Source organism: Gouania willdenowi, chromosome 18 (genome assembly GCF_900634775.1).
Source record: "Gouania willdenowi chromosome 18, fGouWil2.1, whole genome shotgun sequence".
In the NCBI taxonomy this organism is placed as follows: Eukaryota; Metazoa; Chordata; class Actinopteri; order Blenniiformes; family Gobiesocidae; genus Gouania; species Gouania willdenowi.
In genome coordinates, this window is record NC_041061.1 from 24,907,556 (window position 1) to 25,030,233 (window position 122,678).

General features: G+C 39.5%; 2 protein-coding genes, 1 non-coding gene and 1 pseudogene across 13 annotated transcripts; 3 read left to right on the forward strand and 1 right to left on the reverse strand.

Annotated features, from left to right (window-relative positions):
* Positions 1–7,191: 7,191 nt before the first annotated feature.
* serpine1 (serpin peptidase inhibitor, clade E (nexin, plasminogen activator inhibitor type 1), member 1) lies at positions 7,192–14,475 on the reverse strand. The gene is made up of 9 exons (XM_028474704.1): positions 14,175–14,475; positions 10,895–11,133; positions 9,334–9,558; positions 9,028–9,222; positions 8,727–8,925; positions 8,537–8,637; positions 8,280–8,366; positions 7,628–7,711; positions 7,192–7,540 (listed from the first exon to the last, which is right to left on the reverse strand). Exons 2-9 carry the CDS (start codon positions 11,130–11,132, stop codon positions 7,494–7,496), a joined length of 1,176 nt encoding a protein of 391 aa, XP_028330505.1. The 5' UTR covers position 11,133; positions 14,175–14,475; the 3' UTR covers positions 7,192–7,493.
* A 14,769-nt stretch (positions 14,476–29,244) lies between these two features.
* trnat-agu (transfer RNA threonine (anticodon AGU)) lies at positions 29,245–29,318 on the forward strand. The gene has a single exon. It is a non-coding gene; the product is annotated as a tRNA-Thr (tRNA).
* Positions 29,319–45,324: 16,006 nt separating this feature from the next.
* Positions 45,325–45,442, forward strand: LOC114480918 (uncharacterized; annotated as a pseudogene).
* An 11,548-nt stretch (positions 45,443–56,990) lies between these two features.
* On the forward strand, positions 56,991–121,647 carry LOC114480673 (zonadhesin-like). Of its 11 annotated transcripts, none has more exons than XM_028475042.1 (54): positions 56,991–57,156; positions 59,109–59,131; positions 60,698–60,844; positions 60,951–61,216; positions 65,566–65,650; positions 65,721–65,873; positions 67,259–67,426; positions 67,508–67,605; positions 68,227–68,305; positions 68,386–69,018; positions 69,211–69,465; positions 69,723–69,916; positions 70,282–70,423; positions 71,448–71,692; positions 72,222–72,370; positions 72,645–72,773; positions 73,075–73,213; positions 73,725–73,866; positions 76,256–76,455; positions 76,575–76,713; positions 76,863–76,979; positions 78,265–78,389; positions 78,513–78,658; positions 78,939–79,082; positions 79,311–79,418; positions 81,865–82,034; positions 82,936–83,138; positions 83,277–83,421; positions 83,626–83,873; positions 83,948–84,125; positions 84,826–84,934; positions 91,120–91,214; positions 92,767–92,943; positions 94,021–94,229; positions 94,313–94,457; positions 94,535–94,632; positions 94,713–94,859; positions 94,946–95,110; positions 97,695–97,822; positions 101,440–101,711; positions 101,793–102,001; positions 104,110–104,254; positions 104,344–104,591; positions 104,679–104,808; positions 104,890–105,091; positions 106,383–106,544; positions 106,668–106,798; positions 112,410–112,612; positions 112,681–112,816; positions 114,627–114,764; positions 119,517–119,613; positions 119,775–119,819; positions 119,959–119,999; positions 121,015–121,647. In XM_028475042.1, the coding sequence occupies exons 1-54, from the start codon at positions 57,086–57,088 to the stop codon at positions 121,068–121,070; spliced, it is 8,529 nt and encodes a 2,842-aa protein (XP_028330843.1). In that variant the 5' UTR covers positions 56,991–57,085; the 3' UTR covers positions 121,071–121,647. The 11 variants fall into 11 exon arrangements, with proteins under 11 accessions (XP_028330843.1, XP_028330840.1, XP_028330846.1 ...); XM_028475039.1 differs by having other exon boundaries at positions 68,386–68,922; positions 68,977–69,465; XM_028475045.1 differs by having other exon boundaries at positions 68,386–68,880; positions 69,130–69,465.
* Positions 121,648–122,678: the final 1,031 nt, after the last annotated feature.

The following is a 122,678-nucleotide window of genomic DNA, read 5'->3' on the forward strand; positions in this document are numbered from 1 at the left end:
TTTTATGTGTAAGTATCAGTCTATACATTTTTTCTCATCAATTGTGACATTAAAATTGTTTCACGTGTGTGGATTTTTTATACACAAGCTCAAATCACATTCTACAAGCTCTCACATCACATTTTACAACTTCACATCGCATTCTACAAGCTCTCACATTTTGCAACATATCTACCTTCATAGAAATTGACTGATGTCCAGTTCATTTCAAACACCAGTTAACTGTTAATGTTAGCGCACGGGGAAATCACCACTTCAAACACAGGTGCCCAGCATGCCCACGGTGCCAGAGACAGCAGTGGATCTTTTTACATAATCCACATATCAAATATAAGAATAATCCATGTTCTTGTGCAGAAAAAGAATTGATTCAGTAGTAGATGCTTGTGCTTCAAGCAAACCTGTCTTAATTTATTCCCTCTCTGCTCCGATCAGAGGACAGCGCACTGACAGCTGCAGCGCAACACTTTTTTTTTTTTTTTGCAGCCAGCACTCAGTTACACAGTTTAATTTATTTAATGTTTAGGCATTAAATTAATTACATTTATATATTTAATCTTTATCTCCTATATAAGTGCAAACTTAAAGTTTGTGTCCCTGAAGGCAGTGTTGCTACTGGCTTTAGCATCAGCTAAGCGTGTCAGTGACATCCATGCACTGTCAGTGCACTTCATCGTGTGCTTATTCTTCTCCGGCGATGCAAGGATGATTTTGAGGCTCAACCCGGCTTTTGTGCCAAAGTTGTTGGGCATATTTTCTCCTATTGATGTCACGGCTTTCTCTGCCTCACCGGGTGAGCAGCGACCGCATTTATTGTGCCTGGTACACGCTGTGCGCGCATACGTGGACATGACAAGGGGTCTCAGGAAAAGCGATCAGCTCTTCGTCTCCAGGGCATAAAGGGGAGCCTGTTACTAAGCAACGCTTGTCACACGGGTTGGTGGAGGTGATCGCTTTAGCTTATACGAGTCAGGGTCTGTAGCCGCCTGCTGGCTTGCAGGCACAGTCGACTTTGGATTCAGCCACATCCTGGGCCTTGTTCACGGGACTGTCTGTCAGGATATTGGTGTGGTGGCGAGTTTGTCCTCGCCCCTCACTTTTGTCCGGTTTTATTGGCCGGATGTTTCTGCTCCATGTGTGGCACGGGCGGTTCTCCTGTCCAGATCGATGCAGTGCTTGCCCTGCGGGCTGGTGTAGCACGCGATAAACCTGAGCTACTTTATTTCATAGTGAGACATCGTAACAAATGTTATGAAGGAGTACTATAGGTTCTTTACATAACCCCGGTTCTCTGAGTAATATGAGTGAAATGTCCCACCAGACAGTCCTTCTTGCTCATTGAGTGAGAAGAGGATTACTTATTTGAATATTATAGTTAGGCAGGACTACCTGCGGCATTCACCAGCCAATCAAGATTGACTTAATGAGATAGGGCTTCTGAGAAATGACGCGGAGGCATATATCCCATAGCAAGACATCTCACACACATTACTCAGAAAACTGGGTTTATGTAAAAAACCTATAGTTCTTTGTGTACTTTTCTGTTACACTGACTCATCCATTTACATCAGAACATCACAGCAAATGATCCACTTCCTGTCAGAGTTTCATACTCGACTCTCCAGCATGATATGGTTAGGGTTACAGAAAACATGTTTAGAAAGCTCATTTCTGCCTCTCTAGTTCTTCACTGAAGGACGAGGACCAACAGGCTGCCATACTGCATGCTGGAGATGTCTTTGTGTATTAACCATGGTTGCTGTGGATTTAGTCAAGAAGTGAATTAAGGATTACAAATGACCAATGAGGGTTGATGGGTGGGGATTGGATATTGATGCTTCTGTGTCTCATGTGAATAAATGATGATCCACTCTAATAAACACCTCCTTGCCCCTCAAGCGTTCAGCTCCATCTTTTTCCAAACATCTCACTGTCCTACAAATAGTATGACACATGTTCTCTACATCAAGCCAGCTCCATTGGGATTCCATTCCGATGTGAAGATGGAGACAACGCTGACTTCATGGGAATGACTTTCAAGTCATATGGCAGTGTAAATGTTCCCAAGCATTTCATTCATTGGAGCATTGATGAGTTCTTACAGCTTCCAAGCTGTTCACTTCACATCAACACATTGATCACACATACCACTGTACTGTATGTTTTAATAATAAATAACATTCTAAATCACTCAGATTATGAAGCAAAATGTCCAAAGCAGCCGTTTGAAGGCACATTGTGCTTGAACCACAACTATATTTAGAGACTTCAGCCAATAGTGCCTTAGAGTGAAATGATCACTTTATGAAGGAGTGCAGGAGAACTACCTTTTTCTACAACATGTCAACAGAATGAAACATGATAAATAGGCCTTAACACATATTATGATGTCATAAAGTGAAGATAAACACTGTTTTAAGAGAAATTGTAACTAACTTGGCCTGCCTCCCATATACTGTATGCTCACATTGCTGTAAACTAATAACATAAAATGTCATTTTTTTGCCTTTAATCTCAGGTTTTGGAATAGACATACAAGCTCATTTTTATTTTGTCCAGAATAATAGCAGATATAGCAAATTACACTTGTATGCTGCACTGTAATTTTGAATGAGATGTGATTTTAAGAAGAGAGCCTTTACTGCAGACCCAATTACCATTATGTTTCTCTGCATTTGATTCAGACCTCTTCATCTCTTCTCTTAACTGAATAAATCCATAGCCATTGTAAATAGATAGGATGTTGAGTCATCAGTTAAATTTGTTTAATCCATATAAATCAATGACTAAAATGCTTATAACAAAATATACTTCCCCATTTTTTATTGAACATTTTAAACTACATTTGAATTAACAAATATTCCAACTTGAATAAACTCACCTCAGGGTTTCTTCTTTGTTCAACCACACACAACCCATTTAGATAAAACAAGCAAAATGGTCTGTTGCTTTTAAGACGTAGTAAAGATTTTTCTATTTTGTGTTTTTTTCCATTGTTGGATAGGAGCTGAAGAGAAAGCAAATGTTGCTTACATTATGCTAACTGCTGACTTAAATCTGTGCTTGATCAACAGCTTATTTTAGAGAGGTGTGGTGAGAATGTTGTTAATTGATATAGAACTGTCATTATTGTGACACAAATGAGTGACAGAGCATGAATTCTTTGGCTGCACTTCCACCAACCTAACGTTCTGAAACATAATGTAATCAAGGAGACAGTGATCCAGCAGGTCTCAGTTGGAGCTGGGTTGGCCATGTATAGATATCACCATGAAGCAATACAACTGAGCACATCCAGTCCCTGTCTCCTGCAGCAGGACATCATCCTGACCCTCTTGACTTCTCTCACTGCAGTAGATCACAGGAATCTGGTCTACTGGTAGATCAGACGACAGCAGCCACACCACCACAGTCCCTTATGACTTTCTGCAAACACAGTCACCACAGATAGATGAGTGGTCAGTTCTCTGATGGTATCAATGAGTCATATTAGTTAATGTAGTTAATGTACCACCTCAGTCCTCCGTAGACCTCTTCTCTTCCTCTGACCATACTGCTCATATCTCATCTCAGATATCATGTTTGCACTTTAACACCACTGTATGTGAACTATGATGCAGGATGTGAACTCACCTGTTGACACAATTTCACTGAATCAGAATCAGAAGAAAACTTTAATCATACCCGTAGGGCAATTAGAAGGCATAGAGCGGCATATACAGAAAGAAAATTGTGGAAAAATAATAATAGTAGAAATGAAAACAGCACTGGTAATAATAATAACAATAATAATTATTATTATTAGTAGTAGTAGTTTCCATGGGTGAAAATATGAAATAAGTTGACTGGCTCTCAAGGCCAACTTGTACAAAACATTTGAATGATTAAGTGAAGGTTTCCACCAACACTAAGATTATTTTTAGAAAAAAAGAGTGAGTGGTATAATTACAGAATGGACTTAAAGCTATCACCTGTGGACTTTAAAAGGTCGATAAACATCCTGGTTACAGCATGTGGTTAAACATCAAAGAGGTTGGTAAGACAACCAGCCATTGGAGCTATTTTCAAAGCTACTCTCCACTCTGCTATACAATGCAACCTCAAGAGTAACTAAATACCCAAAACAATTTTTTCCAGCTGAAAACAAATGTATTTTTGGTATGAAGTAGTGTTGTTAATTGATTAATTCTAGTTCCTCCCCCCTTCCTATAAAAACCAGCCAAGACTCATGTCAGCAAAACCTTAGGGTTTAGTTACTGTTCATGTTGAAATTCATTATTATTTCATCATGTCTTTGTTGTGGGTTCCTTCCACAATCCAAAACATGTATGATTGGTTGATCAAATTCTGTAGGAGAGCATTTGCTTGTTTATGGACACAAATCTATGATTTATTATCTTGTATTTTCTATGCTACTCATTAAAAAAGGAAAAGCAGAGAGTTTGTAAATGAGACCGGGGTACTGCTAAAAATTTTTTTACACTTCTCGTCCTTCATCAGTTGTACAACATTTACTGTTATGAACACTCAACAATGCATTGAGACAAATTGTCAGCTGCACTGATGGAAGAATGTGGCCTATGGTAAGCTTTGGCTTTGACTTCCTTCTGAAGTGGAATGAACAGTACGTATCTGGATGAAACACTCTTCAGAGAAAAGCTGACCGGTTGGTTGTGCGTGTTTGTCACAGTCCTGTGAGGAATGAATCACAGGAATGGGAGACAGGCCGAGAACAAAACTCTACAGTCTACATAGGTGTGAGGCACTTAGTTGCATTCAAGAAAAACTTGGTCATAACTTCATTTAGAAGGAAATTTGTATTCATAAAATACACACAAATAGAAAGAGCATTTGTGTGTCAATCTATTTATGGTGTAAAATTATGAAATGAACTTAATGTGGAAGTAAAACTAAGCTGAAATATAAACTATTTTAAAAGGAAATATAAGGAGGTTATGTTTACTAAGTACAGGTAGAGGGACGTGTAATAATCGACTAATAAGAAATTGTGTATATCTCAGATGTTGACATGTGGGTATGTATATTCTTTATTTTTCAATAGACATGATTTACATGTTGTAAGGATATAGTAAAAAGGACCAGGACATGATATGCATTAGCTTCTTCCTGCTCTATTTCAAATAAATGAAATTATTTTGTTTTCATTTTCATGAGGCAATTTATGTTGATACCTCTAATGCTATTTTCTTCATTTTTTTTCCCACTTTTTCTTGAACTGTTATATAAATACATATTTCTAATCATCACTCAAGTACAAACAGCATTTTGTAGAACAAACATACAAGTCTTGCTTTTATTAATGAATGAATGAATGAATGAATGAATTTTTTACAATTTTTCCTGTTGCCGTAATGTATCTTTATGCCAAGACCAGATATATTTTATTACTTCAGCCAACATGTTTATTCATACTGTATTACTAATATGAAACTTTCAAACAGCTAAATTGTAGGGCTGTCGAAGTCAAAAAAAAAAAAAAAAAAAAGTTTTTGCATATTACAAGGCCAATCAAATGTCAGATGGACTGTTGATAAATATCTGGTGGGGGGGGGGACTACTGGATTGTACATTTGTTTGTCTCTCTTACATTTACAGCATTAAATTGCAGATAATATTAAACTAAAAAATGATAGTGGTGTATGTTTTACAGTTTAACTTGGCCAGAAGCAAAAAGGTCACTTCAGTTAACCTGGAGGAAGGCAGAGCATTGTAACAATAAATATTTACCTTTTTTGACAACATCCATAATTTACTTTAGTTTTTACCGCATATAAACCCTATACTGTTCTGCCGTCTTGGCCTTGATGTCAGTGTGTGGGTACCGTTATTGCCCAGCAGTCTTCCACCACTTTGTTGACTGCAGGCTGGCTCCCTTTACAGGTGAGACCGAAGAAGCTCATCCGACCCAGCGGTTTCCCAACTCGCTTGCTTAGCTTTAAGCTTTGTTTTCTGTTCAAGCTGCGTGACATTATGTTTTATGTCGACAAACGTAATATCAACATAATACATAATGTCTAGCTTCAGCATTCTCCATGGCCACCAGGGTTTTAAATAGAGTGCATCGTGATAACAGCAATAATCTGGTGTTCTGTGCCAGCTCCTCCACTCAGCTTTTGACGTAGGCTATTCTCTCCTGCTTCTCTGCATTCTGAATGTGCAGCTCTTTCACCTCCTCCACCAGCCAAAGACATAAAGCATATTCACTTTGTTCACAGCTGTTAGCAACCAGTTGTTCACCCTGCTAGCTTAGTATAACATGTCTCCTGACCAGGTAAGATTTCAGACATAAGAACACATATGGGTTGCAGGTTTGCTATTCAGTAAGTTTAGCTTAGCACCACTGCTTCTCTGTAGGAGTGTTGCTAGCTGCTCCCAAGAAAATATAAAACAATAAACATGCATTGAATTACCCACAGAGTCCTTCCCTGAACCACCACCTACATCTCTCTCCTTGCTCACGCATGTACACACATTTTGAATTTAAAAAAACAGTTTGTTCCTGATTTGGGACAGATTCTAAGTTTAGGCTATACAGTCATTCCTAAAAGCTCTAGCCATTTCCACGGCACACCTCTTTACCAACTCCCCATTGGATAATGGCTTCATAGCTTCTCTAAAGAAACATCATAGGATGCTTCTAGAGCAGAATTCTGGGTATTTTCGATAAAAGACTCTGTTTTTATGTACTTTTCTGTGGAGTTCATTTACAACCCGGCTCGAGTGTACTAGTCTTATGTGTCTTTGTGCCTGGTGTAATAGTAACGACTCAAATTCAAATCTTTAATTGCTGACAAGTTGTTCAGGTGCACTAGACTCCTTTTTTTCTGAAAGAGTATATTATTCTCATCGTCAGATTTTCTTTTGTGGGTATTTATTGTGGATGTGGACTTAAACTGCACAGTTGCTCTCTGTCAGTTTACTGAAGAGATGCATCCTCTTCAGACAGACAATTCATTTCCAGGTGTTGTCGCGGTTGCATTATCTGCCTTTGCTCAAATTCCCTAATGCGTGATGATGTGGTAAGGATGCTTTCAATGATGGCAGTGCTTCAGCTGTCTCAGGAAGAACATCCTCCATTGGGATCATCCTCTCTTGTATTCACTTACATACAGTATCTGTGTATGCCTTTTGTTGGTACATCAAGGACACAAAAAACAAAGACACAGCAGCTTTGTAAAAACATTAATTTAATAAATAAGTATAGATAAAAGCTATAAAAAAAAATACTTTAGTATGAAACATCCTTTTGGTAAAAATTATGCTAGTCGTTCATGAGCAAACATTAGCTCTGTGCATTAATGTCTCATACAATTTTTACCGTTTTACTCCAAATACTTTGACAAATAAATAAATATAACACATTTCAAATACATGTACATGAATAAAGTGATCCAATTGTTCCTGTTAGTGTAAGATGTTCATGGGCAGCAGTAGTCTCACATAAAAGCATAAAAGGAAGTCCTTAGAGTTGGTTATTGGTGATGAGGGTCATTAAACTGTCCGATGAAGAGAATCACACCTGAACGAAAAATTAGATTACAGTCAACACTGAAATACATTAGCCAATTGATAAACAATGCCAAGACAGTTGTCTTGGGGCTGTTACCTGTGGGCTTGTGATAAATGAGGAAGAGGAAAGGTCGATCCAGAGTAATCTCCTCTACTGCCATACGAGAAAACATTATCGCAGCTAGAAAGAAGAAGACAAACAGAGAAGTGTAGGTTTATATGTGTTTTACACAGGAATGCCCATCCATCCATTTTACAACCCGCTTGCTCTTATTTTAGGGTCACGGGGGTCTGCTGGAAACAGGAATGGTCTTGAGTATTTGGAACTGGGTGACAACTGTACGTGTGTTATCACTGCACTGACGCTGTTTCATGTGTCAATAATCATCTTCTCTTCTGTCTGTCCCTGTAAATTACTTCTACGGTGGCCATGAAAGCCCACAACACAACACAAAAGCCACAATGGAAGTAAAAGTTCCCAAAGAAGTAAAGTTAACAGTGGTTAATAAGTCCATGAAGAAGAGTTTTACCAGAATCAAAAGAATACTTGCAGCAAATTGTAAGTATGTATGTTCGTTTCTTACTTCAGATTTTTTACTGACCTTTGTGTTGTGTTGTGGCTTTTGTGTTGTGTTTTGAGATTTCAGAACGAGTGTACTTTTCCTTCCTTGGACCTCTTTCTAAAATATACTGACTACAACAGACCAAGATCATCACAGTATGATCTTTGGTTTGACAAAGAAAGCTACCTGTTGCAGCTGCCGCTTTGGTTCCTTGTTCATTCACTTCAATCTGAACTTTTTGCAGAATCTTCGACACACAAAGCCTCTCATCAGCTGAGAAACAGACAACAAAATACAATAAACATCCTGTACAGCACAATGATGATGAATCAGGACGACAAAACATCTTTACGTTCTATCACATATCAGAGAAGCCAGTTGGCATTAAAAGAAGAGGAGGCAATTTGTATACTGACGACTAGAACAAAGGCTAATGGACTTACAAGTGATGCGTGTGAAATCAGCAGTCGCCAGGTTGAACATGTCTCCCAAACCCATCTTCACTAGGGTGCTCTTTAAATTAAGCTCAGCGTTTAGATTGAACCTGAAAACACACACAAGTTCCAAAGATTCATTGAACTCTTTCTGTTTGGCATCAGTATGATAGTAAACACACACACTGTGTATTTTTACCTGGGCAAGGCCAGCTGCTTTTTGACGCTCCTCAGCTCTGCTCTCCATTGCTGAATCCTCTGGCTGCTCAGATCTGAACTCAGGACGCTCAGTGGAACATCGGACTCAAATGGAGACACCAGCAGCATACTCAGAGAGTCTCCTTCATATGGAACCTCTATTACATCATAGTCCACCCCCTCAGCAGTCACAAACTCACCTGTGGGTTCAGACAAAAATACAATCAGGGTTTCACAAATACATGCAAAATGAACCATAGTAACGTAGCCTTTTATGAAGACGTATATTTAACGCTGCCTACCATAGTTGAAGCGGTTTTTCAATCTCATCATGTGCACAGGCACAGCACTACCATTAGCACAGTGAAACATCTTTTCCTGGGTCAATTTGGGGTCAAAGGGAACCTTCCACAGGCCCTGGAAATGCAGGGCATTAAGGAGGACCAGGCGTGTCTCAAGGGACAGAGATCCAGATGCTAAGAATTCTGGGATGGTTCCTTCAGTGGGACAGAGACAAATCCAAATGTTTGGTACAATGAAAGATTTGATTTGGGAACAGCAATGATGGCTGCAGGAGCCTTCTTTGTTGCTCTGATGAGTGTGAGTACCTGCTGTGTGGTCTGCGACCCAGGCATTGATAACGCTGACGGCTTGTTCTGGCCTTGAGAAGTCCACCTGATTAGGATGAGCTTGAAAGGCCTTGGCTAGAGCCCGACGGTAGCCTTTCTCCAGGCACATTTTCCTCTCCACCATCACCCCATTGGCCATCTCCACACCCTCCTCACTCGAAAGGTCACGCTGCAGAAGCCGCTGCTGCAGAGGCATTCCTCGCTCTAGGAGAAGCAACAAAACACTTTGGTCGGGGAAAAGTACAAATGGAAGTGCCTGCATATTTAGCCAAAAACATTCTATCATCCAAGAGCAAACAATTAACACAACCTTTGCAATGGATCAAAGACTTTTCATGATGAGTCTAGCGCTTTCAGTCCTTAACTCTCAACAGAAGGGCAATACATTTGAAGTGTTTTTTTCTTAGATTGAAAACCTAATTTCAATTCATTTCTATTTCTTTCAAGAAACTTTGTAAAATGTCTTAAAATTTGACATATGCAGTTCTGTGCATATGTTTTTCAAGTTAATCTTATAACAAAACAATCACTTCTTTAGTTACAACTGAAGGTGGGACGTCATATCGTGTGATAAGATTTGTAAATTGTCAGCTCCAAAAGGGTGAGTTGGATTTGTCAGGAGGAAACTCCCCCTCCTGACAATCCTGGCTCCTCCTAATCTACATAAGAATGTAGGACATAGCGACGGCAGGTTGATATCGCAATTAACATCTTTATGTTCAGTATATAGATAATCCAGTATACAGATAAACCGAAAAGCGCTCACATTCAGTTTCACTTTTAGTAGCCGTTATACCACCTTGTAGCACTTTTATGGGATGACATGACGTGTTTGTGAGCCAATGCAACGCAGCGGTTGGACAAAACAATGGTCAATTGTCTTAAATGGACTATTCCTGTGACCAGAAGAGTGCAGATGAAAAGAAAGCGATGTAGCGGCTCTTGTGAGTGTTTGAAACAGCTGACTCAGCTGATAGTTGAGAGTTTACTTCCCTGCGGCACTGAGCGAGCGGTCACAATCAGTTCCATTTTTAGTAGCCGTTATACCACCTTGTATCACTTTTATGGGATGACATGACGTGTTTGCGAGCCAATGCAACGCAGCGGTTGGACAAAACAATGGACTATCGTCTTAAATGGACTATTTCTGTGGTCAGTACAGGTGAGGAGGAGAAGGAAGACTGTTAATGCTGCTTAATACTGCTGCTGCTGCAATGATAAACACACGCAAAAATAGCCTGTTTTTAGGAGCGCTCTGAAAGTGACTTTTCAGAGGGCTAAAACTCCAGAAAACAGGAGAGTTTGGGAAAATAAACCTCAAATACTATGCTGTTGGGTTTCTTAGAACAAATGGAGATGGGTGAAAAATAACATAATACTGGACCTTTACACATGTGAACAGCTTAGTTACAAAATAATTGCCATGTTTATGTTTGTATTATTTTATACTATAGTACATCAGTGTGTATTGTCCCTTTCAGATACATGAAATAAACCGTGCTAGAATCATGATGTAGCCTACTTTACATCCTTATCTCACCTTGCAGCGAGAAGCCCATAGCTGTCGTCAGGGCCCTGCGGGTCTTTCCACTGGCACCGAGCTGAGCCATGGCCAGAACCGAGGCCAGTCCAAATGGTGAGAGGGCAACATTCCTGTCTTCAAACTCCTGGGCCAGCTGGGAGAAAACCTTCAGGCCAAAGTCAGTCTGCCTGTCCTGCAGAGAGCTCTGTCCTACTGTGGCCAGGCTCAGCATCAAGAAAATAGTATTGCAAAGCATTCTGGGAGGAAAAGAGAAGACCATGTGATAAGTGATGTACGGTTTGCTTTTCAAATTGAAGTGTGAGGCAAACAGTGACGAAAGAGAAAAATCTCTCAACAGGAAGCAACATTTTTCAATCGGAGGCTCATTAGTTCCATAATTGGACAGAAAAACCACAGGATCAGCACTAAATGGCAGGGTTAGGGTCAATTATAATTGTAATTGATAAATACAATATTAATGCCAATGTTTTCATGGATAAAGAAGCCTAACAAGCTAACCAACAGAGGATAAACAAAGTGGATGATAGATAATATTTTTTTAGTGTATTTTACAGCTGATTTAAGACATGGGTCAAAACTGACCTGGTTTAGCTTTAGATTATTGTTAGGTTCAGTAATTGTGATCAATTGTATTTGAGAATGTAATTGTAATTGACTGTCGGGGGGAAAATATTAATTATAATTTTAATTGTAATTGGAAAAAATGCCAGCCATTGTAATTGTAATTTAACATAGGTAATTGAAGACATAATTGTAATTGAAAAATGTAATTGACCCCAACCCTGCTAAATGGTCATTAACGTAAAAGTCAGTTACACAACAGTCACGTAACATAGTAGTTATTACATGGCAGTCAATAGGCTTTAAAACACAAAAAAATATTTTTTTATTTTACTACTTATTTTTAATGTAAGTGTCTATGAATCACAAGACTGAATGACAGCATTGAGTTTACGTATTACTCCTACTTTCGACAAATGATGTCAGTTTCATCCAAACACTGAAGGTACTCGCCTTTTCAACCTCAACGATTCCCCCCCAAAAGTGAAATGGGAACACATCACCCTTGTTTGGGGAAAGCAGTCTGTGTGTGTGAGTGTGTGTGTGTGTGTTCATGACACAGGCAGTGCATGTATTCACTGGTCTGTGTTGGATGATATTGGTTTTCCATTCCAAACACCAACAGTGGCCATATTGAGGAACATATTGCAGAGCATCTAGTGCACATGTATTTTATTCCAAGAACTTAGCATCAATTAAATTACCTTAGACCACACACTTCAAAGAGTATTTTCTAAGTTAGCATTATATATTTTAAAAATAAATAACGTATGGTCAATATTTCTAAAATAGCAAGACTGTTTTAAGTAAAAACAAAATGCAGGTTTCATATTGGCAATAAAAAAATAAATAAATCTCACACGTCACAATGCACTGTCATGTACTAAAAAAGAAGCAATGCTGAAAATGCATTTCATGCGTCATCTAAAACCATAGTTCTAAATTAAGATAGCCCTGCTTGACTTTAAAATTGGTTGTGAATCAAATTTGAATCTATGTCGCAGCATTTTTTAATGAGTTTATTTTAGAGTTAAAAATATGTAATGATGCTGGTGAGGGAAAATTAGCTTTTCTTCTTGGTGAAATGGTTTTCATTAACACTAATAATAATAAGACTTTCAACATGGCTGCTGCTTGGTTCCAGGTTGTGCAATGTCAGATTTGTTTGGACTGTAATGACACCGTTAATGAATTATTTCATAAAAATGTCCGCCGGGAGTGGACAGTTTTATGAAACTGATGACATCATCACTGTAATAAAGGATAACTGCGTAGAATCTACAGGAGTTATTGCACAAAGAGCTTTTAAAAATGACTAAAGTGGGTCTAATATCCTAAAAAAATGTAAATATTGACCAGCAGGTGTCCTCGGTGAGCAACGTTTGTAACTAAGGTGAGTAATAATAATAATAATAATGATAAATAATGAAAAATATTATTTTATAATTATTCATAATTATTACCTTCGCCAAGAGCAAAGCCCAGAGAAGCGACGAGCGGTAAGGTTTTTTTTTTTACCCTCTCTTTATCTGTCAGTCTGTCATTCTGTCTGTCTGTTAGCAAGATAACTTGAAAAGTTATGAACAAATTCGGATGAAAATTTCAGGAAAATTGATAAATGGGACAAGGAGCAGGTGATTCGATTAAAAAGACAATTCTGGGTTAAATTTGCTCATTCAAAATGCCACACAGACACAATATTTAACAAACAGCTACTGTATGTGCTACCTTAGTCTTTTTCTCCTATAAGGGACAGCATGTGTGAGTGAATTCTGAAGTGTGACTTGTTTAGATTAGATTTAGATAGACTCTATCAATCCCTTAGGAAGGCTCTGTCAGGGAAATTACATTTCCACTTCCAGCAGCATGACAGAAATAAATGAAAAGCAGCAAACAGGGATGAAATAATATATGAATACAGATTAAATAAAATAAGCTATATATATAGTTGTTTTTATGGGTATACTTGTACTTTTTTTTTAGTTTATTTCTAAATCAGTAATTTTACTTGTACTTAAGTACATTTTAGAAAAAGTAAAGTAGTTTTTGTTACAGTTCTATACCCAACCGTTATTGAGTGAATTATTTTTGTGATTATTTTTTTTATTTCCGTTTCATGGTCTCACTCATATGTTGTTAGTCGTGCCATTTCTGATCAACTCTTTCTATGGTTCAGGTTGGGGTTTTTACCTTTTATGTTAAATTATGGCACATTGGGAATGGAACTGTTATGGAGCTCATAAATTTAGCTATATTTAGACCCTGATCATTTTTAAATTTTGAATTCAATTCACCGGTGTTGTTTAATTTATTTTAATTTTAAATTGTACATTTTCACAACCCCTTTATTTCATACTGCCTTTGTGGAAAATAAAATTGTGCAAGATGTTGTCTCTTTTTGAATTATTTATATATATATATATATATATATATATATATATATATATATATATATATATATATATATATATATATATATATATATATATATCGCAAAAAAAGAGCACTTCTGATTTAAAACGTTCAAATGTGACCGTTCTAAAATGCACTACTGCTCAAACTTCTTGTTGTTGGTCTTAGTTTAGGTATAGTTAGATAATGTAAAAATATGTTAAATCAATGTGAGCAGAATAATAATATAATCGATCATATCTGTGGTCAAGCAGGAAAATAAAAGACAAGTATCAAACAGTCACTAACAGCGCGTGGCTCTTACCTCAGAGATGTCAAGAGTTCTTCTTCTCCTTCGCGTGTGTGTGCGTGTGTGTGTCTGTCCTCCTGCGCTCCGTCTGTTATACGGACAGTCACTGGCGCGCATATGGAGATAGTCAGTCGATGACGTCATTTGAAGCTGTCTGGACAGACTTCCTTCACTTCCTCTCACTTGTTGTCTCCTCGCTCCAAGCATGACGGAGCATAATGGAAAGTTACTTCACTGTTTTTCCGTCATTCACACACCCACAGGGAACCGCATGAAACATTCAACTCCCATTAAAGGCATTCGTTTTCATTTTGGAACACATGTTTGCAGAGGTGTAAAAAGTATTTTTGTATGTCCTACTCAAGTAGAAGTACTGTTACTTCAACTTGTACACAAGTACAAGTAAGTCATACATAAAATACTCAAGTACAAAAAACATACAAAAAGTAGCTCAATTAAAAAGTACAGAAGACAAGTTACTAGTGATTCACCCCTTACGTTTTTATTAGGTAATAAATCTTGCCACGGTTCCCTTGCATACAGTAAACAACAACTCAAAAAGAGACAAAGTCTTGCACACTTTTATTTTCCACAACGTCAGTATGAAATAAAGGGGTTGTCAAAATGTACAATTTAAAAATAAAAAAAAATTAAATTAAATAAATAACACCAGTGAATTCAATTCAAAATTTAAAAATGATCAGGGTCTAAAACAGTTCCATGCCAAATTTGCCATAATTTAACATAATAGGTAAAAACCCCAACCGGAACCATAGAAAGAGTTGATCAGAAATGGATGGATTTAATTTAAATCAACTCAAAAAAGTACAAGTATACCCCTAAAAACAACTCAATAACAGTGTGTGTACTTGTAATCCGTTACTTTCACCTCTGCATGTTGATGTGACGTTATGTTGTGAAGTGACTTTTTATACCAAGTAAATACACAATAAAGCAGTGTTTCTCATTTTAAAAACATTCTTTGATTATTATTAAGTTTAATAGTCACCCCATTGGATGAGTTAATGCCCCCCTTTCTGGGCTGTGACACATTGAAATATCCAAATTTGGCTTCTGCTCTTTACATTCCTCCTTTTAACACTCATCAGGCATCTGCTATAAGGAGGGAGAGTTAAGTAACTTTTTCCAAATCTGTCGGAAATGGAGTTTCTGGCTAACCCTTACAGCTTTCTAATAATAGCAACATTATTGTTGAAAAAACTAAAAAAAGCAGGAGCCATGGGCTTTAAAGAATGTCGTCCTGGAAACACTTCTGAATACAAAAAACCCACACAAAAAACAGGGAAATACTTCTGCTTTAAAGGAGTGATGACTCAAACTTCAAGTATAGATGGAACAAAAACGACAAAATCTTATTAGATATGTTAATGCAGGATAGATGTTTGTTTTTCAAACTAGTAAACAGTAAATTCCAGAAATAGTCATTATTTTGTGTGTGACATTTTTTCCAATTAATGTATGGTTGGTAAGAAAATACTTTTATGATTGTGTGATATTTGTCCACCAAACTAATGCCCACCCCAAAGTTTGATAAAGGAACAACTTCCCACCACTAAAATATATTACAATATAGAAAACAATATATGCTGTAGTTTTAGACAACATGTTAAGAACAAATATGGCACTTTTTCATGATTGAAGTTGAATATGTTTGCACAGATCATATTTATATGTGTAATACATCCAGTGGGGCAACACATTAAAAGTATTATTAACCTTTTAATTCCATTTAGATCAATGTCTCCTAAAATTGGGTTCGGGGGAGGGGCCCTATGTATATATCGGTTAATATCGGAAATTAATTGATAAACATTATCAACATTTCGGATATCGGCAAAAAAAGAAGAAGCTATTATCGAACATCTCTCGAACAAAATATTTACTAACCCTGACCCGTAGATTTACTTTACTTTTAAATTTACTGTACTTTGTACAATATCTTAGTCCCTTTTTGACTTTTTGTGTTGAACAAATGTACATATGGTAAATGTCCTGGCACCAACTTTTACTGGAGCTACACCTTAGTTTCTTCCGCCATAATATGTTTTATGCCCACTATATGGAATAAGGAAGCTTTCAAGCTACCACATATTAAAAATACATATCCAGAGCAGATGCCTGGTGCTGAGACTAATGTTAAAGGAGGATTATGTGATTATGTGCATAAGAATGAGTAATACAAATGATAAAGGCAGATGAACTGTAAAGTTTAGTTCATGATTCCCTGCATGTGGTTAGAGTGAGTAAGAGTAGGTAGGGCTGCAGTGGAATGGGACTACAGGAGACTGCTGTACTACATACATGAATCACCGTCCTGAGTCAAAAACGATAAGAAAACAAAAATTCCATACTCCCATAAATCCTGTCAAAATGTACCCAAATTCAACATCTGAATATTCTTTCCAAAGGTATTACTCAACACTTGCAAAAGCATTACAGCAGATGTGACTGGAGGATTATCCAAAAAAAAAGGCTTAACGTTCACTCTGTGGCAAATGAATGGAATATTTAGCTAATCGTAAATCAAGCAAATCCATTTGAAACTGTAGAAAAGTAAATTAAATCCTGGACAGAGCTAAAGTGACATTAGCTAGCAACAAGCTTTGTAAAAAGCATGCAAATGTAAAGTAATGTGCAACAGTACCAGCAGGAGGTGCTGATGAACAAACTCAAATCGCTGAACACATGGGCATTGGTCAATCATTTTGTATTGAAAATTTTTAGAAATTGTTTTTGGTAAAAATGTAATGTTCCCAGCTAACATTCATCCATCCATCCACCCTTCCATTTTCCTTCGCTTATTCGTTGCCGGGTCATGGGGGCAGCATCCTTAGTAGGGAGGCCCAGACTTCCCTCTCCCCAGCCACTTCATCCAGCTCTTCTGGGGAATCCCAAGATGTCCCAGCCGAGAGACATAGTCTCTCAAGCGTGTCCTGGTCTTCCCCAGGGTCTCCTTCCTTCCCCTGAAAACCTCACTCGGGAGGCGTCCAGGGGGCATCCTAATTAGGTACTCGAGCCACCTCATCTGAATCTTCTCAATGAGGAGGAGCATCGACTCTACTCTGAGCCCCTCCCGGATGGCTGAGCTTCTCACCCTATTTCTAAGGGAGAGTCCAGCCATCCTACGGAGGAAACTCATTTCGGCCGCTTGTACCTGCAATCTTGTTCTTTTGGTCATGACCCAAAGCTCAGGTGAGGGTAGGAAGGTAGGTCGACCTGTAAATCGAAAGCTTCGCTTTTCAACACAGCTTCCTTTTTACCATGACGGATCGTTGCAGACCTCGCATCACTGCAGATGCTGCACCAAGTTGCCTGGCGATCTCTTGCTCCATCCTTCCTTCACTTGTGAACAAGATCCCGAGGTACTTGAACTCCTCCACTTGGGGGAGGACCTCATCTCCAACCCGGAGAAGGCTCTCCACCTTTTTCAGGTGGAGAACCATGGACTCGGATTTGGAAGTGGTGATTTTGATCCCGGCCACTTCACACTCGACTGCGAACTGATCTAGTGAGAGTTGAAGGTCACGGCATGATGGCGCCAACAGGACCACATCATCTGCAAAAAGCAGTGATGCAATCCTGAGGCCCCCAAACCAGACCCCTCAACCCCCTGACTGCGTCTAGAAATTCTGTCCATAAAAGTTATGAACAGAATCGGTGACAAAGGGCTGCCCTGGTGGAGTCCAACCCTCACTAAAAACGAGTTTGACTTACTGCCAGCAATGCCCCTTCCATTCATCATTTATCTCCTCCTCCTTGGCAATAACTTCCGTAAACATGGTATTCACTTTCACTGTTACACGGATGACACCCAGCTCTACCTCACCAGAAAACAATCTTCTACCCTCCCACTCCCATACCAACTGCATCACAGAAGTTAAATTCTGGTTAAATCATAATCTCCTAAAACTAAGCAGTGACAAAACAGAGGTTCTCCTCAATGGTACAAAATCAAAACTCTCCAAAATCAGTAGTTTCTCCGTTTCTCCATCCAAATCGACAACTCCTTGCTCTCCCCTTCCCCACAGGTCAAGAGTCTGGGTGTCATCTTCAACAGTACTCTATCGTGCAAATCCCACATCAATAATATCACCAGGTCTGCATATTTCCACCTTCGTAACATCAATCGACTCCGCCCCTCCCTCACCTTTCACACTACTGCTATCCTTGTCCAGTTTTGTCACTTCCCGGCTTGATTACTGCAATTCCCTTCTCTTTGGTCTCCCCAGCAAGTCCCTCCATAAACTCCAGTTTGTCCAGAACTCAGATGCCTGCATCATCACCAAAACCACTCCAAACTCTCCAAGGACGGAATGTTGATACAACGCTCTGACCTTTCCCTCCCTTTTCATGTACACCTGGACCCGGCTCTGCCAACGAACTCTCGAGGTCATCTCTCTGTGAGAGTCAGCAGCAGAGTCTGAGTAAACAGGCTTATCTCAACTAACACTTTCACTCCTCCTACATCACTACATATCGTGTCTGTCACCCTTCTCCTTCTCAGCGGTTGGCAGTAGAAGGCGCGCCATAAGGGCAACGCCACATTGTGGCTGACCTGTGAGCTACCCATCTTAAAGACCCATCCCCTGTACTAACATGCTGTTGTATTGAATTGTATGTTATGTAAACTCTACCAAAACACACAACCGAGTGTGATTAAAAACACTGAGAACATTCAAATAGGTTAGCATAATATCAATTTCACACTGTATTTTTAAGGAAACATTTTTACTTACCACGCTTGAAGGACGACAGAAGGAAGCCGTGCACAACCAGCGCACATGGAGAGCAAGCTGAGTCCAGGTGCTTCCAGAGTAGGTACTGCGCATGTCTGAGAATGCCTCATTTTGCGTGCACGTGTTTGATTTAATCTCCTGTGTTTTGTAGCCTTGACATCTATTACTTTTAAATTAATCCAATGAAACCTGGTTATTTTTAGAGTAAAAACCTCAAAGTTAGTGTAATTTTAACACAACAAACGTACTGTATATATTATGAACATAATCACTGAATCATTTCTTAGAGTGTAACAACTAAAAGCAGCGTCACCATTTTTTGCTGTGAACTCTTGGCTCCACTATCTGACCTGTGTCCATCGATCTGAGAGACACGCTGGGTTCATACCTGACTATCATCTCACTGATGTATTCTGGACCAAACCCATTCACAGATTTATACGCAAGCAGCATAACTTTAAAACTTTATTCTGCGGCTGACTAGGAGCCAGTGTAAAGACTTTAAAAGTGGGGTAATGTGCTCTGACCTCTTCGTTCTGAACCAGCTGTAGCTGTTTCATCAAAACCATTACAATAGTCCAGCAGATCAGAGATAAAAGCATAGATCAGCTTCTCCTGATCTTTCTGAGCGATGAAACCTTTGACTCTGGAGATGTTCTTTAGGTGATAAAAGGCTGTTTTCGGAATTGACTTGATCTGACTGCGTAATATGAGATCTGAGACAATCAGAACACCAAGGTTTGGGAGTTGTCTTTAGCTTTTAGAGCTCGAGACTGAATGTACTCGCTGACAGCAGTCCTCTTTCTTTTTGGGTAATTTCTTCATAAAGGAAGCATATAAAGGCTTAACTGAATGGGTCCAAGAACAGAGCCCCGAGGTAACCCACAGGACTTTGTTAATCTGTCAGATACATTGTTTCCAATGCTTACAAAATTAACTTATCTCCTCCAAGTAGGACTTAAACCATTGCACTACTTTTCCATTTAGTCCAACCCATGTTTGCAATCTGTGCAAAAATAATTTTATTGTTCACCGTGTCAAATGCAGCACTTAGATCCAGTAGAATGAGAACAGAAGCTTTCCCTGAATTAGTTTTCAACCTTATGTCATTTAGCATTTTGATAAGAAGTATAGCACCAGAGCACAGCCCAACCGTGTTCAGCTAAAGAAAGAAGACAGTGGTGAGAAATCAGGATGTCCTTTTTAGCACAACAAGAGGCTAAAAGTCATGACCTATGAGAAGGAGCAATGAAATTATGACTGTTGGATGAAACACAAAGGAGCCTTGACATCCGCACTCAAGACTACTTACTCCTTGCATTTGGTCCTTGCCAGAATAGGCCAGGAGTTGATTTGAGCCCATGTCTTGTATTTCTCTATTGAATTGATGAGTTAGTAATTTTGTTGATTCTTCTTGATTGTTTGTTAAATCTCTGTTATTAAAAAGATTGATTGATTCATAAGATATGGCACTAAGAATTCCTCTGTCTTTCTTTCTTACTGATCTCAGGTTTAGTAATTCCAACTTCACTTACATTATGGTTTTATTTATTACTATGGACAACCTAAGAATGTGTATTGGAACTTCTTGAAGTTCTGACGTGTATGAAACTCTTATTGTGAGTTGTTGTGCATCGGAGCAGCCACTGCAGGCAATCAACTGCATTGCTTACATACGGGATATGATGGAGACCGCTCTGTGTGACAAATTGAGTAGGGGGGAGAGTGGACTTACTGGGGGACAGGCCTGGAAAGACATTGAAGTGATTTAGAAGAGGACAACCTATTAAAGAAGTACCTGTCGTGGAGCAACTGGCAGCATCAATTGAAATGGCATGATATCACTACAAGTGTCTGATGTGACCAAAATGGCCACCAGATTTTTTTGCCATCCCGCCTGCTCTACAAAGACTTTTAAAAAAGTTACCTGACTACACCTCTAGTGTTATGATATTTTGCAAGAGCTTGAAGCTAAAATTCACTGCAGGTAAATTTTGGCTTTTCAAAGTACCTTTATTTATAATATCCCATCGATTCATTTCAGACAGACGCACAAGCTAGCTTGGCAGTTACTCAGGTTTCAAGCAAGACGCTTGAAACATTGGAGTTTTCATAGTCAAGTTGTAGTTTCAATGGGTGAAAATGTTTGTGAAAAAAGTTGACTGGCTCCCAAGGCCAACTTGTACAAAACATTTGAATGATAGAGCAAAGGTTTCCACCAACACTAAGATTATTCTTAGAAAATAACTGAATGGTTGAAATACTAAATGGAACACTTAATGCTTTCAAATGTGGACTTTAAAGGGTCGATGAATCCCCCAAACTGTTTTTTCCTGCTGAAAAAAAAAAATGTAGTTTGGTATGAAGTAGTGTTGTTGATTGATTGATTTTAGTTCCTCCCACCTTTCTATGAAAACCAGCCAAGACTCATGTCAGCAAAACCTTGGAGTTTGGTTACTGTTCATGTTGAATTCATTATTATTTCATCATGTCTTTGTTGTGGGTTCCTTCCACAATCCAAAACATGTATGATTGGTTGATCAAATTCTGTAGGAGTGCATTTGCTTGTTCATGGACACAAATATATGATTTATTATCTTGTGTTTTCTATGCTACTCATTAAAAAAGGATGGGCGGAGAGTATGTAAATGAGACCGGGGTGTTGCTAAAAAATATTGAGTACCAGTGGTTTTACACTTCTCATCCTTAAACAGTTGTACAACATTTACTGTTATGAACACTAAGCAATTTATTGAGACAAATTGTCAGCTGCACTGATGGAAGAACGTGGCCTGTGGTGAGCTTGGGCTCTGACTTCCTTCTGAAGTGGAATGAACAGTACGTGCTCTGGAAGAAACACTCTTCAGAGAAAAGCTGACTGTGGTTGGTTGTGCGTGTTTGTCACAGTCCTGTGAGGAATGAATCACAGGAATGGGAGACAGGCCGAGAACAAAACTCTACAGCAGGGTTTCCCAATTCATTTTCACTGAGGGCCAAATTATGTCCAGGTTTCCAAGTCGAGAGCCGACTTGTCTGTTTTTTTTTTTTCTTCATTGGACAAGTAAACATTGTTTTATGTGCAGATATTGCTATTTTTCGAAGTAGTATTATTGTAATGATTAGTAGTACCAGTGGTAGTTGGTTGTAGTAGCAGTTATAGTAGGCAAAGATAACTGATAACTTTTCTACATAGATCTGGAATATATCTGCTTAAACAGTACCCCTCAGCAAAATGACCAAAAGGCTTTCAGCTTTCCACACAGACAGCTGTCAGCAGTATTTCTACAACCACATTCATCTAAAGAAGAGCCAAGTGAGACTGTGTAAAAACAGTCAGACTGGAGGACATCAGAACCAGTAAACACACACAGAGACTTAAAGAGACAGACAGGAAAACAAACAGACAGAGAGAGATATTATCAATTTGTCCCATTTAAAATTAATTAGACAACATAGGAACACAAAATAATATTAGTTAAGCATGTTTATAATATCAGGCAGTAAACAAAAGTAAAATTATTGAAATTATTTTGTTAATTTTAATGTTGTATGACATTTTAATAGTTTTGAAGTAATTTTGTTCTCATTTCATCATTTTACTCTTTTTGATTGATACAAATAGGCAAAAATTAATATATGTTTACTCACCAATCAGTGAGAGAAGTGAGAGCGACAGGATGAGGCAATCTTTCTGATGTTGGGCTTGTATTATGTTGTCACAATCCTGAGGCACTGTCCAAGATGTGTATTGGAGAGTCTGTTTCTGTCCTGACTCTTGATAGTGTGCATTGAAGAAAATGATGACTTGCATATGTATGTGGAGGGGAACATTGCGAGTAAGAGCATAGCAACAGCTCTGGTGTTTTTGAATTGAGCTTGTGGAACCATGTCGATCCAAAGCATCATACTGCTCACACTGCTTCACACCATTTACACTGATGTCCACCCCATATAGCAATACGTGCGACCAGTTCAAGACAAAACCTTGTCTGTAGTGGTAGCATTTCAGAGCACGGAGGAGGCCGCAATACGTTTAATGTTAACCCAACCACTAAGAACGAGTGTATCATAGTGTATCTTGTTTTTCCTGCAGTCTGTGCCTTCTCCTCGCCCTCCTGTTTCAGGTGTCTTGATGCTGGAGCTGGCGGTTCCTGATCGATAGCTCGTGACTCAACTAGTCTGGGACACTCGGATGGACTATCCTTCTACCCTGTTCTGTTTGCCCTACTGTTCACTAACCCAACCAGTCAAATCTGATGGCTGCCACCTCTGAACCTGGTTCTGCTGGAGAGTTCTTCCAATAAAAAGAGGGAGTTTTTTCTTCCCATTGTCGCTAAATGCTTGTTCATGTGGATCTTCTTGGGTTCTTTCTTTCTTACTATGGACTATTTTGTTAAGCGCTTTGAGATGACTGTTGTAATTTGCGCTATATAAATAAAGTTGAATTTAATTGAATTGAAATATTGGTTCATGATTGGGCTTACCTTGCTTATCTGTGAAACCGTGTATGAGTGATTACAGTTAGCTGCTGCTATAGTTAGCTGCTGTGTTAGTTAGCTGTTGTTATATTTAGCTGCTGAAATGGGTACAGGCCGCTCCCTGAGCCCCTAAATGTATTGGATCATTATACAATCAAGCAGGGCCGGTCCTATGAAATTCTGGGCCGGGGAGCAAAACCATTGCGTAGGGCCCCAACCTCCCTTTTATTTTTTTAATAAATAACTTTTCATTCGACACTGTCTTAATATTTTAGCTGTGGCTGCTGAGGTGAGTGAGTGGAAAAGGGGGGTTTGGTAAGCGTGTGTGTGTTGAGTTTCACAGAGGGACATCCACAGTGTCTTCTTGTTCTTCTGTTGCGGCCGCCCGAACGTTAAACCATGAACCGTGAACCTTTTTAGCATTTTTTGTTCTTTCTACTTTTCGTTTTACCTCTCTCCGTTTCTGGCAACCCAATTTTTAGCTTTTTACCGACATGTTGGCAAGTCACGGTCTGAATGTCTAGTGTTGACTCAAGTCTCTCTTGCGCATGCGGCATGGGCAATACTAACTAAAGGTGGAGGGAGGGGCGTGACGACACATTTTGGCACATGGTTGAAAATAACTTGTTACGGGGGGAAAAGAGTAACATAAAGGGCCTCTTGTACTGAGTGACAAAAAAATAAATGAATAATAATCAGAATTTAATTTTTTGGGAGGATTGGGGAAGAGGGCCCCCTGCAGGCCTGGGCCCGGTGCAATTGCTCTCGTTGCAATCCCCCGTAGAACCGGCCCTGCAATCAAGCAATAAAGATCATGGGCAAGAAGCCAATCCGCTACCATCACTGCAATATTCTTGAGAAGCATAAACTGCTAAACTTTTAAAACTTTGTCAAGTTGTGCCTTCTCAAACTAACTTTCAAATGTATCAATAATCTAGCACCTGAGCCACTCATTTCATTTATACAGAGACAAAACAATAACAGAGTCACCAGAGGCTCCATCAATCACAACTGTATGATTCCACTCTGCAAGACTCTATTTGGTCAGTCCGCCATTTCGTACTCAGGTCCGAAGCTGTGGAACTCATTTCCCACAGGTCAGGAACTGCCATTATTAGCTTCACAACACCTGAAACAGAGAAGAGAGAAAAGGGCGTGGAGAAGGCGCTGACTGCAGAAAACATGATACATTATTATCAAGTCAGCCTGCCTTGGCCTTGGGCCTCACTCCCAGTTGCCAAGTCAACACTAATTGTAAAGGTGACGAATCTCTTCCCATTTATTGATAAGCTAACAGCGACTCCAAGGTCTGTAAATGTTATGTTATGATTCAGTCCTGCTTTAACAAGTGGTAAGCTACGTGAAGAGTAAAAACATTCCTCTGGATAATCAGCACATGTCACATTCTTCCAAGTAAGGACAGAAAAAACAAGCCTAAAATCATTGTCAAGTTTACAAGTAGAAAGCACAAGGTGGAAATCTTGAACGAAGTTAAGAAACTTAAAGGCACCAGAGTTTATCTAAATGAACACTTGACAAAGAAAAATACGGAAATTGCTTGGACCAACCGGTCCCTCAAAAAGCAAAACAAAAATTCAAGCGACCTGGACCAGGAATGGAAAATGTTTTTATCTGGTCGAATGGAACACCAGAACAAGCCAAAGTGATTATGGCAAGAAAATTGAAGGACCTGGATCAGTACAAATGACAATAGTGAGTGCATCACCCCCCTTTTTATTTTTTTTTGCTTGATTAAAGATTCGCTTAATCAAGCAAACTCTTCTCTATTTCAAACAAGTCAAATTCTTTTGCTTTTGTTTTCATGAGATCATTTATGATGTGCCTATGTTGATACCTTCTTTATTTGTTCCCACTTTTTTTTGAACTGTTATATAAATACATATTTCTAATCTTCTCTCAAGTACAAACAACGCTTTCCAGAACAAAAACATACAAGTCAAATCATATGTCCGATGGAGTGTTGATAAATCTCTGGAGAAAAAAAAGGATATTTACAATGGTCCACCAGTTGAAGAGCATTTTAGTAAGTTGATTAAATATTCTAAATTGGGATATAAAAATCAATCTCTAAAAGGTGAACATTTTTGGATTGTACATTTGTTTGTCTCTCTTACATTAATGGCGGTTGTGACTCCCAACTTTAAATCATTTTCCTAACCATTCCTGCTTATGTAAGGACAAATAAATAGTACGAGATATGATTTAAACTGTACCAGTGGGTCAATAAAGAAAGAGAGACATGAATGAAAGTCTTTATAAAACCAGCAGGTTAGATTTCTGTGCTGCATTCTGCTTGGTATCTTACTCGCTCAACAAGCACACGGTTGCCCTCCTTTGACCAACAGGTGTAACTACACACCATTAAAAGTAATGAGCATTAAATTGCAGATAATACTATACAAAAAAAATACGTATGTTTTCAGTAAAACATTTTACAGTTTAACGTAGCCAGAAGCAAAAAACAACCCAGTACCAGGACGAGGGGATGAGGTCCCAGGTGGAAGGCACTTCAGTTAACCTGGATGGAGACAGAGCATTATAACAATAAATACTTACTTTATATGACAATATCCATAATTTACTTTCGTTTTTACCCCACATAAAACCAATACTGTACCGCCGTCTTGGTCTTGATGTCACCTCCTCCACCAGCCAAAGACATTAAGCCTATTAATAATAGCATTTAATACCATCCTTCCTCGACAGCTAGTGGAGAAGCTGTCACTGCTGGGTCTGGAGTCCGAAGTGTGCAGGTGGATTCTGGACTTTTTGACGGAGAGGAGACGGAGAGTCAGACTTGGCAACACTACATCTAAAACAGTAACAGTGAGCACAGGCTCACCTCAATGTGTGTTCTGAGCCCATTATTGTTCACACTGCTTACTCATGTACACTGTACTGCCACTCACAGATGACACCACTGTTGTCGGCCTCATTACTAATAACAATGAGTCGGCGTACAGGAAAGAGGTGGAGGTGCTCACAGCCTGGTGCAATCTAGCCCTTAACAACACCAAAACAAAGGACATGATCGTCGATTTCAGAAGATCTGGAAAACATCATCCTCCACTCACAATTAACAACTGTGAGGTGGAGAGGGTTGAGAGTGCCAAGTTCTTGGGGATACATCTGTCAGACAAACTGACCACCAGAGACAACACCATGGCTATCATTAAGAAGGCACACCTCTTTACCAACTCCTCATTGGATAATGGCTTCATAGCTTTATCTATTACCATAGAATCAGGATAGGATGCTTCCAGAGCAGAATTCTGGGTATTTTAGATCAAATGGCTGTGTTTTTTATGTACTTTTCTGGGGAGTTAATTCACTACCACAGTTCACTACCAGGCCCGAGACAGAATTATAACTCAGAACAAAAAAAACATTTCTTTTCTCTCTGGGGGAACCTCAAAGTGTTCTTTTTACATGGTGACTATATCATCTTATGTGTCTTTGTGCCTGGTGTAATAGTGACAACTCAATCTTTTAAATCTTTCATGGCTGACAAGTTGTCTAGGTGCACTAGACTCATTTTTTCTGAAAGTATGAGAGATGACTAGCATCCTCTTCAGACGGACAATGTAACTGCATGATATCATATGTCTAGTTTTAATGCTGGGCGATAAATCGATATTTTAATTTATATCGATATAGTTCATTTTGTGTTAAAATAAGAAATACAAATATTTCCATTGGCCACAAGTCCTCACCTATTTCTCACCTCTCCCGTGTCAATGATGAACTAATCCCCCCTCCTCTACTCACTCACCTCTGCAGCAACAACATGCTGACAGTCCGCCACTGAAGAGTTGGTTAGTAAAAAAAAAGAATAATGGTTTGATAATTTGGAAATGGTTTGGCTTCAGTGTCAGATGACCAGCAGCAAAGTGTGCTTTGTAAGGAATGTCGAAAACCAGTTTCAACTCTTGGTTCAAGCACAACAAATCTCTTTCATCACTTAAAAACCCACCATGAAGTGCAGTACGAGGAGTGCATCAGACAATGCTGAAACAAACCCTCCTGCTAGATTCACTGGCCCATGGTGTGCCCTACAAAAAAACAAGTAAAAGCTGTGGCTTCCCATATTGCTGAAGACATGGTCCCCATAATAACAAAGTCTATGACATGCATGATGCTCAGTGAAACAGTTTGTTACAGTCACATTGCACGTTTATGGTATTGTAATGTAGTCGTTTCAGATGGGATGGTAACAGAGAAGTAACATAAAACTCCGTCCATGCACTCAGTACAAATCAGGAGAAGGCAAGTCTGTCTCAACTTTGACCTTTTGTTACCTTGGCCCTTAAAGGGACAGTCCGCAGAAGGCCATCATTACAGCCGCCCGTGTGTGAGTGTGTGCATGTGTGCGTGTGTTAGTAGTGGTAGCTGTTTATATATTCGCTATGCCACTTTGGATAATAGTATCTGATAAATTCACATTTGTCAGAAATAATTAATACATAATTGATAGTTAATTCTAATAATAATAATAATAAAACTGTGTACAGCACTGTGGTCAGCTGAAGTTGTTTTTCAAATGTGCACAATTGCACATGATTTGTTTTCTAAATTTTGATATTGTTCTCTACACCTCTGTTAACAAAGGTCCCTGTGTGACATTTGGCATGTGGCTTTAACGGACTTACCTTATTTTAAGAGCAATTATGTAATAATAATAATAATAATAATAATAATAATAATAATAATAATAATAATAATAATAATAATAATAATAATAATAAAACAATGAATTAATAAAATTGCCGTGATTTTTATTCAAATTCCAGATAATAAAAGAGTGAAATTAAAAAGATATGATTATTGAATACAATCCAATTTTTATGATTAGCTTTCAAAACTGAACTACGTTTTTCAGAGGTGGAAAGAAAGGAGTCACTGCCAAGGGTTTGAGGGTTTGAGGGTGGTCGTTGTTGCTTTCTGTCTACAATCTACTGAAACCCAGAGGTTGAGAACCTCTGTTTTAATAGACATATACAGAGTAACAGGTAAGTAAGCAGCTATACACTGTAAGGTTTGAAGTTTATTTATTAATACAATAATAATAAAAAAAAAAGGAACTTAGAATGACTCCCGCTTTAAAAAAAACATGATGTTACTATTTTTTATTGTTTGTACAATATATTACAAATTATATCTGTGGCAGCGCTACGTTTCCGTACCAAGAATATTTTACTTAACAATTGCAATTTAATGTGGTGTTGCTGTTTGATTAAGTTACTGTAATTCAAACTCAGTGTACTTTTCAAAAACGTTTTTTTTTTTTAAATCAGTGCAAGTAATTCTCAACGTTATTTATTTTAATGAGTGCACATGCCCAACATTATTCGATATCTTTTTCAACAATATCAGAATCTACACTTATCAATGATAAGATTTGATAATAGTATAATCATTTTTTTGTCATGCCTCTCATGAAGATGGAAATTTAAAAAAATAATCATTATGGGGAAAATAAACCCTTGATCCCCGTGGGAAATGACAAATGGGTGTGCATATGATACTTGTAAGCTTTTGTGATCACTTGTTGCAATAGGGGGCGCTGTCTATGATAAGTGCTGTAAAAATGCGACCGTAGAAGAAGGACGCAGCCCTGTAGCTGGTGCTGGAGCCCTGAAGCTGGTGTCTCCGGCTTTGCGGTCATAACCGTCTCAGAGAAGGAGCAAATATACTGTTAGCAGTGACTCTGTTTAGTCACTGCTATGAGACATTTTATTTTATTTTATTTTTGTAAATTATATTTTTTTTGTTATGTAGTGTTGGACCTGACACACACTTTGTGCTAAGGTACGGATTACCCAACATGACGGCGCCGTGGCTTAGTTGGTTAAAGCGCCTGTCTAGTAAACAGGAGATCCTGGGTTCGAATCCCAGCGGGGCCTTTTTGTTTCAGTTTTGATTAAGGAATTCAGGCCCATAGCGCTTGATTAAAAAACCTTGAGAAATGTTCAAAGAAATCATCCTTGACCTTATTGACAGCAAAGTTGATGCCCTGCAGCTAACATATCAGACAGGAAAAGTAGTGGATCATGCCTTTTGGATAAAATATATGAACATTTAGAAAAACCCCAGTCCCATTTCAGAATTGTGTTTTGGACCACTTGTCTGCTCCATAGGTTTTTAGTTCTTTTGATTATTCTCATACCTACAGGTCCTTTCACATCTGCACCCTCTGCTATACCTGCCTTTTGTCTTTTGACCAAGTCAAAATACGCTAAGTTGTGGATGATGTTTGCATATTTAAAAATGTTTGCTCCCTTGGCAAATACAAAAAATGTAACTGCTGATTAACAGTGATTTTAATAGGGTCCTGAACCTACTCTCCTTCTTCTTCTGAGGAAACCCTCCACCTATCCTCAAAGAATCATCACATTTTGCACGTCCCATGCCAGATTGCCTCAGCTGCAAAACAGGCCAATTGTCCTAAAGGTGGCGCTACAGGAAGTCCTCTAAATTTCAAAAATTTGAAAATTCATAATAAGTCAACCATATGTGCAACACATTTTAATATTTTGTTTTATAAACCTATGCTAAACTTGGGATCTTAAGGAGATGGATTTAGTGATTAGGTGTCTCAAGGGGTTGTAGTTACTGTATGTGCTTAAGATTGGCAATCAACCAAAACTGAAGTGTTTTTGTAAGCAAGAATGACACATATGGTACCACTGAGTGCTCATTACATTTAAATTTTTATATTTTTTAGATATTTTTTTCTAAATAAAGACCAATATTTGACTATCAAATTGGCAATTTGATCCCAACGAATGCAAATTAATGTACATATACAACCTAAACAATTGACAAATTAACATGTTGAAAACAACTGTAGGTTTGCAGACAACCAGGTAAGCCAGAGAAAAAAGACCCCAGCAAACATAAGTAAAATCGTAGAGACAAAAGTGTTTTGATTCTAGACCTTTGTTTTCTACAATCGGGGGTGTTTAGCAGATTTCAATAACTTACTCTGAGTTTGATTTTCTTTTCAAGATTTATTGATTAAAAAACTGAAAGTACCGTAATTTCCGGACTATAAGCCGCTACTTTTTACTCAGGCTTTGAACCCTGCGGCTTAAACAATGACGCAGCTAAATTGTGGATTTTTCTCAGTTTTTTTTAGCTTCATGCTGTCACAAAATTGAGCTCCGTCACATTAGACTAGGTTGTTCTGATATCCGCTCCGTCTACAGTAAAAGTTGCCAAATCATCACGTTGGATTTGTTCAGAAGCAATTTCTTAGAAAATTGCTAAATTATTGTAATGCAATAACTCAGTACGCTTTATAGCCCGGAAATTATGGTAGTTAAAACTTTGACTTCTGTGTTCACATGAACAGATGCAGTTTTATTACATTCTTACTGTTCATTTACACTCCTTATCTTAGCCCAATTAAATTCACAACTTTTAGATTCATTTTAAAGTTAGATGCTTTTATGCTGGATATGCTGTGGTCTTGTAGCCTACACATGCATGCCAATCTATTATTATGTGTAGTTTGGTGGATCCAGTCTCCAATGAGGTGGATTTATAACAATAATAGGTGTGGTAGACGTAGTTTGTGGAGATAGATGGCCATTTCATCTAGGCCTCTACATGGGAACTGTATATAATTTAAACCTTAAAGCATTGTGCATTTTATGTTTTGTAGCATAGTCAGATGCACTTTATAATTATATTGTGTAAAAGTTTGTGTATTTATTAGTTTTAGCAATAGATTTTAGGTTCCCCCAGGGATTGAACCCAGGACCTTCTTGCTGCAAGGAAGATGTGCAAATCCCTACTCTACCCTCCCCTTGTGTTTACCTTGTGTTAAATAACATATGCTTGTTGTCTTTTTAATAATAACCACGATTAGCTGCCAAGTGCTGTAAACCTGCAGAGCGAAGGAAAGATGAACCCGATCATCTCAATTGTGTTTTTTTCCAGCAAATTTTTCCTGTTACTGTTGTAAATATAGTTTATATTCAGTTTTTGGGGAATGTATTATTTAATGGGGCAGGAGGTTTGTTTGAGGGGGCCTGTCCCCTCTGGCCCCAGCATAGAGCCGGCCCCGCTCCACCATGGGTCCCACTTGAAAATCTTTCATTTAAATCTCTTCTTATTTAGGGTGCACGTTCATGACTCTCACAGAACAAACCAAATATTTTACAGGCTTCTTACACATTTGGGAACGCACACATGAGAAGGAGCTTGACCTAGTTTGGAAGGCTTTTCGTTCAGCCAAGGATGAAGCTGAAGCTTTTCCACTCTCGATCGCTGTTTGGGATTGATGGTTAGGCACCAGTTGAAGAAGTCTTTGCCATCATGAGATGGTTAGGGTTTTGAATGTAGTCCATGAGCTTGAATATTTCTTCACATTAAAGGTTCCACAGGACTAGCCCTATTTGCCACACTGTAGCCTGCTTGGCCCATTACTGATTCTGAAGAAAGATCTCTGGTGGCACATAGGGTATAGTCTCCACAGCCAAAGCCTATGATCTTCACTGAGGAGGCTTCTCCATCCAGGGAAACCAGGATGTTTCCTCCCTTAATATTGCTGTGAAAGACGCTATTTTTTGCATTTGAATGGCTGCATCTATTAGTTGTTTAAAAATGATTTTTGTCTGGTGCTCGAGATCAGTTCCTGTTTAAATTAAAAAAAATCATCCATGTCCATCCCGTACCAGGATCGCTCCATAATAATCAACACCTCACTTTGAAGTTTGAACACGCCCACTTGGCTGGGGTTTGTCACACTGCCCTTTCAGAGGTGACTAGCCGCCTGGGCTATAAGGATCACTTCGGAAATCTCCAACAACTATTGATCCTGGAATTTTACTAACAAGCAGTTAGTTGACTTTGTCGCAAGGGTTACGTCCAAAGGCAGTTCTCTACGCTGCCTTTGGATGTAACCGTGCTATGCTAAATGCTATACGTATGTTCACAGTGCATTAGTGAATTGATCCCACGTGACCGCTGCTGCTATGTTCTCAAGCGAGTGGGCGGGATAACACTACAGGCAGGATGACAGTGCTAGAGATGATAGAGAACCTTTTTTTTTTTTTAGGAAAAACAACAGCTTTTAAAAGATGGGAGACCAACACCTGAGCTACCAGACCTTCAGCAAAGGTAAGGTCAGAAAATTGTTGGTATTTCTGTGTCTCCTAGCCTCCAGGCTAGCGTCACTGAGTTTTCTAGTTTCCAGACTAGCGTTCTTGAGTTTCCTAGTTCCAGGCTAGCGTCTCTGAGTTTCCTAGTTTCCAGACTAGCGTTCCTTTGTCCCCTAGCGTCCAGGCTAGCGTTCCTGTGTCTCCTAGCCTCCAGGCTTGCGTTGCTGAGTTTCCTATTTTCCAGACTAGCATTCCTGTGTCCCCTGTCTGTGGTTATACATGTAAAGAGTTAATACGTCACCTAAAATAGGTTTTTTCGTATGTCACCTTTTTACCGTAGCTAATCTTACTGTTCGGCTCCAGGTTGCTTAACAAAATGAACTGGTCCAGGAAGTTAATAATTAATAATGTTTACTATTAATCTGAGCTAAAATGGGAAAAACTGATGTTGACCGGTAGTCATGGTGGCTGAGCTGAAGTTAGAGTAGCGCTGTTGACAGGTATGTTGAATGGCACTATAAAAGCGTGCGAGAGCACAGCTGCTTCAGTGCTAAGAGATGACTGAACGAAGACGGTCATGGGATCAGATTGCCAGGAACACACGATTCATCGGCATGTAGGGACTGTTAAATCAACCTGATAGCACTGGTAATGAGTGTGATGAGTGTAATGTGACGAAGCATCTGTCCTGTTTCAGGTTTATAACATGTGGTCTACTGTGGTCTACTCCTACTGTGAACTGTGGTCAATAAGGCTTGAGTAAGAACCAACAAAGACAAACACGAGAACCCAGAACCGGAAGTAGCGTGCATGCTGTAATCTTAAAATTAACGTTTTGAACGTTTTGAAGGTTGGATATACAAAGAGGTGTACATACTCTGTACTGTGTTATAAAGGGGTATATTTGTGGGTGCAAAGTAAAATAGAGTGTGCAATTTCCCTGGTTTAATTCTATGGGAGATGTGCAAGATAAATGTGTTTATTTTTTACTCACTTATATTTTTGTTGTTGTTTGGTGCATTTTTCTGTAATGTATGTTTTTTGGAGTCATTATATGTATTCTTGTATGTTTTTTGGTGTAGTTTTGTGCATTGCTGTTGTCATTTTGTGTATTTTTTGTATAAATATTTAGTTTTGTGTATTTATTATATAAATATTTAGTTTTGTGTATTCTTAGTCATATTCATATTTTTGTTGTTTGGTGTATTTTTCTGTAATATATGTTTTTTGGAGTCATTTTGTGTGTTTTTGGAGCCTTTGTGTGTGTGTGTGTGTGTGTGTGTGTGTGTGTGTGTGTGTGTGTGTGTGTGTGTGTGTGTGTGTGTGACTCACATCAGGCCCAATCAGTGAGACTTGAGAGCTTTGCGAGTTTATCAGTGTGAGAGTGGCTGCTCAGACGCCCCCCCCCTCTCCGGTCTAAACTATCTTCCTCTCTCTCACTTGTGTGTTTGCAGTCCGTGTCTGCTTGGCTGTGTGCGCAGCGATTAGCTCTGGCCGGACATGTGACTCTAGCTCGGGTGAGGAGCTGTGCAGTGAAATAGATATAGATGGTGCGCTACTGCCCCCTCACACACTGAGGTCAAAAGCTGAGTAGGTTTCACTTCTGGGCAAACATGAATGTGTCGTTGGGGCAAAAAATAATTAAAATAAACGTTTTGAAATGACCAAATTACTCCAAATTAACTGATGCACACACTCGGGGTATTTGGAAGCCGTTGATAAAGTTTCAGGTCCAATAAACACCGCGTCGGGGAGATATTTGCTCCAAACACACAAACGCACTCACACACGCACACATGCACACACGAGACCTTCTTTGCTTTTATAGATAGATAGATAAACAGATGAACTTTTTATACCTCATGCACTTTCATATTGATGAACTTTATATACCTCATGCACTATGAACTTTTTATACCTCATGCACTTTCGTTTTGATTAACTTTTTATACCTCATGCACTTTGAACCTTTTATACCTCATGCACTTTTGTATTGATGAACTTTTTATACCTCATGCACTTTGGACTTTTTAAAGTTCATGCATTTTATATTGACTAGTACAGTGTTATAAAGGGGTATATTTGCGGCTACAAAGTAAAACAGCGTGTGCGATTTCCCTGGTTTAATCCTATGGGACATGTGCAGGATAAATGTGTTTGTTTTTTTTACTCATTTTTATATTTTTTTTGTTTGGTGTATTTTTCTGTAATGGAGTTTTTGTAGTCATTATGTGTATTTTTGTATCTTTCTGTTGTCTTTTTGTGCATTTTTTGTATAATTATTGTTTTTTGATTCTGGAGTCATTTAGTGTAGTTTTGTGCATTTTTGTTGTCATTTTGTGTATTTTTTTGTATAAATATTTAGGTTTGTATTGTGAGTCATTTTCATATTTTTGTGTGTGTCTGTGTGTGTGTGTGTGTGTGTGTGTGACTTGCTACTCTGTGGCCCACACACACGCATGTGCTTTAGCCGCGCACATGCACACACACCAGTGACTCACATCAGGCCCAATCAGTGAGACTTGGGAGCTTTGCTAGTTTATCAGTGTGAGCGCTGCTGCTCAGATGCCCCTCCCCCTTCGCCGGTCCAAACGATCTTCCTCTCTCTCACTCGTGTGTTTGCAGTCCGTGTCTGCTTGGCTGTGGGCGCAGCGATTGGCTCTGGCTGCACACGTGACTCTAGCAAGCCGCTGTGAGGAGCTGTGCAGTGAAATAGATATAGATGGTGCGCTAGCGCCCCCTCACACACTGAGGTCAAAAGCTGAATAGGTTTTACTTCTGGGCAAACATGAATGTGTCATTGGGGCAAAAAATAATTAAAATAAACGTTTTGAAATGACCAAATTACTCCAAAAAAAACGGATACACACACTCAGGGTATTTGGAAGCCGTTCATAAGGTTTCAGGTTGAACAAACACCGTGTCGGGGAGAAATTTGCTCCATACACACACACGGACGCACGTATAAAAGCAGACCTTCTTTGCTTTTATACTGTAGCTAGATTAACTTTTTATACCAATGCACTTTTATACTGCTGAACCTTTTACTCTGACAGACTTTTACCATACCTTATGTTGTTTTTTTTTTTTATAACTGTATCTGTCCTGGCTTGAATCTTTAAGTGTTCTTGAATGTTATGTGGGCCGCATTTGCAATTTTGTTGTACTTTGTACAATGACAATAAAAGGATTCTGATTCTGAGCTACAGTGAGGACACATACTGTATTTTAATAGCAGCCTCCTAAAAATGGGACCTAGGTTTCCTCAGTCCAGCTGTGTTCCACAGTGATGACAGTCTATGGTTATACATGTGAAGATTAAATAAGTCACCTGAATTAGTTTATTTCGTATGTCATACCTCTCCACCTTAGCTACAGTAAGGACACATATTTTGACAACTGTTACCTGCTCCATGTTAGGACAGCTAATCAGTTGTATTTATTGAAATACACAAATATGCTGCAATCAGTACATTGGTTTAATCAAACTTGACTAGCAGCAAACCAATCAAAATTTAGTTTATATTGCACTTTTCAAACAAATCAAATACAATTCAAAGTAGAACTGTCCATTTTGTGCACTTCCTTCTAATTTGTAAACTGAATTAAAATAATAGCTTAATAAAAATAACCATGGACCTGGTTAGTGCAGGTGTACCTCGTAAATTTACCTTTTCAAAGTGAGAACTCATACTGTCCTTTTCACACTCGAAAATCTTGCTTGTCCCGTCAATAATAATAATACATTTTATTTACAAGTGCTTTTCAAAAACACTAAAACACTTTACAGTTGTTAAAACAATTACACAAGTCAAAAAAAGAAACCAACAACAATAAAGTTAAATATAGAAAATACACAACAATAGAAAGTTAAAAGCTGGTAGAAGGAGTGTGGAAGCAGAGGATCGCTTTGATAATGTTTCTCACATCGGTTTTACTAAAGTGCTCAGATCAGTCCGAATATCTTAGTCAATCCGGGGTCGAGTCCGAGTCGGGGCTTGCCAAATTAGTACATCAACTCCAGGTCCAACACTTCGAACAATCCGCCATTTTTATTTCTCGCTTTTATTTTGTAGTCCAAGCTCAAGGATGCCGAAGTTACAAGAGGATAAGTCAAAATGTTTGGTTGTTGGATGTAGTAACCCACACGCTTCATTACACCGTCTCCCAGCATCAGAACCTTTTTGAAGTGCCTGGTTGAGTTTTATTTTTCAGGGAAATGTACCCACATCTGTGGGTAAGGTCATTTTTGTGTGCGCGAAGCACTTCAATAATGACTGCTTCAGCAACCTCCGCCAGAAGGATTTGCCGAAAGACTTTGTCTGATTGAGGGTTCAATTCCTTCTATCTTTGGAGACGACGAACAGAGCACTTCGGTAAGCTGTAAATAACGCTAAAAAGTGTGATGATAAGATGGCCCTGTCATTGTTTTGTTAGCATTAGCAGTTGCACCGTCTTCAGACTTCATATGTTAGCGCTGTGTGCTCGTTTTAGATCCTTGATGATATGGCCTACGTGATTTAATTTAAGTCTAAAGTTTTCATTAGTCATTTCATTTTGCCGTTTTTGTCTTTGAAAAGACAGTATTAAAATGCATTTCGTGACGTTAGCTTGGGGCTAGCGTTAGCTCGGTGCTTGTGTTAGCTCACTTGTTAGGGTTCTGCAGGTTCATCATCTTCATTTTCATCTCGCTCCGCTGGGTCCGACTCTGGTTGGAACATGTAAGGCTGGATGGACAAGTCTTCTGTTGTTGACATTTTGTAAATAATCTCTGAATAAAAAGTTTATGCGCCGCTACATGGCCGTATCTCTTCTATCAAACTACAAAAATGGCCGAGCAGGGTGGAGTTGAACCGAGTGTCACCTGAAGAGGGGGCGGGGTATGGAGTGTCTCATTTGCATATAAAGAGACCACACCAAAACGAGTTGCTCTCAGAAGCACATCAGAAAAGGGGTAGAAAAGGGGCCTGTGGAGCTATAATAATGAGGAATTCAGACCCAAGCATTGCAGTTCCGCTTTATAAAGACCACAACTGTATGATTTATATGTAAAAAGGAAGGATTTAAAACCATGATATGTCCACCTTAAAACACTAACCATCTCCGGATTAACATTAAAAACGCTGTTAGGTTGGAAATATCAACCTAACAGCTCGTGCTTGTTTACGTTTTTATCCCTCTCGACCTATGACCGCCACAGGTCGAGCATGCGCAGTGTGAAAAGGCTTAAACTGAAAGAGAGCTGTAGACTTAAAATTAAAATGAACGTTTTGCAACACCAAATTACTCCAAAATAATGGATGCACACACTTGGAGTATTTGGAAGCCGTGGACAAAGTTTCAGGTCGAACACAAATCACTTTTATATTTTTTTTGTTTGGTGTGTGTATTTGTGTATTTTTTTGTTGTGTTTTTGTGCATTTTTTTTTTAATAATTATTGTTTTTGTTGCCATTGTAGTGTGATTCTGGAGTCATTTTGTGTAAATATTTAGTTTTGTGTATTTTGAGCCATTTTCATATTTTTGTTGTATTTTTCTGTAAAGGTCTGATTTTTGGAGTCATCATTATGTGTATTTTTTTTCTTTCAGTTGTCTTTTTGTGCGTTTTTTGTATAATTGTGGAGTCATTTTGTGTACTTTTTGTAGAAATATTGTTTAGTTTTTTTGTTTTATTTTACTATATTTTTATTATAAATAAATACTGTGTGTTCCCATGAAATATTTGAGACGCTGATAACCAAACTCCATAGCCATTGTAGCGCCAATCAGAAAAACAACAAAACTGCGCAAAACAAAATGTAAAGCTCCAAACTACATGAGTGAGTAGGTAAATTAAATTATTATCTACAATTTGGCTGTCTTTTTTAAAAACAAAAATCATTGTTTACCTTCGAACCGAGTGGTCAGAGCTTAACTTCCATGGGCGGCACCACCTGCATCTGCAGTTTTCCAGATGGAGTATTGAATGAGTTGAGTTTAATACTGACCATTGTGAAACAGCGCGTTAGTGAGCAATTACACGGACAGTTATATAGTTTAAACAAGGGAAAACTTGTCGGTAAAAGACTCACCAGTGGCTGACGGGTTCAAATGACTTATTCAGAGAGCTCCCGTTTTTGAGACTCAACGACAGCATGGGAGGCACAGAGACGGAAAAGGAAGTGGACTTTTTTTTACATTTTTTTTTTTTAGAGGAAGTGGACTCCGTGACCCGGGACTTATAGGAAGTTAGGGGATAATTTTGAAATATTTACTTAAATAACTTATCAGTACAAAAACGTTTTTAATATTGACTTTTTTTTTAACCCAAACAAACTGCGACACAGTGACGTCATGAACCCGGAACCGGAAGTAGCACGCTCAATCATCATTGTGTAATCTTAAAATGAACGTTTTGAAAGTTTTGAAAGTTTTGCTACACCAAATTACTCCAAAATAACAGATGCACACACTCGGGGTATTTGGAAGCCATTGACAAAGTTTCAGGTTGGACAGGCACCACGTCGGGGAGATATTTGCTCCACACACATAACAAGCACGCACACAGACGTTCCTTGTATTTATAGATAACTAGTACAGTGCCCGGAGAGTTGTCAATTATGGTCAAATGAGTATGTATTTGAAGGTTGGATGTAGAAAGAGGTGTACATACTCTGTAGTGTTATAAAGGGGTATATTTGCGGGTGCAAAGTACAATAGCGTGTGTGATTTCTCTGGTTTAATTCTATGGGACATGAACATAATATATAGATAAAGGTTGCACAAATGTTTGCTGGACTTTGGTAAATGAACATAAATGTACCAGAGCATCTCGTCTTTAGACCCTACCTCACCAAGGAAAAACACAAAACCTAGTGGGAAAATTAATTACACACAAACATGTCATGTACATCCAACATACGACCATAGAGAAGAGACACAGAAAACTGGTGGGTGTTACACTAAAGGTGCCCCTCTCCATTTATCCAGGCTTGGGACTGGCACACAGGATCACACTGAGAGACTCCTTTAGCAGCCACCACACCATGTTAGAGGTTAGTTTGTTAGTTCTTAGTGTGTTAGTTCTTAGTAGTAATAGTACATAGTATCAGTGTGTGTGCCGCTCAGACGCTCCTCCCTCTCATGTCTCGTTTGGTCTAATTTCTGTTGATTTCAAAATCAAAAACGTTTTTAAACGTAATTACTAAAGAAGTTAAAAATAATGGAAGCACACCCTCAGATTCTGTGTAGTATGAGGGTTAAGAGAACTGTAAGCCGGGTCAGAAGTGGGAGCCTGTTTGGGCTTCACTACAACTGGGTCTGTTTGGACCTGTTCCAGCTCCCCCCAACTACTGAGTGAGCATGAGAGAGTGGTTTAGTGAGTCAGTACTTTTTTTTCATCTAGAGCAAGTATACAAAGTCTGTTTGATCTTCCAACTCTGCGGGCGGCAACATAAAATTGTCCATGGCTGAAGAAATCTCTTGTGCTGAAAACACCCACACACAGTCATGGCAAAGCATGGTCTCACTGGAAATTGTTTGCGTCTTAAGATGTTGTCAGATGGTATGAGTGTGATTCGTGGAATTAGGAGTGTGCGTCCGGCATTTACACCAATTACAGATTTTGTAACTAAGAGGCGCGGCAGGATTTCTTCGATAAGGTATCTTGAGCCATTACAATGTCCATTTTGTTGGTCAAAGTTTCGCAGTAGCATGATCACCATTCCAACTTTTAAAGAAATGCGATGAGGAGGAATTATGGAAGGGCAAAGTGTGTTTAAAACTCAGTTGGGTACATATGACAACGCTGTTGCAAACGTGTTCTTCTGGAAAAATCTTGGTCATGTGCTCATTTACTGTGTCGACTTCAGAGTTAGTTGGGCATAATATGACATGTTCAGATAGCCACGTTGGACAGGAAATGTTGGCCAGCATGTCTTTATACACCCAATTTACAATGTCTTTTAGTTTGTCACCAGAAATTGTCAGTGTGTTGTTGAGTTCAAGTTCAATCATCTTCCTCTGGAACTATTGGAATTTTTGCCTTGCAAAGGTCTAATGCTGCGTTCACACCAAACGCGGTTTCTGCGGCACAAGCGAACAAATTACATGCAAAGTCAATGGTTTAGACGCGCTGGGAGGCGAATTATTCGCCGGTGGGGCGGCGCGGACTGTTTTGCGCGTTGAACGCGAAGGCTGCGGTAAGCGCGCTCCCGATTTTCGCGTTATTCGCCGTTCGCTTGAGTTGAAAATATTGAACTCCAGCGGCTGTTTCGCGTGACGCGCAGGCGCGAAAGCCAATCAGAGTCCTTGTTGGCAATGACGTCAGGCAGGCAACACGGAAACCAGTATTTTCACCCGTTCAACCATTGAGGAGAAGCTAATCGTAGCGTTGTGTGACCACCGGGAACTGTATGACACGGCCTGTTATTTTAACCGGGACCAGGACAAGGAAGGATTTGGTGTGGAGGAGAATCAGCGAGGAGGTGGAGCAGCAGGTAAATGTTCTCTCTGTAGTTTTCATCTTTGAAAGTCGGCAGTGAGTGAGGATAGCATTAGCTAATGATAGCATTAGCCGCTAACACCAGCTATTTTCACTTATGGGTTATGAGAGGAAAAAAAAGTCAGGAGAAGCGTAGTGGGTCAGCTGCAGGAACATCCAAACTGTGGAAATACCCTGTGGTCATGTCCTTCATCGACCCCTTTGTTTCACCGCGAGAGACAAGCAGCAACATGGGGTAGAGGGTTGAGGAAGACAGGACCACAAGAGTATGGTCAACCATCAGAGACTGGAGGTTTGTTATCAGTGCAGACATGTAGAAATATATACCAGGTTAATATTCAGGTCTTTATACATCACAGGGCTTCTTCTAGTGGGGGATCTAAATCTAGTATAGTGATTTAAAATCTATAGTAATGTGTTTCATATATTGTGTTTGCTGTCACTCAGAGGTAAACAATCAGATGAGTGATGGAGAAGGACAGGGAGGGGGAACAGATAGTGCTCAGGGAGCAGGAGAAGATGCTGATAATGGTGATGGTGCTACAGCAGCATCTCCTGCAGAAACAAGTGCAGCCAAACCATCTGATATGAACATGACAGAAGTTGTTTTGCATTCTGTTATAAATAAAATGTATCTATAAATGCTTGGTATATCAGTGATGACAATGTTGATCATTACCTCATTTAATGTTTAATTAAAATATATCTATGATCTTATTTAAGTAACAGTGACTTGATAAGCTATTTTATATATATATATATATATAATGTTTGTTTATTTTTAAGGAAAAAGAGCAAAGAAGAGGTCCAGCCAAGGCTCTCCAAGAGAGGTGGAGCAGCTTATCCTACAGACCTTCAGCAGACCACCTCCTCACCACCAGCTCTGACTGAGGATGAGATGTTTTTCAGAGACCTGCTTCCTATCCTGCAAAAAGTGCCACCAGAATTTAGGGAACGTTAAATTTCAAAGTTTTAAACTTCTTGATTATCATCCGGTAACACTAAATTTGGAAAATTTTAATTAGCTTTTGGATTGGGCTGGATGGGCTGGGGTGGGCGGCACTCTTTGCATGGCAGGAACCACATTGTGAATAGTTGTTTATACTAGTTTGTTTATTATGTAAGTATTATAATATTGAAGTAAATAGTTTGTTTAAAATTGAGGTATTATGTTAATGTACATGGTGTTCTTTCAGAATTGTTGATTAAAAACACATTTTGAAGTGTACTTTTGCTTTCTTTTTAATTTCTATCAATGCATCTTAACAGCAATGTGTACACCACATCAAGGTTATATATTTTGTTCATACAAGAATATATAGTTTCCTCATATTGATTTTCTGTGAGACCTTTAATGCCTTAAATTACTTTCCGAGGTGAGGTTTCTTGGATTATTTCTTTCTGGTTAAAAATGAAGCTGACAGACGTTTCTCTCCCCATTCTTCCATATTTATTATACACATGTTAATACAATAGGAAGTTTGCTCTATAGAAGTATGTGGTTGGCTCTTAAAATAGTCGTTTTGGGTGTGCTGGTGCAATATGTCTAGCCATGGAACGGCTCCTGCAGAGAAGTACGATGTGAAGACCTCTCGTCCATATCTGTGAGCTGTGGTCCTGAAGGAGTCACCTGTGGCCAGATACCTGCACAGTGAACAACATAAAAAAGCTCAGATCATTGATAATCAGATATATATAATGTGGGTGTGTGTACGTGTGCATAAAAGGTGGAGAGATTAGAGAGAACAGGCCTTATTTCCCAGAATGTGTTGCCAGATGACAATAATTAACAGTGGTAAATAAATGATTTATTAATAAGAGTTAAAAACAATAAATATTAATGAAACAAGCCTCATCTTCCAGAATAGGTCTCCAGAGGACAAAAAATAACAATAGTAAATAATTTATTATAATGATTAACTTTTATTTTAGTTGTAATATATTTATGATAAAAACAATAATAAAGCAGGCCTTTTCTCCCAGAATAGGTATCTCCAGAAAATAATAATTTTAATAATTCTGCTTTTAAATTCCCTTGGGATTAATATAGTATCTATCTTTATTGTGTATTTGAGAGATGTGTCTGATGAATCATAACATCTTCGGTTGCTTATGAAACTTACCGGAGACAGACAGACAGTTGTTCGGCAGCAGAGATGGAGCTCCGGTAGTTGGTATCCTGCCGGGACATCCGTGGGCCAATCCGACCCAGCAGGTCGTTGAATCGGGCGCTGGTCATCCACAGGTACCGCTGGAAGCAGTCATCATCCAGGTGTAGCTTCTGAAGCAGTCAGTGAAGCTCACCGAGTTCGATGTGGCGCTGGTTAACCTGGTGAAGCCAGGAAAGCCGACGTTTCTTCCCCTTCCGAGATTAAGGAGCAGTGAATTGACGGAGGTCCTCCATAGTTGATGGTGGAAACAAACAGAGCCTAGTTGTCGCCGTTTGGGAGTCTGGTGGGCGGAGCTTCGCTTCAGACGCGAATGTGAAGCGAATAGGGAAACATTTTTTGATCCCGCGAATCCGGCGGAAGGTTTCGCGCGACAGACGCGAACGGTCCTGCAGAAACCGCGTTTGGTGTGAACGCAGCATAAGAGGAATTTGGCAAAGTTTTCTTCAGCTTGTTGATGTTCTGTAGCTTGAGAGATTCTCATGTTTATTGTTAACTGAGAGTTTCAACATTTTTCCATAGGTATGAGCCCTTGCAACATCGTCCTATGATCTCGGTTTGGCTACCGTGTGGCACATCGGTCAATATTTGCCTCCAGTCGCCACCAAAAACCATTGTGATGCCACCAAATGGTTTGTCTGATCTATGAAGCTACCGAAATGTACGGTCTGCTGCTTCTAATGCATGGTGATCCATCATCGTCACTTCATCCACAACCATGTGCCGTCCTAATGAGTGTGGCAGTGTTGTCATGTTCACTGACAGCGCAAGTGGATTCATCAGTGAGAATGAGAGGACATTTTGTTCTACTGCGAAAGGTGGTGCCTTTTGGCAGTAGGGTTGCTGTGATGCCACTCTCGGCTGTTGCAAGAGCCACTTTGCCTTTTGCACGGACTTTGTTCAGGATGCTTTTCCTGTCCCACCACTTGCATCTTTTCAAGTCCCTGTTCCACGCTCCCTTTCACGGTTTTGACAACACTTTGCTGCTCGTGATTAAGTGTGTTTTCTGTTTGAGTAATTTGAGCGTGAAGTTCTTCCATGTTGTGCTCTGTATCGTGCTGGATGATGCGGGGAGTCTGATTTTGATCATGAAGTAGATTAGGCTCAGGGAGTCCAAAGTTTCCACTCAGTGTGAAGCCATGTCTTTCAATGTGGTCCTTGAGGTCGAGTAGCACTTGATTCAGAATGTTCTCATTTGGCTCATTCATTGCAGCCCTGTGCATGAAGTCTTCACAAAGAACACGTTTGTGCCTTTCCCAAAACTGCAAGTGCTCTCCTCTAAGCACAAACATGAGCATGGTGGCAAATACTTCACGTAGTGCTGGGCCAAAGGTCACATTTGCTGCTTCCTCCATAACAGAATCCATTGTCAAAAATGCCATGTGCAATGCAGGCAGCCAGATAGGTGTCCAGGAGCACATCTCCAACTTTACGGAGGTCTCTGAAGGAAGACGGTCCTGGGATACGGTATAAAAGGATGCAGAGATAGAACAGTTCAGCAGTGTGTGGGTTGAAGGCAATCATTGGAATGTCGGTGTCGGCCATGTGATAATCGTGGGAACTTAGTCTTTTTTTTTGCAATTGAAATGTCTTACCTGTGCATGTGAAGTGTTGAAATACATCTGGGTACACAATGTGTCACATGTGTGGATGTAGAGACTGCTTTAAATAAAGCAGTCAGTGTAGATGCAGGTGGTCCTGCATCCAGTAAGTTGTGGACAGTGCCGTCATCATTGAACGTGATAACCTGTTCATTTTCTAAATGAATTGCCAGCATTTCAAGGATGTTTTTTTTTGTTGAATGGGGAATTCATAGATTCCCCAGTAGGCCTCAGATGCAGTGATGTACCGACCTAACTCATAGCGCGTCACCTCATCATATCGCAGTTGTTCACGGTCAGCCACATCCAACCTCACAAGACATTGATCTGGACCCTTCCCCAAGTATTTGTACAAATACTTGACACTGGAGACAGCACAGACAATTTCAAGGTTGATATGTGCATTGTATCGGAGCAGGAGGTATAGATTGTATGGCACAACCCACTCATTATTGACGGACACATTTATGCCCCCTCTGATTGTCTTTAATAATAATAATAATACATTTTATTTGTATTGCACTTTACATAAAATAAATCTCAAAGTGCTACAAATAAGCCATACCAGCCTGTCATTGCCCGATCCCGTTAGATCTCGGAAGCTAAGCAGGTCTGGGCCTGGTTAGTACTTGGATGGGAGACCATTGAGAATTCCAGGTGCCACAGTGGAGTGGCAGTCACGCCAGTGGTGTCTGTCATTGTGTCCTTGGGCAAGGCACTTCACCCACATTGCCTAGTATGAATGTAGTGTGTGAGTGAATGTTGGTGGTGGTCGGAGTGGCAGATGGCTCACTTTGGCAGACTCTGTCCCAGGGCAGCTGTGGCTACAGTTGTACTTTACCACCACTAAGTGTGGAGTGAAAGAATAATGCCTTAATTTTGTAAAGCGACTTTGAGTGCCTATGAGAAAGCGCTATATAAAATTGATGCATTATTAAATAAAGCCTAAGACCTACCATAAATATGACTACTTAAAGGCCGTTGTAAAAAGGTAAGTCTTTAGGCTGCGTTTAAAAGAATCCACAGTCTGTGGAGCTCTCAGATGGTCAGGGAGAGCATTTGACAGTCTGGGAGCAGTTGAGCAGACGGCTCGATCACCCATGCTGCACACCTTGGTTCTGGGGATCTTCAGGAGGGGAGCTTTGCCGGAACGGAGGGTGTGTGAGGGGGTCTGGGGGATGAGGGCGATATGATCATATTTGCGCAACCCAATCAGGATCCTAGCAGCACTGTTTTGGATGTATTGAAGCTTGCAAATGCTCTTGCTTGGGATCCCGATGAGGAGAGCATTACAATAGTCTATCCTGGAGGAGACAAAGGCGTGTACCAGTTTTTCAGCATCGGGCAGAAAAAGTGTGGGGTGGCGTTTAGCGAGGTTCCTCAGGTGGTAGAAGGAGTTTTGGCATATAAAACAACCATAAATGATGTGCATATAAAGCACAAAACAGCTGCTCCAAAATTAAAACAGTAATTTTTCAGCCTTAGCACAGTAATGTATAGTAAGCTGTGCATATTCCAGGTGCACATTCTGCTGTTGAAAATGCTTATAAATGTGGAAAAACTAATTCACAGCATTTTTCTCAGCTACACAATGCTAAACATATCAGGTTAATGAGCTGCTGTTAGCAGTGACTCAGCAGCAGCAACAGGCTACATATTTACAACAACATACCGTGCAATGGTTTGGCTGATCTGTCCCTGGATAACAGTCACAGTCCGTTAAAATCCAGCCGCAGTGTTAGCTTAGCTTCACTGATGCATCTTTTGGAGACAAAAATAATGCGCCTATTTCCACTCTGAGAAGCTTGTCCTGCTCTCGCATTGACTCGCCATGATTGGCGCACGTGATGTAAACAGAAACACGCTGACAATGCTTCTTCTTCTACTGTTTTACCGTGTTTGGCACGGGGTCCCGCAAAAATATGTAGCACCACTGTACACAGGAAGTACACTGCTGCTAGCAAAGTAATGGACAAATGCACCATATTGTAACGCAACGGCGTTATTTCTTTAGAAGAATATTGCGATACAGTACTAGTTACTGTCAAAAGTGATGACACTGATTATGGGGGATGTTTGAACCTGATGTGGAGTGCCGACCAGCATGGCTTCAGTTTTGGAACTATTGAGTTGTAGGAAGTTGAGATTCATCCACACCTTAGTCTCCTCCACACAGGTTGTCAGTGTGGCTAATGATGAAGATGATGAAAGTGCTGTAGGGGGTGACGGCTCCACTCTGATGTAGAGCTGCGTGTCATCAGCATAGCAATGGAATGACACGTCATGCTTGCTGATTACAGGGCCAAGGGGGAGCATGTATAAAGTGAATAAAAGTGGGCCAAGGACAGATCCCTGACGGACACCACAAGTGGCCGGCTGGGTAGAGGATTTAACGCCACCAAGGTCGGCACACTCAGTCCGACCTGCCAGATAGGCCATGTCGAGAAGACCAACGGTGGATTGCAGACGATCCAGGAGGATGGCATGATCTACTGTATCAAATGCTGCTGATAGGTCAGGAGGACAAGAAGAGATGGACAGCCAACATCCGCTGCCATCAGCAGGTTGTTGGTGACCCTTACTAGGGCTGTCTCGGTGCTGTGAGCTGACCGAAACCCAGACTGGAATTTCTCAAAAATGTTGCTGTCTTTAAGATGGGTTTACCTTCTCTAGCACCTTGGAGAGAAATGGGAAGTTGGAGATGGGCCTGTAGTGCCCCCTGGAGTGTGTAGGGACGTCCACATGTTGTATTAAGTTGACACTGCAGTTGTAGTAAGTCGGATGCAGGATGACAGGAGGGAGTGTCCACATGAATGTTCAGGTCTCCAAGAGTAACCAAGTTGGTGGATGTTGAGCAGAGCGTGGTAAGGAGGTCATGTAACTCAGGGATGTAACGCTGGGTTTGTTTGGGAGGTCTGTAAATAACCAGTATTGTCATGGGGTAGGGTGGTTTGCACTTTGTGGCAAGGCACTCGAACGAGGAGAATTTTGACAGGGGGAGAGGGGTCAGTTCCAGTTCGCCATGGTGTAAAATGGCCAGACCACCACCACAGCCAGTGCTGCATGCTTTCTCATAATAGATGTAGCCAGGTCGACAGGCTTCATTCAAAGCTGAGTAGACCTCAGTTCGATGCCAGGTCTCACTGAGACACATGATGTCAATCTCTTTATCCAGAATGTGAATAAGGCCGGCTTTATTTGTGAGGGATTGTGCATTAAAAAGTTCAATTTTAACAGTGGTTGGTGTTATATGTCTCAGTAGAGGCCGGAGCACTTTGAAATCCGCTTTATTCTGTTGCCGGGTGTCACGAGCTCTAGCAATGTTCCCAGCGCTATTTGGTCTCAGAGAGCGAGCGCTCTGATGACGCGGAAGTAGTGCGATGGTGGGGATTGCACGACCAGGCTGTGGGACCTCATGCTCCGTGTAAACAGCTTTTCTCCGGGAGCTCCTGTGAATATACCGGGGCCGGGGTATGAGGTTTAGTTGTTTGATGGTTGAGAGAAACGCTGGAGTGCTGGAGCAGTTAAGTCTCAACAGCTGCAAGGAGGAATATTGCCGCATTTCGGTGGAGGGAGGTCTGATCCCGATGCTAGCCTTAGCTGAGCGGATGGTAGCTGGCTCGCTCCTGCCCTGGAAGGCTAACGGGGACACACGGGGGATGATCTTCGATGATGGATTGCCGTTGGACGAGCCAATGATCCTCGGCACCGGCCGGTGTACGGAGGACACGAAGGTAGGTAGGTAAAACAGCCATCTGTCAGTGTCCAAACAAGCAGTACAGCAGACCAAGCTTAAGGCTAACACAAAATAAATGTAGCTTGATATAATCAAAATAATCAAAAAAAAAAGAAGGTGAGCAAGCCTAATTGAGCGGCATCAGTCGGAGCGGCGTCAGTCTCGCCAGCGTCCCTGACATGTGTTAAGATGGGAGAGGCAGGTGCATCTTCAGCTCATCTTCTGTACAGTGGGTAAGAGTTGTCTGAGAAGCTTGTGGTATGTCTCAACTGTTTGGGGTAGTCCTTTGAACACTTTCTGTCAACCATGCATGGACTGTTACGATTCCATTGTCCACATGTGACAATGTGATGTAGATGTGGATTTGTGTCTTTGTTTGGAATCTCTGCAGATACGATGCGATCAATATCAGTGGAGGTCCTGGGTTTGTCACATTGCACCATGGTGATGAGCATATGAATATGAGGAAGATGTCTTTTTTGAGTTTATTTCACCATCACAAATGCATCCACATGTCCCAGTATGTCAAGTTTCAGAAGGTCTGTGAGAAGAGCTTCCACCTTCATGTGGAATATTCTGGCAATGATGTCTGGTCTTTGATGGGTCTGCTGACCTTCAAAAAGCGATTTTTAATCTCAGCTCAGTAGGGGTTGCAAGTGAAAGTGAGGAAGAAGTCTGGTTTGCCTTTGACTCTGATCAAGGCCATGGCGTCTCAGATCATCAGCAGTGTCATTTTGGTTCATGTACTCAATTGCTGACTTGAACTGTTGTACATATGGGTTGCACCTGTGAATGGCCTTTTGTGCTCTCAGCAAGAATTCTTCATTCAGATCACTTCATGGGAAGGATCATGAAAGTAGATCTGAGCAAAGTTGGGCATTTTACCCTGTTCAGGAAGGGGGCGGGCAATGAAATGAAAAACTTTTCCTTGTATTTGTATGCCTGGGTTGAAACCAGGATTAGCGATCTCTTTGTTGTATTGTTTAGCTTGTTTAACAAAGTTTTGATTCATGAAAAGTTCCTTGATAGCATTTTGGAAGCTGTGGTGGGATTGAGCCAGGTTTAGGATTAGTGGGATTGTATGTGAGGTCTATTTTTCCAGACACGCAACAGAAACCTTTCCTCTCCTCTTTCCATACATAGGCATTGCAGTGTACGCATGTAGGACACTCAAACAGTGAGGTGAAACAGTGAGTGTGTGTGTGAAATCACCATAAAGCTCCTCTTTAAAAAAAGTCTATGTCATCACACCGAGCAAGGTTGCAATTGTTTTTGCGTGCCTGTTCTACACGTGCACGATGCATTTCTTGATGGCACAGGGCATCTCTTGCTTGTCGGCCCTCCTGCTGCTGAGGTGTTTCTGCTGCACAGCGTGTCTACTCGCCAAGCGATGAAATCACAGGGTTTGGGGTAGATGATATAATAAAAAGCTACAGGAAAAAATTATGAAATCGCAGGAGTGCCAAAATGAAAAGGAAATTAATGTGGAAATATGAAGAGAATCAAAAATAAAAAATATACAAATGTAGTCACATCATTCTTTTTCCATTTTGTCATTGCTTTTTCTGTTTTGTCTTTGTCTTTTCCATTTGCGTTTTGACATTGCTTTTATTTGATGGCTCAAGCTGTCAAGTAAAAGCTATGTCAAAGCAATGACCCACAGCCTTTTCTGTCTTTCTGTCCAGGGTGACTAGTCGATACCTGATCACACGGTTCCTGCTTGCAGTGGCTATGTACTGTATTAGCTTTGTTCAGAGTTGGGAGGGTTAATTTAAAAAAGTAATCCGGTACAGTTACCTGTTAATCTAACAGGTAACTAAAAGCATTTATTGATCCAGAAATTGAACTGATCTTACCTTAACTTATAGGCTCAGTTTCCTTCTTTGTTTTCAAATCCCTTTGAACCTCCATCCATGGTGGTTTTTTATCAACCAAGAGTCTTCATTTTCAATTAAATCCACCGTTGTTTGGTCTCTTTTAATTTCTCTTTCTTTCTCACTCAAACTTTGGTTCTCTCTCTTTTCCTCGTGTTGATTTCAACAAAACAAATTTACCGACACTGGCTGTAAAGAGCGACTTCTCATCTTTAATAAACTGATGTTATTTCTCCGATAGAGCAAATATGAGCAGAGTTCGGTCATTTGCATTACCATGTTGCGTTCAGGGGCCCTGGGAAACCCAGTCCATTTGTATAATCCAGCCGCGAAAAGAGCACGCGTCTGGGTAAATCTGGATGTATAGTTACACTACACAACAGAAAATATGAAATTAACAGCATTTACTGTCAACAACAAACCCAGAGTTGCTTAATGGTGTCGTAAATGAACGTGATGACGTGTTTGTCTGTGGGAACCGAGTTGAGCTGGTGATCACGTCTGTTCTGCCAGAAAAGGGACAGGGAGGGGGGATTCCTGCTGTGAGCTTGAAATGGCCCGAGCTGGCAGTATGAGTAGACCCTTAGTTAGAGAAGACAAACACATACAGTGCTTCCTCAAACGTCTCTCAGTGTTTAACACTCGGAACTGATAGTTTTACAGGACAGGCAGACATCTACACTGAGCCTCTGACAGACAGTCGCTAACACAGCTGACTGTGTGTCCGTGCACTGGGGGGAGGGGGTGTTAGTTTAGTTTAGATGAGTAAATTAACACTATAACACACACACACACACAGCAATATAAACAGTGAACAAAATTGGGTAGTTACATACCATCTCAGATGGCGTCTGACTTCTAGAAACACTTTCTTTCTGTCGACGAGTCAGTGCGTGCTGTGTCGAGAGATGGCTCGTCAAGACCCGCCTTACGTTGCTTCTGATTGGTTCATTATTGTGTGGTGCCTGCTTTGGTTGGTTAGATTTAGGCACAAGGAGACATGGATTGGTCTGGGATTGGTTATCTCGGTCAGTCAATCAGAGTTACTCAAGCTACGGCAGGCCGCAAGGATCAAAGTTCATTATCATGAATAAATGGGGAATGGGGAAATATAAGCGTGAGAAATGTCAAGTGTGGCGTGTGATGTGAGAATGCGTCAAATTGCGTGATTGTCACATTCAAAGCGTGAGGCTTGGCAGCTCTGGGGATATGCTCTGTAGGTTGTTGAATTTCTACAAACTACATAGGCTAGATATGTGAAACTCTAATACACAAAGAGGAAAAATAAAAATAAAATAAAATGTACAAGTCAAGTGTCGGACTGGTTCAATAATTATGGAAAACTTTGAATTAACATTATTGTACATAGTGAACCTGGAACTACCACAACTTATTTGTCATTACTTTTAATACACCAATGCTGTAAAAGTTTTAATTAAACACATTTGGATACTAAAATGATCTCAAAACCTCTGTTCTTTTTGGTGCCTTTTGTTTCTCCTGCATCTCCTCTGTTTAATAATCACTGCAGCCACCACTGAGTGTAAAGTTTTAACAGTTGATACCTACATATTAGACATGCTTACCTTATGCACAAAAACAGGCACCACAAACAGTTCCATGTTTGATACAATTGCTAGCACATGCATGAAATTACGTATTCACATTGCACATATTCATCAAATTTAAACACACTTAAAGTATTGTGCGTGGAATGTCGGGTGCTTGACAGACAAAATGATCTCAAGTCATTGTTCCTGACACCACAGGGACTTGTTCCCTGGCAGGAGAATGTAATGACACAGGCGCAGACCTTTGGTCGATCAAATAAATGATAGTCTTTGATTTGATTGAGTTATCTGGTTTTTCATAGGTGTGGGACGATACACTGAGTTCACAATATGATACGATGTGCTCACAATCACGATACCAAACAGTTTGTTAAGAAAGAGAAACAGAAAGCAAAATGAAAAAAAATGCAGTTGGAAGAATAACCATGCTTTACATTGACTTTAACTTACAGACGTACTCTGAGTATGACCTTTATAACTCTATAGGAATATAATAAATAAAAACAAACCATAGCACATCTGTGTGTGGTTGATAGTGTGGAATTTATTTAAATCAAACCCCAATCGATGATAGATCTTGAAATGTTTTAATATCGCAATATTTTGTGGCACGGTATACCTTCCCACCGTCAGGTTATTGTGGTTTCTTGATTGGTTCAGTGACTGTTGGTTAAAACCAAAAAAAGTCCCTCCACCTTTTCTTTCTTTTCCTGGAATTTTGTCCCAAGTACAGCTCTCCACCAGGAAGTCGTCAATAAATTATTTATAATATAAACAATGCACAATCACAGGGATAGCCCTTATTTCTCCAATAACACTCAGCAGTGTGTGTGTCATTGCTGGATGACAGATCAGAGATTAAACACTGCGCAAAAAACCCAAGAATCGAAGCCCGAATATTCCAAGATGAGTCAAATACGGTGATATCCACATGGGATGGATACTCTGCCATATCCCGGAGTTCATTTATTCACGGATACTCTCCCCAACCATGATTGAAGTCCGAACATCATTAGTATTTTTATTCTGAATACTGCATTGATACTCTACCCGACCATATTAGATGTCCTACAAATGATTTCAGCAGTCTGCATATTTCAGTATACAATTCATGGCCCATAGGGTGACTCACCATACCCAGGACAGTTAAATGCAGTGTCCCTAACTTTATACTAGGTCTCTGTAAACCTTTTTCCCCTCTACACCAATTGTCTCATTAAAAATGGCAAATATACTTTGAAGATAGACTCTCAAGATAAATATTAAAAACAAAAATCACTTAGTGCACATAACTTTTATTATATCACAATAAAATTAGAACGAGGTAGGAAAAGAAACACACACAAAATTTTAAACATCTCTATCTGAGTCTTCTTCCACCTCACTCACATGCAGATAGATAGATGTTGTATCTGAAGTAGGGTGGAGTCTTTTTGAAAAGTGTCCAGAGTCCAGAGTCTGTGCGTAAGTGAGATGATCTTGGCTCGACACCTTTTTATCTATTATTACCCAGTACTTTCTGGCAGGTTTCCATCATCTCTTCTCACCACTTTGGAGAGGCAAACTTGTAAACAGTTTTGTCCTCGTCACTCACAAAGTTGGCATCGACCCCACAGAGATACACCAAGTCCTCTGGAGAGAGGACCCTCTGTCCCACTGTGACCTGTTTCTTGAAAAGCTGTGTGACAAAAAGAAAGAGAGGTCAGTATCCTGACCCTTTTTATTTCAGCTGTCCTAACATGCACGCATGATTAATTATTTATTATTTAATCTGATACGGTTCTAGGCTAACACAATGTAACAAAACAATTATAGGTCATTAAATTATGACAGTAAATGATAACAGAAACAAATCCATTGCTGTTATTAATTATTGCTTCAATTGGTTACTGATGCTCAGCTCAACAACTTGTCACAGGCAATTAAAAAGTCTTAACATTTCAAAGTGTCACTTTAGAAATAGCCTGTATACACTTTGTTTGCAGGTAATTGATAAATACCATTATCAATAAATGCAAAAGTATTGAGCACAGCTTCTCGCTGGCCTTGTAGGATTCAAAAGCCCTGTTGCAGGCTCCTAGTGAATGAAAATGACAACACAAATACCATGTTATGAACTCTAAATGTATTATTTTAAGGCATCTGAAAAGGCAAGTGATCACTAAAATACATTAGCAGACAATTACCAATTAGGTCTCCAGATTGACGCGATCAGACTTAGTTCTAACTTGGATTGTGCCCCAGTGTGGCTCAGCATCTTAAATGGCCCCCATCACAGCCAGGGTCACTTTTTTGTTGTGATCAGAATGGAATCTGTGGTGGTGGTGGTGGTAATTTTCACAAACAGTGACAATTCAGAAGGAAAGAGACAAAAAAACATACTTGTCCTCTGGCTAGAACTGTCACTGCAGCTCTGTCCATATGTATGACGGACCAAGCCCTGTAGGGATATACAGTAAATACAGTGGTGACCAAATGTGTGCAATGGATAGGAGTGACATAAATACATGCTTGGACATACAATCTAGTCATTATACATGAATACTTGGACATATTATACACCAGCGGTTCTCAACCTGTGGGTTGGGACCCTTCCACGCTATTACAGTTTTTTTCGATCGCTAACAAGCATTGGTCAAAACTGAAGTCACATGTTGAAAAACTCTAAACACAGCCTGCATATCCATCAGTCATCTCAGCTCAACAGTTACTCTCATCCCCAAAAGTGTTTCTCACCAACAAAACACTTTATACGCATCTCAAATGAAGCTCATTCAACCACAACACTAACAAATAATCTCACTTTGGAAACACATCTTGTCACTCTGAGCACACTGAATTACTAAATACTAACAACAAAGAGCAATACATGAAATACATCTTATCTTTAAGGTTTCAATGATTTTTGTCAGGTAAATCAGTACTTTATTACAAAATAAGATCCTTGCACAGAAATATAAAGATTACTGTAAACAAAAAAAATTTAATCTCAGAATTCCTCTGCATCCTAATTATAGAGTACAGTTATACAAAATACAATAATCAATATATTTAAAAAAAACTAGCTGATGTAAAAACTGTTGTTTTGCTGGAAAATTCTTCTAATTGATACTACTACACCCAGTTGTTTTAGGAATTGCATTGTTTTATTTATTCTTATTTTGTGAATATTTTAATATTAATATTTTATCTTGATGCTGGAGCTGGCAGTTCCTGGTCGATGGTTCATGGTTCAACTAGTCTGGCACACTCTGATGGTCTGCCCTCTATCCTGTTCTGATTGTCCTTCTGTTCACTACAGGCTGGGATACACTGTGCGATTTTTTTTAATCATTGCACTCAGCTCCAGCTCAAACTGTGCGACTCAGAGGCAGAGCCCGAATGTGCGCAGCTCACGATGCATGTTCTCACACTGTACGGTCCGACACTCTGACACAATCTGACTGCTCACACTGTACGTTCATACACGACACGTCGGGGTCTTGTTTCCGGAAATGAAAAAACATGTTTGAAATCCTTACGACCTACGATTGCTGATCGGGAGGCAGTCGTGAGGTGTTAATTGCTTCTCGTGACCCCATGTATATTACACGATGCACCACACACGATCTAGCAGAGACTCGCAAGATCCCACAAAATAGTCGCACGAGTCAAAAGTCGGCTCAAAATGGGCCAAAAATTGCACAGTGTATGCCTGCCTTAACTCCAACCAGTTGAGGAAGATGACTGCCACCTCTAAACCTGGTTGTGCCGGAGATTTCTTCCTGATAAAAAAAGGAGTTTTTTATTTCCCACTGTCACTAAATGCTTGTTCAATGTGAATGTTGTTGGGTTCTTTTTTTCTTGCTATGCATTTTATATTGTTATGCGCTTTGAGATGAAAGTTGAACTGAATTGAATATTTGACCAGATATGGTGCATATCAACAAAACTTGGGATATGCATCAGAAAGGTCCGTATTCTAGACAGAATCCAAAAATGGATATTTATGGATTCTGGGTATTTTCACCCTGAGGACATTGACGAAACACATACATGACAAAATCTAGATATTGTATATTGGGTTCATATTTGATCAGATATAGTGCATATAAAAAAAATTTGACAGCCAATCTGAAGTAGGAGGGCCATATCGGCATTCATCAAGACCAAGCGGGAAGGTCGAGGGCCAGACAGAGCCATGAGCACACGATCCATTGGTAAAGTAGGAACTGTTAAATGAATCTGTCGAAGCACTGGTAATAAGTGTGATGAGTGTTATATGATGAAGCATTTATCCTGTTTCCGGTTTATAACCTGTGGTCTACCACATACCGTGGTCAATAAAGTTCAAGTAAGAACCAACAAAGACAAACACAAGTTGTGCCCTCTTAACCTTTTCAGAGGGCTGAAACCAAAGATCCGAACATCCAACCTGAGGACATTTCCGGAACACATACATGACAAAATGTAAATATTGTTTGTATCCTAATACAATATATTGGGTCCGTATTTGACCAGATATAATCCATATAAAATAAACTCTGGATGTGCATCAGAAAAGTCTGTATTCTAAACAGAATCAGGATATTCTCGATTCTTGCTCTTTTCGCGCCGTACAGGGAAGTTGATGGCAACAGCTGAGTTTACTGTACATGATTAAAAAATTAATGTAAAAATGATTTCAAGTTAAGACCGAGACATGTCATTTATAATGAATACAGATATGTGTTAATGTTCAAAAGATTGACAGCAATGTTACACATATATATATATAGCTTTTTGTCCTAATGTTATTATAGCGTGTATGCTGAATGGGTGTGTCATGTAATCAAACTGGTGTATTACACTGTATTACAAGCTTTATTATTGCTTACAGTTCTCATTTGTACAGTATTTGATGGGCATCTCCACCCAAGCCATGAACAGCAGAGGGGTCAACAACCACTCATCCACACCTGTGAGCTCACACCCAATGAAGACACACCCTGTTCCTATCACACAGTTACTTATTTACACACATTACAACACCAAGTTGTAGTAGTAGTAGCAATTCAGCATCTAGGACCCCTAACGCCCTCACACCCATCCTTGTCCTGTATAAAAGCTCAGGTTTCCCCAACCCCAGTCTAAGGATAACTAAGTCTTAGTTATGGAGAGAATAAAGTTCATGATTTTGCTTCTGTGGATGTGCTGCTACAAGGAGGCAAAGGCAGAGCTAAGGTGAGCAGCAGACTTAAAAACTGGTTACTGTATTTCATAGTGTACAAATATGGTACACAAAACAGGGCTCTTTCATATATGTCTTCTGATCAAAATCCTTTTTTACCAAATTGTCAAATAAATTAAAAAAATTTAGTTGGACACATTTTTGAATTCAGTTGAACTTTTTTTTAACTGCTTCTGTCTTAAGTTACAATACAGAGATTACTTCTTACTGGTTCTATTTATTATTATTATTATTATTATTATTATTATTATTATTATTATTATTGTGCATTTTATTCAGTTTTCATCCTATCTTTGTTTGCATTTAGTCTTGTTTTCATCAATGAATAGTTAATAACACAGATAAGGTCAAACAAATATTCTAATATCAGATTTACCAACACAATAAGTAGCTGATTTCAAAGTTGAAGGGGAAATATTTTATTCAAATAAAGTAAGTTTCTTCATCCCATATTGGAAAGATTTATATAAATTCAGTGTATCCTATGAACTTGATCAGCAGTAGCTGTTCCCGTACAGTGATCAAAATGAGTTACCCAAATGAGCAATGTGTGAAAGATAAACTGAATATGGAGGACCAATAGTCTTTTCAAAGGTTAGATCTGCCCAAGGAAGTGAAGTTTCGTACATCTCTATTTAAGACTTAGTCTGAACCGTCAGTCCAAATGTACATGTTTATACAATTAATTTTTTTTTGTTTTTCTGTGATAAACTCCATGTTACTTTAGAATTTGTTTAAAGATGTTACTGTTTGTAGTTGAGCCTTTTCAATAAAACTAAATCAAAATCTAAGGGTAAGGGGGATTTTTAACCTCTTTTTAAAACTGTTATTTCCCTGGCTATCAACTTTTATCTATTCTGCTTTTTTCCTCTCTTTTTGATCTTAATCTCTGTTTGATTGTTAATTTAGTCTGTGTAGCACTTTTTTACCTCTTGTTTGCAGAATGTGCTATGTAAATAAAAAAGGTTCTGACTGGACATAGGAAATGCTTATTTGGTCGTATATTTAAACAACAGTACTCAGAGTGTAAACCAAGCCCAGCACCAAATATCTTCTTTGTCAGATTTTATGCTACCATGATCATTCAAACTTTAAAGGCTTGGAAGACATTTCTATCGCCATTAATAATCATACAGTAGGTCCAAATGTATAAATGTTTCCCCCCTCTCCCCCTTTGTTTTTTGTTTATTTTAATTGTGAGGAAATGCACAATAATAACACATGTCATAGACTCTTCTATGGTAAGGTCTATCTTTAAGTACTTTAACCGTAATCCTGCTAACAGTAAAACAAATAAATAAATAAATAAACGTCGGTGAAAATATAACCTCCTTGGCGGCGGTAATATTCATCTTGTGTTCATCAATAAAGGTACCGTATATTATGCAACAATATATTGTAATATTAAAATGTAAGAAGGTCTATCTCCGATGGTAAGAGTGGTATTGTGATATTGTGAGGTGGGGCGGGGCGCTGTGTAGACTGTTCCAGTTTGACGTTTTAGAAAAATTGTTTTTCTTTTCTCTTTTTTAATATTGTCTTTATGGCTGTCACAGATTGTTTTTGCATTCTATTTGCAGAGTGGCACTTTTTCACTTAAAATTGGTCTAATTTATGTTATTGTTTATTTGATTCTATTTATATTCCTATTGAGTTGAAAGGTTTATACCATGAGTAAGTATTACAGAATGACCAGTGTTAAAGTTTAATAAAAACATGACTTTTTATCCAACTATAATTTATTTTCTCTCCTTTCAAAATATTATTATATTGTGAGTGAGCCCATTATCATCTATCGTGTCCCACCCCTATTTTGTGTTTTACACCTGTGTTAATCCATTGTTAGGTTGAGTCTGTTTTTCTTGATCATCTTAAGTTTCTTCTTTGGAAATGCTTTAGATGCAATAGTTAACCTTTGTTCCCATTTGTTTTTGTTTTTTTGTAGCCAGTGGAAAGTTCAGCGTGAAGGTAAGCGTGGTGTACTTACGCTCACACAAAGCTGGGACAGCCTCAGCACGTGATTCACTACTAGCACTCTGTCCTTCTTACATGGCACATTGCCTGTAATCATTTAACTATAGGATCATAAGCTCTCAATCACATGCTTCGTGCATTGCATTTCTGCCTTGTTGTCGATTATGTTTTTTTCAAAGTCAAGTTTATGGAAGAAGATTAGGGCCACTGAGAAAAAAAACAGCAACCGGAAGAACAACAACAAAAATGTAATCATATGGTTATCTTTTTTTTTTTTTTCTTTCAATTTTATGTCTTAACCTTTTTTTTTTCTAGTCCTGTTTTTTTATTTATTTATTTATTTTAATTTTTTATCTGTTCATGTTTCAGGACGCCTGCAAGTGTGTGTAAGAGGAGCTTGCAGGCGTCCTGAAATAGTAATGAATGACAATGACAAAAAATAAAATAAAAAAAAACAGGACAGGAGAAAAACAAGATTTAAAAATGAAAATGAAGACAAAAAAAAAAAACAAGATTAAGACAAAAAAAAGACCATAACCATATTTTTCAGTGACCTTAACCTTCTTCTGTACAAAATTCAGAAATGTTACATTAAAGTACCAATAGTGTGCACGAGTGTTTTTAAATTGTTACACATTCCTTCATGTTCCCATTTTTGAATTTTTCTGCTGATCTGAATGCAGATGTTAATGAATGTCTCAGATGAATTGATGAACTAATTAATAGAAATGTAAAGTTTAGTGCTAGGTGTAAACATATTTACAGATGTAACTATTACAATTGTCACGGCAAATTTGCGGTTGACCTCATTTGGAGACATGATTTATTGCTCTGGTTGAATGATGGAGTCCAGGCGAGGCATTGATGATTTTATAAAAAAGATTTATTATAAAATAAAATAAAAAGGAGTAAAAAAGAAGCTTCCATCCTGAAAGAATGAAAGGCAAAAGGCTCGTGGCAGAGCAAAAAGGCAAGACCCACTCTAACTAACAGTTTCACAGCTTAAGCTTTTATACAGATAACAGAAAAAGTTCCACCCTGAGGTGAGGAGAAGGAGGGAGTCAGATGCCCAACAGTGGAAACATTTGAGGATGATGAAGACGTGTATATTATGAGGAAGATTGGGCCCCACTCTTATCTATCCTTGATAGTGTGTGTGTGCATGTATATCTGCATGTGAGTTTGAGTTTGGCCTTCAGCAGAGACTCTGTGTTGCACTGAGTACAATACGATCTGTACTGTTTAATCTAACATGATTCAGCTGTTCAAAAGTGCAAAGAGTAATGGAGTCATCATGTATTAAAACATGACAAATTGTACACATGAACATACATTTGACGATATGATGATGAATATAAAAATTGCCATAACACAATACAAATGTATTTGTTGTAATTCTGGGCTTATTTAATCCGTCTCTGATTCCTTTATCATTCTACTAATATGTGTGTGTGTGGAAAATAAAATTGAAACACACATTTGTCATATTATTTTGCTGTCTGTACATTAAAGATGATGTGTCATGTTTTCTTAAATATTATGTTGTGCACATGTCAACAGGAGTGCTCACCTCCTGTGATTTTAACAAGGACAGCGAGCCATTCTGCAACTTTACACAAGACACGACAGATAACAATGATTGGATTCGACACCAAGGTCCAACTCCGACGCCGGGTACTGGTCCCAGTGGGGACTACCCCGATGGAAGTCAGTATCTATATGACGGAAACTTAATTCATTATACATATAGCCATCTTCCTCAATTTGGTTATTAAAAACACTACCAACACTTCTTCTGTCCCGTCTCTTACAGAGGGCTTCTATATCTATCAAGAATGTGACAATATGTCTAATGGACAAAAGATTCGTCTGCTGAGCACCACCCTGTCCACATCAGCCTCTCAAATTTGTGTCCAGTTTCATAATTTCATGTATGGCTCTGACAACACGAATGTGTTGAGAGTTCTTTCAAAGACGGGCGAAGTAGAACTGGAGGTTTGGAAGAAGACTGGCATCCAGAGTCCATCCTGGTTAAAGGCATCAATCACTGTGTCCAAACCCAGCACTGATCCCATGACTGTAAGTGTTACCCAGAGGTCGAAAGAGTACAAAAAAATCTACTTAAGTAGAAGAAATGTTACTTTGATTAAATTTTACTTAAAGTAGAAGTAAAGTTAAAATTTGTGCACTTCTAAGCGGGTGGGTCCACAACCTCCTCAGCAGTAATAGCTAAACTTACAAAACAGCTTAAAAACGTTAGCCTGACAGTCAAGGATGCATGAGGTTTGTTTGTCAAATACATATGTAAAAGCCTCGCTAGAAGCAGATCTAGCTATCCAAACAGCGAAACAAAGATCCAGAAAGTCCACAGACTCCCAAAGAATATCAATGTCGTTTACTGAACAAATCTTTTTTGTGAAACTGCAACAATAAAAAAAAAACAAGACAGGTAAATGTAAGTCTTGTGCTAAAATAATAATAGAAGGCTATAACTTGGCACATTTACATATAAAAGAACCAAATTGCTTCTGTTAGCATAGCGATTAGCATTAAAATTAGCATACAGTTAAACATAGGGATGTAACGATTCACTCAACTCCCGATACGATTCGATTCACGATACTGGGTTCATGATACGATTCTCTCACAATTTGGAAAATACTGTATTTTTTCCTTTTATTTTTCATTGTCAAAAGAATTCCTTGATAAACTATTAAAAACAATGCAATTTAACTAAAAATAAATCTTGAATGAAATCAATAAAGGTATAATACAAATGAAAATGAAGCCTATTAATTTAAATTCTAATTCTATAATAAACAATGCAAAACTGCATAATAGTTCTTTTTCTTTTAAAAGTGCAACTGAAAATGTAATTTGTGCCTTAAAAATTGAAAAAAAAACGTGATTGTGCTGATTTATGTCATATTTGTTTGGACCAGCAGAGGGCGCTGGCAACACAGTGGTCGGTTGGCATGCAGTGGAGAAGAGAAGCTATGCTAGCAGACAGAGCTAATAGAAAAACGTGACTTTTACAGATATACAGATATTCAAGTAGTATTGCAGATATTCTTTCGGTGGATAGCACTCTCTGCTGGTTAAAAAAAGTACTGCGATTCAATTTTCAGAAAATCGATATCAACCGTGATACCTATTAATCGATTTTTAACTGCCTTGCAATTAATTGTTACATCCCTAGTTAAACACATTTAAAAGCACATCAATAAACATCCTGACTCTCAAATGTGCAACTAAAGGTCAATAAATTTAGTGTGTAATCCTTTTCACTTTGTAATACTTACAGACAATACTTAAACAAACACAAAACATAGGAAAAACCAGGAGAGTGGAGCTGCCATGTACTGCAGTGAGATCATTCTGAACAACATCCTGTTTGAGTTCTTCTTCTACTGTCTCAAATAAAACGGACTTAAAACAACCACTAGATGGCGCATTTTACCAAGCAATAAACATAACACTGCCCACAGCGAACATAACAACATATATACTACTACTGAACAGTACTTTATGACATGCAGTGAAATAGCATTTGGGTGTGAAGGTAAATAATAGTAAATGAGCATTTAACGACAACCTAATGCTATATAAACACAGCCACAAAAACAAAGTTAGCTCGCTAACATACCTCTGCCCAAATGATCGCTACAGACACGGGCATCAGCAGACTCTGCTCCTCCCGACCACAGACGTAGGTTTAAAATCCACTTTTTACGGCGTTGTTCTGTGAACTTTTTACATTTCTCACCTTTGTGAATGACAATTTTCGGTACTCTATAAAATCTATTTTCCTTTTCTCGGTTAGAAAGAATGGAGCAGCAATAAACTACACAAAACATGGGTATTTGGATTATTTCAGATGGCAGATTCTCAAGCTTCACTTCCTGCCCTCCATCTGAATTTTTCGCTTTCGCTTTGTCGCGATGCAGCAATGTGAGTGACGTCATGTGAATCAACAGAGCAGGCCATAGACATATACACATTCTATTGGCTGATCCTAACAACAGCTCTAGGGTACTTTCAATAGCACAAATGTAGAACAATTACACCACAGTATATTATATCTATGGAGCAGACTCCCGTCCGTGCAGGGTTTATTTTACTCTGTAACGGAATCTATTTCCAATGTAACGAAGTACTGTTACTTGAAACAAAATGTTCTCAAGTAAAGGTAAAATTACAGATTTTAGAAAGTGCTCAAAAAAAAGTAGAAGTACACAAAAAAGCTACTCAATTACAGTAACGAGAGTAAATGTAATTCGTTACTTTCCACCCCTGGTGTTGCCACATCACTTCACTAGTTACCGTCTAAGAAAAGAACAGAGAGGCTTAAAGTATGTGCTATGATAGGGGATGGAAGCTTATTGCATTCACAGAAGAAAAAAAAGTTTAGTTTTTTCTGAGTTGATGAGATAAAAATAAGTAAATAAAAAAAATTCGCCCCGTTTTTCTGTTTTTACAGGAAATATTTTTAGTTTTTTCTGAAATGATGTGATAAGTAAGGGAAAAACCCATGCACTAATCCTGGCTACTCCGTATATGTAACACGTTAATAAACATGCATTTTCAAAAACTAATGTCTCTGGGGTCGCCAGACATTTGTGATAGCAAAATGGGGTCACGACTCGAAAAAGGTTGGGAACCTCTGATATAGCCTATTATTTTTATTATTATTATTATTATTATTATTATTATTATTATTATTATTATTATTATTATTATTAACAATAATAATAATAATAATAATAATAATAATAATAATGAATAAAATTAAAATAATTGTGGCTGGATTTATTTATCAAAGTTTCATATACAGTTACAGGAACTGAGGGAACAGACACATTTCAATAACATTGACATGTTTATCCATCCGAGGTCTTTTATAACTGTATAATACTATAAAATAACTTTTTAATTAAATACTTTATCATTGATAAGGGTGTATATGTGTGGCTAAGCCTCTCCTGATAGTGACGCCCCCGGACAAAATGTTTAAGAATCTCGATATCCTGAAGTTACTCTCATCTATGGTCCCTTTCCCATTCAAACAGAGCTGGGATTTGGTTGAGTGGAAAAACTGATAATGTTGCTGAAAAGCACTTGTACTTGCTCTTCTTTGACGTGCATAAACACCAACAAGAATGATTTTACAGTACTCATCAGTTTTTTATTATTGGCAAACAGGTTATAAAACTGTAAAATAAACTTGGAGGTGAGTGAATGCTGAGGTTAAGACAAACAAGGACAGTTTTATGATAATGTGCACGAGTTAAATCATGTTGAAAAAGTGTTCAGCAGCTACGCCCTGAGCAATAAACCTGACTATCATATTTACATGCAGATATGGAGGTGGTTTGCTCACTTTCCAAACAGGTGCTCTCACAAATAATGTCATCTAAGGTTCTTATATACAGTATTTGATTGTGTGCTATGTTGAGTTCACTGAACATAAAGACAGGATGACTGAAGCAACAACTACATTACTTTACATTTTCATTAAAGATAAAACAACATTAAATTGCTCCAAATGTCTAAAATCAATCAGAAATAATGTTTTCCAGTTTAGCAGCTACTTTTGATGAAGAGATGTTTATTGTGAAGTTTAGACATACCGACAACAGTTTCAGTTTTGTTTATTAAATGTGTCTATTTAGATGAAATGGACTAAACAAGTTAACTCAAAGAATTGAGATGACTAAAATAAATCTATATGTAAATTCAAGATTCTCTAGAACTCAAATATTAAGTTTATCACTTGTTATGTCAGGGTTCCCAGCTGTCCATATGATGGTGATTACAGTGAAGTTGATAAAGTTTACTTTTCTTAGACATGTACGTGCAATACTAATTGTAAGGGAGGCCTGGTACCAAGAGAATACTAACACAATCAAACTTTTAATCTAATAAAATAAAAAGCACTTTTTGTTCTGTAAAACAACATTTCAACCTGAGGAATGGTTCTATTCAAAAGAAAAAGTTCTATATTAGCCATCATTTAGTAGCCATCCTTTCTCCTCTGATGACCAAAAGCATTTAGCAACAGCTTAACATCTTCACTACTCACAAAGGCTACACACACACATTTGTATCACACTCATTCTAAAGTTTCACCTAAATTTCCAGGTTCTCCTATAGATTCCTGATCCAAAACCTTACTTTCCTTTTTTTTTATTCAAAAATTACATTATACATCTTGTGGCATTCATCTCAAAGTCTGCAAATGTGTATTCCTCTTTAGAAATGATTAATCTCAAATTGAAAACCCAAATACTCTGCTTACTTTAGTAACATTTTGTTGAAAACCTTTTCTCAACAATTAATGTCATTGTGCTGCTCAGACCCTCATTACCTATCATAGCTATGGAAAAACAAAAAGTGTTTATTGTAATGTTGTATTTTCTCATTTGCAGATTGTGTTTGAGGCACAGAGAGGCTTTTCTTCATCCTGTGACACAGCTCTGGATAACATTGTTATCAGCCAGGGAGCATGTCCATGTGAGTAAAAATACACACACACAGACACACACTAACTACTATTTCTAATCCGTTGCTGTTTGGTCCTCAGCCTGTATCACTGGCTGTGACTTTGACACTCAGGGCGATCTGTGTAGCTGGACGACTCACACAGACAGTCCAGATGTGTATGGCTTCATTCAGTGGTCAGGACCAACTGAGACAGAAGGCACTGGGCCTGATGATGACTTCTCCAAACCTGGATGTAAGTGTTTAATCGATGCACAATCCAATCTTTCTTCAAGTTTCATGTCTGCAGAGGTGATAAGTAACGAAGTACAAATACTTTGTTACTGCATTTAAGTAATTTTTTTTGGTATCTGTACTTTATTGAGTATTATTTGCTGGATGATGCTTTCCATGGACTGAAGAGCAAAGTTACAGGAAGTGATGGAAAAGACACATTGCATTAGGGGGAAAAATAACATTAGGTTTGAAAGTTTATTAAACATAATTTTTATTTGTTTATGTTGTTTCTACATTATGAATGTCTGTGCAGCAGACAGAGAAGTCCACCTGCCTCCAATTTAACTTCCTCAAATGTCATTTTGTGCTTCTGTGCACTCACATGTCCATGTTAATTAACACAATGTTCATTTAAATAGGGTCTCAACCACATTTATACGCACACCTATATGTGCTGCAATGTCAGTGAATTCCTCACAGCAGGTGAGAAAAAAGCACCACCAAATGATTTAAGGACGCAGCTGGTTTACCATCCTTTATTTCAGATCTTAGTGAATACGCCCCAAAAGAGTCTTTTTGTTCCTATTGTTTTCTTGTCCCTGCTTGAAAAAAAAAGAATAAATCAAATTAAATAAATTATTAACCTAATAAAAATTCTACTCGGCAATAAAACTGATTCTGATTCTGTTTTGTCAGAACAACCTTCTAGTCTGGGCTGAAAGTGAAAGCATGTGTTTAGAAAGTCATTAAATTTCTCCAGTTTGATGACAGCAAGCCTTTTTTCAATACTGATGTGGTTCTCAGATATGTGAATAATGTGAGCTTTTAAAATTTCATCAACTATAGCATAACATTGTCCAAATCAAAAACTCTGCATCCAGAGGATTTTTATGCAACATTTTTAAGCAGGTAAAACACTTTACTTGAAGTTTTATGCATAAGGCTGACAATACGCTGTCATTATCTGTCATTACCATGGATACGGTGTCATGAAGGCTGTCATTAAGTGTCATTTGCTAAATTATGACACCTTTGCAGCTATGTTGCCATTTTTTGGGTTAGGTGGAGTGATCTAGTGGGGTTAGGGGTAGGGTTAAAGTTTGGGTAACAAACGGCAATTAATGACAGCCTTCATGACACCGTATTCATGCTAATGACAGGTGTAATGTCATAATAATAACTGCGTAATATCAGCCTTTATGTATAAAAATTAAATAATAGTGTTACCAAAAGTGGACTATAACATTAAATACAATCAGACACCGTAGACATTACCACTAAGAGGAGTGAGTAAAATACTTGTACAAGAATAAGACTAAGGTTTATTCACAGTTTGTTGATTGCTTTTCATATTTTAATTAGGTTTATTAATTATTTTGTTTGTTCTCACCTTTACAAACATAGTTGGCATGTACATGTTGATGGATTCGCTTGATTACATCGCTGGAGCAAGTGCTCAGATCCGAAGTCCTCAAATTAATCCTTCTTCTGGATGTTTGGATCTTACCTTCCATTATTACTTGTATGGTACCAGTGCGAACATGCAGCTCAGTGTCCACACCATCACCGCAGGTAAAATTGCCAAGCATCTCATTTATTTGCAATGGATGCCACACAAGATTTGGATTGGTATTAACTGTCTTTGTTTACCAGGAGGAACTGTTGGACCTGCTCTTTTTACTGTAAGAGGAAACCAGGGTCAGAGTTGGAAGCCTGCTGAGGTCAGATACCAGGGAAGCACGAATATTCAGGTAAATAGTGGACTTATTTTGTCATTACCATCTTTATATTCATGTGAGAGATATTCAATATTAGCTTCTTTTTTTAGATATCCAATATGCAGATATTGTCCAACGCTAAATACGCGATTTCCGAAATTGACCGACACAGACATATACATAGAGCCCCTCCCCTCCAACCTAATTTATGTCACAATATATACTGTATATCCATGGAATAAACCTATAAAAGCCTATAAAAGCCTATTAAAAGCAGGAAGTGAAGGTGAGGAGGGAGAACAAGCCAAGATGGCTCCTGCAGCACACATGGACAGGGAAATGTCTGAGCAGGTCTGAATTGAACCCCTTGATGGAGTATTTGTTTTGATGATTCTCTCCTTGTTTTTGCTGTTGTTTAAAGAAGGACTGAAAGCAGAAAAAACAAGTCCATTTATTTTCCACCACGAGACAGCACTGTAACTCATTACCAAATTATATTTATTAACACAAAGCTTCTTTAAGAACAACCGCACATTAGTGATACTAATACTGATGTCAACAGACATGACATTTTATGGCAAATAGTGATTATATTGCTCATCTCTAATTTTTGTGTGAGAGTTGTCTTACTTGTTACACTTTTATGTATTACAGTTTGTTATTGTGGGTACATATGGAGAAACTTCCCTGAGTGATATTGCTGTTGATGCTGTATGTGTCACAGCCTGCACGGGTAAGGAACAAAACTAAATACTCTTTTTAGCATTGGAAATACCAGTTAGCATATTTTTTTTCACTTTTCTCTTTTTGTAGCTCTGCCAACTCCATTACCTACACCTGTAACATCTGCACCAACACCTGGACCAAGCACACCTAGACCAACACCAGGACCAAGCACTCCAAGACCAACACCAGGACCAAGCACTCCAAGACCAACACCAGGACCAAGTACACCAGGACCAACACCAGGGCCAAGCACTCCAAGACCAACACCAGGACCAAGTACACCAGGACCAACACCAGGACCAAGCACTCCTAGACCAACACCAGGACCAAGCACTCCTAGACCAACACCAGGACCAAGCACTCCTAGACCAACACCAGGACCAAGTACACCAGGACCAACACCAGGGCCAAGCACTCCAAGACCAACACCAGGACCAAGTACACCAGGACCAAGCACTCCTAGACCAACACCAGGACCAAGTACACCAGGACCAACACCAGGGCCAAGCACTCCAAGACCAACACCAGGACCAAGTACACCAGGACCAACACCAGGGCCAAGCACTCCTAGACCAACACCAGGACCAAGCACTCCAGGACCAAGCACTCCAAGACCAACACCAGGACCAAGTACACCAGGACCAACACCAGGGCCAAGCACTCCTAGACCAACACCAGGACCAAGCACTCCAGGACCAAGCACTCCAAGACCAACACCAGGACCAAGCACTCCAGGACCAAGCACTCCAAGACCAACACCAGGACCAAGTACACTAGGACCAACACCAGGGCCAAGCACTCCAAGACCAACACCAGGACCAAGTACACCAGGACCAAGCACTCCTAGACCAACACCAGGACCAAGTACACCAGGACCAACACCAGGGCCAAGCACTCCAAGACCAACACCAGGACCAAGTACACCAGGACCAACACCAGGGCCAAGCACTCCTAGACCAACACCAGGACCAAGCACTCCAGGACCAAGCACTCCAAGACCAACACCAGGGCCAAGCACTCCTAGACCAACACCAGGACCAAGCACTCCAGGACCAAGCACTCCAAGACCAACACCAGGACCAAGCACTCCAGGACCAAGCACTCCAAGACCAACACCAGGACCAAGTACACCAGGACCAACACCAGGGCCAACAACCAAGCCACCAAGTAAACTGTCTTTTTTATACAATACTCCATCATTACAACTTTGATTTTTAATACTATACACATAAAAAACACATTTTAAAAATGCTAAAGTCTTATTACTACGACTAATTAAAAAGAGGCTACACATTAAAAATACTTCTACTTACAATAAAAAAAACTCCCCCGTGAAAGAATAAATTCCAGTAACATTCCTACCTCAATAAAGTCAGTAATTTTTGTCTGATTTCCCAACCTCTTATCTCTTTCTGCCTGCACAGACCCATGTCCACCGGATGCAGAGTTCATTGAGTGTGGTCCATCTTGCATTCCCTCATGTAAGGAACCCTCCACTAACTGCTCTGGCTCCTGTATCACTGGATGCTTCTGCAAACCAGGGTTTGTGTTTAAGGGAAGACGCTGTGTACCACTGGAGACGTGTGGCTGTCTAGATGAGCACAATAACTATTATGAGGTGAGAAGTTTACTATTCCTTTAAAATTCCATACTTTTATAATTATGAAGGGGAATGAGCATGTTCCATATAGTGTATAAATCCAAAATAATTCCATTGTTACAATGGCTACACTTGTAAGCCACTTGATTAGGCACAGTTGTAACATTTGTAAAGTCTCAACATCAGTCATCCAGGGCAATCATTAGCTTGGTTGTGGTGGTTTAGATAAAGCAACCTGACTTAAACACAAGTCACCACTTATCCATGTAGCTTCTTATAGGTCTCTGGGGCAGATTTGCTAAATATTTGTGGCTGTAAAAACGTGTGAACGCCACTACTTGCGCTGAGTTGAGTTTTCCATCTGTTGAATTTGTCTGTTTCAGCCTGGAGAAATTGTTTCTGGAAAGGGCTGCACTGAACTATGTCGTTGTGTGGGGAACTATACCTTGGAGTGTGTTGATAACTCCTGCGACCCTACCGAAGAGTGCCGAGATGTGAATGGTGTGGCAGGCTGTTATCCTAAAGGTATGATCAGTCCAGTCAAAGCGACTGTTTGAATATACACCATGGAATGAACAAAGGGTGTCCTAATCCAATTTTGATGACAAATATTGGCCCGATATCAGCAAAAATATGAGTATCAGATTAAATTGGCCTTAATCAAAAATCTCTGACACAAGCATGGACATTGGAAAATATTGTGGGGAAGGTTTTCATGTTCTCCGATGTTCCCACATATACTTAGTGTGGAAAAAAACTGGTCACACTTTATTTGAAGTTTTATACATAAAGCTGACATTACGCTGTCATTATCTGTCATTAGCATGAATAAAGTGTCATAAAGGCTGCCATTAAGTGTTGTTCACTAAATTATGACACCTTTGGAGCTATGTTAGCATTTTTTGGATTAGGTGGAAGGATCTAGTGGGATTAGTGTTAGGTAGGGATTGAAATTTAATGGGCACGGGCCACAAGAACACTTCTCCCTCCATATAATTAAGGGTTAGGGTTAAGGGTTAGGATAATGGAAGTGTTAGGGGATAGGCTAACGAACAACATTAATGACAACCTTCATGGCACTTTATTCATGCTAATGACAGGTGTCATGTCTTAATAATGACAGACTAATGTAACCCTTATTAGTATAAAACTTCAAGTAAAGTGTTCCCAAACTTTAATAATTAAAAAAAAAAAAAAAAAAAATCAAGCCTTTTCTAACATTCCAATTCCACACTACAAAATAAAAGTTTGTATGGTTTGTGCTGATTGGATCGATATCGGTGACAACCGATATGCCAGGTTGCAATATCGGTGTCATGTTGGAAGTGAAAAAGTTGTGCCAGGACACCCATAGCAGGAACAGTAATTGTTTAAAAGAAAAGCATTGAATGTGAAAAATAAATGTGATCTTGTAATAATCGGTAAAAAGTGCATCCCTGTTATTTTTTTGGGAGTGCTACACAAGGCTTTTCAGCATTTAGGTTCCAGTGAGTTCAGGGTTTATTGGCTTTATGTTCCAGTAACTCTTTCTGATTTGATCTTCTCCTAGGAACATCTACATGTTTAGCAACTAGTGATCCTCATTACACCACCTTTGACAAACGCAAGTACAACTTCATGGGCAACTGTAGCTACCTGATGTCAGCACCCTGCAATGACAGCGATCTGCCATACTTTGAGGTCCATGTCGATAATGAAAACCGCTTCAACAACCCCTACATTTCCTATGTAAAGGCTGTTCACGTGTATGTGCACACAATGAAGATCTCCCTTCTCAAAGGTGGCACTGTACAGGTAAGAAATGTTTTTTAATGACATTTGATGTCATGTCAAGGACAGTTCCCACCCCAGACTCTTCCTGTTTGAACTGTTACAATCAGGCAGACGGTATAGGTCACTCTAAACAATATCTTATTTATTTGTATTCATTTAGTTTCTTGCTTTTATGCTACTTTTATGTTACTTTCTTGATTGGATGACATTTTTAATTTTAAGGTCCTGGGTTCAAGCCCCAGCATGGACATTTACGTCCTTTGGAGTTTGCATGTTCTCCCCATGCATGGGTTTTCCTCTGATTACTCTAGTTTCCAACAACAATCCAAAAACATGACTGTCAGGTTAACTGGAGTCTCAATAGGAGTGAATGGGAGTGTGAATGGTTGTCTGTCTGTGTGTATGTTGCCCTGAGATGGACTGGAGTCCTGCTCAGGGTGTAACCCTGCCTAGAGTCTGATGACTGCTGGAGAAGGAACAAGTGGGTTGGACAATGGATGGATGTTTTACAATGACAATAAAGAAATTATTTTCTATTCTCATCCTGTAGGTCAATGGAACCAAAGTGAACCTACCAGTTTCTCCTGCCCCTGGTGTTTCCGTGTTTAAATCAGGCAAATACTCCACTGTGTCCTTGAATTTTGGAGTCACTGTTCGCTATGATGGAAACCACTTCATGGACATCAAAGTGATTAAAGAGTGAGTTGGAAAACACGATGAACACTGTGATTAGATTAGGATTTAAAGGGATCGGGTGTGAAAACAAATAAAAAAAAATAAAAAAATACTTCTCTATAACCAAAGTTTCATAAAAAGACAAATGACAACCTTACCATTTCTATCCTCACATCTACACTTATACCAGTGTTTGTGTTACTGTCCAATCACTTGTTTTCTCCACAGTTTTGTTTCAATGTTCTAAATTTAAAATTCCATCTATTCATTTTAAACTGAAACCTTTTTTCCCCCACAGCTATAAGAACACTTTGTGCGGACTGTGTGGAGACTATAATGGGAACACTAAGGATGACTTCCGTAAACCAGATGGAAACTTGACCAATGATCCGAATGACTTTGGACAAAGTTGGAACAAAGATCCAGAGTAAGTTGTGGAAACTGAGATATGTCAGGATTTAGGCTTTTTAAAAGAATGTAATGAATTGTATTATTTCTGGGGGTTTTTTGTACTTATGTCAAACAATTGATTAACAATAACTTTTTATCCACTCAGCATAGCAAGGAAGGCAATCAGAGACATTGTTTGTTAAAATTTTCTATCATAAATAATCTAGGATTTTTTTTTAGAAAAAAATTAGATTTTGCAAATCCCCTACAATCAAACTGTTTCATCAAATTGTTAAAGGAAAAAGCACTTAACTTTAACTCTATGTGTGTTCTGACAGTTGTAACAAGAAACCCAATGTCACCATTCCTGGGTGTGACGATGACGACCTGGACTTGTATCAGAGCTCAGGTTTCTGTGGCATCCTGCTGGACAAAAAGGGACCCTTTGCTGTGTGCCACCCCAAGATTAACCCAAATGTACACACACACACACGCATGCACGCACACACACACACACGAGAAACATCAATCCTTGTGATCTACCAATATGGACTTTTTCCAAACTGATTGAAATACCAAAAAGCTTGAACTTCTCTGGCCAATTAGTTAAACCTCAAACTGTGTCTAATAAAACAAAGCCAAAAGTATTTTTACCAAACTTTTTTGGAACAAATGTGGAGAAGAATCTATTACATCTATATTTAAAAAAAGAACATTACTTTATACTGAATTGCCCATGTCAGGTATTGGACATCCCTATTTGATTATAAAATAAACCCAGAATAATCCAGTTTTTGCTGTAGTTATGGATTGGAGTGTTGGGGGTGGAAGCTAAAATGAGACTTTTTACATAAATGCAAATGAGTTCATTGTATTACATCTTAAAGGTTGTTTTATTTGAATCAGGTTTGCATATAAAGCTTTGAAGGATGCAACATAAAATGGAGATATTTGGTTTGTAACTGCAAACTACCATATGTTCCTTTAGAATTTCTTCAGAGACTGTCTCTTTGATCTTTGTGAACTGGATGGAGCAAAACCCATTCTGTGTGAGGCCATCGAAGCCTATGTGAATGAATGTCAGGATCGTGGGGTCATCATTGGACCCTGGAGGAATGAGACTTTCTGCCGTGAGTGTTGACTCTTAATGCACCACATCGTGAAAAGTTGGGATGCATGATTAGGAGTTTTTGGTCAATAACCAAATACAACTTGTTTTAGTGCAGCAGATTACTTTAATATTCCATAAGAATCTTTCACTTGGTGATACAAGCACCAGATTTGGCATAAATGATGTCCAGAACCTATATTTTAAGAAAAGTACTCTTTCCATCTCGAAATCCAAAATGACCATTTCGTAAAATGTGAAAAATAAGTTTTCAGTGTTAAACTCCAAAAAAATACACATATTCATTATTAAAACATTGAAATTAATGTATTCTGAGGGACAGAACTCAATAGTATTAATTAAATTCAAATGTGGCTGCCAGTTAGGGGTGTGCAGTGCACGTTTCAGGTGTTATCAGCTCCGTTGCGCACAGCCAGAGGCCGTTTATAGGGTAACTTTCTCATCAGTGCGATTGCAAACAGAGCAGTATCCCTCGTGCGCTTGGAGGTTCTCTAAGACATTGCAAAGGCCTCTTAGCTCCTAGATGAGTGAAATTCACAGCACATGGTATCCTTGGTTCCTAGATCATGTCTGTAAAATTTGGTGTAGCCTGAGTAGAGAGTGGAAGGTGCTCATAAACTGGTATCACTCTTTCTGAAAGGGGCTTTAAGGCTTCGGCCTCCAATGGCCCTAAAAGCTCCATCATGGGATCTGCCCTCAGTCTTGAAGGGATTGAGGACTCCCCCTTTGAGCCCTTGTCGCAGGTGGGGTTAGCATGGGTATCAGAAAAGGCGGATTTTCTGCTGGAGATCAGCTCTTCTTAGCATGTGAGTGGGCTCCATGCATTATCAGTCAGCGAGACATGCTGAAGGTGGAACCCAGATGGGTTTGGAGTTACTCTGTGGCCTAATGCACCTTTTTTGCACAAAGTTCTATTAGGATCCCATAGCAACCAACCTATTCAACTGGCACAATTTACACCCTCAGTTGAAGTGGGGAATGGGAAATCTGAGCTACTATGTCCTGTCCGAGCACTGAGTGCGTATATGACAGCTACGACTGACTTTCGCTGTTCAGATCAATTGTTTGTGTGTCACAGTGGTCCCAGAAAGGGGCGTGCCTTATCCAAACAAAGGCTTTCCCACTGGTTTGTTGATGCCATCACCAATGCATATCGTGCAAAGGGTGATTGTCCGCCACAAGGAGTTAGTGGCCATTCCACTCAGAGAGTAGCCACGTCATGGGCTGTGGGGGGGGTGCCCCTAGAGGCAATTTGTGCGGTGGCATCATGGACGTCACCAAACACCTTTGCAAGATTTTATAGGGTGAACATCGCTCTCCCACATCCCTTGGTCATGGTTCTCTCCCATTCCTCTACACAATTGGTAGGTGGTTGATGATGGTCCCTCATGACTTTGTTGGTAGGGGTTATCCAGTGCTTGAAGCACCGCCTCTGGCGTTCAGGAAGAGTGAAATAGAACGAGAGTTACAAATGAAACTGCGGTTCTATGAACTCTGGATGACCGGAAGTTATTCAGTTATTCGGAATCCTCTGTTAGCGAGTAGATTCTGAAGAGACAGAGCCTCGAACGGAACCGAAAGTTATAGATGATCGGGTTGTTGGTATTATACTCGACCTGCGTCTTCTCGAGACGATTTCATCCAGTGCTTAAAAGCACCGCCTCTGGCGGTCATCTTGGGTTGATAGAACCGCAGATACATCCGTAACTCTCAATTTCCACCCATTTTTATGAGTCAGCAGTTACGTGACCTGACGTCAGCCCGTTGAATGTTGTGTAGTTAATGCACATTGTGCTGTTATTGCACGAAGACAACACACATATTCGTGCATGACATAATAGATATACTGTCGTGGTGTTAATGCACGAAAATCTGAGACCGGGTTGAAAATAGAATATACCTTTATTGATCCACAGAGAGGAAATTTGGTTGTTGCATCAACACAACACAATAAAAAAGTGCAGATGGTAAGAAACAAAAATAAATACCAACATAAGACAATAGTGCAAAATATAAGAACTGTAGGATACACATAAATAAATAAAAAAAGAGCAAAAACAAAAAAAAACACAATTGGGATGTTGTGTATGATAAAAAAGATTAAAGTGTTTAGAAATTGGGAAATTCAAAATTCTACTTTGATGCTTAGTCTCTCCTTTCCACTGGACATGAGGCGTCGTACAATATAAATATGATGTCGATGAGTTGATCAAGGAGTCAAAGCCTGTTGTTTTATTAGTTAATTATATCTGCTGAATGGTCGATCTCCAATACTTAATTTTCAATCCAACATGTCAGACACTGATAGTGTGTTGATAATATTGTGCATCACTGGTGAAAAGGATTAGGAGTGGAATCTATTAATGAATCTTTTTCCTCCCTCTTGATAGCACTTCCCTGCCCACCTAACAGCCACTATGAAGCGTGTGCAGATGCATGTCAGGAGACATGTACTGGAAAGCCTCCCTCTTGTGGTGGTCAGCCGTGCTCCGAGGCCTGTGTGTGCGATCCTGGTTACGTTTTGAGTGCTGGCAAATGTGTTAGAAATAGTTCTTGTGGCTGCACCCACACCAACGGCCAGTATTATAAGGTACAGTGATGTGAGCTTTTGTTTGTTTTGTGTCATGGTTTTACTAACAATAAGCGACTGAGCCCTTGTTGTAGTTAAAGAAACACATTTTATATGTTTTCTGCTGTTTGCTCTTATAGCCTGGAGAGGAGTTTTATTTGGAGGACTGTAAGCTCAAGTGTCGGTGTGATGCTCCATTTATTACCTGTGTGGCCCATGATTGTCCCTCAATGCACGAGTGTAAACTCCAGGATGGCCAGTTGGGCTGCTATCCTACTGGTAAGTCTACATCGGTCCAACTGAAGTAAAACAATTGTTTTGCACAATAAAAGCCTCATGTAGACTTTTATTTTAGGAAAATGGCCAATTTTTGAGAACTTGACTGTGTTGCATATTGACTTGTCTGCTTGTTCCATCCTGTCCATCAGGATCCCAGGATTGTGTGGTCTCAGGAGATCCTCACTACATCACATTTGATAAGAAGTTCTTCAGCTTCATGGGAACCTGTACCTACACACTGGCCAGGAACTGCAAGAATACCACAGGTTATAACTCACTTTAAACTGACAGGAGACCAGTTATTCTCATAGTCGTCTCTCTTTTTCTTCAGAAGAAATCCTAAAATAGAAAAAGAGCAAAAAATCACCAAATTTTGCACAAAGGTCCGGTCCCATACCAAAGATTACCTCAGTTACGTGATCTAATCCAGTTGACACCAAACTTGCGACAGCACATCTTCAGACTGCCCTACACAAACGATACATACATATTTTTGATTTATGAAATATTGAACCTAGCGCTGGGCAATATGGACCAAAACTCATATCTCGATATTTTTTTCTCAAAATGGCGATATGCATTTATTAACAAACAGTTGCACAAAATGTGCCACTTTTGGTTTTTTCTCCTATAAAGGACAGCATGTGTGAGTGAGTTCTTTAGTGTGGATGTTTAGGGGAAGGTCTGGGTTAGGACGCACTCAGACATCTATCTAACTGTGCTTTTAATGCTGTTCTGAAAAGTAGCCAAACTCTTAAAACAAGTATTTTAAAACGAAACAAGCTATAATATATATATATATATATATATATATATATATATATATATATATATATATATATATATATATATATATATTATATATCAATAAAGGCAATATTGTAATTTTCTATATTGCCAAAAAAGAAAGCTTGATATATCTTGAATCTCGTTATATCGCCCAGTCCTAGAACCTACAGTGCATCATAATGTTTGACTGTAAATGGTGACGTAAACATATACAGTATATACGCAACTTCTTGCTAAATACACTTTTGCAGATGATGTTTGGAAAATCTCAGAATTTTATTTCAAAACTGAGGTTTTTTCTTTTTACAGTATTTTGACTTTTGCTCTCATGTGAACAATTGTAGTCAATGTAAAAAAAAAGGCATTTTTTTCTTTTTTACTAATGGAGCAAATAAATCATTGTTCAGAATAAATGACCAACAGCTGTCTAGATGTATCTTATGTTTTTTCAAAATTTTGTCTTGAAACAGCCGCTGTCTTGCACAAACACATACAGTACAGCTGACTAGCCCAGTGAACTTGTGAAGCTCCATGTGACATTTCTATTCGCCAATTAGCTCATGGAGATAAAGCATCATATCTTGTGCCAGAATTCATAGCTGGCATAAAATGCACATTAGAATGCATTTTAGAGAACTGGAGCTTGAGTCCAGATGTGCAGAATACCGACTCAACAAGTCCCCCTGTATAGTATTAGCTGATCAATTAATTACCTGCCAATGATTTGTTAGTGTAAGCAGTGTCTTCTCTCCCCCTGTACAGGTCCCTGGTTCTCTGTGGAGGGGAAAAATGAGGAAAGAGGGGTGTCTGGTGTGTCATACCTGAGAAAGCTCTATGTGACAGTGGACAGAACCACAGTGACTCTGATGAAAGGCAGGAGAACACTGGTCAGTCTGACTGATACCATTTTACCTGAAGAAAACTGTCAATAATATATTATAAAACAACAAGATGTTAGTTAATCCATGCTTAACACTGCTTGTTCTTGTATTTCCTCATCCATCTGTCAGGTGAATGGAGTCAAGGTGGCCCTCCCTCACTCCCCTTCCCCTATGATATCCATCAGCCTTGTGGGTCAGTTTGTCACCCTACAGACAACCTTTGGCCTTAAAGTCCGCTGGGATGGAAACCATTATGCACAGATCTCAGTTACAAGGTATGCTTCACACAAAAGAACCAAACAGCCCCATATTTTAATTTTCAAAAGTGTCAAAATCCTTAAGAAAAAGCAATAATTTTGCCTCATCAGTGCTAGGATGATCATCCAGTTCAGGGTAAATATACTTGTGGGTTTTTAAAGTTTCACTTTTCTTGTAAACTGAAAGGCAAATGACTTGTTAAGAGTTCATGAATGAACACCTTTAACATCACTTGCGCTTAGAATAAAACCCCAGCCCTATTCACCCTGTTAATACCTCTTCATCCTCCTTCATCAGCTCTTACTACAACCAAACGTGTGGTCTCTGTGGTGACTATGATGGGACACCAAACAATGACTTCACTAAGCCTGATGGCACCCTGGTAGGAAACGCCAATGACTTTGGGAACAGCTGGCAGACAGATGAGGATGAGGATGACACGTAAGTTTTTTCAAACCCTTGTGATGCTGTAAGCTGCCGTTTGACTGTTTTTAACAATGGTTTTCACATTATGTGCCTGTGTAGCATTTGACGTATTCAAAATAGGATCAAATAAAATTGTAAATAAAAAACAAGTTTTACTCCAATACGAGCAAACATGAGGTTTCTTCACGGATCGGTCTTGTTTGCATCATGCTCTGTACTGTGTTTGTGCTTTGTGTGGACCAGATGCACTCCAGGCACCAAACCAGACCCAGATTGTGACCCCAAACTCGAGGCTGAGGTAGTGAAACCTGACAAATGTGGCAAACTCAAAGACCCTGCTGGACCGTTTAGGTGAGACATTTGTTACTTCTAAAAATATTTTTTGTTTTGAGCACACGTCAAAGTTAATTTAGCCATAATCATATCCGTGGAAACATTCTCAGGAAAGGGTGTTGAGCAATAAAGCTCTACTTAACCCCCAACCCTCCCACCCCGTTTTATCATATCTACCAGTCTTATGAAAAGAAATAAAGTGAGAACCATGAAACACAACACTTAAACACAATGAGGCATGAGATCATTTCTCAAGCAAAAACCAAAAGTAACTTTTAATTCACAGATATTTCAGAGCTGATTGGTCGTATGTAATAACAATGAACCTTCAGCTGCCATGCTCAACACCGTGCGTAAAGGTGTGTTGCCCACGGAACAGCAGCATTAGAAAAATAAAGAATTTTACCTTCTGCATCACACTCATTCGCTGTTTGTTGCTTTTTGGCTGCTTTAACAACCACTTTCTCCCTCAGATCTGCTCTTTTCATTCCATTTTGGTTGTATCTGTTCTTTAGTTGTTCTGTAACCAAATCCACTGCTTCATGAAACTCACATCACCATGAGTGTTGTGCTGCTGCCTCTGGCTTTGTGATTTGGGGTTTTTGTCATCTTGTTCTCATCTGGCATTTTCAGTCCAGCTGTGGATACCTTGTGCTGTAGGTTCTCCACCACTGCATTATCCATGTGCTTTCTTAACAATTCAGTGCACTCAAGGGCACCCAGTGTGTTGTAAACTCCTGGTCACCGTCTCACACGACTCTAAAAATGCTTCACAGCATAGGAGGCTAAAGTGGGTTTTAGCTTTCAGCGCCTTTTTATACAGGCTCCGATCTTGGCTCGGGTCTCTCCTCTCACACTTTTGTCATCCTTAAGCTTCTCCAAAGTTTCAATGTTCTGTCTGTAGGCACTGCATACACACTTGATGGCTATTGTTTGTATGCACCATCTTGTCGGACATAAGCCAGAATAGTAACTTCTGCATCACAGCCAGTGACGTGCCGTGAGCACTCAGGTCGGGTAGACATGGCGTTGCAAATCGAGACCACCAATGTTACACCAATGACAATTCCATATGTTTCTGCTGGCAAGTGTTAATCTAACAAAATCAACATCACCTCTACCTTTAAGGTTAGGCTCAAAACATTCCTCTTTGGTAAAGCTTTTAGTTAGGAACCAGCTCATAGCTCATAGCTAAGATGCAATAGGCATAGACTGCCGGGGGGGGGGTCTGGCATGCTCGGTTGGAGAGGGCGTTAAGAGAGAGGTCATTTAGGTTAGAGAGGGACCGGAGAGGGTCCCATTCCGCTCTCAAACACTCCCTCTATGTCTGCTTCTTTCCTTGTGTGTTTGCTCCTGTACTCCTTCTGGCTTTTGTCTTGCAGGTCCGTGGGATCCTCAGTGTGGAGTTACAGAGTCTCAACAACTCTGTCTCCACCCTTTCCTCTGCACACACCCAACACAGCATAACGTGGATGGCTGTTCATCATAGGAATGGGATCCACACAAGGTTCCTGCTGCTTAACAGAAGGTTTTCCTTGCCGCCATGATGAATTCATGTTGGGTGTGGGATACATATGTATGTGTATATACGTATATATGCATGTGTGTGTATCCATAAAATGAAGAGTCCGTCCTTAAGACTGCTCTACTGTAAAGTGTCTTGAGATACCATTGGTTATGATTTGGCGCTATACAAATAAAGATTGATTGATTGATTGATTGACCATTAAAGAAACAAAACATAAACATTTTTTTTCAGCCGCGCCTGAACAACTGTAAACGGTCCCAACAGATTACTAGCTCCATCAAAATCATATGCCTGGAGACGTTCAATTGGTATGTTCAGCCTGAGAAATGTCAGGTGTAAGGGGTTAGGATTAGGGTTAAGATTAGTGGTTAGGGTAACGAACAATACTTAATGACAGCTTTCATGCAAATGAGAGGTGTCATGTCATAATAATGACAGTGTAATGTCAGCCTTATGTATAAAACTTCAAGTAAAGTGTTACCCAATCTTTTTGTGATTGGGCTTCCCAAAGAAGTCTAGAATACTTTTTTGTGCCATTTTGGCGTTAGCTCAACTTCAACCTCAAGTGACGATATGGGACTCTACGTACGTCACACTTGACCTTAAGTGTGGTGATCATGTGACAAGCATTACACAAATTATATTGACCGTGACCATTTTTAGTGTTTCCAGGTAACTTTTGAGGATTATATTAGATTTTTTTTCAATGTATTTTATGTATTTATTTTGGTGTGAATACATTTTTGGGGTGCTGCAGTGGCACCAGCAACCCGATTTCCCGTTAATTTCTTTTAACCTTCATTTCTGGGGCACTGTAATAAGCCTATGTGTGGCTCATTAGCATAAAACATTTTGTATTGTTTTTAAATGTCATATTTCCTGTATATAATATTGCTCTTTCACTTAGCAATAACCTGGGTATCTGCTTTCTTCCAGGGACTGTGTGAAGGTGGTGGATCCCACTCCATTCTTCCTAAGCTGTGTGTATGACATGTGTCAGTTCTTCGGGCAGCAGCATATACTCTGTGACCAGCTGCAGGCCTACACGGATGCATGCCTGAGTGCTGGGGCTAAAGTCCACCAGTGGAGAACTCCAGACTTCTGTCGTAAGTCTTGCTGACTTTAGTGTTATGGTTGGAGAGGTGGTGATCAGAGGTGTAAAGAGTACTGATATATCCTACTCAACTAGAAGTACTGTCATACATAAAATACTCAAGTACAAGTATCTCAATTAAATAGTACTCAAAGTATAAGTTACTAGTTACTTTCACCCCCCACGTTTATTTTTGGTTATAAATCTCATAAATCTTACGTACAGTAAATCAACCATACATGTATAAACTTCAGAAGGAAGACTAAATCTTGCACAACTGAAACTTTGTTTATTTTCCACAAAGGCATCTTTATGAAATAAGAGGTTTTTCAATAATGATGATGAACACTTATTAATGAATTTAAAAATTAAGGCTCTATGTATAGCTAAATTATGAACTCTAAAACTGAGAAAATAACCGACATTCAATGGTGTTTTGGTGCCATGTATTACGTATAATCTGGTTGGTCGGCTATGATGTGATGCATTTGATTATTGTCTGATCATTTAATTTTTGTAGTTTCACAATGTCCGTTGATCATTTTAAAACAAAAAAATAGTAATTTACTGTATGTAACAAATGACTACTTCTTTTAAAACTAAAATTACTGATTTAGAAATGTACTCAAAAAAGTACAAGAAGCCATAAAAGCAACTCAATTACAGTAATGTGAGTAATTATAATCAGTTACTTTCACCTCTGGTGGTGATAAATAGACCTGTTAGGTCCATAAGTTATTTAGCCTGTACCTGCATGAAGCTCAAGTGTCCTAATGCAGAATGTTTGACGTTATCTGACTGTTGCTTAAAAATGTACTTGTATCCAACTTTACATCATTTCATAAACTACCTTTGCACTATCCCTTCTTTGTTTGGGAGTGGTCTAGTTGACTTAAATTGCACTCTTCTTCCAGCCCTGGCCTGTCCTCCCAACAGCTCCTACTCCCTGTGTACCAGTTCCTGTCCTGAGACCTGTCTGGGTTCTGTTGGCCCATCTGGCTGTGAGGATGTGTGTGTGGAGGGCTGCAAGTGTAACCCAGGCTTCATCCTCAGCGATGACAAATGTGTAGCACTGAAAGACTGTGGCTGTGTGGATCCCAGTGGAGTTTACCACCCTGTAAGTCAGAGCCTTACATGTCTGAGCAGTTGCTGAAATGTGGTCAACGAACGATTAAAAAGATTATTGTCAATGAAATATAAAATTTAATCTCATAGTGCTAATTAACTTCATATTGTGATCCTCAACCTTGCATAGGCAGGGGATGACTGGTATTTGAAGGACTGTGAGCAGAAGTGCACGTGTCACAGTGGAGGCCTGATCCAGTGTCAGAACACCAGCTGTGACCCAAAAACTGCAAAGTGCCAGCTGCATGAGGGAGAATATGAATGCAAGCCTCTGGGTAGGTTTAACACACACACACACCACATCAAACAATCAAAGAAACTGGAGAATTTAGCCAAGAGTTATGATAGTTAAAATGAATCGAAGAAATCATGTTTTTCCTAAAAAGTAAAATACTTTTTTGGACCGCTTTGAAGTACAAAAATCGAACACACTTCATACAGTGTGTACACATCATCTAAACGTGTACCTTCCTGTGCAGGAAATGGCATCTGCTCTGTATCTGGGGATCCTCACTACACAACATTTGACAAGCGCACCCACCATTACATGGGAGCCTGCTCATACACCCTGACCAAGCCCTGCAATGAGTCCTCTGACCTGCCATATTTCACAGTGGATACCCAGAATGAGCATAGAGGAAGCAACAAGAAGGTTTCCTATGTAAGAGCTGTTGTGGTTAATGTGAACGGTGTGACTGTGGTGCTGGGAAAGGGCCGCACAGTGCAGGTAAGTCATATCCCAGGTCACTCTCAGATGTCTCCAGCCTGCTTGCTGCCACCATTAACCTGCTGCTCCGACAGGTGAATGGAACAGCGGTTATTCCACCTGTCACCTCCATCCCTGGGGTCCAAATATACATGAGTGGAAAGTTTGTTGTCCTTGAAACATCCTTTGGTCTGAGAGTTCGCTTTGATGGGAATCACCATGCTGATGTCACTCTCCCAACATCCTACAACGGCCTGCTGTGTGGCATGTGTGGTAAGATCCATTCATCCATCTCTCTGTTTCCAGCTTCCCCCAAGAGTCCAAAAACATACATTGTAGGTTGATTGGATTCTCTAAAAGGTCTGTAGGAGTGTGTGTAAAAAAACAACAATTAAAAAACCAGCCACAGGTTTAAGAACAAAAAGTATTTTGTATCAATTTTGTGATAAATGGCAGAGGTTTTCCTGATACCTGATTCCTCACTCTGAGACCTGAGCATGTCCTTAAATGTACACTGTATGCAGGAGAAATAGCCAATGTCCAAATGTCTCTTAAATCTGGCCTGTGTAGACTGCTCTAGTTTGATTTTTTTTTTTTTTTAGCCTTACAATGCAAAATTCATGCATTTTTTGCACTTTGAATTGAAAAAAATATCCTATTTAATTATTTTAAATGTATCTATTTATTTATTATTATTGAGTTGAAAAAGTTTCACCCAGAGTAAGTATGCTCAGTTAGCCAAATGAAAGCGTGGTTATTTTCACCCCTAGTACGTACAGAACAGGTTATTGCAGTGGTGGTGGTGGTTGAGGTGTAGGTGGGACTATAATATTCTGTAGTGTTGAATGGTAAAGCTGTCAGCCTTTGGTCTGAGATGGAGATATGATGTGCAGCAGATCCTTTGGACAGGTTCCCATCATATTACATGCAGCATATTTTTAAAAACATAAACTTCTTTCTTATAACCTTGCAGGAAACTTCAACGGGGACTCCAAAGATGACAACTTAAAACCAGACAATAGACCTGCAGCTAATACCAACGAGCTAGGAGACAGCTGGCAGGTCCCTGACCCACGGCCTGAGTAAGTCCCCGACACTAACAAACACAGTTTAAGGAGGTGGAAGTGACTCAGCACATTTTGCATACTGGACTTAGGCTGTGTTCTAAATCGCTATACTCTACACACTCAATGAGTATATACTGTCTACTATATACTATTAGTAAAATTAGTATGACTATTCGCACTGAAGTATATTTACAAGTTTCCCAAGATGCGTTTCGAACCTACAATGATAAAAACCTGAAGCGCACTGAGGCTAAATATCTTCGTTGATTCGCCACCGTTGAAAGTTCTGAAAAGATTTTAAGCTCAAAATTGACCAAGTAGAATATCAACATGTAGAGTGAGTATGGAAAGTATTCCGACCCCTTTAAATTGTTCACTCTTTGTTTCATTCCAGCCATTTGCTAAAATCAAAAAAGTCTTATTTTTATTTTTTATTTATTCAGTTTATTTCCGACATAGTTGCATTCACAGAAGTTATGTTATTCCTTTTTTTTTTTTTTTGTTTTGTCCATGCCGAAAAAGGAGACGAGACAAGCAGTTTGCTTATCCAAGTCCCGTCCCCTGTTTTGAACACAGAAAATTTACATCAAAGCTTGTCTCTCTGGTCAAACAGTCTTTGGTTGTTCTGAACACAATTTCATTTTTTTTTTTTTTTTTGTCCTTTTTATGTAGGATGTATTCTCTGTAGTCAGTGTTGTCTTATTTCATTCCTCCTTCTCTCCATCGTTGTTCAAAAAAGAAAAGTTCATCTTCTTTTGGACACGCTGGTTCGTCTTGTGATCTTCTGTTCGTGAAGATTGAGTCGATTGTGTTCATTGACCAGTTGATAAGTTCCATCTCGTTGATGTGTTGATCTCGTATTCGTGTAAGAATTTGTTCCGAGTTTTTTCTTTATATCTAGTCAAGTTTGCAGCTTGTTTTGTCTCTGCATCAAGGTTATTCCAGCTGGTGATAGCTCTGTTGACAGTGCTGTATTTTCCAATGTTAGATTTAACCCTTTTTTGTATAAACACATTACTATGTCTTAGTTCATAAGCAGTGTGTTTGTATGTGAAACGTTTTTGTATTTGATATGGGAGTGTTTTAAGTGAGGCCCTAAATGGGAGAATTTGTGTGTTGTAGTGTATTATTTCTTGCAGTTTTAGGTATTTGGCCTTTTCAAATAGTTCATTTGTGTGTGCGTTGTGTGGTGCTTTATATAGAATTCTAATTGCTTTTTTTAAGTTTAAATAAAGGTTCAAGATACGTTTTGTAGGTGTTCCCCAAATTTCTGAGCAGTAATTTAAATGTGACCCAATAAGGGAAGAATAGATTGTCTTCAGTGATGTGGTATGTAGTATTTGTTGTAATTTCGATACGATGTTGCTGCTTTTGGCAATTTTGTTTTTAACTACTTGTATGTGCTTTTTTGCAGGTCAGTTTCTCATCTATCCACACTCCTAGTGCTCTATATACTTTTACTTGTTCAATTATGTCCGTGTCTAGTTTTAGTCTAATGTTTTCTGTTATTTTTTTATTTTAAAAACTGATGAATTTTGTTTTGCTGACGTTTAGGGCTAGTTTATTTACATTGAGCCATGTTTGGATTTTTGATAGTTCCTCATTTGTCGTTTCTATTAGAGTTTTAATGTCTTTACCTGAACATAGGATGGTTGTGTCGTCTGCAAACAGCGTTAGTTTGAGGCAATTTGAGACTTTGAAAATGTCGTTTATATATAGAATGAACAGTTTTGGCCCTAAAATCAAACCCTGTGGCACACCACATTGTATGGTTTGGCATATTGATATGTTTTGTTCGAAGTCAACATATTGTCTCCTATTTCTCATATAACTTTTAATCCAGTTTAGGGCGTTGTGCCTAATGCTGTAGTTTTGAAGTTTTTCTTCCAGAATATCATGGTGTATTGTGTCAAATGCTTTTTTAAGGTCCAAAAAAAATGCAGAATACAAATAAATTATTTTCTAATGCATCTCTTATATTTTCCGTGATGTCAGTTATAGCCATTGCTGTTGAACGTCCTTTTCTGAACCATATTGGCCTTCATGTAATATATTATTCTCTTCTATGAATTTGTCCAGCCTTTTCATGAACAATTTTTCTAGAATTTTCGATAATTGCGGTAATATTGAAATAGTCGATAATTGGTGAAATCTCGTTTGTCTCCACTCTTCTAGTTGTTTTTCTCCTCCCAGTCTTTTGTATGTTATTGGTTTGTGTGTTTCTGGGTGGATGTTGTCGTTAGTATTAAATATTGTAAATATTGGTATATGGTCAGAGATATCATTTATTAATATTCCATTGGTTAGATCTGAATTTTGTATGTTTGTGAAGATGTTATCTATCAGTGTTGAGCTGTGTTTATTGATTCTAGTTGGTTTTGTTATAAGAGGTTTTAGTCCATTTGTGTACTTGTAGTTAATAAAGTCTTCGATGTGTGTGTTTTTTTAAGGGATTTAGAATGTTTATATTGAAGTCTCCACAGATCAATATGTTCTTGTATTTAGCCTTTTCTATTATTTTGGTTAGGTTCTCATTAAATATGTCTATTTTTCAATCAGGAGCTCGATACAAACAACAGATTAATATGTTCTCTCCATTTGGTCTCTTTATTTTTACTGTTACACATTCCATTACTCCTTCCACAGTTGTACTCATCGATTCTAGTATCTCCATTTCATTGTTATCTTTTATGTATAATGCTACCCCACCACCTGGTTTATATAATCTGTTCTTACAGACAAATTTATATCCTTTCATCGTAAAGTTCATACCTTTCTGTTCATTTAACCAAGTTTCTGACAGTACTTTTATTTCAAACTTGTAAGGTTGTAATGTAGTCCTTAATGTGTTCAAAATTTGCATACATACTACGACAGTTGAAATGAATAAATGACAGACCTTTTTTACTCTTGGTTTCCACATTGAATTCAGTGTCTGAAAAATAAGCACAGTCTGAGTCTTGTTTCCAGTGTTTATATAGATCTGGGTCCATGTCCGTGATTACCATCAGTAATGTTGTTGTTTAGGTGGATCCTTCATATTTTCCCAAGTCTTCCATCGTTTTGATGAAGATTGGTTTTCCGTTCTCTTCTCCCAGTGGCGTGATATTAATCCTGCAGTTTCTTGTCCACGTCTTTAGAATTTTTCCTCCTTTTTTTATTTGGCGTGCCTTCCATGCGATGCTTGCGTTTTTTCCGTCAAGTTTTCATTCATAAAAACCTTTGTTTCCTTCAGTTTCTTGCCTTGCTTCAGTAGTTCTCCTTTAAATTTCACATTTGTGAAGGTGATTTTTACAGCTCTGGTGTCTAGTGTTGTGTTCAAGACCGCACTATCCGAGACCAAGACTTGCCCGAGACCAGAATGCACCGAGACCAAGACAAGACCAAGACTTTCGGGAGCCGAGACCGAGTCAAGACCAAGACCGAGACAAGCCGAGACCAAGACCAAAACCAAGACCATAAACATTTTTTTTTCAATTTAAAAAAAATATATAAATAAATAAAATTATGGCAAGGTTCAACAGTTAAATAACATTCTCTCTTTAATTTTAGTTTATTTTAAATACATTTGACGGACAAAAAAGGTGCCTGCAAAAAATTTACTAAAATAATAAAACTACTACTGCTACTGATAAATTCACAATTATTCTACATATTTGAAAACAAGATTTTTATGTCAGTTGAATGTACAGCAAGTGTTTAAAAGCATTTCTGCCAAGAAATAATGGTTCTTGATTCTGATTCTTTGAGTTGTGCAGGTCAACAGGTCACAGATTTCAAAAGATCATTTTTTAGTTTGAAAAAGCCTTTACACAGGCCATTTTTATTAATTCACTTAGTTGATATAGTTTAATTTGGTTGCTGTAATATAACTAGGATATTCAATTAACAAAGGTTTCCAACTGTAACTGTAAAAGTGAAACTTTCTGAAATAAAACTACAAACAAGTTGTCAGCAGTGTAAAAAACATAGAGCTACAGGTAGATGTGAAACTAAATAAAACACACCCAAACCCTGGAAAAGTCATGTAACAAATTAATCAATAGTTATTGTTGAGAATTATTATTATTCTGGATACAGTGGAAACAGAAACTATAAAAAATAATTATATTGTGAACCTGTTTATATTGTAGGGAACATATTATATACATACATGTAATTGGAGTCTAAAGACACAAAAAAAAACACCACTTTAAAAAGAAAATAGACTAATATAAGACCTCTTTACAGTTATTTAAGTCATTCTGTGCTAGTGCAACTCTGCGGCGATGACGCACTGGTGACGACATAAACCAAGATGGCGGCGGCCCGGACTACAGCCGATATTATGTAATAAAGCCTTAAAAGACATGGATATAATGAAAAGAGTGGATGGACAGAGGCATAAACATGCAGACTTTCACACGGACTTATTAAACATACACCGACTTATTAAACACACACAGACTTATTAAACACACACAGACTTATTAAACACACACAGACTTATTAAACACACACGAACTGATTAAACACACACGGACTGATTAAACACACGGACCCCAGTACACACGGTAAAAAAAACAGGCTTCACCGCTCGGCTGGCACTAGGACCCAGAAGCAGAGTAAGTGCGTCCCCTATCCAGCCTTCACAGGCTGTAATATCATCAGTTTATCATTTTACCAGTTGTTAAAGCTACTGTCTTTACCAGGAAGATAATATTTATTCATGGTGATTGTTTTCTGGAGTTTTACTGGGATTTTTACCGGTGATTAGTTCATATCTCCCTTGCGCTCCGCGGTCCCAACTGACACCGTAGCCACACACACATGTCACTCAGTCACATTAGGGAAGGTTGTGGTCCTTATACGGGGTGGATTAAATAATGAATAAAGGATTGTTTTATCCCATTCTTCTCCGTGTTATTATCACATGATAAAAAAGTTTAAAAATAGCAGGAATTAGTGCTAGTCTCGAACGGTCTTGACGGAAAATCCCGAGTCCGGGCAGCCCGAGTCTGAGACAAGACCGAGTCAAAATGCTTCAGAGTCCGAGACAAGACCTTTAAAATTTGGTCTCGAGACCGGTCTCGAGACCAAGACCGGTCTTGACCACCACAACACTACTGGTGTCATTACGCTTTGGCAGGAGTTGGCATGAGTTGATGTTGTTAGGGTTCAAGACAATGTCCTTCGACTCCAAGTAATCGATGACCTGTTGTTCAATCGATTTTGTGTCTTTGTCACTCGGTTCCGTTGTCTGTATCAACGCACTCGCGTAACTCCTGGGTATTATCTTTAGGCCTGTAATGATGACATCTTTCTCTTTCCTTTTGTTCCAGCTCTTCAACCCTCGCGTTCAGCAGTTTTATCTCTTCAGCATTCATTATATTGTGTTGTTTCAGTACCTTTACTTCACTTTGAAGGCTTTCCAGTGATCTTTCCAGCGTCTTTTCCAACGACTTTATCTCGTGCAGATAGCTCGTCTTTGAGGTTTTGTATCATCTCCTTAACCTCTTCCAAACCCGGATCAGGTTCTGTAGGGCCTGCATGCGGTATTTTAACCATTTTTCTTTTCGTCTTGGGCCCAAGTTTTCTTTTCTCCGGCTGTCCAGCTGCAGCTGTAAGCTGTTAATCTCCCACGGTCGTGTTATCGGAAAGTGAAAATATCAAATGGGTCTGAAAAACTGGAAAACTTGCAGAAAACACTTTCATGCCGACATTTCTGAGATTTTCGGAGACCCGCCATTGTGCTACTGACAAAACTTCCGGTTAAAGCAGAACTAAGTAACTTGAGCTTAGCGCTCCCCAAAGGTCCCTTTTGGTTATATCACTGTCGTAAAAACTCTGCACTCGCCGCCGCCTGCCCCACCCCACAGCTACATGCGCTCCTTTGCTCTGTACAATATATTGGTGGTGGGTAAATGTCCCTTTGTATACTTTTTGTTTGAGCAAAAATGTCCAGCACCAACAAATGTTCAGTCATCTATCTACAAACTCAAACAAATAGTGTTAGTATAGCAGCATCTATCATGGTTTCTGTAAAACTTAAATTCCAGCAAAAGAAAAATGTTACATTTCAAATAACATTTGAAATGTAACATAGGCATAGCCATAGGCAGTTTGTTTTCAAAGCAAGAATATGTGCAAGGCCACTAATCAACTGTGAGGCTCTATGACTAAAGTGTTTCTGACAGAACAAATGTCTACCTTTTCCTCAGCTGCACTAACGGGGGAGGACAAGAGGACTGTGACAAGACTGTGGAGGAAGAGGCCAAGAAGCCCACCAGCTGTGGCATGATCACTGATCCCAATGGTACACCCACACACTAGTGTTGTGTTCAAGACCACACTATCCGAGACCAAGACTTGCCCGAGACCAGAATGCACCGAGACTAAGACAAGACCAAGACTTTCGGGAGCCGAGACCGAGTCAGGTCACAGATTTCACGAGATAATTTTTTAGTTTGAAAAAGCCTTTAAACAGGCCATTTTTATGAATTCACTTAGTTGATATAGTTTAATTTGGTTGCTGTAATGTAACTAGGATATTCAATTAACAAAGGTTTCCAGCTGTAACTGTAAAAGTGAAACTTTCTGAAATAAAATTAAAAACAAGTTGTCAGCAGTGTAAAAAACATAGAGCTACAGGTAGATGTGAAACTAAATAAAACAAACTCAAACCCTGGAACAGTCATGTGACAAATTAATCAACAGCTCTTGTTGAGAATTAATGTTATTCTGGATACAGTGGAAACAGAAACTATAAAAATAATTATATTGTGAACCTGTTTATATTGTAGGGAACATATTATATACATAAATGTAATTGGAGTCTAAAGCCACAAAAAAACACCACTTTAAAAAGAAAATAGACTAATATAAGACCTATTTACAGTTATTTGAGTCATTCTGTGCTAATGCAACTCTGCGGCGATGACGCACTGGTGACGACATAAACCAAGATGGCGGAAGCCCGGACTACAGCCGACATTATGTAATAAAGCCTTAAAAGACATGGATATAATGAAAAGAGTGGATGGACAGAGGCATTAACATGCAGACTTTCACACGGACACACACAGACTTATTAAACACACACGGACCTCAGTACACACGGTAAACGGAACAGGCTTCACTTCGGCTGGTACGAGGACCCAGAAACAGAGAAAGTGCGTCCCCTGTCCAGCATTCACAGTCTGTAATATCATCAGTTTATTATTTTACCTGTTGTTAGAGCTGCTGTCTTCACCAGGGAGATAATATTTATTACTGGTGATTGTTTTCTGGAGTTTTACTGGGATTTTTACCGGTGATTAGTTCATATCTCTCTTGCGCTCCGCGGTCCAAACTGACACCGTAGCCAGACACACACGTATGAGTGTGTCACACACGTCACTTAGTCACATTAAGGTAGGTTGCGGTCATGATACAGAGTGGATTAAATAATGAATAAAGGACTGTTTTATCCCATTCTTCTCCGTGTTATTATCACATTATAAAAAAGTTTTAAAATAGCAGGAATTAGTGCTGGTCTCGAACGGAAAATCCCGAGTCCGAGACAAGACCGAGACCTTTAAAATTTGGTCTCGAGACGGTCTCGACTACCACAACACTACCACACACACACACTCACACAGAAAAATACACAAAAGTACAACAAAAACACATATAATTACAACAACAAAAAGAAATTGGTGAAAGGAAATAGTAGAAGGAGCACAAAATGAAGGAACACTCCAAAGACAGATTTTAGCCTATAAAAGCCTGGTCTTTTAAAAAGACATGAGGTTGTGATTCCATACCATTATTATTAATAAATACTGAGTCACATTGATTACATCTCTTCTCTGTGATCTCTTCCTCAGGGATCTTCAAGCCCTGTCACAGTGTGGTGCCGCCGGAGTCTTATTTTGGAAACTGTGTGTACGACATGTGTGCCACAGGGGCTCAGACTGTAGCTCTGTGCCAGGCCGTGGAGGCCTATGCTGACATGTGTGCGTCTGCAGGAGTCCCTATAGCGTGGAGAAACAACACCTTCTGTCGTAAGTTTTGGTGAATGGGTGCATGAGTGTTATTGACAAACGGTGACGGAGAACAATGAAAGGACGGGTGAAAGCGATGCCATTTTGGTCGTGCTGCTGATATTGTGAAGAGGAGTGGAGTCTGCTGTGCCAGTATTGTGAAATGTGTAGAGAGAATATTAGCGGGAAAACATCCTACTGCTCAGACGCTATGAAATCAAAGTGAACAGAGGGAGTGTGTGTGCTTGATTGTGTGACACCGCTATGTATTAGAGGAAACTCATATTTAATCTGATCACTTACAGTCAGTTACTCATTACTTTTATAAATGAGCGACTAATTAGATAATAATCATGATAGTGACTGAAGGCTCTCAGTAAGATTCAAATTCATTGACTAAGTCAGGTGTTCTCAACCTTGGGGTTGAGACCCCATTTGGGGTTGCGAGACACTGGGAGGGGGTCGCCAGATGCCTTTAAGAAAACCTTACCCTTACCCTTTTCTGTAACTACACCAAACTTGCCATATTTGAATTTATTTTCATCACATCTTACCATATTTTTGATCCTTTTAATGCATTTTTGCTAAATTACACCAATTTCTGCCACTTCTCCATCAAATTTCAATGTCTTTTCTGCACATTTTGTTCACACTTTCATAACATTTTCAGCACTTATTAATCCTTTCCACCACTTTTCCCACATAATGTCACATATGTTGACTCATTCTTGTCACTTTTAACCACTTTTCACCATATTTCATTCTTGTTTTTGCCGATTTACCCACATTCACAATGTGTCATGCCCATTATTTGCCAGTTCAAAGTAATTGTTTCAATATTGACACTTTGAACCCTTTTGACCACTTTTTCTGTCCATTTTATGGCCATTTTCATTTGCAACTTTAAACCAATTGATGTGGTTTTAAAAATCCCATTTCAACCCTTTTTCCACCATTTTTGGTCACTTTTAACCCATTTTATTTCTGATTTAAACAAGGATTTACGTCTTCAATTGACTATATAGTATGGCACGTGCGTGCATGGTTGCATTTTTGTAATGAAAAAGTTGAATAAGAAGTTTTTGTTGTTTGTTGCAGCTCTAAAATGTCCTCCGGGCAGCTCCTACACACCATGTGGTCCTGCTTGTGCACAGCCCAGCTGTCAGAACCCTGCCGGCTCTGGTGGTTCCTGTAACCATCCGTGTGTGGAGGGTTGCGTCTGTAACCCTGGCTTCATCCTTAGTGGAGACAAATGTGTCCCACTTAATGAGTGTGGATGCAGGGATGAAGATGGACATTACCGACCAGTAAGTGTGCTGAAGGGGCGGAGCTGCCAGGGTGGTTTTGTTAGATTGAACCAATATGACTGACACAGTCTGTGGGCACGCAGGTTGGAAACACTTGGTTCACAGAGAGTGATTGCTCAGAACGCTGCAAATGTGTTGGCAATGGAAACATCACATGTGAGCCATGGCAGTGCAGCCCTGCACAGGAGTGCAAAGTGGTGGAAGGAGTACTTGACTGTCACTCCACAGGTAAAACAGAACATACCGGTACCTATGAGCAGATGAACACAGATTATCAGTAACCGAGTCTCATTTCTTCACCCCAGGTAAAGGAGTGTGCCATGTAGCTGGAGATCCTCACTACTACACCTTTGACGGTGTAATGCACACATTCATGGGGACATGCACGTACACATTGGTTGAGGTATTGGAGAAACTTACCTGGATTTTTCTCATTTTCCCAATAAACCATCTAACAAGTAGCTCATCCCATTTATCATTCAGGTGTGCAACACCACCATGGTAACTCCTTTCAAAATTGTTGCTAAGAATGAGGAGCGTGGGCAGCCGGAGGCTTCCTATGTTCGCTCTGTGAAAGTTTATCTTCCTCATGAAACTGTGGTGGAACTGCAGAAGGGCCGCAGGGTTCTTGTAAGCAACTCACTTTCAGACTTGTAAAGGTGAAGATGTGGCAGTAGGAGTGCATCACTGATGTGTTCCCACCGACACCTTTTCAGGTGAACGGGCGGCGAACAAGATCTCCTGTTTCCATTGCCTCAGTTGGAGCAAAGGTGATAACCAGTGGAGCCTACAGCCTGTTGGACACAACCTTTGGTCTGCAGGTGAAATTTGATGGAGTCCATCATCTGGAGATTACTATTCCTGGAGAATACTTCAACAAGGTAAGATGAAGGATCCAATCAGACACGTGAGCTGTGCCAGAAATCACACAGCATTAGTTTACCTTAACAACCTTTGTGATGTTTTAACAGCCTATTAGTCTTTGAAATACAGTAACTGATAATATCAGCTGTAATGGTCAAATGCAACACAACAACTAAATCTATACTATAATTCAGTGTGTGTGTGTGTGTGGCAAATCACTCCCCGACACGGTGCCTGTTCAACCTGAAACTTTGTCACCGGCTTCCAAATACCCCGAGTTTGTGCATCTGTTATTTTGGAGTAATTTGGTCATTTCCAAATGATTATATTAATTTTATTCTGGACGGCATGGCAAGTGAAACCTATTCAGTTTTTGACCTCAGAGTGTGAGGGGGCGCTAGCGCACCATCTATAGCTATTTTCACTGGTGCATGCAAGAGCTCCTGTGGACTTCTCTTTTGAGGAAAAATACTTTTTTTACTGTTCCTTATTACGTTTCAAAATGTTAATTTTCATGTTAGTTAGTACGCTATTTAGACCGGACAGACCTCACCCGGAAGTTGTTGATGGCAATGGCTGCTGTGTTGAAGGCTGCACATTTATCCGCGGTGTGTGTGTGTGTGAGAGAGAACCAACTTAGGAGATTAGAGTCCAGGTAGAGAGTCTCACACACACACACACGTCGATCAGGTGCACTTCACTATCGATCACCGTCTACGTGACATGCATGTGGTTGCTGAGTGTATAACGGACCACCATAGCGAAAGTTAGGAAGGCAAGTAAGCGTGGATGGACTGGTGCACATACATTTAGAATGGACCCCCCCGCCACCACCACAAACACAACAAACATGACAACAAAAATATGAAAATGACTCAAAATAAACAAAACTAAATAATTATACAAAAAATACACTAAAATGACAACAGAAATGCACAAAACTACATCAAAAAAATGATGTAAAACAAAAAACTAAACAATATTTACACAGGAAGTACACAAAATGACTATAGAAATAAACAAAAATATACAAAAAGGCTTCAAAAACACAAAAAAGGACTCCAAAAATCATATATTACAGAACAATACACCAAACAACAACAAAAATATGAAAATGACTGCTGTCCTCCGGGCTGTGCTGGCGTCGGGGGTGTCTCATGTCGGCGCGGGGGTGATTGGGGGTGGTCTCCGTGGGTGGGGGGGGCTCTGCTGGCGACATTGATGTGGGGCGGCTCCAACTGTTCCGGGGGTTGAGGTCGGTATCGGCCACTTGGTAGGTCTGTCCTGCTATCTGCGGGCTGGCGGGTGGGTGGGTTCTGCGCCTTTGGCTGGGGGCTGCTGCGCCGCATCGGTTGTGTGCCGTTGGGGTCCCTCTCTCCTGTGGTGGCGGCCGCCGGTCGCTCTTGCGCCGGGGGGGGCATTGCCCTGTGGCCTGCGCTGTCCGGTGGGGGGTGGGACGTGGGCAGCTGTCTTTGTGCCGTCTGGGGCTGCGCGGTCTTGCTGGGTTGTGGCCTGTTCGTGGGCTGGGGGGTGGGGGTGTGTCCCCCACGGAGGTCTGGCCCGGGGGCTCGCCCTTGGGGGTTCCCTGTCCTGCGATGGTGCCCTTTGGGTCCGGCGGGTCTGGCCAGCTGGCTGGCTGCGCTGGCTGCGCTGGGTGCTTGGCTGCTTGGGGCTTCCTCGGATGTGTGTGTGTTCGGGGCGGTGGCTGCCTCTCGGCCTGGGATCTTGGGGGCATCTGGGGGGTTGCTCGGCCGCGGGGGTGTTGCCTGGGGCTCCCTGGCCTCCGCTCTTTCTGCTGGCCTGGCTGCATCTGCGGGCCCAGGGCAGTTCCTGGGTTTTTTTTTTTTTTTTTTTTTGCACATATACTGGTATACGATGCACTGGCACGCCTTGGGATGTGGGATAAAACTCATACTGGGCTTAACCTTAGACACGTTAATCCCAAATACCTGCTTTAGGTACTACCATTCACTCATTCCCCCTGTTCACAGCCACCACCATTATAGTTAAGCTTCACACTTGTCACCATACTGGCTGGATTACACAACATAATAAGCACAATATATTCTACAACCTCACATCTCACCCTCACTGCAAAACAGTCTATTCTTCCCCACCTTTTCTATTTCCTGCCTTGAGTCTCTCCTCCCTGCTCCCTTTTCCCTCCCCTTAGGTGTAACACTGCTCTCCCTTTTTATATCCTCCCTATAATAAAAGATTTCTTACCCTTCCTTAGGGAGGGCTGGTGATGGTCACAATTAAGCAATAAAATAAATCAATGTATTTTATTGCAAAAACAAAATATGCATTGCTGTCTCATAATGATTGCACTTCCTGTGGTGTTGACCTTTGACAGCATGTGCAGACAAGTTAAAAAAAAAATAAAAATAAAAAAATACACTAAAATTACAACAGAAATGCACAAAACTACACCAAAAAAGACACAAAAATACAAAAAATGACTCCAGAATTTTTAGGATACTAAATGTAAATTCTGAGTCTCTCGTCAAGACAAGCTGGTTCTTTCAGAAGGAAGGTGTTATTGAACCTTTTTAATGTCAGAAACAGGACAATAATATTTTACACTGACCTTCTCATTAGGTTTGTGGCATGTGTGGAAACTACAATCACAACTCCTCAGATGACAACCTGATGCCTAACAAGAATCCAGCCAAGGATGTGATTGAACTTGGAAACAGCTGGAAGTCTGAGGGTGACAGTGATCCTGGGTGAGTGTGAAGCTCTTTGTATTAGTTGTGTCATTACCATCTTGTTTCTGTGATCAAGTTGAAACCAATTAAAATCTAAACCAGCTCAACGTAACGTAGTATTTTAGAGTGTGTTACGTGGTGCTGTAATGAACACTTCTCAATCTGGCTACACCCCACATTTACAAAGTTTAACAACATAAAAACTCACAAAGAAAAATATCCAGGCTTCCAGCTAGCATGTAGCAGCTGTAGGAATGTACTGTAGTTGATATTCCTAGGAACCAACACACTACAAACAGATACAGTAAATACAATCCCATAAGACATAAGGCCACTGCACAGCTTTAGGAGTGCCCAATAGTAACGTATCACTTGGAAACAAATCTGCTGTAAAACTGCAAAGATTATATAAGCACACACTAGAGTGCTTAAAACACAAGGACTACCACCACGCTAACTAGCGGCAAATTAAGAACAGCACATGGCCTGTTTATATTACACTTTTCTGCTTTTAAAACAAAAAGGCCCGTAACTACCTGTACGGCTTCTGAGATGGAGAAAAGAAAGAAAACAACACAGAAGCTGTGCTTCCACTACCCTTGAACATGTGTAAACTCTAAATAGCTCAATAAAAACTGGTAATGGAAACACCTGAATTTCGAAAAAGCACTCAAATATCACGAAAAAGCTTTAACGCTTTCATGAGGAGGAATTTCAGACGTTTTGATATTGAAATGTGTCACAAAAACGCCATGGAAGCACTTTTTCAGCAAATACAAGTTACAGAACTAGCACAGTACCTGGTCACATGACCACTGTTCTCCAAGAAAACATGACGCGGTACGTGTAAACAGAAGAGGAGACTGAGACATTTCTTAGCATTATACTTTAAAATTATTACTGCCATATTAGACGTAAAATGACAAAGGAATACAGAGAAGTTATAAGGAGGTTTGGAGTGTCCGTCTTTCTGAAGCGAAGTCTCGTGGGATGACATTTCACTGGAGTTATGAGGCTCCTGCCCAAAACAACGTTCAATGGAAACGCATTCAAAGCGCAATTATACTTTGTCGACATTTAGAAACGTCAGTTTTATTTTGCGAAAATCTGTAATGAAAACACAGCCAGGACAGTCACTTCCCCCGCTGACAGTCCATTACTTCTTTGAGTTAATACCCAGACCAACAATGCTTTGTGTTGTGATGACCAACATACTTCGGCACGCAGAGTTATTTACATTCGTAAAAACCCAGGGTCCACTTCTACTTGTGCCCGGCTATTCCCAACTACTGTTTCGTTTGACTTCAGGACAAATGTTAGGCATTTCTTGTGTTGTTTCTGGCTGCAATATCAATGTCAACTTTATTTTCATAGCACATTTATACAGCCAGGGCTAAAAAAAGTGCTTTATAATAAAATAACATCGGCAAAAAAATAAAATAGATAAGAGGTAAAAACAGTAGCAAATATGTACACAACACACAATAAGCAGCGATGGATAAAACCATAACAGGTGTTGTTTCTTGTGGTGTGGATGGGGATGACAAAAAAGGTGGTGTGGAAAAAGTCTTCGGACCAATGACTTGTAAAAAAAGATTCAGTTTATTAATACAGACAAAAGTCCTATACAAGTAACAAAGAATGAAACCTGTTGAGAGCATGCTGGCCGAATCATTGCAAAACTCTGAACCCGAAAGACAAAAGCAAAACTCTTATATGCTTCAGAGGTATGTCCTCCGATCTTTAACATTAGCTCATCCCCATATAAGGAGTTAACTCAGTTCTGGGTACCAACATAAGGAAAAAACAGTCCATCAATCAGATGGAAACTTAAGACAGGAAATTTGAGCCTGTGCCCCAACAGTGCTGAAATACACAGATTTGGGAAAACCAAGTCTCACATATGGAACAGTTAGTAGTTATTCAGGGACATGGTAACCTATTAACACCTGTGTCAACGTTCTTATTGCCCCCAAAAGACTTACACCTCCCCTTAATGTCAAAATAGGGTTCCTCACAATTTATTACTCAAAGAGGAACTTTGTGGACACAAAGTCTAAAGGCATGTTGTTTCCAACCTTCCATAACACCCCCAAATTCTTGTGAGATTAGTCATGGTGTTATTGCTTAAATCAGGGTCTCTTGTTTAGCCTATAGTTTACTCATATGCATTTTGCCTGGAGCCAATTCTTTATTCATAAAGGGCCTATAAACCTCTAATATCACACTTCACAGGCAAAAATGAAAGTGACTAAGGAGAGTAAGAAGAGTTTTAAAAGCAGAGAGGCTGTTCACAGTCAGAGGTAGATTGTTCCACAGTTTTGGAGCAGCAGCAAAAAGGTTCGAGGAACATCGAAAACCATCTGGTCAGCTGACCTGGGGGCGCTCACATAATCTAATGAGGTCAGAGAGGTAACTGGGGGCCAACCCATTCAAAGACTTAAAAACAATCCTGTATCTAACTGGGAACGTGAGCTGGAATTAGACCGTCGTGAGACAGGTTAGTTTTACCCTACTGATGATGTGTTACAGTCTGTGACCTCAAAAATTCTGTGACCGCTGCTGCTTCTCAACGGTAGAGGAGAAGAGTGCTAAACCTCTTTGGAGCTATTAAGGAACAATTTACACCCCTTTAAACATGACGCTCTGGTGGGTGAAGTAAATGCAGACAGGATAATAATTACAAACATGTTTAAGGGGGAGCATCTTTCTCCCTTTATTCACAAAACTTTGAGACATAAAGACTCATGCAATTACGAGTGAAACTGCAATAGAGCAGAAAACAAAATAAAATGCACACAATTAACCACTTGGTACTCTTTCAAAAATATTAACATTTAAATCACTACTAAGTCATTAAACAAATGCAATGTCAGGTAGACATGCTCACAAGATGGACAAAGTAACAATAAATATTCTGTTGTTCCATTATGTACCACAGGATGGCGGTTTAATCCAATAGCAATATTTTCAAGCCACAAAAATGAACTCTTTAAACACACAGTCTGTAAAAGTTATACAGTCAGGTTACTTTAGCTCCTAAACATATAGTTTAGTATAGTATATACTCGCATCCATTGCTTTCTGAAGTTTGGACGAACTTGCTGCATGCTATCATCTATTACACTGTGCACTGACGCTGGCTGGCAGGTTTGTTACCCATGATACCTGGCAACTCTTACAAGCCTTTGGGTAATATTAATGTGCATTTATGCTTTTAACATTACAAACTAACACTGGGAGACAATTATAATCAACTCTCTTTAAGAAACAAATTATGAACCTGCAGGGCAGAACATTGACATTATATTTTTATGAGAAAAAATCATCACAAATTTCACAAATATTGCTGTAAATCTGGTCAAAATCACATATGTTTTTTAAACGTGGTTTGTTGCTGAATGGTGCAAAAAGTTGCTGTTAATTTTAGCATGCGGAACTTTACAACTTTACATAGTGCTCTTCCATGTCTGTGTACTGGTTGAGAGAGAGATAGCGCACTGGTTCTGCTTCACTTTTATACACTTCCCTTGGTCATAAAACTAACTGTCCTAATTACATTAAGAAACAAGTTGCTGGGTCACAGCAGGAAACTGTGAGCTCACCCAAACTGATCCAAGCATATTCCTTTGCAGATGTCAGCCAGACACTCGTCCGGACATCCACCCTAACTGTACAGCAGAGGAAAAACAGCTGTATGAAGCTCGGTGTGCCGAGGTCATCCTCTCTGACCTCTTCAAGCCCTGCCACTCCCTGTTGCCTCCCGACGCCTTCCTGGATAACTGTATCTATGACATGTGTGAGTATGACGGCATGCAGGCCACACTCTGTGATAACGTGGAGGCGTACGCTCAGGCCTGTCAGAGCGCTGGAGTCACCATCAGCTGGAGAAACGCCACCTTCTGTCGTGAGTTGGACTCGCACTAATCCACACACCAAGCACAGAGGAAACCTGTTTGTACTGATATTTGGATGAATTCTCCTGCAGCAATTCCCTGCCTTCCTAACAGCCACTACTCAGACTGCACCCCACCATGCCCCCCCACATGCTCGGACCTCTTCCCCATTTTCTGTCATCTCCCTCCGACCACCTGTGTAGAAGGGTGTCAGTGTGATGCTGGATTTGTCCTCAGTGATGGAAAATGTGTCCGTCTGGATAAATGTGGCTGCCTTGGACCAGATGGAGAATATCATGACGTGAGTAAAAAACAAAAGACACCCCAGCATTTGTCTGATAACCATCACCTTTAGTAGTACAATTCTGGGGAGTTATTTTCAATTACTTTTAATGATTAAAAAAAAAAAAAACAATAAATGAGTTTAGGACTTGAATTGATTTTTCTTTTGAATTTAGACTAGGCCATGAAATTCATACCGATTTCAATATTAGTGTTGGACGACACACCATATGGTAGCAAATAATCGGATTCCCGATAATGATACAATATTTTTTGAAAGAAAAATAAATAACAAAAAATTGTACTTATTAACCAATTTTTGTTTTTACTTTAACCCTAGACATACTTGTGAGACCTTTTCAACTCAATAGGAATGTTGAGTACATACATACAAACCATAACCATCTAGTGTGTAGTGGATTGTGTGAATTATTTTGTTATCTGACTTGTACCCTCGACGATACATCTTGTGATGTTTTGATATCGTGATATCTTGTTGCACGATATCACGTCCCAACCTATTTCAATACTGATGAAGCCTATTTTAATTTTGTTGCAATTTCTTTGTTTTTATTCTTTTTCAGTTCACATAGTTATGTCTGCATTTAGTGGTAGAGGAACAATGTACAATATTACAAATAAATGTTAGTCTCCATTTACCAGAGTTAGCTTAAAGCTAACACATATCTGTAGTCGTTTGGGTCACCAATGACTTAGTTAGATATCATTGAGGATTAGGGTAGTTCACAAAACACCAAATTTTGCCAGATTGCTTTTTGCCACGTTCACATTGACATTGTAAGCATTTGTACCAAAAATGAAGTAAATTGCTGCTCATTTAGGAGTGGCACATATTTTTTTCTATTTTCAGGAATAGTAATTGAACTGTTCTAATTTTCTTTCTCATTTACTATAAATCCAGGGAGAAACTATATTTTTTTTTTCTCACTTTGTCTGCACATGCTGTCAAAGGTCAACACTACAAGAAGTGCAATCTTTTTTAGACAGCAATGCATGTTTTGTTATTGCAATTAAATAAATGAATTCATTTTATTGCATAATTGTGACCATCACCAGCCCTCCCTAAGGAAGGGTAAGAAGCACTTCATTAAAGCGAGAATGTAAAAAAAGAGGGCAGTGTTAGTGACAGTGAGATGTGAAGTTGTAGGCGTGAGGCTTAGGTATAATGGTGGTGGCTGTAGACAGAGGGAAGGAGTGAGAGGTAATACCAAAAAAGGGTATTTGGGATCAACGTGTCTAAAGTTAATCCCACAGTCCAAGGCATGCCAGTGCATTGTAGACCGATGTATGTGCAAGAAACCACCACTGCAAACCCAAGCTCTGCCCTGGACCCGAAGATGCAGCCAGGCTAGCAAAAAGAGCAGGGGCCAGGGAGCCCAGGCAACCCCCCCACGGCCGAGCAGCACTCAAGACGCCCCCAAGACACCAAGCCGAGAAGCAGCCACTGCCCCCCACATACACACCAGAGAAAGCACCAAGGAGCCGAGGACCCAGCTCACCCCGCCACCGACCCCAACCCCAAGGCCCCCCACCGACATCCACCCCACCACCCCACCCCCAATTCCCCGAGGGGAGGGCCCAGAGATCCCCCCGTCCGAGACCCCAGCAGAGGGGCCAAGGCCCACGCCCAGCAGACGGCCAGAGCCAGCAGAGACCAGACCCCAGGCCAGAAGGACCAGGAATATAAGCAGCACCGGGAACAGCTCACCCAAGGAAAACGAGCACATCCCCGGCCTCCCTGGGCAACGAGGGGACGCTGAATGCCGCACCGCCAGCCCCCAGGCGCACCAACCCAGCCCCCCAGAGGGAGAAACTATCAATGACCATCCTTACCTTTATATCGCTCAGGTTTCTGATATCTGTGAATTCTTTGGTTGAGCAATACAAATTAATAAAGAGTGTGCCACCCTTTACTGACGTTATATTGGCTCAATTATTCGTACATATGTTCAAAATATCAACAGGAACAAGGCAAAATATGATTTGGCAAAATTTGGAAAGCTCTTTTTTTCTACCATTATATTGTGAACCCCAATATTAAGGATGTCTAGTCAGTGTGACGCTACTGCTGTGCGCAGATATCTCACATCATGTGTCCATCTGTAGGTTGGTGATTCTTGGCTAACGGATAAATGCGCTGACTCGTGCAAATGTGAACTCGGTGGTAAAATCACGTGTAAGGATCACATCTGTAATGCTAACTCAGTGTGTGCCCTGGATAAGTATGGAGATCTCTACTGCCAACCCACCAGTGAGTCCAGTTGTCTGCATCAGACAGCAAACAGCTGATTGAGAAGAAAGTACACTTGATGATCCTGTTGTTTTTATCCCTCTCTGTAGAGTTTGATAAGTGCAGCGTGTCTGGAGATCCCCATTACCGGACATTTGATGGTTTCAACCACTACTTCCAGGGCCCTTACACCTATGTCCTGGCTCAACACCATGACCTGCAGAATTCCCAGTCCCCTCTGGTAGTGAGGGGTAAGAACATTAGACGTGGGGGCAACAGGAGGGTGTCCTTCCCGGATCAGATGTATATTGATGTATATGGTGTCAATGTTCGCTTCCTACAGAAGAAAGTTGTCCTGGTCAGTAGTGTGGGAACACTTCCTTTTTTTTTTTTTTTTTTTTTTTTTTAAATGTAATTTTGCACTATTGTGCTGTGATATTTATAGGTAAATGGCGAGCGTGTTGTCCCCCCTCTTAGTCCAGTTGATGGTTTGACCATCACAATGAACTCCAGACAGGTCCAGCTCACCACTGTCTTTGGACTCACTGTTCGATTCGACGGCAACAGTCGGGGAGGTAAAAACAAAGGGTTTTCACCTTGATGATTAAAAGGTTTTCATCAGCCTTTCCTGAAATGTTCCTTTGTCTGTTCATCAGAGATCATACTGCCCAGCACCTATAAGAACTCTATCAGAGGTCTGTGTGGGAACTATGATGGAATCACCAGGAATGAGTACATGAAGCCAGATGGGACGGTGGTTAGGGATCTGAACTCCTTTGGAGACAGTTGGAGAGTGACTGACCGACAGGCTAACAGTCTTACGATCCGAGACACGCCTTCAACTGTTCACGTTCACAGGTACAACCTCCATCACAACACAGCTCAGCTAAAGTTAAAAAAAAAAACAATGAACTAGATAGGCCTACGGTCAAATGGGAATATTAGCCTGCTTTGCTTGATTTTTTTTTTTCCGCCCGATACTATGTACCAACACTAAATTTACAACTTTCAATATTAGCCCACTCCGATATATACACATAATTTTAGGTCAGATTTTCCATAAAAATGACATAATATGACTTTAAGCTTTTAATATGATCCCACTGGATGTATTCCACAAAAAAAACATCATCCTTTTGAACTAAGAAAGTGTATTTACCTTTTGTAATGGAAATAGTTGCTGAATGAATACAAATGAATATGAATAGATCTTTGTCACTGTGAAAAACAGTTAAAAAAGGTTTTGCACTCTTCGAATAGCAGCACTAAAAAATAAAAAAAAACCCTCCAAAACTAACAAGGAGGTTGGATGATATTTACAGTGAAATATGTATATGTACAAAACAAGGAACAACAATCTATATTACCACATAAATAAAATGACTGAAATACATTCCAAACACTTGTCTACGATCTGAAAACGCTAACAGACAATACTTTAGCACCCAGAATGAAAGTAAGAAAGCCCCTTTCAATAGATCTGATGTATCGCGATAGTACGTCCCTGTATTTCCATTTAGATAGTAAATGACCCACATTGAAATGTCAGGTTGGAAAGCCCAAACATTGTCTTTTTCAACCACTAGTTTGCACTCTAACACCATAAAGACAAAGTAAATCCAGTAAAGCTTTAGGCAGAGCAGCACAAATCGGTATTTTAATATCTAGGAAAAAACGATACTGCTGTCAACCAATATTACATTCTATGGCAAATGATGTCCGACGATATTGCCCATCTCTAATGGTTTTTAATCAATATTATCGTATAAAATATTTAAGTATATAGGCAAAAACTCCCAAAGATCAAAAGCAAAAGCAGTGGTAACAGAAGCAGCTGGTTAGAGCCATACAAACACAGGCCTGCAGTGGAATGTGCAAACCCCAGCAACAGGGTCCAGACACAGTGTGTAATACAGTGCTATAGGATAATGTCACAAACCCAAGTTCTTGGTTTAAGGTAGTAAAGTCATTCCCCAACACCACACAAGGTTTCATCTTCAAGTATCTCTACAAATCCAAGGAAGGGCAAGAGCTGCAAACCTGATGGTGATAGTTTAAAGAACATGTTTGCAGCTGCAGCCTATTTTCTTTAAGCTATTCCATTAAAGTGCACTTTGGACACTGTGTCTTTGTGTCTGTTGGGTCTCAGGCGAGAGGTGGAGACGGATCCAGACTCTGGGTTTGAGACGTCAGACTGCTCTCAGGATCAACTCAATAACTACATTAGTGTGGCTCAGTGTGGGATTCTGTCGGACACCAGCGGACCCTTCGCCGACTGCCACGCTACGCTGCCTCCCAAAACCTACCAGGAGTGAGTGTTAGTGTGTGAGAGCAGCCATCATCCGTCCAAACAAGCTTCTGTGGTGTTTGTGTGGCCCTTTTCCACCCCCATACTCTTACTAAGAGCATGTTTGTTTGCTACTGTGTGTTACAGTGACTGTGTATTTGACTTGTGTGCTGAGAGTGGCAGTGCAGAGCTGCTCTGTAATAGTTTGGAGGCTTACGCTGCAGTATGTCAGGAGGCTGGAATCAAGCTGGGAGCCTGGAGGCAGCAGATGGGCTGTGGTAAGGCACAGGGTCACACTATCCTCAGCTGATAGATGGAATGTAAAAACATATTTTTGAACATTTAGCTCACTTTCCTCACGTTTGGCTTGTTTTTTTTTTTTTAGACATATATGTAAAACAGCATGTTCTATATCATTGTTATAAATATGTAAAATAAAATACAAATGTTAGTGCTGTCAATAGATTAAAAATATTGTGCGATCAATTCATTATGCTCTGTGGTTATTTAAGATAAGTAATTTCTTTTTAATCTCACCTAAAAAATGCTGAGAAATGCCCTTAACTTGGGATACTTTCATTTAAAGGACCATTGGGCAACATTTGTAAAAAATGAAACATTGACTTTTTTTTTTTAATGCTAATGGATGATGATGCGCTCTAAACCAAAGAGGACTCCACACACATTTCTATCTATTGCCTTGAAAAGATTGTGTGATACATTTTGTACAGTTGTTCCGGGTCCGATTTCCCCACGCAGTTCTGCAGACGTGAAGTGAAATGACGCTGATGGTGACGTCAAATGACGCTGGTGTGCATTCTTGACGGCTTGGAGAGGCGGCTCGCTACCGGAAATAAAAAAGAATGAGAAGAAAATGGCTTGGAGACTGAATGAAGACAAGCACAGTAGACTAAACTACTTTTTGGTTCCACAGATGTACGCAGAGGCATGTGCACAGTCTTGCAGTAAACAGTCACATGAACGGCGAGTAAATAAATAACCGTGTCACAGTTAGTGCGTGGATCGGGCCGCATTTTCTTGTACGAGTCCAACGCTCCTCAAAGCAGGTTATTTTATTTTTTCTGAGAGCAGACATCTTTTCTATGAAATTAAATTCTATGAAATTTTTACATTTGTTTATGTTTAAGGATTTTTTATCTTTCCCATTCACTAATATTGTTTTTCTTTTGCTATGGCGAGTGCCGCAAGGATGGATTGCGATTGGTTTGCTGGAAGATCAAGTATTGTCAGGTCTCCTATCAGACATAGATTTGGAGATAAAGGAATCCTGCAGTCCAAAATGGGGGACAGTTTTTTGATCATTAGAAACCAAAACTGTTGAACTGGGGAACAAAGCCATAAGGCATGTAAATGGGAATCAGCTGTTCTCTGGGTGCACTGAGAGCAGCTTTCTGTTGGGGAGAAGCCCATTTTATGCATTTTCTGTTGGGTAATATGTTTACAGTCTAACTGTTGTATTTCTAGACAGGTGTTGTAGTATTCTCTTGGTGTTAGCCATTCTGTTAAATATAATATTTGGTTTGCTAAGTAATAATGCATGAAATTAGGGGCTTCTTAACCACCATCGCTTTTATGTTTTTGGAGGGTTGAAGGGCTTATTTTGGGTTTTTTATTCCTGGCATAGACAGCAAGGAGGAATGACCAGTTGACTCTATCAAATGCTTTTTCTGCGTCAAGTGACAAGATTATTGTTTTCTTTTTTTAGTTCTGCGCCATGTTGATCAAATTAAAGTCTTCTCACATTGTCTGTGGAGTGTCTATTTTTAATAAATCCTGTCTGGTCTTGGTATATAATTGACTGTACTACTTTGTCTAACCTGGAAGTGAGTGCTTTGGAAATAATTTCTAAGTCTGTATTAATAAGTGAGATGGGACGTAGCTTGAGGCTAACATGGGGTTCTTGTCTGGTTTAAGTAATAATTTAATGTTCGTTGTATTCATGTGACCTCCTACATAACCTTTATTTTAAATCTCTGTTAGTACAGAATTCAGCACGGAACCCATCTGGACCGAGTGCTTTTCCTGTCGACATGCTAGTATTTTGTCATTCTTGTAAAGTTAATGGTGAGTCTAAGGTGGTTTTCTGATCTATGGTGAGCTGTGGTAGGTTTAAGTTATTGAGGAAGGATTTTACATCTTCAGGGTTTAAGTTTGATGAGGATAGGTTTTGATAATAAACATGAAAAATCTTATTGTCTTGAGGTGAGTTTAAAGTTTGACATGAGTTATCAGAAAATGCCGCTGTAAAGGAATTATCTTTGTTGTGTTTAAGCTGATTTGCTAAGTATTTGCCTGATTTATTATTGTAGTCGAAGTTTTTGTATCATAATTGTTGCAAAAATAAATGATTTTTTTTTTAGATAAGATGATATCCAGATTAAGTTTTGTATTTTGGAGTTTTTTTCCATAAAAGTTCAGACGAGTTAGCTGCGTATTCTTCCGTAAGTTTCTTAGATTTTTCTTCAATCGTTTTTTCTGCTATCTGTTTCTGTTTTTTCATTTTCTATAAGAAGAGAATTATATAATCTTCCCACTAATGACAACCTTGCCGGTTTCCCAGAGTAAGGATGGTGACACTTCCGGTTAGTCGTTAGTGAACAGAAACTTCTCCCATTCTTTTCTTATAATTTTTCCAAATTCACTGTCATTAAGTAATGAAGTGTTAAAGCGCCATAGAGTGGATCATTTCTGAATAGAGTCACACTGCAGGGTGAGGGATATTGGGGCATGATCGCTAATAATTATAGGATGTATTTTAGAGGAAATCTTATGTGGCAGAGTTGATTATGTTAAAGAGAAACCTTTTGTTGAAAAGAACCAAGACTCCTCCTTGTCTGGAATTGAAACACTAATTATATAACTTGTTAAAATTTCAGTCTGTCAGAGATTTTTCTTCTGATTTAAGTGACTTTCTTGAAAGAAGAAAATGTATGCATTTAATCTCGATACATAATCAAATATCTTAATCTTTTTAGCCTGTGAGCGAATGCCACGCACATTCCAAGATGTTACTGTAAACTGAGACATGGAAAGGAGTGGGGTTTAGTCCATACAGATGTGAGCATAACCGAGAGTCTGTGAGCATTAGTGTACAGCCATGTCATGAAAAGCTTGGATGCAAGAAAAAATAGAGTAAGACAAGCAGGCGGTAGGTGTGTGTGTGTGTGTGTGTGTGTGTGTGTGTGTGTGTGTGTGTGTGTATAAGAAAGAAAAAAACGGGTTGGAGAAGAAAGAGTTGACATTTTATTTCTCCCTTTTTAATTCTTTTTTTTTCTGAATTATTATTGTTTTATTTCATTTTTTTATTTTTTTTCCCTTTATAATTGTCCTCTGCTCCATTCTCCCTACACCGTGGATCACAGCTCTCAATGTAAAAAGCTGCATTCTTCAGGGCTACAGCAGCTGCGGCTGCTGCAGTAGGAAAGGAAGAACGCTGCACGCAAACAACACAATGTGACCAAACATGACAACCAGTTCTAACAATCTGTCCAAACCCGACAATTCCGGTGCCGTTGGGTCCCATCAGCGTTCAATCGGGTATCCATCCTCTAGCCACAATATCAGCTTTGCTCCGGTGATAAACAGTTAATGCACGCGGTGGCTTGGCTAATGATGGCAGCAGTTACCCTAACCACTGTGGTGTCACAGTCTGATTTCTAGATCCTGCCCAAGCTCCTTTAAATTTCATTTTTGTGGCAGACTGATAGATTGATGTATGACATAGTGGCTTTATAAAGTCATTTATTGTTTTTGATAAACTTGAACTATTTCCATTACTCTGTATGTGAGACTATAAAGAGCTGTTGACACCTTTACTTTAGACCATCAGGGAAATATGAATGTGTACTTTTGTCAATCTCCAAATAAAAGAAAATAGAAATTAAATTAAAAATCAGGTTCATATGTAGTGCTATAAGTTAGCACATCATAAACTGTAAGAAAAAATTCTTTAGCAATACAATTAATGAACACCCAACTTGTTGCTTCTTCTCTCCTTCAGATAATATAAAATAAATAAAACAGGCCCATCAATCACAGTGCTGTAATTTAGCACATCAAAAATAACATTGTTCATCACAAAATAAAGTACTGTAATAACATCAAGAAATCACTTCTAATAGTAGTAGCTCCACCCACATTCTCTACCACTGATAGTGGTTGACTGCCCACTACAATCATTTATCCACTCACTTTGTTAATTTGTTACTCATGGATTTATTGATTTTGGCTCTGAACCCTGTCATCTTTCCTGTGTGGATTGTATGGGCCACTCTGTCTGCTCGGTCTAGTGTACCGTCCGAAGGACCGCTGTTCGTGCTAGCTGCTACATAGTTAGCATTGAGGTGGAAAAGCTCCGCTGGAGGCTAGAAGACCTCTGGTGATCCACAAACTCTTTCTTGCACAATTAGCACACAACTGGGCTGTAGTTTAACATCCAGTGTGTTTTTTTACCTAAAATTAATGCACTCAAAGACTCCTTAGACTCCTCAGCTTCTACCGTTGTAGCCGGTGCATGTTTTTTTTTTTTTTGGATATGCAGTTTTAAGTAGGGATGTAACGATTCACTCAACTCCCGATATGATTCAATTCACGATACTGGGTTCACAATACGATTCTCTCACGATTTATTTTACAAAATGGGACTGTAGACAAAAAATTTTTTTTGGGAAAAAAACTAGAAAATACTGTATTTTTTTCCTTTTATTTTTCATTGTCAAAAGAATTCTTTGATAAACTATTCAAAACAATGCAATTTAACTAAAAATAAATCTTGAATGAAATAAATAAAGGAATACTACAAATGAAAATGAAGCCTATTAATTTAAATTCTGGTTCTATAATCAACAATGCAAAACTACATAATAGTTCTTTTTCTTTTAAAAGTGCAACTGAAAATGTATTTTGTGCCTTAAAAAAAAAAGTGATTACACTGATTTACGTCATATTTGTTTGGACCATCAGAGGGCGCTGGTAACACAGTGGTCGGTTGGCATGCAGATATCTTGCAGTGAAGAAGAGAAGCTATGCTAGCAGACAGAGCTAATAGAAAAACGTGACTTTTACAGATATTCAAGTAATATTACAGATATTCTTTCGGTGCTAAAGGGGTAATGAATCATTTATTAACACATTTAAGAGTAGAAGGCGGCCAGAAAGAAAGTATTAGCAGACTCCGGCCGCCGCCTACACTTGTGCTGGTTAAAAAAAGTACTGCGATTCAATTTTCAGAAAATTGATATCAACCGTAATACCTATGAATCGATTTTTATTTTTTAACTGCCTTACGATTAATCATTACATCCCTAGTTTTAAGTCAAAGCGCAAATGCATATATTGCAGTACCTGTGTCAGTCTCTGGGTTTCTCTGGCCTGAAGATGACAGAATGCAGTTGCATGCTTAAAAAGATTAACTTTTATGCCACCCTGGCCAAGTTCTTGAAAGTCATGCTGAAACAGATGAACAAGAATCATATTATAACAGGAAAATGTTGCATTAAAACATTTTTAAAAACGATATCCAGTATTTTAAATATTGTTTTTGTACTTAATTATAAGTATCGGCGATATATCGAGTTTTTTCGGGGGGGATATAAAAACGTTACAATATTGCCTATATCATATATATATTTAGATTTAACATTTACATTTAGATTTATTTTTCATGTGTACACGTTTTTTAACAATGATATAGAACATGCTGTTTTACATGATTTTGTGTCTCAAATCAAAGAAAAAGTAGCTAAATGTTCAAAATATGTTGGCAATGAAAAAGTGACCGAGGTTTTACATTCGGCACCCCATAAAGTCCAGGGTAGTTTTAAGCTCACACGAAGCCTGAGAGTTGTTTTCTGTCTGTGTTGGTGCCAGGGCTCACCTGTGATGCCAACAGCACCTACTCCTCATGTATGTCCCCCTGTCCTGCCTCCTGTGCTGACCTGGCAGCCCCCTCTGAGTGTGACAGAAGGTCCTGCATGGAGGGATGCCAGTGTCCAGCAGGCTTTGCCATGAGTGGGGGTGTTTGTGTCCCATACACCCAGTGTGGCTGCACCTTCCGCAACAGATACTACCCTGTAAGCACCCGCAGCTCCTGCAGAGACTGTGTGTTCTCCATGTGTCTCACCTCTGTCTTCTGTTGCAGCTGGGAGAGAAGTTTGTGACGGAGGACTGCTCTGAGTCCTGTACGTGCACGGTCACTGGCACCGTGTGCCAGCCCAAGGCATGCACCAGCGGGTTCGTCTGTGCCATCTCTGACTACACACGGGACTGCTACAAAGGTCTGTGTGTGTCATGTATTGAAAATAAAAATACAAATTTAATAACTTTAATGAATGTAACCCTAGTCACTTAGACCAGATGTTCTCAACCTTGGGGTCAAGACACTGGGAGGGGTGTCCAAATGCCTTCAAGAAACTAACAATTTGTGCCAATTATTGCGAATTTTTACCCTTTTTTGCAACTTCACCAAACTTGCCATATTTTAACTTATTTTCATCACTTTTTATTTCCATATATTTGGTCGTTTTAATGCATTTTTGCTAAATTACTCCCATTTCTCCATCAATTTTCTATGCCTTTTCCTGCACATTTCCACCGTTTTTCCACCTAATGTCACATATGTTGACCCATTATTGTCCCTTTTAACCTTTCATGCTTATTTTTGCCAATTTAACCACATTCACATTTTGTCATGGCAGTTTAAACTAATTGTTACTACTTTTTAAATGACATTATCAAAACCTCTCCCGCCACCCGATTTCTGCCCGTTTTAATCCAATATTGACACTTTGAACCCTTTTTACCACTTTTCCGGTCAGGTTTTGGCCACTATTAACCATTAATGCAGAACTTAGTAACTTGCGCTTAGCGCTCCCCCTAAAGGTCACTTTTGGTTATGTCACTGTCATAAAAATTCAGCACCCCCACCGCCTGCCCACCCCACAGCTATATGTGCACCTTTGCTCTCCGAAGACGGTTGCAACCGATCACTGAAAAATCCTACTACAACAGTGACACTAAGCCTTAGTGTCACTCTCTGACACTATATAGTCCCATGTGACCATGTGAACAGTATAAAGAAGAGAGACAAGTAAAATAAACAAATTATGTGGGAGTAATACAGAAGGGAGTGCGGAAATGTGTGTGATGTGTTTGTTTGTGTGCTGACAAAGCTGCTCTGAAAATGGATGGATGGATGGATGGATGGATATCTGTATGTGCTGCCTTACGGAGTGCTGGGTGTGCACGTTCCTGTTGCCGCGACGACGGTGTGTTTGTATTGGGCAGCCGTAAAGCAGTACGTCTTGCCACCGGGTCGGAGGCAGGAAAGTTGCATGTGCGGTTTTCTGGCCAGAGACAGCGGGCTTTAATTTCTGAATCCAAGTACCCCCTCTGTCTGACAGCAACATTTTACTCAGAATACTATAAAAAAAAAAAAAAACAACTGTAGAGCATAATGTTGGAATGAGTGAGTGATAACACACATTTTAAATCTCATTTTGTAAATAAGTGGAAAGAAACCGTATTTAGTTTCTCATGATCAAATTTATCTCCATAGTTTTTATCATTTAGGGTCATCTCCCTAATACTGTGGGACCAAAACTGTCTACTCTTTTCAGTTCATATTCTAATCAAGATAAATATCATCATTATTATTATGAATATCATTTTAACTAAAAATAAAGAAGAAAAAACCCCATATTTCACTATCTCCAAAAATAAGGTTAACAGTGACATTTTTTGATGAGGATATTGCAGCCTTGATCATGTCATTAATTGATAGAACTGAATTTAATGTATTGTTATTTTGGCACAAGGACAGTTTTAAATAAATAATTACACTTGTACACCTTGTGTACACAAACGGTCCGTATCATTAAAGTGAAATAAACATGCTCTACATTAATATTGTTTTTTACTTCCACTGCATCAACTAGGCTACTTCATAGATATACACATTTGGTACCAGAGATGCTGCTAAGCAAAAGTCCCAGGTTTAAGCAGCTGCTGTATCTGCTATCAAACACATGCTGTACTGGGACATTGAGGCTGTTTGAGTGACACTAGTCTCCTGTGTCTGTGTTGCAGCAAGTCCCTGCTTAAGTTCCCCATGTCAGAATGGAGGCACATGTGATGCATCCAGCAACAACATCTACACCTGTCAGTGCACAGACGGCTTTGAGGGCACAAACTGTGAGGTGGAGAAAACGCCAACCGAAGGACTGGGTAAGTCTTCCAATGCTCTGACTGACTTCCTCACACATTCCATGTCTGATCTGAAGCTGCTTCTACAGTGTGGGCATGTCAGATCGGAACGCAGTGAGACTAATTAGTTCAAGACAATTCTGTGACACCAGTACCATTGTACTGGCGGATACTGCCAATATCATGTAGTTCAGTAACGTTGGTGTCGCGGAGTGTGCATCGGTCAGAATGCAACGAATAGGCAGGATGATTCTTCAGTTTCCTTTAATTATCTTCTGATTATGTGTGTATGTGTGTGTGTGTGTGTGTGTGTGTGGTTCTGTCAAATAAACAGTATAATAATCAGAATAACAGATCACTTAAATCCCCAATATAACATTAAATTAACAGAGATCAATCCACACTAATAACAGGATAATGCAGCCATGCTGCCCTCTTGTGGACATTTCAATGGTATTAACCACACCTTGACAACATATCACAATATGTATTAATATCTAACAGCAGGAAACAGAGTCTTATGAAATATGTTCAAATTAACCTCTCTAAACATGGACAATTATATGGAAAAAGCCTCTAACACACAATATTAATAACACAGCATGTAGCATAGCTGATTAGCTTAGCTTAGTGGATAACTGGCTAATATACACAAATTAGGAACAGAAACAACATTAACAACTCAATCCCCATTCCTAACCTATTCTCAAGACAGGAGAGAAACCACTCACCTGTCAAAAGGACTCACACTTTACAAACAGAGGTTAAGAAGAGCACAGGCCACCATCACCAGACCACAGGTCTATGCAGGAAACTTGTGTAACTTATTAACTGCTCACAAACGGCTGCGCCACCTAGTGGACGGCCTGGGAAACACATCTCAACTGAACACAGTATACACAGTCCTTTTGGCCTTCAGAACAACCATACTCTGTTTCTATTACACTTTTCTTTATTGTTTTTTTTTAAATATTTTATTGAACAAATACATTCAGAAAGCCTAGTTTGCAGTCTAGTCTCTCGGTGGATTTAACCCACCAGAACAGAGAAGAACAAGAAGAAGACATCGAAACGCGTATGAAAGTAAGTGAAAGTTGATTAGGATGCTCTTATATTTTTCATATCAGGCTATCATATCATAATACCCGTCCGACTGTAATACCGGTCCGTCGGAAACACTTCCGTTGTGGCCGGTTTGCATTCGTGTTGTGACCTGTTTGCATTCGTGTTGTGACCTGTTTGCATTCGTGTTGTGACCTGTTTGCATTCGTGTTCGTTTCTGTAAATGCATTCACCTGACACTTCCCAGCCACCGTACAATCATGGATAGCACGAAATAACCTTCAATCGAAATACATGAGTTTGACATTTGTCAGCGCAGAAAAAAATGAGGAACTTGTGTTGGCACGCGCTGTAGATTAATTAACGTGACATTCTCGTGATCCTCTATTTGTTGGTGGTGTTCTCTGACCAGGTTGATCTGATTTCTACGTGATCTGATGTAATCTCAGTGTTGTTGCACTTCAACATGCATCTGTGTACACTTAAAAAGAAAATAGATGGACTAACTTCATTGAATTGTTTCAGTTAGTAACACCTAAATAAGTTAAGTTCTTTGAAAATATTTCGATAAGTTAGAAAAACAATTGATTCTATTGACATATTGGAATTATTAATCTTAATAATCTAATTGTGCTCAAATCAAAGTTTTGCACTTGTCAAACTTAAAATGCTGTTATTTTATTGACTAAAAGTTTTTGTCAACATATTTTTGGAGTGACAATAACTAAACAATGAATATAAAAAAACAAACCAATCAAAACTACTTTTGTCCTGTGGAAGGCGGGACAAGCCGCTACTTGATCCAATTGGAAGCTAGCTGATTGCGTTCACGGCTTATGTAGTTTTACAAATGGATCACATCAAATCTGTGCGTTTACAAACATTCAGGTTGAGCAATGGTAAGTGAATCTTTAAAAATGCAAAGCTCCTATGCGTTATATTTTAGTCGATTATATCTGTTACAGATTTAGTTCGACTAAAATCTATTTTTTTTAAACCTTATCTGCACATGCTGTCGAAGGTCAACCATGACCGTGGCTCAGGTGATAGAGGGGTCATTTTCTGATTGCGAGGTTGGGGGTTTGATCCCAGTCAATACCTGTCGAAGTGTCCTTCGGCAAGACACTGAACCCTAAGTTGCTCCCAGTGGTTGCCCAGGGCCTTGTATGGCAGCTCTGTCAATCCCATTAGTGTGTGAATGGGTGAATGAGCTGATAGTGTAAAGCGCTGCTAAGGTGAGAAGGCTGCAAGTGGCGAGATTCAAAGCTATGTACTATGAAGGCACATATGGCAGGGATGTTAACGGGCAAAATTGCAATTAAGAAAGTGGCACAAAAAGAATTAAAGCAAGACCATATGGAATTGTACTTTTTTTTTTTTTTTTAATGCATATTTTAGCCAAGCCAGAGCTCATGTAGTCCTGCCATGTGTTGCTTAATCGAATACTCTTTGAGCAAATGGGGGACAGACCAGGCTGGGTGGAGCTGCTCTTGGAAGCAGCTGGCGGGCTATCTGAAATTAAAATCAAGAGAGAATCAGCGAGTTGGTTATCCAAGCCTTGAATGTGAGTCGCTCGGATAATGAAGTTACCCAGCACGGAAGACCAGGTTAGCCACCTCTCAAGTCTATTAATAAATAGGATTGAGCAACATCCTTGTTAATAATACTGACTGTTGCCTTATGTCGAAAAACACACAATTTGCTTCCTGGACCAGTGTTTTCCCCACAAGAGGCAGGCTATCACTATGGGCTACAGTTTCATTAGTGCAGTGGATGAGGCATTAGGATAGCAGTGGTGACAGTTCTTTGGGCCATGAGTCAGCAAACCACTGCTTGTTGAGAACCCCCCCAAAACCAATGGAAGGTGCTGCATCCATGTATAGTTTTAAGGATATAGAAGTTTCTAAGAAATCACTGTAGAAAAAAAAGAGATGACGTTACACTTCTCCAGTAGGAGAGATAAGAAGCGGAGCGCGGACCTGTATCCCCAGTCAAAGCTCACCGTATCCTGTAGTTTGGCTACAGATTTGGAAAGGTTGAGTAGCCTCGAAATGGAGGAGAGTGTCTTGACAGCTTGGAAGATTGCAGAAAAAGCGGTTGGATTAAAAGAGCTTTAAGCCAATAGTGAAGCGAGGCCTGAGGTAAATAAGTTTAAGGTTGTTTCTGTGGAAATCGCAGAAAAGAGCAGTTGTTAATGTAGTGAGTAGCAGCAGTTAGCGTAGCGAGGGGCAGGGGTTTAGCATAGCGAGTAGCAGGGGTTTAGCATAGCGAGTGGCAGCGGTTTAGCATAGCGAGTAGCAGGGGTTTAGCATAGCGAGTGGCAGCGTTTTAGCATAGCGAGTAGCAGGGGTTTAGCATAGCGAGTGGCAGCGGTTTAGCATAGCGAGTGGCAGCGTTTTAGCATAGCGAGTAGCAGGGGTTTAGCATAGCGAGTGGCAGGCGTTGGCATAATGAGTGGCAGCAGCTAGCATTGCATGTGAGAAACAGATGTGCTCCTTAATGGGCAATGTCCGTACCTCTCCAATTCTGATTCATTGTTCTTCCATCAAACATTTAGATTAATTGGCCGACCGTGTGCACTTGACGCCACTGGCCTATTCAGTTAGCAAAGTGTTTGTTTCATTATCATTTAATTAATGTATTTATTTCGTGACATTTGTCTCTCTTACTGCCGGACAACACACGGCCGGTGTTCCGGGACCTGGTGACTGACAAATTAGCACTGAACATAACTGAATGTCTCCACAGTCCACAACACATCTGAAGCAGGAATTATTTATTTACTAAATAAATGTCATTACCTTCCAGAATCTGATATCTCAGATTCTGAGAGATGGCAGCAGCTGCAGGGAAGACGGACCCGGTGAGATTAGTACTACATTTCTCAGAGATCTTTGCGGGATAGTGACATCATCATGCAATGCTGGAGTGACATCATCATTTGCGTCGTAGGGGCTGGCGCTTTAGACATGTAAACAAGCCGTTGGGCCCGAGACAAAAGCTGTTGGAGGGAGCTGAGCAGTTCCAAGGCTTGGATACAAGAGCTGTTGCTGGACAGAGCTGACGGAATGTTACCCAGGATCCAGACGATGACATCAGCTGGGACCCGCGTTGTTGGCCAGCTGCCCACCGTGCACTTTTGGTTGGAGCATCTGGAGTTGGGGCTCGTACTGCAGTGAGATGGTGGAAAGATGTCTCCTTTTCTCCATGGCTTTTCTGTGGACATTGTTAGTTTGGGCAATGATTGAGCAATACTTGCCTGCCGCATGTACCTCCTTTATTCGGGGGGAACAGGAAGTAGCTCGCAGATGGCTTCATTTGTTTCGGAGTCCTCGATTCAATCTGCCATCATGCCATTGAGCTTCGTCGAGGCCTAGGATCTTCTGATGAGCAGCAAGGTAAGCTGAATGATGCATCTGATGATCTGAGCGATATCATCTGAGATGCTTGCTGAGGAGGTAAGAGGCAGCTGTCGCGGTTTAAGTAGTGCTTTCTATATGCTTTGGCCAATAGCGAGCCAATCTGGGCTGTTGGTTGATTGGAGGTGTGGCTGGCTTGACATCCGCGGCCTGCCTGAACTATTGCTACGCTCAATTAACTTCAACTTAACTGCTAAAATACAATTTTTGTGAGTACTGAACCGTATTTCCGACAGTGTTGGAGAAACTGCTGTCAGAGATGAGCTCTGGACTCTCTGTTTTTCTGTTACAGAAACCAAGTGGATCATCCTCATCGCCGCCCTGGTCTCAGTTGCTGTGATCATCATCATTGTGATTGTCACCGTGTGTGTTTGCCAAAAGAGTTCTAAGTAAGTTTCTTCTGCGTGCATGAGGATTATAGACTCCTATAAAGAACAAGTTCAGAGTTAACCACGACCAGGGTTATATGTGTGTGTGTGTGTGTTGATGGGAGAAGTGCTCATATCACAGCTGCCATCAGTCAAGGAAAAATTTTTTTTTTAATTTGCAGGTCATTTCTGTATATAATTCAGAAGAAGAAGTCATCTCACAGTCGGTAAGAGAAAATACTAATTTTCACCTTATTGGGGGAATTTTGGGGGGAGCACCATCAGCACGGGAAAGGGAATGGGTTGATTTTTGTTCAACTGACTTCAGCTTTCACTCTACCATATTGTTTCTTCTTGTTACCACAGGAAAAAGAAACAAGAGACACAAAAGCTCAGCATGGCAACAGGTAAGATCAAAGAAGCACGTATGCTAACCTTTGACCAGAGATGGGCAACTCACAAAAATGCGATTGTGTTCGATCCAAGGGCCACATAATCAATGTTCATGTTTAATAATGTCCAAGCTGAGCATTAACACAGGAAAGAACACAGGGTTTTATATATTTCCTGTTGATTTGTGTATTTTTGTTGAGGTTTTGTATGTTTTTTTGTGTATTTCTATGATAAATTTTTTGTTTTTGTCATCATTTTGTGTACGTTTCTGTAATTTTGGCTATTTTTTGGTCACTTTGTCTGTTTAGTTTATCACCTTGTGTTTTTTGTTTTAACTTTGTATGTATTTAGAGCCAATTTGTGGATTTCTGTTGTTTTGTCTTTTTGTATTTTTCATGTCAGTTTGTGTATTTTACTTGTCATTTCCAATGTTGTTTACTGTATTTTTTCTTTTAAGTCATTTTGTGCATTCAGTCTTGGGGCCTCCAAAAATTAGTCCGAGGGTTAGGGTAACCTTGTTGAAAATCGTGCACTCACTTACCTTACTTAGTTTACTTCCTTAAAGAGTAACTCAACTCCCAATCCACTTTTTTTTCTGCTAAAAACACATGTAATTGGGAATGAAATAGTGTTGTTCATTGATTCTTGTTCAACTCTTTTAGTCATTCATTTTAGTCAATTTGGCATAATTTGTTGTAAAAATGTAACAGTGACTGCTTGAAGCCCGGCTATTATAAATGAATTTTGCTATTGGCTCAGAATGATGGTTTGTGACGTTTTGGTGACTTCTTACGCCTGCACGAGCCACCACTAATGCTTTCTAAAAATACTCGTTTTCCTGCTTTTAATCTGTGGCCCACATATTCAGCCCCTGGTTTAGAGACATTGTTGATAATGTAAGAATACAAAAGCGTACTGCAGTTAGCATCTCCATCTGTAACACATAAAATGTTATTTTGTAATGCTCACCTAAAAAATATGTCTGCCACCATTGCCTGCTGTGCTTACTCCATATCTTTTCTATTTCAGGGGCCCCTTATGCAAATCTGGATGACGAGAGTAAAGAAAAAGTGACCAACATGTGATGGCAGACCTGAAATAATTACCCACTTCAAAAGCCTTTTCTGCATCATTTATTTGGAGATTTAAAACTGTAAAAATGAATGCATTTTTTTGTTGTGTTTAAAGTTGGTGTGCTCATGTTCACATGCCTGTATGTTGCCTTTTTAACTTACAAGATGTCAATTAAGTCAAATGTGAGCGTTGAATTGGTTTTTATTAAAAACACCAACATCACATCCTCATTACCTCATGGCTAAATTAAGAAATGTACAATCCTTAGTCTCAACTGGAGTCACATTTTTTAAAGGGGGTATCATGTTTTTTTTAGGCATATAGTACCGTTTTATAGCATATTCAAATAACTATGCTACTCAATTTTTTTTGGGAAAATGCAACAAATATTAAAAAAAATTTAACTGAAAAAGGCAACAGCTGATTTTCTATTTTCAATTCTAAACGGGGAAAGGAGAATGGAAAACGGAAACTGCTGTTTTTCAAGGTTCAATTGTAAAAAGGAAAAGGAGAAAAGGACACGGGACAATTGAAAAATGGGCCAATTTTGATTTGTTTTATGGTTTTTTGATTAAAAAGGTAAAACGGTTTTCTTGTTTTTTGTTTGAACAGGAGAGGAAGAAAAACGGTTATTTTATTTTGGTTCACAGATGAATTTGGGATTATCCAATGATACCCAGACCGCACAGGATCTACCACAGAGGGTGATAGATCATTAAAAAGGCTTACAAAAGCTACATAAAGATCCCTTTTTGGGTCAATTTAATTTCGACATATAATGATACAGTTGGAGATTGTCTTTTTATGAACCATATGATTTACCCAGCAATGTAGTTTTGGAGCTTTTGAATGAGCTCGGTTTATCTATTTATTTATTATTATTATTATTATTATTATTATTATTATTATTATTATTATTATTATTATTATTATTATTATTATTTAAATGTGCTTTTATAATAATTGAATATTTACAAGACCAAACACTATATGAATCCATAAGGCGAATCTATATACAATTTAAAAAGTGCAGCGTGTTACCAGGAAGAAAACATGGGCACAATGAACATCCTAGTAAAAGGTCAGAGTTAACTATATATAGGTTTACAAGCAAAAAAGGAGATAAGTTTCTCTTAAATCCAAGTTGCATCACAAGATAATTATCTATTGGCAATCATTAATCAAATATACTGTATCATCCTATCTGGTACTGGTACATTTACAACACATTATATACATTTTCAAGTTCACAGTACATTAGTGAATTGATCTGAATTGATCTGACCGCTGCTGCTACGTTCTCTAGCTAGTGGGCGGGATAACACTACAGGCAGGATGACAGCGCTAGAGACGATGAAGAAACTTTTTTTTGAGGAAAAACGACAGCTTTTAAAAGATGGGAAACCAACACCTGAGCGACCAGACCTTCAGCAAAGGTAAGGTCAGAACATGTTTCATACTTTTCACAGTGAATGGTACAAAAGGAAGGATTGGTTTTGTGGATGCTCCTCACTGAGGCTGTTCTGAGTTGTTGTTGTTGTCATTTTCTCCATGTTTCTGTGTTTCCAAAACAAACAACGGATGTGCTGCCGTGTCATGAGATATATCTTGTTGGGAGA

Excerpts from the sequence above, each read along its gene's own strand:
- serpine1 (XM_028474704.1), bottom strand. The coding sequence starts at position 11,132 with ATGCTTTGCAATACTATTTTCTTGATGCTGAGCCTGGCCACAGTAGGA. Across the intron at positions 8,367-8,536 it reads TGATTTCACACGCATCACTT|CTGATGAGAGGCTTTGTGTG; the intron begins GTAAGTCCATTA and ends TCTGTTTCTCAG. Across the intron at positions 7,541-7,627 it reads CATTTATCACAAGCCCACAG|GTGTGATTCTCTTCATCGGA; the intron begins GTAACAGCCCCA and ends TTTTTCGTTCAG.
- LOC114480673 (XM_028475036.1), top strand. The coding sequence starts at position 57,086 with ATGGAGAGAATAAAGTTCATGATTTTGCTTCTGTGGATGTGCTGCTAC. Across the intron at positions 60,845-60,950 it reads TGGGGACTACCCCGATGGAA|AGGGCTTCTATATCTATCAA; the intron begins GTCAGTATCTAT and ends CGTCTCTTACAG. Across the intron at positions 92,944-94,020 it reads GAGAAACAACACCTTCTGTC|CTCTAAAATGTCCTCCGGGC; the intron begins GTAAGTTTTGGT and ends TGTTTGTTGCAG.